Genomic DNA, 144,179 nt, shown 5'->3' with positions numbered 1-144,179 from the left:
TTTTTAAAATTTTTTGTAGGGTACTTCTCTATTCGAATTAAGACATGAGTTTTAGAAAACTGGAGAAAAAAAATAATTGATGAAGACTGTATTTTCTCTGCAGGGGAATAGTTATATATAAAAACGATTGCAAAAGCATAAAAAATTAACATTCATTGAAATAAACTCACTTCCACTTACTTGTCTACATCTATATACAAAAAACCTAAATTTCAAAACTTGACAATGTGTACAATAATTATAAAGTTCTGTCAATATATACATATTTATCTAAATGTATAAGAACAAAGGAAAAGAATTGTAGAATAGCACATTCAATTATCACAATGTTTCAAGAAAAAACACATCTAGAAACAGCAATGAAAAGGAACTAGTACTTATGATACTCTCTAAAGCAGAGGGAAAGACAAAACCCTGGTTGTTGTGGACATTTGAGGGAAAAAACTGTGTCCATTGTTTTTCCTTCTTGCCCATAAAATTTTTACACCTCTTGTGACACATTCTTCCACCTAGAGGGTCATTTTTTCTTTTTTTATGGGGGGGATGCAATGATTTGAGTGTTTTGGCTGCTTGCTGCAGGATCTTCTTGTTCTGGGAGCAAATTTAAAACTATGGTCAACTAGAAATTGTGAAGATCGATTCCTTCCCCTCCATGTCGAACACATCCAGTATGAGTAGTGTGGCTTACCAACATGAGGTGGAATGCATGAAGTTTAACCTTCATATGGCATCTCAACATCTTATGGGAAATGGAATACTAGGTTAGTATTTCATCACTATCAACCCACTAATGAACATGTCAGCTAATGGAAGAAATAAGTTTCGTTTATTTTTTATGAAATTCTGTTCCAATGACAGACCGCACTCAAAGTAGTCATTTATATTGTGTCGGAAAACACCCATAAAAATGAAAAGACAGACAACAAATGACACTGTTTTGACAAATTCCTAGAACAGACAAGGATTTAGCCAGAGAAAATTCGACTCCCACTGCCATCCCAATTTTGTCAAAAGGCCAAGGATACCTCTGAAAACTTGGATATGTCCTTGAGAAATTGGTTTTATGAAATAAATTATATCATTAACTTATTTTTGAGAACAAAAAGGAAGATATCCAAATGCCACAGTAATGAAGACGAACTGGATCAATTCACTACAACTGATAAACGAACTGATAGCAGCAAAGGGTCTACTGCGGGCCTCGCCAGTGTGTTCTTTGTAACCTACAAGGGGCTGAAGGTAGGAGCTTGGACGTCCTGAGGGGTTGATGACACCACGTAGGTGTGGTGTCCAGGAGGCATGGCGACCTTCACCCTCCAGTGTTCCCAGGTTATCATGCAGTAGAAAGACACCCAGTTATTAAGTGCTTATCGAAATAACAGCACCCACCAAACTTATAAAGAATTTAACTGTAAACCTTGTAATGAGAGGTCAGTAACAGACGGTCATAGTTGATTAGCATATTGAGCAGTGCTTTAATCAGTTTGTGACAGATTTTATGAAATAGTGACATTTCATGGGGACTCTAATGAGTCTTTTCTCCTTGCTGAATGTTGAGGCACTAATATTTTGCACAAGGTTGTTTCGTAGTTTATGTTCAGATTGGTGGTTTTGGTAGACAGCAGAAAACTTTGGCATTTGAATTTTGAGTGTAATAGTTGTTTGATTACAAAGGAAATGCTTAGCAATATGATACCCAGGACTTCACAGTATGAAGAGTAAAATGGATTTCATAGACAGCCTGCTCAAAGCTCACTCTTACTGTATTGTTGGTTGCATGCCAGGTCAGTTTGCTAAAGAACTTGCAATGTTCTGTATTGTCTGCCAGTGAGTTAGTCAAAGAAATTTTTAGTTGCCCTTGTCCATTAATTTTTATTTACCTTTGTATGTGTTGCAATATGCTGGCAGAATGACTATGAAGTTATTTCTTAGCCACATGCTCTGTCACCAGTGCATCTTCTTCTGGAGGAGCTGAAATGTTTTAGAAAAACTAGTTTCTAGGAGATTACACCCACATTCTCTTAAGAAATGTATATGTTGTCTTAGTTACAACTTGTAGTACTTCGAGTATAGTTAGTTACAGACTTTTATTAGGACAACACTTGTCTGTACGAAACCATGTATCCATAGCCATGTTTTTCTGAGCCAGGATTGGGGTGGCACAGAGTAACTGCTCAAGTAGCAGGTCTCGCAATGGCTTAAAGACTGCCCTTGTCACTCAGTCTTGAAGATAAGCTGTGTTCTTCCAGACTCAGAAACATGCAGAAAAGAAACAAAAATTCTGCTCACAGTATGCAGGTCAAAACTACTTGTCTAACAAGAAAACTCTTGCCGATATCGACCATCATTTGTCAATTAGAGCAACCTTCATAGCAATTATTTGACATGCATCAATAGCAGTTATTGGTCATACATCAAAAAGAATTTTCACAAATACTACTTTCATAGTATCGGGACACCTTCGAAAGCCTTTTCTGAAGATTAAACTTCAATGTTCTATCATAGGCCATTTTTCCAAATCCTTTTTGAAAAGGTTGGATGGAGTGATAAGGAAACCGCCAATAATAACAGACTTATCTCCAGTTTTGTAGATGGGTGTTACTACACTATATTTGAAGTCTTGTCAGGAAATATGAGGGATAAGTCTCAAGGTCAAGAAACACATTTAGTTTCCTAAACACCTCACCTTACTTCTTGGCGTAATCTCATTTGAGTGATATACACTTTGTTCAGCGATCCTCCAGCATCTTCATCCGATTGGAAGAATACATTCTGTCAAACTGTGCAAAATACTTATTGACTACAACTACCACTTCTTCATTTGATGAAACTTTCTTCCCGGCAAGCCCAAGTTTCCAGTCAGGGAACAGGAAAAAGTAACTTGGGTTTAAGTCTGGTGAATAGGGTGGATGAAGAACCAATTCAAAGCCCAATTCATGCACTTTCATCGTTGTTTCCACTGATGTGTGGGATGGCGCTTTATCCTGGTGAAGGAGCACTATTGCGGCCAACCTTGGTCTTTTTTTGGTTAATGCAAGTATCAAATAATCCAACAATGAAGCATTATAGAGTCCAGTTATGGTTTTATCTTTACCAAGTAATCTATGAAGATTATTCATTGGGGATCGCAAAAAACTGGCCACCACCTTACCATCTAACAAAATGGTCGTCACTTTCTTCTGTGATCTCCATCAGCCTTTCTCCATTGTTTTGACTCCCATTTTGACTCTAGTATTGATGTACCCAGGTTTCAACGACGGTCACAGGTTGGTGCGGATTTTATTATTAGTATACTGTATGCAGTCGAATTAAATCGGGTGATGCTGAGGGAATTAAGATTAGGAAATGAGATGCTTAAGGTAGTAAATGAGTTTTGCTATTTTGGTAGCAAAATAACTGATGATCGTCGAAGTAGAGAGGATATAAAATGTAGACTGGCAATGGCAAGGAAAGTGCTTTTGAAGAAGAGAAATTTGTTAACATCGAGTATAGATTTAAGTGTTAGGAAGTCGTTTCTGAAAGTATTTGTATGGAGTGTAGCCATGTATGGAAGTGAAACGTGGACGATAAATAGTTTGGACAAGAAGAGAATAGAAGCTTTCGAAATGTGGTGATACAGAATAATGCTGAAGACTAGATGGGTAGATCACATAAATAATGTGGAGGTATTGAATAGGACTGGAAAGAAGAGAAATATGTGGCACAACTTGACTAGAAGAAGGGATCGCTTGGTAGGACATATTCTGAGGCGTCAAGGGACCACCAATTTAGTATTGGAGGGCAGCGTGGGGGGGGGGGGGGGGTAAAATCGTAGAGGGAGACCAAGAGATGAACACACTAAACAGATTCAGAAGGATGTAGGTTGCAGTAGGTACTGAGAGATGAAGACTCTTGCACAGGATAGAGTAGCATGGCGAGCTGCATCAAGCCAGTCTCTGGTTTGAAGACCACAACTACAACAACTGTGTGTTGACCTAAATTGGACAGCTGGAGTGTTCTTCATCATTGGTGCTTGTCCAACCACATTTAAATTCACTAGCCCAAAAGTATACGGGCTTCAGTGAAGGTGCAGAGCCTAAGTAAACTTCACCCACTTTTAACGAGAAACTACGGATTTGCAGTACTGAAGTTTAAATTCTTGCCCACAGTTTGTCCTCTGAATAAGGTAGAGCTCTGTCTTCTCATCCTTGCTTCTTATCAGTGGCTGGTGACCATGGAGCATCTCTGCTGGACTCCAATCCCCCATCATTATAGACCTATAGCAACTCAAGTAGCATGCCAAGGCATCAGTCGTGAAACAGTCTGCACCATACTTCTTCATTTGAACCCTGACTGTGCGAATGATACGTTTTGTCTTGCCTTTAGATTGGGAGTGAAAAGCAGGAACCGTCACATGGCAAATGTCTTGACTGGCGCTCAAACTGTGGAATGTCTTGAGATACAATATGTGGACCATTATTAGTCACAATCATGTAAGGCAATCCTATTACAGAAAAAACTTTGGAGAAGTCCCGAATCGTACCCATTACTTTCATTGCAAGACAGCAGGTACTGTAGAAAATTTAGAGGAAGCATTAACCACTAACAATAAGTGAGAATGCAGGAAGGGTCTCACGAAATCAACACGGATATGTTCCCAGGAATGTTGCAGTGCGGGCCATTGGGAGAGAGTCGCCTGTTGGGTAGCACATTGAGAGCAGGCCATGGACAAGATACACAATGTCATCATAAATGCCAGGCAAAAGCACATGCCAATGGGCCAATAACTCAGTACCTCAGATCGCCCCCCCCCCCCCCCCAATAACTCGGTACCTCAGACCCCTTAATGTCTGTGATGTAGGAGCTGAAGCAAATTCTCTGTGGGATGGCGGGAATCAGAACTCTAGATGACAGTCCATCTGTAGCTAAGAGAGCAACACCATCAAATACCGAAAAGCAGTGATGGAGGGTGAAATAGCCCTACAGAGGCCTGTCCTGTGAAGCATCCCTAATGAAGTGAATAACTTCACACAAAACCGGATTGGTGGCGACAGCAGCTGTTATAGGAAATGCTACCACTGTACGTTGCACCTCAACATATAAGTGAAAACAAGGTTTTCATCCTGATCAAAAGTAGGACCTGCCCCCATCAGAAGCCAGGACAGTGCATTGGGGCTACAATGCTATGCTGTAGGCCAAAAACGTATTTTATGATTGTAGCGACACAGAAACAAGTCCCATGCTGGAGGTGATGTGCTCCTTTTTTGGGCAATGAAGCAGAAGAATTAAACAACAAAACCAAGGGCTGGTGATCCGTAATGAGGTGGAATTTAGACCCGTACAACAACACATGAGACTTTTTGATGATCTCTACAATAGCAAGAGCTTCCTTTTCATGTTGGGAAATCTGCTGGTGAGCATTTTTACATGTAAGCTATGAGACCTTCAGAACTACCTTTTATTGGTATGCAAGAACTGCCCTGAGTCCATACTGAGAGGTGACTGTAGCCAAAACCAGGTCATGGCTAGGATGTAAAGTAGCCAAACAAGGAGCAGAACGTAATATAGATTTCAAAAGCATGAATATTATACCAATGTCTCTTCTTTTTTTAGTTTAGTAGTGGCATGGGACAATCTGTTGTGGGTGAATTCGTTTCCAGTTAATGTGAAATAATGATGTTTGATAGAAGTGTTCAGATAAACCTTAGTACACTTCCACTAGATGTTAATAATTCCACCTGGTACAGTTTATCCTAGAATTGGAAGCTGATAGCTCTGTTTTAATGAAGTAATACCCATTAAGTTATATTGGCATTTATCACTGGTTGTGATGTGAAGCGCTGTTTGGCAGTGTTGGTGAGTATTCAAAATCTACTTGGTCCTTGGGTCGATCGAGTCCAATATTTATGCCGGGAAAGAGATGGGCGTTCCTTAATCGGTCCGCGCCGAGTCGAGTGTTCCGTCTGTGGTCCGCGCCCGCCAGACTCGGCTTCAATGGATCCTCCAGTCGCGGATGTTCGCGACTGCCGTCCGCGCCCATTTTGGCCGTCTTCAATGGTTGTGGTCGTCATCTGAGGTGTGTCAGACCCGATCTGAGATGTTGGGTACTCTGTCTCATGATTGTTACTATGATTTCCACTTCTGTTTCGTGCTGGGCGCTCCATTATCGGTCCGTGCCCTGTCGCGTGTTCCGTCTGCGGTCCGCGCCCGCCAGACGCGGCTACATTGGCCCTCTCTGGTCGCCAGTGTTCCGACCGCCGTCCGCGCCCGGCCTGGCCGTCTTCGGAAGTCGAGTTCATGATTTGGGGTGTGTTAAATCTGGTGTCTAATGTCCAACACCCTGTCTTACTGCTGTTCTCTCGGTCTCCTATTTCTTGTAGAATTCCGGAGTGTCCGGCGTTGAGTTTTCACAAGCTCAAGCACTGGATTCCAGGCAGTGCTGATGTGGTATCCCGAGTCACAGTTGATTAGATTATCTGTGACCTTAATCTCAATGGCTTCTTTAATGACACTGTCCCAAAATCTTGAGATCTGTGTCATAATCTTAATATCATTGTAATCCAGTGAATGACCAAGCTCCAGACAATGCTCTGCTATGGCTGATTTAGTTGCCTGCCTGAGTCTGGTATGTCTCTGGTGTTCTTTACACCTGATGTCCACAGTTCTGGTGGTCTGGCCAATGTATAACATCCCACACTGGCATGGTATGTTGTAAATACCTGGCTTGCGTAGCCCCAGGTCATCTTTTACATTCCCTAGCATAGCCCCAATTTTGGTGGGTGGGCAAAATATGCTCTTGATGTCATATTTCTGGAGAATCCTGCTGATTTTGGCGGAGATAGGTCTGGTGTATGGCAGGTATGCCATCTTCTTTGTCTATTCTGGTTCTTCTTCTGGATCCTTTGGCTGATTGGCAAGTTGAAGTGCCTTCTGGATATCTCTAGAGGAGTACCCATTCCTGCTGAACACTGATCGTAAGTGTTCTGTTTATGTGGCCAAACTATCAGGATCTGACAGAGTTTGTGCTCTGTGGACCAGTGTTTTGAGCACTCTATTCTTCTGTGGCAGATGGTGGCAACTGCTGGCTTGTAGGTATAAGCCAGTGTGTGTAGGTTTGCAGTACACACTGTGTCCAAATGTGCCATCTGCCTTTCTCTTCACTAGAACATCCAAGAACAGAATTAGTCCATCCTTCTCCATTTTCATTGTGAACTGTATGTTCGGATGGCAAGATCTCAGATGTAGCAGGAATTCATGTAACTTCTCCCTACCATGGGGCCAGATGACAAAGATATCATTCACATACCTAAAAAAGCACTTGGTTTGATATGTGGCTGAGGAGAGTGCCTACTCTTCAAACCTTTTCATAAATAGGTTGGCCACCACTGGTGATAGAGGGCTGCCCATCGCCACCCCTTCAGTTTGTTCGTAAAGTTGACTCCCATATAGGAAGCACATCGAGGTCAGTACATGCCTGAATAGGTCAAGGAGAGCCCCATCGAACTTCTCTTCAATAAGCTCAAGTGACTCCTTCAGCGTTACCCGTGTGAAGAGAGACACCACATCAAAACTAACCATGAAGCCTGTGTCTGTGATGTGTTGCTGACTCATCCGTTGCAGGAAATCCTTTGAGTTCCGGATGTGATGTGCACATTTACCCACATGTGGTGTCAACATCTTCTTCAGGTATTTCTCAGTTGGTTAAACTGCTGCCCCAATATTGCTGACAATAGGTCAACATCCTTGTGAACCTTGGGGAGTCCATACAGTCCAGGTGGTGCTGGTGCTTTGGGATGCAGCTTCTTGACGACTTGTTCAGGCAGGCCCATTTCCTTCAACAGAGCCGTGGTCTTTTGTCAACTTTCTCTGTTGGGTCGCTTCCTATTGACCTGCATGCATGGATCCTCCAGAAGTTGTTGCACCTTTCTGTCATATTCTGTTTTCTTTAGGCTGACTGTGGAGTTCCCCTTGTCTGCGGGCATCACCACAATGCTGTCATCTTCCCGGAGTCGCCTCAGTGCCACCCTTTCATCACGTGAAATGTTGGGTTTGGGTGGCTTGTTCTTGGTGAGCGCCTTGCAGGTCTCTCTTTGGCCACACTAGAAGGTAGCGTGTTGGCCACTTGCTCAACTGCACTGACGAAGGATGCGACAGGTATGTTTCTAGGAGTCACTGCAAAATTGAGACCCTTGCTAAGTACTTTTAAGGTGGTCTCATTTAGCTGCTTGTCACTTAGATTGACCACTTTGCTTGTGTCCCCAGTCTGTTGCACCTTGTTGTTGAGGCGCTCAAACTTGGCTAGTTGGCAAGCCATTGAATTCTTGCTGGTGCATTCTGCTAGAGACCAGGAGGCACAGTCAACCTGGTCCCAGTCTTGAGCGGTCAAGGAAGCTGCTATAGTTAGGTGAAGATACAGCAAATCCCTGGACGTCACATCCAGTTGGTGGCGCAAGTTGGGCACACTCTCTCTAACAAGAGCGAGACTAGCTCAGTGTTTGACCCTGTTTGCCACTCTGGAGTTAACGTGATGCTTGATCCTGGCGAAAACTGGAACTACCTCCCCCACTCGGCATCTCACCAGGAAACTGAGAGAACTCAGCATCCTCCCGTTCCTTTGTCGAAGCTTGTCCAGCTTCTTGATGTTGCAGTACATCTCCTCCCTGTAGAGTCTTCTGTTGTAATTCTTCATGCTTTCCCAGCGATCTGTTGACATCTTGGATATTCGGGTATCTCAAGTCACAGTTGATTAGATTATCTGTGACCTTAATCTCAATGGCTTCTTTAATGACACTGTCACAAAATCTTGAGGTCTGTGTCATAATCTTGGTGTCATTGTAATCCATTGAGTGACCAAGTTACAGACAATGCTCTGCTATGGCTGATTCAGTTGCCTGTCTGAGTCTGGTGTGTCTCTGGTGTTCTTTACACCTATTGTCCACAGTTCTGGTGGTCTGGCCAATGTATGACATCCCACACTGGCATGGTATGTTGTAAATACCTGGCTTGCGTAGCCCCAGGTCATCTTTTACATTCCCTAGCATAGCCCCAATTTTGGTGGGTGGGCAAAATATGCTCTTGATGTCATATTTCTGGAGAATCCTGCTGATTTTGGCGGAGATAGGTCTGGTGTATGGCAGGTATGCCATCTTCTTTGTCTATTCTGGTTCTTCTTCTGGATCCTTTGGCTGATTGGCAAGTTGAAGTGCCTTCTGGATATCTCTAGAGGAGTACCCATTCCTGCTGAACACTGATCGTAAGTGTTCTGTTTATGTGGCCAAACTATCAGGATCTGACAGATTTTGTGCTATGTGGACCAGTGTTTTGAGCACTCCATTCGTCTGTGCCGGATGGTGGCAACTGTTGGCTTGTAGATATAAGTCAGTGTGCGTAGATTTGCGGTACACACTGTGTCCAAATGTGCCATCTGCCTTTCTGTCCGCAGCTCGTGGTCGTGCGGTAGCGTTCTCGCTTCCCGCGCCTGGGTTCCCGGGTTCGATTCCAGGCGGGGTCAGGGATTTTCTCTGCCTCGTGATGACTGGGTGTTGTGTGATGTCCTTAGGTTAGTTAGGTTTAAGTAGTTCTAAGTTCTAGGGGACTGATGACCATAGATGTTAAGTCCCATAGTGCTCAGAGCCATTTTTGAGCCTTTCTCTTCACTAGAACATCCAAGAACGGAAGTTGTCCATCCTTCTCCATTTCCATTGTGAACTGAATGTTCGGATGGCAAGATCTCAGATGTAGCAGTAATTCGTGTAACTTTTCCCTACCATGGGGCCAGATGACAAAGACATCATCCACATACCTAAAAAAGCACTTGGTTTGATATGTGGCTGAAGAGAGTGTCTCTTCTTCAAACCTTTTCATAAATAGGTTGGCCACCACTGGTGATAGAGGGCTGCCCATCGCCACCCCTTCAGTTTGTTCGTAAAGTTGACTCCCATATAGGAAGTACGTCGAGGTCAGTACATGCCTGAATAGGTCAAGGAGAGCCCCATCGAACTTCTCTTCAATAAGCTCAAGTGACTCCTTCAGTGTTACCCGTGTGAAGAGAGACACCACATCAAAACTAACCATGAAGTCTGTGTCTGTGATGTGTTGCTGACTCATCCGTTGCAGGAAATCCTTTGAGTTCCGGATGTGATGTGCACATTTACCCACATGTGGTGCCAACATCTTCTTCAGGTATTTCTCAGCAGGGTAAGTTCCTGCGCCAATATTGCTGACAATAGGTCGCAGAGGAACCCCATCCTTGCGAACCTTGGGGAGTCCATACAGTCTAGGTGGTGCTGGCGCTTTGGGACGCATCTTCTTGACGACTTGTTCAGGCAGGTCCATCTCCTGCAACAGAGCGCTGAAAAGCCCGGCTCAAATCACAAAATTAAATTCACTGCATAGATCAGTGAACTGTACACGCACACTTTTAGCACTCTAAGTGGTAACTCGTCTAAGAGTAAAAGCCGCACATAAATTCACACTTTTTACAAGCGTACAAAAATCAAAACACCTTTATATTAAACAGATAAATTATGGCATTGAAGAACTTGTATTTCATAATCAATAAAATTTTATCCTGTGAAAGAAACTACAATCCTGGAAATGGAAAAAAGAACACATTGACACCGGTGTGTCAGACCCACCATACTTGCTCCGGACACTGCGAGAGGGCTGTACAAGCAATGATCACACGCACGGCACAGCGGACACACCAGGAACCGCGGTGTTGGCCGTCGAATGGCGCTAGCTGCGCAGCATTTGTGTACCGCCGCCGTCAGTGTCAGCCAGTTTGCCGTGGCATACGGAGCTCCATCGCAGTCTTTAACACTGGTAGCATGCCGCGACAGCGTGAACATGAACCGTATGTGCAGTTGACGGACTTTGAGCGAGGGCGTATAGTGGGCATGCGGGAGGCCAGGTGGACGTACCGCCGAATTGCTCAACACGTGGGGCGTGAGGTCTCCACAGTACATCGATGTTGTCGCCAGTGGTCGGCGGAAGGTGCACGTGCCCCTCGACCTGGGACCGGACCGCAGCGACGCACGGATGCACGCCAAGACCGTAGGATCCTACGCAGTGCCGTAGGGGACCGCACCGCCACTTCCCAGCAAATTAGGGACACTGTTGCTCCTGGGGTATCGGCGAGGACCATTCGCAATCGTCTCCATGAAGCTGGGCTACGGTCCCGCACACCGTTAGGCCGTCTTCCGCTCACGCCCCAACATCGTGCAGCCCGCCTCCAGTGGTGTCGCGACAGGCGTGAATGGAGGGACGAATGGAGACGTGTCGTCTTCAGCGATGAGAGTCGCTTCTGCCTTGGTGCCAATGATGGTCGTATGCGTGTTTGGCGCCGTGCAGGTGAGCGCCACAATCAGGACTGCATACGACCGAGGCACACAGGGCCAACACCCGGCATCATGGTGTGGGGAGCGATCTCCTACACTGGCCGTACACCACTGGTGATCGTCGAGGGGACACTGAATAGTGCACGGTACATCCAAACCGTCATCGAACCCATCGTTCTACCATTCCTAGACCGGCAAGGGAACTTGCTGTTCCAACAGGACAATGCACGTCCGCATGTATCCCATGCCACCCAACGTGCTCTAGAAGGTGTAAGTCAACTACCCTGGCCAGCAAGATCTCCGGATCTGTCCCCCATTGAGCATGTTTGGGACTGGATGAAGCGTCGTCTCACGCCGTCTGCACGTCCAGCACGAACGCTGGTCCAACTGAGGCGCCAGGTGGAAATGGCATGGCAAGCCGTTCCACAGGACTACATCCAGCATCTCTACGATCGTCTCCATGGGAGAATAGCAGCCTGCATTGCTGCGAAAGGTGGATATACACTGTACTAGTGCCGACATTGTGCATGCTCTGTTGCCTGTGTCTATATGCCTGTGGTTCTGTCAGTGTGATCATGTGATGTATCTGACCCCAGGAATGTGTCAATAAAGTTTCCCCTTCCTGGGACAATGAATTCACGGTGTTCTTATTTCAATTTCCAGGAGTGTATTAGTCTGCTAAGACAGATTCAGATTACTGTCAACTCGTGTCTGTACGATGACGTCACGAATTGATACTTGCTTGGAACGGACGAAATACCTGTACTGAAAATACTATCAGTTGAGTAATTTACGGACTTTTATGACAAATTTGGTACCCCTTGCATGATTACAACTTGTCCTCGCAAGCTGCCATCCGCTACAACTGTGGAGCTACACATGGAGGGGATGTGCCGAAGTATCCGCACTTGACACAAATTTGTGATAGTAAGCAGTTTTACCTAAAATGCACACTCATTTCCAGTGGTGTTAAAATGTAAGACACAACAACAGTACATCCATAATCAACCATAGTCGAAAACGTAGACAAAAACGGAAAGAGTCCAGGTACTGATACAAGCAGTTGTTGACAATAAGCAAGACTACAATGTGAGAGCGAATGCCTGCTGCTCAGTGCTTATAAAAAGGAGGGCTCCAGTAGACAGTGCAGCAGATGCCATGCTGTGTGCACAAGTCATGTGGTCCACCACAGATGCCATTGATGGAGCATTTGAGGTATAGTGCACTAACAGCCTAGTGCTTGCAGCGCATATCCAAGCATTATGTACTGGGTTATAGCAAGAACTTTATTGTAGAAATAAGACAGTGAATGTAGCTTGTGCATTGGAACACTTGCTTACTGAATATGAAATAGACATTAATGGTTCTCAAGGGTATGTTGTTTACCGAGCGAGGTGGCGCAGTGGTTAGCACTCTGGACTCGCATTCGGGAGGACGACGGTTCAATCCCGTCTCCGGCCATCCTGATTTAGGTTTTCCGTGATTTCCCTAAATCGCTTCAGGCAAATGCCGGGATGGTTCCTTTGAAAGGGCACGGCCGATTTCCTGCCCCATCCTTCCCTCACCCGAGCTTGCGCTCCGTCTCTAATGACCTCGTTGTCGACGGGACGTTAAACACTAATTTCCTCCTCCTCCTCCAAGGGTATGTTGTTGCCAGCATTATGTATAGGAAATAAGAAAAGATTTGTTGAGCTGTATGTTTGGTCACAGGTAGTTTCAAATTCACAAAAGTTGATGCAAGCCAATTTCGTTCAGAATTAGACAGTGAGTACATCTACAGAAAGCTGATAGACAAGAATATGATACTTGTAAGTCTTTGTAGATCTCTGAATATAGCTGTAGAAATATTCTTTAAAAATTTTGAACTTGTGAGAAAAGCATTAAAGAAAATATCACCATCTACTATGACTTTAATATAGAAATGTCGAACTCTGGCAAGCATAAATCGAGATCTTCTTTTCAGTATCTTAAAAACGCTAAATTTATTTTGTACAAAGGTGCTACTTATATGGAAGCATGGTTAGAGAATATTATTATTAACTTCTGTAATGATATTTTTACTGTTAGTCATGCAGATGGATGATTCTCTGACCATTATTACTTACAGAAAGATGTGATTGTGAAATTGTTCGCTTATAGACTAACTGTAACAGTCCTTTACTGCAGGGTAGGAGTGGTTCTCGGCGTGAGGTTGACGATGGAGCGGGCGAGGAAGGCAGCCAATCAGTTGACAGAACACTTTATTGATGTACATGAACAGACATTGTTCAGCACATCTGATACAGGTGACGGGAGGTTATCCTGAGACCCTAGCACACTGGGTGTCATGACTCAGGTGTTGTTCACAGACATTAGAGGCAGCTCCACTACCACAGCATGGTGGCTGATGGCTGCGGGGTAGTGGTGCAGCAGCAAGGCAGTGTCCCTGTGCTCAGTTTGGACACTCAGGCAGCAGTTGTTTGTCTGCGGTCTGGTGAAGTCAGAGCCATAGATGCGGAACGAATGGCAGAGGCTCTACATCTTCAGACAGTACAGGTGTGATGACTTGCTGATGGGCTGGTCCTGCTTATTTAAATCCCATTTCCATGTGCTGGCAGTTTGGGATTGCCCATTGTATCGGGCCGCATCGAAACATCCTGGGCAGGTTTGATGATGTGGTATAGCGTAATAGGTAAGTCGGTCACTCATGTGATGGGAGTGCATGTGACATCCCGCACGCAGAATTGCTGGTTGTGGAAGCTGTGTCTGTTGATACTGCTGAGCTGACAGAGCATTGGTAACTGCAGCCTGGTTTTGATTGCTGGGCCATGGTCCCAGGTCGGCGTTATAGCCATCACATTTCCGTTTTCCTTAGATTAATACTCCAGGTTTCTGTTTTGTTTGTAACAGACAAACTTTCAAATGTATCATTGCATAGATTAGAGGCATGTCTTCCTTTCCTTGTTATTTTACACTGGATATGATATCTCAGTCTTATGATGCTTCAGCATTAAATTTCTGCACTACTCTTTGTTTTCTCCCCCTCTTTTGACTTTCACAATTTATTATTGTTCACTGTGGTTGAGTCATTACTTCACTGGTACCGGCATGACTATTGTGGATCCATGTGTTGAAGGAAGCTAAGAGCGGTATTTGGGCAGTTCTCTGTGTGGGATGGCAATACACAATACTTGTTATGCCGAAAATTACACAAACTGCTGTTGTGCGAGTTCCTGTGGTTATGAGTCAGTTCTGTCCTTTGTTTCGATACTTTCTTAGGTGATCAAGCATAGAGTTCATTCTTACACGACCATTTTGTGCTATCATCATCTGGTTCAGGGTAGCCAGAAGAGTTAGGTCTAATGTGGCATTGACGAAAGTCAAGACTTCCTTGCACAGGATTTCGAAAGGCAGGTCTAGTACAGTAGGTAAATTAATGAGTAACTGCTGTTAGATTTGTGGTTCCAGTAATGGTGGTAGGTAACCGGAAATTGGGATCTTAAATGTTGCATTGCATGCCATACTTCAGCAAAACATGATCTTGTAGCGCGAAGCCCGAGGTGCTGCCAAAATGTCATAGCAGGTGGTAATGACTGCTATCAGTTTTTGTAGTGAGTACATCTAGTATGACCCTATCTTGTCGAAAAATTCAGTTTCACTTGTGATGACCTCCCGGGGGCATTTAGTTGCTGGATTCTTGTAGCAAAACATAGTATGTTTGCATGCCTCAGGTACTGCTACCATTTGCTTTGTGGGGCAAACCGTAACTTGCTCATTTCTGCATTGTAGGAGTTTTGTATAGGTGAGTAGATCATGAGACTTTCTGTCAGTGATACCAATAGTATTTCATTTACCTGTAAACACAAATTTCAGTAGTGCTTCAGAAGCCACTATATAGGCATGGATGGTGAAGTAATCTAAATCGGCAATTTCTGTCTGTATGCTTAACCTCATTCCAATTTGTGAACTAGTTATGCTGGCCATATGGTGGGAGAATGATAAAGCTTTTTCTTTCACTGCTGCTAATATTGTAAAGGGGTCAGTAAGTTGCCTCGAATTTTTCGTAGCCCTTGGAGAAACTGCCCTGGTTGCAAAAGTGGTGGTTGCGTCAAATGGCCACGGATCACATGGAAGAGTGCCTGTACCTGTCTCAACCCTTATGTATCTACCCAACATCATCCATGTCGGCAGTGCTGAATACTGTCTTTAGGATGTTGCTGCTTGTATTTATCCAGCCTGTTTTTTGCCAAACTTATGGTAGTGATACCACAGTTTTTAGCTCCCTCTACCATTTTCTTCCTGTGTTGTCCATGTTTTACTGCTGAAGCCCTGCTTCATCCCACGCTTCGGTGTGGGTGTGCACATACACTCCTGGAAATTGAAATAAGAACACCGTGAATTCATTGTCCCAGGAAGGGGAAACTTTATTGACACATTCCTGGGGTCAGATACATCACATGATCACACTGACAGAACCACAGGCACATAGACACAGGCAACAGAGCATGCACAATGTCGGCACTAGTACAGTGTATATCCACCTTTCGCAGCAATGCAGGCTGCTATTCTCCCATGGAGACGATCGTAGAGATGCAGGATGTAGTCCTGTGGAACGGCTTGCCATGCCATTTCCACCTGGCGCCTCAGTTGGACCAGCGTTCGTGCTGGACGTGCAGACCGCGTGAGACGACGCTTCATCCAGTCCCAAACATGCTCAATGGGGGACAGATCCGGAGATCTTGCTGGCCAGGGTAGTTGACTTACACCTTCTAGAGCACGTTGGGTGGCACGGGATACATGCGGACGTGCATTGTCCTGTTGGAACAGCAAGTTCCCTTGCCGGTCTAGGAATGGTAGAACGATGGGTTCGATGACGGTTTGGATGTACCGTGCACTATTCAGTGTCCCCTCGACGATCACCAGTGGTGTACGGCCAGTGTAGGAGATCGCCCCCCACACCATGATGCCGGGTGTTGGCCCTGTGTGCCTCGGTCGTATGCAGTCCTGATTGTGGCGCTCACCTGCACGGCGCCAAACACGCATACGACCATCATTGGCACCAAGGCAGAAGCGACTCTCATCGCTGAAGACGACACGTCTCCATTCGTCCCTCCATTCACGCCTGTCGCGACACCACTGGAGGCGGGCTGCACGATGTTGGGGCGTGAGCGGAAGACGGCCTAACGGTGTGCGGGACCATAGCCCAGCTTCATGGAGACGGTTGCGAATGGTCCTCGCCGATACCCCACGAGCAACAGTGTCCCTAATTTGCTGGGAAGTGGCGGTGCGGTCCCCTACGGCACTGCGTAGGATCCTACGGTCTTGGCGTGCATCCATGCGTCGCTGCGGTCCAGTCCCAGGTCGATGGGCACGTGCACCTTCCGCCGACCACTGGCGACAACATCGATGTACTGTGGAGACCTCACGCCCCACGTGTTGAGCAATTCGGCGGTACGTCCACCCGGCCTCCCGCATGCCCACTATACGCCCTCGCTCAAAGTCCGTCAACTGCACATACGGTTCACGTCCACGCTGTCGCGGCATGCTACCAGTGTTAAAGACTGCGATGGAGTTCCGTATGCCACGGCAAACTGGCTGACACTGACGGCGGCGGTGCACAAATGCTGCGCAGCTAGCGCCATTCGACGGCCAACACCGCGGTTCCTGGTGTGTCCGCTGTGCCGTGCGTGTGATCATTGCTTGTACAGCCCTCTCGCAGTGTCCGGAGCAAGTATGGTGGGTCTGACACACCGGTGTCAATGTGTTTTTTTTCCATTTCCAGGAGTGTATTTTTCAATGATTGTTCCCCGTATTTTATGTTCCATTTTATGTAACTGTTCTGAGTTTTTTTTTTTCTTGACACCCGTCTCACTATGATACTGAACGGGCGCTGAAGACCTTGCTGTCGTGCGCCCACAAAACCCCTCTACTACTACTACTACTACGATACCACAGTTTGGCACAGCTACTCCTTCAAACATACAAAAGCCAATAGTAATAACTGGTATTTCCTTTGAGTATCATTTACACTCACCCTGGCTTACATCAGGGATTGTGCAATTTCAATCTGAATTTCATTATCTACTGTCTATACATCAAAATCCAAGTTTAATGTCCACTGGTGATTTGATATCACTACGTCTGGCTGCTGCGTAAAAAGCATGCCACTACTCATAGATCGTACCATGGTAGATTCTGCCATTTTGGATTCGCCCCAAAGGCCCAGCAGCACCATAATCAGGAATTCTCTGGCTCTCAATTTATCTGTGGTTTTCTGTTCATCAACGAGAATTGGTACAGTTACTCTCTACACTCTGTAAATTGGTACTGGGTTGGCCCAGTCTGCACCCTATGGGAAGAGGAAATTCCCTGTCAGATCACTGACCCCCTCATGTTCGAAAAGCATCCTTAAACTCATTATCTGTATTGTAAAATGGCGGAAAGTGAAGATATAGTGTGTGTTAGCTCCGCAAATGTGAAAAAAAAACAGTGGTAAAAAGTGTGCAAAATGTAAAAAACAAAACATTTATAGTGAAGAGAAATGTGTTACATGCCATATGATTGTAAAAATATCAGAAGAAAGGATGGGAAAATCGACAAATTTCGTTAATGCAATCGCGAGTATAGCGTCCACATCGTCTTCCGATCAACCTCGTGGTGAACATAATCGTGTATACTCAGACAAATGCTACTGCAACAAGCGAGCGGCGAAAGGTATTATGTGTGTTAAATGCAAAACTTTACACCATTACAGTTGTGCAAGTGCTAATCCGAAACAAAAATTCTGGACTTGTCGGGAATGTTATGTAGACGACATTGAAAAAAAAATTGATCGGTGCAGAATGTGAAAGTGAAGTGATTGCAACGTTGCTAACTGAGATCGGCATTTTAAAACGTAAATATGAGTCCTTAACACAAGAAGACCTACAGCCTGATATATTAAAATATAAAAGGGAACTGGAAGAAGCAAAAATAATAATAAGTTCATTAACTAATGAACTACAAAGATAGGCCTCACATAAAAAACACGCAGAGATCGATGAATTTCAACAGAAAATGCATACCAGCGAAGCGAATATCTGTGCCCAAGTGAAATATTTGTCTCCAAGAATAAATAACAAATCTTCACGAAATCTCACTGAGTTAAATATCTACTCAGATAGCCACGAACGCGGACTGGCGGAAGTACTACGAAACCATTACGATCTGAAAGTATGCAATCTTGTGAAACCAGGAGCACCAATGCGGGAAATTATTAGGGACGTTTTACTGGACAAACAAGACAACAAAAACCGTCATGTTGTATTAATTGGAGGAGCAAATGACGTGTATTGTAACGAGTTAGCTAACGCTATTATCAGTCTCAAAAGTGCCCTCAGTTCGATAGAAAACCAAAAAGTAACTGTTATTGGTGTACCACATAGGCATTACCTCATGTCTGCTTCATGTGTGAACGCCGAAATTAAGGAAGCAAATAAACAGATACAAACAGCGTGCAAAGTGTACCCAAACATATGATTTCTATCAGTCGATTTCCTGGATAGATGCAGCTTTACAAAACATGGCATGCACCTAAATAGAAGAGTCATATCTGTGCAAAGCAATTTTCGAAACGTTAGAAACATATAAAAAACAAAGTATCTATGAGTCAGTACCAGCCATTGTAATGAACTACCAATATATTACTGAAAGCAACCATGGAGGAAGTGAATCTGTCTTGGAGACAACAACTAAAGCAGCTGCAGAACCACAAATTGCGACAGCATCACGATCAAATTCAGTAACAACTGCAGCACCAGCAAAACCAGCAACATCTGAACCAGCTCAAGCAACAAGACCAATAACAGCAGCAGCACAAGCAACAGAAGCAGAAATGGTGTCAACAACTGTAGCAGTTCCACTACAGTCACTGGCAGAAAAGAGGAAGGAAACCACAGTGAGTATTGTATCACCACCTCCATCCTACGCCAAAGTGTTATCAAGTGCCTCAACTGAGCCTACCCACATAAACTATGTAACATGTGAGACAAATAAGAACCTTGAGAAACAGACAACAAAAATGTCACCTCGATTAGCAGATAAGAAAACAGAAACCTCAGTAAGTATTGTATCATCTCCATCCCATAGTGAAGCGTTATCTAGTGCATCAAATCAGCCATCCCACACTAATGTGTTACCAAGTAGGCCTACATCAAATCCTCCATGCCAAATAAATTATGTAGGAAGTGAAATAAAAAAGTCTGCCACCCGAGCCTCAAACAGAACCAGAAAAATACCACAGAGAAGTAATGATTTTTTATGGCCTGCCACAAGGAAGTCCAGCTGCTACCGATACATAACACCATCACCACACCAAACATGAGGACCAGTGAAAGGCAAACCACCATGTGTGCATCCAGTTGGGCCCAAGACACCACGCATCTTCCCTCTTCCTGTGAAAAATCAATATTATTCGTGCACATAAATATTAGATCTCTGAAATATAAAGGTGATGAACTTGGTGTTGTATTGAATGGAAACAATAGAATAGTATTATGTATTAATGAACACTGGTTAAGACAAGAAGAGATAAAACTGTATGTACCACCATGTTTTAATTTAATTACAAGTTACTGCAGACCCAATGAAGGTTATGGGGGTTCCTCAATATATATAAGTGACAACCTAGGGTTAAGATATACTGTGCTTGATGTTATGGACATTTGTGTTAAAGGCATTCTTGAAGCGTCTGTCATGCTACTACCAACATTAAAACTCACAGTTATTTCAACATACCATTCTCCTGATAGTGATGCTGATCAATTTGTAGAGTGTTTAGATAGACTTATTCACCGTACAGAAAAATATACCAAACACAAGACAGTAATTTTAGGAGATTTAAATTTTGATGTAAGGAAAAAAACACACAAAAATACTAATTTGCTTATCATGCTAAGATCCCATAATCTCTTCTGTGCAAATTATAGTCCCACAAGACAACTTTCTTGTCTCGACAATTTTATCACAAATATACATAAAGATGATTTTGAATTGGGACTCCTTAATGTCGACCATCTGACAGATCACAAAGGTATATGGGTAAAACTAACAATTAAGGGGCTCCGGAAAGGCTCCAAATCATGAAAAGTTCAATTTTTACTTTTTTGCGTTTTCTGAATCTGCAGACTATTACCTTTTAATAGATATATAATTTATTCAATTCCGAAGACTACAACTATTTTTAAATTTTTTTTGAAATGTGTTGTACATGGGCGTGACCCACTGTGGCGCTGTTAAACTGCTGTCAAATGGTGTTATTATTAACGTCCGTGTCCATCAGGTACATTTTAGTGATGTGAGATAAATTATGTGTTGTGGCTAACCTGTGATGGTTCAATATATATCGCTGGTGTGATTGTCGATTGTTTCATGTTTATTTACTCTGCAGTTATCTCGAAAATATTCGTAATTAATTCTGTTTCTTGAGTCTCTGTTTTGTTGAAGTATAATAATGAGTAAAAGTAAAGTTATTAGAAATCCTCTGAAGGCTTTTAAGAAAAGGAGAAATGTTGGAAAGCCAAAGGTATTTAGAAATATGGGAATGAAGATAGGTTCTAACATGGTACGAGCGATGCTTGCTTTAGACAAGGAACGCCTTCGGGCTGCAGACAGGGCTGTAAAGAGTCTAGAATTATAAGCAAGAGTAAACAGGAGGAGGAACAAGAGGAAGCTGGAGGAGGAGTTTGCAGAGGATGAAGATAATCCATCCTATGGACCTGGAATGCACTGAAAAGTTAATCCAATCTTTGTCGCTCGATTCCCAAAACTTTTATTTTCTCAAACTAATTACGTTTTCTAAGGATATTCCAAACATATTTGTTTCAAACTTACAGCAAATGTTACACAGTACCTTCTGCATAATTTAACACAGCCTTTTTCCAAAAAACTGTATATTTTTGAATATATAAATAAAAAATTGCAAAAAAATGTTGAGAATTTTCATTACAATTGAAAAAAATCATATTTAATAACTGAACTAAAATTTTGTAAAATCCCTGTGTTAAGTTGTAGCCCATATTCCAATAAATAATCTGTAAAAAGTTCAACTTCCTACCTCAAATACTTTGTGAGGAAAGATGTAATTTATAAGCGTTATTTTAACATTGCAAGTATAGGGCGTTCCGGAGCCCCTTAATGAAACAATGGGGGATTGTGAAGCAACCCGGTATGTCAGGTTATTAAATGATAAAAGCATAAATAGCTTCAGGGATAAGCTGAATGTACTAAACTGGAATAATATAATATATGCTTCCAACAATGTTGAGGAGGCTTGTAGCAGGTTTGCTAGTACTCTATCTGAAATTTTCAATACCTCCTGTCCAATGGTTACCAAACGAAACAGAGCTATGGCAAGAAAGCATGGTAGAACTACTCCACATAGGTGGTTCACACCATATTTACAGAAGCTAAGATTAATGGCTTTGATATGCTATGATAAGGTAAAAAATGGTAGTGTTGACAATGCAATGTATGTTAGCCTCAAGAGACACTAAAGATCACAAATCAGATTAGCAAAGTGAAGAGCAAATGATATCTTCATTAAAAACTCCAATAATAAGTGTAATGCGTGGAGGGTCATTAAAGCAGAATTAGGTACAGGTAGTCATAGTGTAAAAGTTACAACTGATGTTAATGTCACCCCAGATGAATTTAACCTCTTTTTTATCAATGCAGCAAACCCTAATCCCTCACCTCCTCATAAGAAGAGTTCAAAATCAAATTCACAATCTACTTATATAAACCAGTTTTTACAAAACTTTGCTGATACTGTGCCAACCTGTAATTGGGGACATGTGGAAATAAGTGATGTAATTAAACCAGTGGCAAAGTTTAGTGACTCCAGATCAGAAGATATTTATGGCCTCTCAAATTCTGTGATTTAAAAAATAATCGACTTGATATCATTCCCTCTCTGCACACTCATAAACTGGGTATTTGACAGTGGCATTTTTCCAGAATGTCTAAAGAAGACAGTAGTAATTTCATTACACAAAAAGGGTGATAAAAACTGCACTAATAATTATCGTCCAATTTCTCTGATACCTATTTTTTCAAAAGTAATCGAATATTGTATACAAAAGAAAATTAACATGCATTTGTCAAAAAACAATGTACTGACTAAGTCTCAATATGGTTTTAGGGCCCAGTTATCAACAATTAATGCTGTTGAAAGTGTTGTTTCTATTGTGCAATCTTCTTTTGAATCCAAATTATCTGCTGAAGCCACACAAGTGGACTTAAGCAAAGCATTTGATTATGTAAACCACACAATACTGCTGGAAAAACTATGGTGTTATGGCATTAGGGATCGGGAACTCTCCCTCATTAAATCATATCTCAGTAATAGAAAGCAAACTGTAAGCTACAACGGTCAAAAGTCACAGCTACTAAATGTCACTAGAGGTGTACCCCAAGGATCAGTGCTTGGGCCATTACTGTTAATAATATTTATAAATGACCTGCCCAGCAATATGCCATGCAAATCTATGCTTTACGCAGATGATACAACTTTCATCAATTCAGGGAAGGACATAAATAAACTGAAGGAGCAATGTAAAGATTTTCTCAGATTATCCAATGTGTGGTTCGAAGCAAATGAGTTAGCTATTAACTATGAAAAGACTGTAAATATATCCTTCAGCTTATCCAATGCTGACGTTGAGTACTCTTCTACCAAACGTCTTGGCATATACTTAGATACGAAATTAACCTGGCAGAGTCACATAGACAACATACCTCGAAAGCTTTCGCGATTTATCTATCTACTGAAAAAATTACGCACCTGTGTTTCTGAAAGCCTACTGATTAATTCCTATTATGCATTCTTTCATTGCCATATTAGCTATGGTATTCTTCTATGGGGTAATTCTCCATGGTCAAGGAAAATTTTTATTTGGCAGAAGAAAGCCATCAGGAGCATCTCTGGGATTACCAAAAATAACGTATCATGTAGGTCATACTTCAAAGAATTGCAGATAATGACAGTCCCTTCTCTTTTTATATACAGCTGCCTTTTGTCAAACATTTAAGATAGACATACCAACAACACAAAACAGTTATGAATACATGGGAATAAGGCTTTTCAATACATTACCTGTGCAGGCACATTGTGCCTCTCTTAATATACACTCCTGGAAATGGAAAAAAGAACACATTGACACCGGTGTGTCAGACCCACCATACTTGCTCCGGACACTGCGAGAGGGCTGTACAAGCAATGATCACACGCACGGCACAGCGGACACACCAGGAACCGCGGTGTTGGCCGTCGAAGTGCGCTAGCTGCGCAGCATTTGTGCACCGCCGCCGTCAGTGTCAGCCAGTTTGCCGTGGCATACGGAGCTCCATCGCAGTCTTTAACACTGGTAGCATGCCGCGACAGCGTGAACATGAACCGTATGTGCAGTTGACGGACTTTGAGCGAGGGCGTATAGTGGGCATGCGGGAGGCCGGGTGGACGTACCGCCGAATTGCTCAACACGTGGGGCATGAGGTCTCCACAGTACATCGATGTTGCCGCCAGTGGTCGGCGGAAGGTGCACGTGCCCCTCGACCTGGGACCGGACCGCAGCGACGCACAGATGCACGCCAAGATCGTAGGATCCTACGCAGTGCCGTAGGGGACCGCACCGCCACTTCCCAGCAAATTAGGGACACTGTTGCTCCTGGGGTATCGGCGAGGACCATTCGCAACCGTCCCCATGAAGCTGGGCTACGGTCCCGCACACTGTTAGGCCGTCTTCTGCTCACGCCCCAACATCGTGCAGCCCGCCTCCAGTGGTGTCGCGACAGGCGTGAATGGAGGGACAAATGGAGACGTGTCGTCTTCAGCGATGAGAGTCGCTTCTGCCTTGGTGCCAATGATGGTCGTATGCGTGTTTGGCGCCGTGCAGGTGAGCGCCACAATCAGGACTGCATACGACCGAGGCACACAGGGCCAACACCCGGCATCATGGTGTGGGGCGCGATCTCCTACACTGGTCGTACACCACTGGTGATCGTCGAGGGGACACTGAATAGTGCACGGTACATCCAAACCGTCATCGAACCCATCGTTCTACCATTCCTAGACCGGCAAGGGAACTTGCTGTTCCAACAGGACAATGCACGTCCGCATGTATCCCGTGCCACCCAGTGTGCTCTAGAAGGTGTAAGTCAACTACCCTGGCCAGCAAGATCTCCGGATCTGTCCCCCATTGAGCATGTTTGGGACTGGATGAAGCGTCGTCTCACGCGGTCTGCACGTCCAGCACGAACGCTGGTCCAACTGAGGTGCCAGGTGGAAATGGCATGGCAAGCCGTTCCACAGGACTACATCCAGCATCTCTACGATCGTCTCCATGGGAGAATAGCAGCCTGCATTGCTGCGAAAGGTGGATATACACTGTACTAGTGCCAACATTGTGCATGCTCTGTTGCCTGTGTCTATGTGCCTGTGGTTCTGTCAGTGTGATCATGTGATGTATCTGACCCCAGGAATGTGTCAATAAAGTTTCCCCTTCCTGGGACAATGAATTCACGGTGTTCTTATTTCAATTTCCAGGAGTGTATTTAAAAGTAAGACTGAAAAATGGCTGAAAGACAAAGCTTTTTATAGTGTTAAAGAATTTGAAAACTCTTCAAAAATAGACCTGATTTATGAAACAACTTGTAACTCTGTTTGAACCTCTTCCTAAGCTTTTTTTGTGTCTGGAGTTCCACATTTAATTGTTAAACATGTGGAGAAATCCTTATCTATGAAATGTATTTTTTTATTATGCACATTCTTTAAAATGCACACTTTAGTTATGTGGGATATCTTTATGTATCAAATGTATTCCTTTATTATGTATGTTCTTTTAAAATGTATACTTTAGCTTTGTGTGATACCTCACAATAGTTATATTTCTTAATATGTAAATTGTACATTACTCATGATGATATGAATTGCATGTAAATGCTTAAAGATGGATAAATAAATAAATAGACTAAATTGCTCAACAAAATATCTGTTATATAGAATCCCCAACGTTAAAGTTAAGTGCCAAAGTATGTCACACATATACTCAATCATTCTCACTTACTGCCAACTTATGATCTATGTACTTATGTACTTCTATACCAACTATCTTTTAAACAAAACAACTCATTTGAATTAGGCATGTTTCTGTTGTATTATTAGTTCTATAGCCTACTATCTACACGCAAATGTTGCCCATAAACCTGTCTCATAGAAATAACATATCATAAATATAACCATAATACACAATTGATAAGTAATTACAAACATTTAACTCTTGACATCCTTTCATGGGCTTAAGGCGTATGGGTGTGTTGGAACAATCTCAGATACACTCTGCATCACTGACTTATTTTACCTTTCTTTTTCCTGTTTTCTTTAACCATTTCCCGCCCAACTTTGGAAGGAGCTGCTGACAATAGGGGCAGCGCTTCTGATTCACCTTTAAATGGCCAGAGTCTACTCATATGGACAACTGTGTTTTGGATGGCATCAATGGAGGATGTCATTTCGACTACCTGATAGGACCCTTGGTACTGGGGTATGAACTACTTTGTTGTCCCCTTCGGAATGTGAGGGTTAGGTAGCATAACGCACTGACTGACATGATACTTTGTTAATTTTACTTTTTTATTGAGAATGTTTTCCTGTCTTCCTAGTGATTTTGCACTCTTTCTTTGCATCTGATGCTGTAGCTCTTTTAGCCTTTTAGTAATGTCCCAAACAGAGGATACAACCTTCCTAGGATTGAAAATGATGTCTTAGGCCAGTCTTGTGTTGCTTCTTCCAGTTGGTGGTAGCTACTGCGTAAAATCTGAAGTGGTGAAGTAATGGGATTTGCCCAGATTGTCCAATGTCTCTCCAATGCTAGACATGGTATATTCATGTGACAATTCGCTGATTTAGATATCTGTAATCACATCAGAACCTTTAAGCATTTTTCCCACCTCAGGACTTTTGGGCATGATTACTGCTGGGGCTGATGAGGGGCTAGTACTTTCTTCCATGATTTCATCCTGAAACTGATGGTTTATGAACTCTTCCACTACCAGCTGCAAACAGTGGGGAACACAGTATGGTTTCTTGTATAATGGCAGCTCGTTCCAAGTGAGAATTCTCCTTAGCTGGTAGTGGTTCAGGTGGATTAAACAATCCTGCATACTATTCTAATAGCTTCTCCATATGTACTCTCTCACGTCCCTTCAGATGCAACACTTTTCCCCTCGGTGCAACTAAATTGACAAGACTGTTCTGGTTTTAATTTTCTGCACTGAAATCTCTTTCTAATTCACCCTCTTAAACCTCTGAGTTATCTGTCAGGGTTCTTTTGGATAGCCTCTGCCCCTCTGAACTAAAATTATGTATACAGATGGGCACTGCTTGGCAACTGCACACATGTCAAACTTCGTTGTAAAAGAGCCTTGCATCTGATCCAATATCTCATTCTGTGTCAATAGCTCTATCATTCACAAAGTATTAACTGGTAGATATTAACTGGTAGATCAGCACCTTCATTCATCCAGACCAGATTTCCTGTACTTTCAGTATCATATCCCCCGAGTCAAGTCTAAGAGGCCGTGTATGCAGTTTCACCTGCTTACACAATGTCTTGGGTGTTCCTTGTGACAGTTCACCACTTTCAAGCTTAAAACTGTGACAGAATAATGCACCATGCAGCTCTACCGTATGCTGCTGCAGAATGACCTTAGCTTTATGTTTACTCACGATGTACGTACCCAGAATGATGTTGTAGCAAATGCCTCAGGAAGGCAGAACTTCCATACATATTAAGAAGTCTGTCTCTCCACTAAGAAATCCATCAACATGGAACCGAGAGAATTCACAATTTTACTCCCCCCCACCATTTAACCTACAGTGTGGTGATTTCAGATTCACTGCACTCAACATACTCTGACTAGCCACAGATACCCGTGATCCTGTATACAACAACTAACTGGAATAGACGAAAGTCTGCCACTGATTTTGCAGTGAGATGTCTTGTGGTCAAACTTATTGGGAGCATTGCATAGTGGTACACCATCCCCTGTCCATTTAGTTTAGGGGTGTGAGTGTTACAGTGATTCCACCACCTATATGCCTGTGGACATTTTTTAAAAGTGCCCCACTTGCATGTGTGCCACAGCACAGGCAAGAGGGCTTTTGAGCCCAGATTTGTCAACATAAACTGTTGCTAACCAGTTATTGTCTGTGATACTGTAGGCACCCACACCTCTAGCCCATCTTTCCTGCATCTTTCTTTGCAGCCCAAACCATAAGGCCTGGGGTGGGCCAAATACACTGTTCCCACCCCAGGCCTTATGGTTTGGGCTGCAATGAACTACAACTCTCGTTTACCTTTGGTGTTTCTGGAGGGGATGCTACCAGCACTCAGTGCAGAATGTTGCATGACCTGTTCTTTTCCCGTTCTTGTAACAGGAAGGTGATTACTGTACCAACATGATAATGCCTGCACACATACTGCCCGTATAAGTCATCGTGCTCTGGAAGACATGCAACAAAATCGCTGACCAGCACGATCTCCAGACTTGTCTTCAATTGAGCATGTGTCGCATATGGTGGAACGAGAAGTGACTTGTGCAACTCATCAACCAACAACTCATACATACCAAGCGAACAGCTCAAGCAGCTGTAGCATGAGATATTCCAGGACAGTATTTGCAATCTGTAGAGTTGACTGGAGGCTAGAGTCAGCACCTGCATTGACACCTGTGTACAAATATGGGTGTTTCAGCTTGTATCAATACCTGGTACCTCAAAACCATTTATGCTATTGATCTGTAAATGTAATCATTTCATGTACTCCATATGCACTGTTACAACACTATATCTACAGTGAATTTGGAACCTCTAAAACAGTATACTACATTTTTTCCTGTAGTGCTTCTTCCCCACATTTAGAGGAAAAATTGTGTCACCATATGAAGCAATACCAGCATCAAGGGTAGGTGAACACATGCCCAAAACCCTTCTTTTACCCTTCAAACGACTGACTTCTTTACACAAAACTTCACTGTAAGATTTGATCTTAGCTATGTCATTTAGAAGATGCTGAATTGCCGTCTGGGTTGTTATTTTCTCAGGGACTGCTATTTCACTCATACCTATAACTACAAACATGTACTATAACCAAAATAGAAAGGCAATGGCAAACACAATGAAACAGACCCTAAATAGAACACTTGTTCCTGGCAATTACTTAAAAACTTGCGCCAAACGGCACTGCTGCTGCACCTCCTTTTTTCAGAACTCCTTTGCACAACAGTTTCCAACTCCAGCAAGTATCCTGACACAAATATTGTAATAGGATTTTACTGAAACGAAGGAGTGGGTGAGTGGTTCTGTGCTGGAGGTAGGCAGTGGATTGGGTGAAGAAGGTAGTCAGTCAGTTGATAGAACACTTTATTGATGAGCACAAACATACATGGTTCAGCACATTTGAAACAAACAGGTGGCAGGAGGTGATCCTCAGACCCCAGCACCCTGGTAAGGGCTTGCCGAAGCAGGCTTTTGCAGTGGACAGTGGCAGCATCCCAGCTACTACTGCATGCTGGCAGATGGCAGCTGACAGTAAAGGAGAAGTGATGCAGCATTGAGGTGGCGTCCCTGTGCATAGGATGAACACTCAGGCAGCAGTCATTGGTTCATGGCCCTTTGGAGAAATAGTCGTAGATGTGGTGATGAACGATACAGATTCTTCGTCATTGTATGGCCCAGATGTGACGACTTGCAAATGGGTTGTCCCTGCTGGTTTAAATCCAGTTTCCACATATTGATACTGACATTTGTGAAAGGTCCCCTGTATTGAGGCCACACTGAAACATCTGGCGCAGGGTTGAGAGCCTGGTGTGCCGTAATAGGTAGTTCATGCGACAGGAGTCCATGTGACATCCCTCACATAGACATACCTTTTTCAGAAGCCATTTCTGCTGATGCTGCTGAGCTATCAGGGCATTGGCCGGTAACTGCAGCCTTTTGTCGATTGCTGGGCTTTGTTCCCAGCTGTCAATGTTTCAGCCATTACGTAAATTAATATGAAATGGGATTTCTTATATGGAACACAGATAGGACAAACTTGTGTTGAAACTATGTTTGAAAGATTCTTTGTCAAATATACTGATGTGTCGTACAGTTGTTCACCTCTGAGAAAGACTGAGTGTTTGTGTTGTCCTCGTCATTTCATCCTCATCATCATCATTTGTAACAGTGGCTAGTTTAAACTGTGTAAAAATATAGGACTGTGTAAAAAATGTGATCGCTCAGTTGAGCGCCCCATAAATCAAAAATCATCGTCACCTCTAAGAAAGACTAATTTCAAAGGTAAGCTTAAAACAAAATTACCGAACTGGCATACCAAAGAACGTGAAAGCATTAGGGAACAAATGCTGGTAATGCTAAGTGTACATAAAAATAGTGTAAGACAGACATTACACAGGCTGACATAGATTCTAGGACATGCCTGATATATATATATAAAATTTTATACAACTAAGCTTCTTCATGTGAAGAAGTTAAAGTACAAAAGATTTGTATAAACTGCTCCAAAGAAGTGCAAAGTGACATGGCAGATTATCACACAAGAACTGTCACTTGAACCTGACCAACTGAATGAGTTCCTCATGTCTTTGGTGAAAGAAACTGGAAAGAGAATCAACCTAGCCAATATGTCTGCAAATGAACTATGTCACAAGTAACTACCACTGAAACAGACTCAACTGGTAAGTCATCACATCCACAGCTATAAAAAAATTCTGCAACTCTAAAACTATGGATAGTTGCTGGTGATCCAAGCATATTATTAAGAAAACTACTCATCTGATCTGTGAAAATTCAACATACATTTTTAGCTAATGTCTTCAGTTTGGAATTTTCCTTGAATCATTAAAAATTTCGAAAGTTATACCAATTTTAAAAGGAGGATACCAAAATCTCCCCTAAAGTTACAGGCCTGTCTCAATAGTTCCTATAATTTCCAAAATATTTGAAACACTCATATAAATCAGCTAAGTGATTTTTTGAAGAAAATTACTTCCTTTCAGACAATCAGTTTGGTTACAGATGGGGAAAAAGTACCACTTCAGCAACTGTTAACATAGTAAACCAGATAGTCACTGCTTTTCAAAATAAGAACACTGTCTCACTTTTTCTGTGTGACCTGAGTAAAGCCTTTCATTGTATGCTGCATGAGATGTTGCTTGAGAAGCTTGATTTTATGGGGAACATAATAAATCAATAAAAATACTAATTTCATATTTAAGTAGCAGAAACAGTATGTCTCAAAGAGAAGCAGACATTCTCTGGCGAAAACTGTTGAGACAGGTTTACCACAGGGATCAGTTCTTGGACTGTTCTTTTTCATAATAGCAATCAACAATTTGCCACATCATGGTCGCCCATCTGTGATCTTCTATGCTGATGACACAACAATAACTCCAACTCATCAAGACAGCTCAGTATTACAACAAATGTCACTGGAATCATTAGATGCTGCATTGAAATGAATCTACTCTAACAAACTTCTGTGCAACGAAAACAAGACCCATCATACCCTGATAGGACTGTATAAAATAGAATGGTTAAATTTTTTGGGTTCCATATCGACTCCAAGTTGAACTGGGGAGAAAACATCAGTTATACCTCCACAATATAGAAACTGAAAGATTTGGTTTCTTCAGAATATTTCAGATTGACCTATTTTGGTCTGTTCCAGTCTCACATTTCGTATGGACCGCTGGTATTGGGGACTGCACATGTATAAGCGTCACAAGGAAGATACACAAAAAGTAATACGAGAAAATGTGTAGGATGCGACCATTGTTGATCTCTGTTTCGTAAAATTAATATACTTACTATTGTAAAACTGTACACATTTTTCTCATCACTCACTGAACATTAATCTAAATGCAAATGAATTTCAAGTACAGGGTGGTGCATGATAAGTCACCCGATTGAATTTTAATCCTACAAGTATACTATTGGGGCAATAGCTTTCAAATTGTACACTCAACTTCGTGCAGTTCATGGAAATTACACCAGATGTCGTTGAGAGTTCATCGCTTCCGTTGTGAATCTGCTATTTCAGTTTGCCGTGATGGCGGCCAAAGGACGGTTGACTGTTGCACAAAAGATGAAGACTGTGTTACTGTTCGCAGCGATGAACAACATTACATTGACACAGAGAAGGTTTTGTGCCCATTTTAGCACACGCTGAGCACCCCGCCCACAGATTTCATGAAAAAGTTGAAGGTACTGGATCTGTTTTAGAGTGTCAGTGGCCACATGCACGTCCCATACATTCGCTGCAAAACGTTGAAGCAGTTTGAGTGGCTTTGACTCATAGTCTGAGTAAATCAACAAGAAGAGCCAGTGCCAATTTGAGAATTTCACGCCAGTCTATACGACGAATTATGCAATCCAACATTCGTTTGTATCTATACAAGATGACTGTGGCGCATAAGCTTGCTGCGAGAGGTAAAGAGTGCAGACTGCAGTTTGCAAGGTGGACAGTCGAGCAAGACCAAGAGGCAGTTGTCACACGACTTACGGTTTTCTGATGAAGCTTATTTTTATGTGAGCGGTGTTGTGAACATCTATGCGCACGGCAGCTTCCACAAATTATCCACACAAAAGACGCCTATGGGGAGAAAGTGTGCATGTGGAATCAAGCGATCCGTTCTTCTTCGATGCTACAGTAGCCAGTGAATGCTAGTTACAAATTCTGCGAAACCAGTTCTTTCCTCAACTCATGGCCTCAGGTCTTCCATTGCAGACACAATGATTCATGCAGGATGGAGCAGGCCCTGTACTGCCAACGTTGTTATTTCCTACACGAAAGACTTGCCCTTAGGGTATTGTCAAAAATATTTCCAGAACATTATGCAGGAGGATGAATGTGGCCGCCCCACAGCCCAGCCATTAACCCATGTGACTTTTTCCTTTGGGGGCTCCTTAAAGAGAAGGTGTACCACAGAAAACCTGGAAATGCGGTGCAACTTAGGACCATCAATGTGGAGTTATGCCGTGCCATTCCAGAAGGTTTGTGTTGGGGAGTCATCACAAATGCATGTGTACCACTTGAAGAATCTGTAAACCAAAATGGCAGTAATATTGAGTACGTGATTCATTAGTTTGTATTTCCAAGCTGTATTCTTTACTTCTACATCAATAAATTACAAATCTTGTCAAAAACAAAAGTGTTATTCATGAAACAAATCAGGTGACTTATCATGCCCCACCCTGTAAGAGGAGCTATCCTGTCAGAAAGGTCACAGTTCGTAGTAATAGACGGAAAGTCATCGAGTAAAACAGAAGTATTTTAATAAACATTTTTGGAACAGTGATTAAAATTTTTAAATTTTTTGTTTTGTTTTTAAGTCTTAATCACATGACGTATGTTACAAGAACATAGGTGACCGGTTTCGGTCATATCACATGACCATCATCAGACCCATGGCATCCTTCAAAGATGGTAGGTGGAGCATTCTTCTCAGTCGCTGGCACCATACTGATCCACTGTTCAAAGTTGTCTGCATGCACACTGTTCATACTTCGGTAATCTGCAATGTCTCTATACACAGCCTTAACACAAGGCAGCCATCTGTTCAGTCTTTCCAAAACAATGGATAGCACCATCTGTAGATCGAAAAAGTTTTGAATCGTGGAGAGCTGTAAATAAATGGATGTGTCATCTGATTCCATGCAGAGTGCAGCCATTGTACAGTGTTGTAATGGATAGAGTTAGAGCAGCACAGTGAACGTCTGGAGGAGGACGGCTCGGATGATAATCAGCAGTCAACTGCTGCTTGATATACACTTTTGCACGACGGAGTTCATCCCATACCACCTCCGTAAACCGCAATTTAGTACTTTTAGCTGCATTCTCGATCTCTATCACAATACGCCAATGTGGTCGCTTCTACACCAATATGTAAACGTTTCGAACCATTAGCTGTTAAATCATACACTAAAGAGAAGAATGGCGGTGCATAAGGCTTAATTGGTTATCCTGCCAGCCATTTTTGAAATTCACAGTCAATTTTCCACCTCACAAGAGACTCTGTGCAACTAAGACTGCAGATCTGCTGGGCTCACCTTATATCCCCATTGTGATCAGGTGCTGCGTTCCTATTGGCTACTGTCAATTTCTGATGCCTCTGGTGGCCTAATATTGAATTAGATGAGTTGTTTGGTTCTCTGGATTAGAGGAAGACCTCTCTTGTGAGGCTAATGTAAGAGTAGGGGAAAAACCAAGATTTTGTTGTAAGCGACTGGGGCTGTGAAGAAGTGCCAGAAGACTGGAAGAAGAAGAATGGTGTACTCCTTCCCAACAACATACAAGCAATAATTGTAGGTCCATCCAACTACGGCAAGACGAATGTTCTCATGTCGCTGCTAACACATCCAGATGGAGTCTGCTTTGAGCATGTGTGTGTATTTTCAAAAACTGTTTCAGCCCAAATACCAAATATTACATATACTGCAGGTTGTAGATGGTAGATGGTGTGACATACACGACATTCAGTGAGAGCAGTGATATCCCTCCACCGGAAAAAGTAAAGCGAAATTCAGTGTTCATATTTGATGATGTTGCTATGGAAAACCAAGATCAAATTAGGCAATATTTTTGTTTCGATCGCCATATGGCTGTTGATGTATTTTATCTGAGTCAGACATATTCCAGAATCCCAAAATAGCTGGTGAGGGATAATGCAAACTTAATTATAGCATTGAAACAGCAGGACAATCTGAATTTAAAACACATTTACCAAGAATGAAGGCTTTCACGACCGGGTGACATGGCTGTTGATATATTTTCCGGGATATGAGGTCGTGGTCCAAGAACTTTTCTGCTCCTTACGTTTCGTCCAGAACTGCGCTGGACTTCCTCAGAGGCGCTGGTCACCTGAACCACGCCCCCCTTTCTCACAATATATAAGTCGCTCTCAGACACCCGACCAGTCATTCGGCAAGACTCAGCGCAGTTCTGGACGAAACGTAAGGAGCAGAAAAGTTCTTGGACCACGACCTCACATCCCGGAAAGTATATCAACAGACATTTACCAAGCTCATGTAGAAACCGACATGTCATTCAATGATTTTGTAAAGATATGTGCAAATTGCCGGAATGAATCACAGCATCGGTTTCTCGTTATTGATAAAGCAAGAAAACTGAACGATGGCAGGTACAGACAGAACTTCCAGGAGTTCCTATAGTCATGCAAAGAGGTCAGTACACACATCACCATGGATAAAGTCGCACACATGCTGGGAGCTCAGTTTATAGGATGGGTGTACATAGACAAAACATTTACTTGTACATGGACGCGAAAATTCAAACTCTCGAACATTAAGTTGGAGGCGTACGCAAGGAACTAGAGACGTATTGTCAAACACTTCTGAGTCTGAACAATACACTGAATGATCGGGTTAATGCAATCGAGAAGAAAGTAAACAGCTTAACTGAAGTGGGAATAGTTGCTATTGAGAATGGGACATTGTACGAACAAATTAACGTAATTGAAAAGAAAATATGCAACTTAACTCAAGGGAAAATAGCTGTTATCGGGAAGGGGGAGCAGCACAAGAAGAGGAAGAGCGGATATATGAAACCTCACGCTGTACAGAAATCCGATTAATATACACCGAGATGTCGACTAAGCATAAAATCATAGAGGCAAGGAAGGCCGTTCACGAAAAGTTATGGTGCTGACGTTAGGGCATTTGACGAGGAAGCAGACACTGCGAGAAACCTTTAAATCAGTTACTGAATCTCTCAATGAACTCTCAGCGAATTTCCTCAGCGACGACGATGACGCTATTGCCGATTTCATTAACCGTCACGGCTACGCTAGGATAGAGAAAACATTCGGTGTCAATGGTGAGAAACCATACATGTTGGGCACACAGCCTATAACTTTAAATAAATAAACAATACAGATTGGCGATAATCTGTTTCAAAGAATACCAGGTCTACGGAACCTTATTTAACTAAGACCCACAAAAACATCCAGCATAAAATAGTGAGCAGTCTGCTCCCGCAGTATTACTGGTATTACGACGACCCCGATGAGCTAATAGAACGGCTACGACTGCTCATGGCATCAGCTGCCGCTGGTAATACAGATCATTCGAATGAAGTTGTTTCAGTAATTTCAGAGCTTAGAGAGAGAGGCATCACCGAATAAGTATGGGGACTGCAGTTCGAGACTGCACGAACCAGCACACAAAATATACCCTTGAAAGCCGGCCAAAGTGGCCGAGCGGTTCTAGGCGCTACAGTCTGGAACCGCGCGACCGCTACGGTCGCAGGTTCGAATCCTGCCTCGGGCATGGATGTGTGTGATGTCCTTAGGTTAGTTAGGTTTAAGTAGTTCTAAGTTCTAGGGGACTTATGACCTCAGCAGTTGAGTCCCATAGTGCTCAGAGCCTTATACCCTTGAAGATTTGTTATGATTAAAGGTTTTGACGACCTGTGGCAGGCGGATCTTGTTGACATGAGGGAATATTCACGGGTGAATAACGGATTCAAATGGTTCAAATGGCTCTGAGCACTATGCGACTTAACTTCTGAGGTCATCAGTCGCCTAGAACTTAGAACTATTAAACCTAACTAGACTAAGGACATCACACACGTCCATGCCCGAGGCAGGATTCGAACCTGCGACCGTAGCGGTCGCTCGGTTCCAGACTGTAGCGCCCAGAACCGCACGGCCACTCCGGCCGGCAATAACGGATTCAAATATATTTTTATGGTCATTGATATTTATACTAAATATGTCTGGGTATGAAAGCGCGAAAGCGAAAACAGGGAAGGAAGTCGTGCTGTGTTTGATGGACTGCTGCGGACGGGGACGAATCGAAGCCCAGACAACCTCAAACAGATCACGGCGGTGAGTTTTACAATAGATATTTCAAGACTGTGATGGAGCATTATGGAATACATCACTACTCGACGTTCTCTCACCTGAAGGTGAGTATCAAGGAACGTCTGAACAGAACAATGAAAATCCAAGTGTGGATGGAATTCAATCTTCGTGGCTCACTCAAATGGATTGATATCTTCTTGTAAATAATTGCACAGTTTAATCTAACCAAACATCGCGCAATAAAAATGAGACCAAGCGATGTTCGTGATAATAGACTTCTAGATACAGTATACAATCGTATTAAAATGTTAGACCCTCGCAGACAGTTACTTAATGAAGGTGACATAGTACGTATTTCAAAATACAAGACAGCACTTGAGAAGTCATACATGCCAAACTGGTCAACCGAGATATTTACAATTTCCAAAGTGCAGAGAACGAATCCTAGAACAACCGAAGGTTGCGTTTTATTGGCAGGACACTTAGAAAATGTAACAGATCTACTAAGGAGACTGCCTACACTATGCTTGTCCATCCTCTTTTAGAATACTGTTGCGCAGTGTGGGATCCTTACCAGATAGGAATGACGGAGTATATCGAAAAAGTTCAAAGAAAGGCAGCACGTTTTGTGTTATCGAGAAATATGGGAGAGAGTGTCACAGAAGTGATACAGGATTTGGGCTGGAAATCATTAAAAGAAAGGCGTTTTTCGTTGCGACGGAACCTTCTTACGAAATTCCAATCACCAACTTTCACCTCCGAATGCGAAAATATTTTGTTGACACCGACCTACATAGGGAGGAACGATAACCACGATAAAATAAGGGTAATCAGAGCTCGTACGGAAAGATATAGATGTTCATTCTTTCCGCGCGCTATGCGAGATTGGAATAATAGAGAATTATGAAGGTGGTTCGATGAACCCTCTGCCATTCACTTCAATGTGATTTGCAGAGTATCCACGTAGATGTAGATGTAGATGTACCTCTTAAATGACAGTAGTGGTACTAAAATTGCCGAATGCTTTTTCACACAAGAGTTACAGAAGAGCACGGAACCAAATGTGTTTCTCGTAGAGAGGGTATTACAGCGTCGAGGGAATAGAGCGTTAATTAAATGGCTTAGTTTTCCCGCATCACAAAACAGCTGGATCGACGCTGACGATTTCTTATATAATAGGGAGCGGAGACCACAAGCATCTCAGTAGCATATCATGCGTGATAAGAGACGCATTAGAGGACAAACTACCAGTCGAATGACATATTCCTGGATATGACTACTGTTGACCTGGAACAAAACTTCAAAAGCGATTGGCACGCGGTGATAAGGGGATAACTCTGCTCGACGAAGCGTGTGTCGAACACGACATCGCTTACGCAACAAATAAAGATCGTCACACCGCCGATCGAATTTTACCTGACAAAGCTAAGGCAATACGTGCGAGAAGGGATATTGGTGTAGGTCAATGCACTGCAGCCTTTGCAATTGAAAAAACCATGCATGCTGAAGTTAAGCTGAGCTTGGGTGTGAAGAAGTTAAGCCAAGTAATGAGCGCTGAACGTAGGGCGCTATGGATGATGATGAAAATTGAAGGGTGCATGAAAAACTGTATCCTGACAGCGTTGTATACAGATAAAAACGCCCTGAAGCAGAAAGGAGTGGGTAAAAAGAAGATCGGTTAAACTACCTGGGGTTCTACTAGTACCCAAGACGTCGAGATGGAATTATTCCTTTCCCCATCCCTACTCTAGCCGGTCTCTCAGCGGTGGGTTCACTGGCTGGGGTGCCGGGCTATTGCCAGGACAGTCAAGAATGCACAAAGCTCTCAGGAGCAACTGCAGGAGGCACGAAGACATCTTCTACAAATCTGATCAGAGAGTGGATATTCTCCCTGTCAGTACAAACCATGTTGAGTGTAACACTGCAACAAACTCATATCTCAACAATAGATTGGTTCATTCAATTTACATATTCTTCCGATCTGTTGGAACAGGATATAAGATTGTCGAGACTCTTACCAATGTTATATACCTTCCAGTGACAGTTCAAACATTGGACAATCTGCAACTGCATATTGTGGATGAGAAAAATCAACTTTTTAGCAGTGGAGCAAGCTTCGTTCTGGTGAAAGTTGTTAGTGCAGGTTGCCTACATCATGGGCAGGTATGCACTTAGGGGCAAACCTACTGTTCTCCTTTGACTGACAGATACTTAACCTATTGTTCTCCTTTGATTGACAGGTCCTTAACCTATTGTTCTGCTAAAAGGATCCTTCCTTTTGATTGACAGACACTTAACTTATTGTTCCCCCTCCCACTCACCTCCCCCCCTCAGGAAACCTCCCCCTCACTGCTGCAGGTACACATTCAGGTCTGAGTTATTGGAATAGCCCCTCTGACTCTTATCAATTTGATTGACTACTTAGTTAAATTGATCAATTAATTAACCTCTCCCCCTCTGGTAAACCCCCTCCCCTCCCACCATCCCTCCAGGAAACTGGCAAGAAAAAGACTCAGTTGGTCGGACATTTGGAGGGAGTTCGGTTGCAATGTGTGGAATATTGTTTTAAACACTTTAGACAATGTATAGAATATTGTTTAATTATTTACAGCAGTGTATGGAATATAGTTTATTTATTTAGTTAAAGAATTTGTCCAGAAATCGATTGCTGTCGGTGGAATATTGTTTAAACAATTTAGACAATGTGTGGAATATTGTTAATTTAAACAATTTAGGGGATTCAAGGCAGGTATGGAATTTGGTGACTCTTTGGTGGAGAGTAAGGATCTCATAACAGGAAATTCAAGGGTATATTGTTTATTTATTTTAAAAAATCAGGTTCTGGGGGTTGGATTTCTCTTGCTCATCATTCTCTGCTGTTTGGAAACATGTAAATCCTGTGAGAAGTAATTACATGGGGCAAACATGTTGCATAATCTAATGTTCAGCACTGTACTCTGGGTGTCTTAACCTAATGTTCGACCCTTTGTTGGCACTTAACCTATTGTTCTGTTAAGTGGTTTTCCATGTCAACCCCATTTCCTTAAACTATTGTACCGCCTTTGAGACCAAATTAAGTAATTATTTATGTCCTCACACCATTTTCTGGTATACTTTTCGAACTTCACATGCATTTGAACACCATTTCTGGCGTATTCTTCTTTGTCACCCACCCCCTTAAACTATTGTACTGCGTATTGCGTTTTACATAAAAATTATGCAAATAAACCTAGTGTTCTGCACTTAGCCTGCTGTTCTGCTCCATGGCACCCACTCACGCACACTTTCTCCTTAACCATTGTACTGCTAAAACCATGTAGATATAAAAAATTTATACAAATTAATTAAATCGATATTCTTCACATGTATGGGGTAGTTTTTTAAAATTGCAGCATCCTGGTCGTTGGTGAAATCAATAGAATATAGTTTAAACAAAAGATCACTAATAAAAAAACACATCCTGCCACCCGACGCCCGACGCCAACGCCGCCAACTCCGCACACACCCCCACGACTCGGGGTGCGCCAGTGGCCCCTGCGAACTAATGACGCAGATGTCAACTCCCGAGCCACACACAGGTGTCCATTCAGGTTCCACAAACATGAGGCGACAGCATCCCTTTCATTCCTGAGACCTGAGAAATTCCTGTCAAAATATGTGTTCACCTAGACACCGTTACTATTGCGATAACACATAGCTGCCGTGTGGGTCCCATGCCAAGAGATGTTTGCATAGCAGCTAAAAGGTTCTCAGTGTTATACTGATGTCACGTGTCTATGTAATAACAGTCTCCCCCCCCCTGGATGCGCTATAGAAATCTGTTGCAATGCTTCCCAGAATAACACATGTTGCATTCTTCCTAGGATTCCTAACAGGACAGCCCGTTCATCACTGAATTTACCCATCAAACTGCTGCTGCTGCTGCTGCTGCCGGTGTGGGAGCACCACCCGCCATTGTTTTCTGCAGATGAGACTGTCAGCAGCAAAATTATTTTGTACAGATCGCCACATTGCACTGACAGTTAAACCCTGCAAGAGTTGTCTAAAGATCATCAAATACATAGAAGACTCACATGAATATTGGGAACCAGGAACATATTTACCAGTGTAACTACAATTAAATATTACAGTTATTGCTGTAGTCTGAAACCTATCGATTTACAGGTAATATCTTCTCTTGACAGCTGTGGTTCTGGAATCTCAGTATCTACAGCACACATAGTTTTCCAAGTAAAAGTCTCTCTCATACTCTTAACGATATTGATGCGCTGAATCTGTACATCCTTCACGATAGGACATACATTCATTTTCTCTGGTCATGCCACGAAATAAGCCACAGTTACATTACACTGCAATATATACACATTTTACACAGACAGTGGAGTTATGTTTTATGTCTGTACAGCACCCAAAAAAATTATGGTATGCCTACACTCACACCAACTATATGTCTCGATTCTCCTCAGTCCTAGGAAATTATTTGACAAAGTCCTCGAACCAGTGCTTCTAGAAGGTGCTCCATCCAGCCAAGATTCTCTCAAATAAGTGTTATGAAGGACAGGTGTCCAACACTATTTGGTAATGAATACCGCACCCACGGATGTAATGCTTGGGAAGACATCACTGACGCGGGTTGGTGTACTGTAATCAACGTCACTATCAATAGATTTATCAAATCTAGACATGATTGTCTTAATGGGATTGCCGTGATCGTGCTTTAAATAAAAATAAAAATATGGCATTTCAGTCTTTGATCGATATTTTTTATTTTCAATAACTGGTTGCAGGCTAGCTGCCCATCTTCAGACCATATATTGCAGTTACAGAGTAACTTGTCAGTACAGAACTATCGGTTCTTTATCAATAGAACAAGGAAAATGCGAGGGTACGCTTAGGGGTGCCGATGAGGGGACGTATTGTTACAGCCGTATTGTCCGTTCTGTTTGTATACCATAGCAGGTCCAGTTGAACACTTGCGTTGTTATATTGTTCAGCTGTTTACAAAATGAATCTACCACCATTTACGTTCGGATATACTCCTCAGTGCGTTGAAATCACAATTCACCATGTCCAATCTATCCTTCCATTACGACTAGACGTACATAATTTTTTTTCTTTTTATGTGAACAGTAGTTTGATTACTTATCACAAACGTATGTCGGAACATAAGCCACGGTACCTTTACACTCAAGCATCAGCATAACATTTCTGACTATCAATTATAGGTGTATAAAAACAAATTATGATATGTCCACACTTGCACCAGCTGGGTGACGTTTTCACACTGCAAAAAAGCCTCCCGCCTTTACGTATTTGTCAATGAATAAAGGATGTAATTACAATTTAAAAAAGCCCTAGAGCCTTTTCGGTTTGTCGATTTCACCACTTTCACGAAACCTTTTGGTATTGTCGATACTTGAAAATCCAGCCAACACACAGTGGCGTCTTTTATATATACATATACTCAGAACCCCAAGTCGGGATTTGTGTCAGTGCATTCCACGTATAACTTCCACCACCCACATCACACAATTTCCTCATGACTAAGAAATAATTGTGAGCCATTGAGTAACTAGAAAGTTATCCTATCTGTGTAGACCCTTACATGAAAACACGAAAAAAAAAAAAAGAATAGAGGAAACTCATATTTCCACTCGCGAATACCAATGTCGGTGATATAACAGATTCCAAATCATCCTTATAATTTACAAAGTCAACTAAGGTGTTTCTCCTGTCTAGAGAACCACAAACGTGTCTTCCACCTGTCTTTCACCTGCTAGATGCACATTGCACAATCGATGTTCCCTCATGTAAATAAAGGCGCGAAATGTGCAGAAGCAGTCAATTGGACAATTTACATGGGAGGGAATAATGTTCCAGTGCAAACACACGTACATATTGAATCTTCTCAATTTCCAAGCGATCATGAAAGCTATCCAACACATACTAAGTGTTAGTTCGATATTTGGCAGTTTAGAGAACGACATGGTTAAGTCAACTACATTCCTGCATCCCAACAGGCCTCTCCATTCGGACGGCTCCTGCTGTTAGCGAGAAACGTCAATCATTCTCGCCACACGCCACCGCCGGCGCGCCACCCTCCCTAGACAGAATCAACCTACGAAATCGGCCACATGTATATATTTGATCGCTATACTTACAGTGAAATGCTACAATCGCGGTCTCAATTGGATGACATTCGACAATGAGCAAAGTATTGGAAATACACCTCACTGATGGCTGTGGCTCTGCAAATAGAAATATCTGTGCATTTCTTATTACTTGACGTACTTTCCACTTTTCTACTACAGTATTCCACGTCAGATCCATACCTTACTTATGGCTGGACATAGTCATTTCCTTTGCACATTTTGGAACATGCACACACACACATACTTTATAAGCCTGATGCTCAAGGAGAACCTATCATGCACCTTCTACAACTAAGTATAATACTTCACCAATAACTGATTGCTGGCCATACGCAATAATACTGGCCGAAAATCAGGGATGGATGGACATGTTTCATAGGTTTTTCATGCGCCTGCTACCAGTGTGTCTTAGAACAAGATGCATAATCGTCTTACAAACCGCTATATGTTAAAAAACACCACCATATACTATCACTAACTGTCTTGGTTCTACAGGTGCACACAAGTATCCATGTTAAAAGCTATACCCGCTTTACAAATCGACTTATAGCACTACCTCTGAATGAAGTGGTTTTTCCAGACAAATACCGCAAAACTGAATATAGATGGTGATAGCCAGAGTGTATGTTATCAGACCAACACTGCAGTTACACGTAGCCCATGATGCAACCCCATAGTAAAATTACCGAATTTAGAAAGTGATTTGGCTAAGGAACGTGGTATGAAACAGGTATTTGCAACTCCCTCATGCCACCATAAGATATTTCTCCAGTATTTTTAATGCATTCTGTCTTGATGCCATGTCAGAGGTTTGGTGATATGTCGGCTGGGCTATAAGCGACGATTGACTGAGACGGTTCACAAACAGTAGATGGTGTGCTGATTGAGGTCATAAGAAATGTACACTAGTGATCAGATCTCTAATGCTATGCCTTCTGGTAGAAATGTTGTCTATGATTTGGAATCAAGTCTTTCCATTACATAGACATGTGACATCGGTATAACACTGAGAACCTTTTAGCTGCTATGCACACATCTCTTGGCGCTGGACCCACACTGCAGCTATGTGACATCGTGCCAGCAACGGTGCCTATGTGAACACGTATTTTGACAGGAATTTCTCAGGTGTAAAGTATGAAAGGGATGCCGCCATCTCATGCTTACAGGACCCAAATGGACAGCTGATGGCCATGTCGTCACTTCACAGGGCCGCCGTTGCACCCCTAGTCCTGGGGGCATGTGCAAAGCTGTTGGCGTCGGGGTCGGGCGTTGGGTGGGGGGATGTGGTTTTTATTAGCAATCTTTTGTCTAAATTATATTCTATCGATTTCACCGACCAATAGAATGCTAAAATTAAAAAAAAAACTACTCCATATGACAAAGGGCTGAATATTAAGTGAAGACACCCAGAGTAGAGTGCTGAACATTAGGTTATGCAACATGTTTGCCCCATGTAATTACTTCTTATAAGCCCTACATGTTTCCAAACAGCAGAGAATAATGAGCAAGAGATAAAATGAATTTTTTATAAATAAAGAATATACCCTTGAATTTCCTGTTATGAGAGCCTTCCTCTCCACCAAAGAGCCACCAGTTTCCATATACTCCATACATTGCCTTGAATGCCATAAATTGTTTAAATAAACTATATTCCACACATTGGCCAAATTGTTTAAGCAATGTTCCATACACAGGAATCGATATCCAGACAAATTCTTTAACTAAATAAATAAACTATATTCCATACCCTGCCATAAATAATTAAATAATATTCTATACATTGTCTAAAGCATTTAAACAATATTCCACACACTGGAACCCAATTCCCTCCAAATGACCGATCAACTAAATCTTTTTCTTGCCAGTTTCTGGGAGGGATGGTAGGAGGGGAGGCGGTTTACCAGAGGGGGAGAGGTTAATTAATTGATCAATTTAATTAAGTAGTCAATCAAACTGATAAGATTCAGAGAGGCTATTCCAATAACTCAGACCTGAAAGTGTTCCTGTAGCAGCGATGGGGGAGGTTTCCTTAGGGGGAGGGAAGTGGGAGGGGGGAAATAGGTTAAGTGTCTGTCAATCAAAAGGAAGGAACAATAGGTCAAGTACCTGTCAATCAAAGGCGAACAATAGGTTTGCCCCTAAATGCATACCTGCCCCTGATGTAGGCAACCTGCGCTAACAAATTGCACCAGAACGAAGCTTATTTCACTATTCTTGATGAGTTACATGGCAAGGAAATCATCATACGACTACATCTACGACAAGATGGGCATAAGGTATAAAACCAGCACACAGCACAGCATTTCACAGCAGAACCGCAAGGAGATAACACGTGCGAACTACGAGTTCCTTAAGCAGAGTAGGCTTGAAACCTCACAATGACGTCATCGCTCAGTGTATCTCACCCAGTGGAATATGATGAGAGAATCATACGTCAGGAATGCTTCTCGCATGAACTTTAAGGTTCAATGACGTTTAACAAGAACGATGAAATTAGGATTTTCATCCAGCACCAAGACGCTTTAACCCTTCCATGGAAGACTTTCATATATTTGGATGGATTCTTTAAGAAAAAGGATGTTAGTCATACCATGGGATCAAACCTTACACGTAATGCTTTGGTATTCCTGTTCCAGGAAATACATTATGAGTTTAATGGGGTATAGGCTGATCATACACATAATGTTGGCATAGCGTCAACCCTTAAAACGTATGTCTCATCATCTCCCTCGGATTTGAATGGCTTAGAAAATGCGGGGATGGTTCGTAGAGGCAGCTAATTATTATGAATGCTAAACAGGAATTTACTCTGGTACAGAGCGCAACAGTTAGCATCTCATACATTCAAGTAATTCAAGAACAGAATCAGGTCACTACCAATAAAGTTATATGGAAAATGCCGCACATCACTGTGGCATATGAGGATTGTTGGAAGCTTTTCAAAGTTCTGAATAATGGTATATATCTGCCATTAAATTTCAGCTCATGGGAGGTTTTTGAGTACCTAGTGCTACTGACAGCGAGCAGACAAGCATGGGCTATTAAAACCTCAGTGCAGCTGGAAACACCAAGATTCGTCATACTTGCATTCCAGACCAATAGAAGGGGGAATTTATCAAATAATTCCACCGTATTTGACAACTGTAATTTAACGAATGTCAGGACCTACTTGAATTCCAAATTCTATCCGTATCACGATTTACTGCTACAGTGGGATCAGAATGTATACAGTCTAGCATTTGACATGCATGCAAGGTTCTGTGCTTCTTACTATGAAGGTGTTGAAGAGGAAGGATGCCTACTCAGTCCATGGAAATTCAAGGAGCTGGCACCAATCACTGTGACAGAGTGTTCTAAGCAGAATGAGATAGTTAAATCAGGACCAGTAGATGTATGAATCGAATTTGAATCCTCATCAAATTTTCTAGAACACTCTGTAGCATATGCTCTAGTTCTGCATGTCCTTGTGATTAACTATTGCCCACTTACTGGTGTTGTGCAACGTTCAGTATAAATGACCAAGTGCTGTGGCATACCCAGAGCATTTCACAGTGACAACTTGCAGTGTGAATGTTGTTGCCATCATTCAAAGTTTCTATGATGATAAGTGTAGACAATTCATATTTAAAGATGTTGCACTCATAGCATACACAGAAGATGCTGGTGTAATAGACACATTCTCAGCAAGAATTGCATCACTGAGACCTTTCAAGGATGTGAACTATGCTAAAACATGGGGTGCAAAGTGGCTAACTTGTTTCTTTCATGCACTCCACCGGGACGATCGTGGTGTACCTTATAAAGAAATGATGACGTCACTTCGAATATTCGGTCATCCTGAGACCATCATCTACGTCAAAGGCGAGGAGAAGATCACACGGATGCAGCGAATCTTCAAGTTTGCATCTCTTCAAGACCTGGAATTCTATGGGTATCCTTCTATCCATAAACTCAAGAAGAAGAAGATTTGTGAAAATAGTGTTGTATCTGCTTATGAAAATGTAAAATTACTTTTAAGTTGGATTAATGAAAATAAATGAATTTTCTACCTCACATGCTATGTTTTTCTTTCTTTATACCTAGCTCCTACTTAGATAGTATGTGGTTCTGCCAAGATCCTTTGTATGTGGCTTTGTTCAATCACAGGAGATTCTACCTAGCTCCATCCCTAAGCTGAGACACTGCTGGAGATTATGATAATGAATTATATGCCTCTGCTTGTGTCCAACAGTGGTCATCAGCTTCTTCGTGGAACTTGTTACTCTGGACATAACAGCAAGTTGCTTGTTTTTTCATACAAACTAACAAGGTATATGAAGTGTATTTCCACCACATACCCTACATCAGAATCAGACGCCAGACACAACTTTTTTCCACCTAATCCCTCTAATTCATTTTCAGGCACCCATTAAAACCCACCAACTAGCAGTGGCTGCGTCATGGTATGCCCTTATAAGTCATTCACACCCAAATATAGAATATAACTTGAATTGAGCGATGCATTGAATCCCACACCCATATGGGGATTATTTGCCTTGGTGTTCTATGGACACACTGGCAAAGTCCTCCACAGATCCCGCACTCAAAGAAAAGAAGCATATCAGCATCAGTCAAAATTTCGATGCTGCACCTCATTTTCTTGAGCATTGTCTCCCAGAATAACCCATGTCCCTTGTAATAAAAGGCAGGGTCCAGAGAGTATGTGGCCATGCACATACTATGGAACTTCCAAAAGCAAGTGCACGTCAGTGTCCATGTATAGTCTTACTTATTAATCCAAATTTGGACTGTTGAATTCCTGCCAGACATTCATGGCATGCTCATAATCTGTACTAGTTATGGCGTCGCCTGTGAGAATACTGGTAAATGTAGATATGTTGGGTAACCTGGTTTCGTCGAGTGTCTTCTTACTATCCAGATACTCATAAGGGAAATCTCCTTTTCTAGTCACAAGCTAAAAATTTTCCTCATTGGGGTATGCAGATCAGATGATATGCATATCCTCCCAAGGTAGATTTTCAACGAGTTTCTGAAGTAGCGCCTGCATAAAACATAGTGTGTCATGGAAGCGGAGCGTAATTTTTGGCGTCTTTGTTTGTAGAATGAAATATACTTCTCAACACTCTCAGGCAGGACACTGACCAGATTTTTCTCCCAACCGAAATTAACCAATTGCTCAACTAGAAAGTGAGCATCATACCCACTTAAATTATGGAAGAAAACGGGTGTGTGTCGTGGTAACTGACACATGAAACTGCATGTTTTGTGAGCTCCACTACAGAACTTCCCCATAAGATGGCAATAATCTCTAAGAGGAGTTCAGCTTTTCTGTCTAACAGCAGCTTGCAAATACGACAGTTAATCGTATCATAGTATAATTTTCATCCTCCTCCAATTCGGTCATGGGGTTGCTGTCGCTCTAAAGCCTATCAACATCCCATGAGATTTTTTAAGCTCAGTGCGCAACCAAACTGCAGGGTTATCGCCGACATAAGATTCATAGTGTTTAAGACTTGAATCATATGAACATGCAAGTTGGTACGCTGCTGCATATGGTACGTGTTTTTGTGTGAAGGTGGTATGTGAGGCTAAGGGATTCCCTTCACAGCGGGTGACAGGGGCAAGAAGACATTCAAAGTCTGTGTATACAACAAACGGACATCATTCCTGGTGGTGAGCATTCTTGAATTTAATAAACTTCTTTTCTTCTGCAGGCATAACAACACATACCAGTTCCTTGGATTCACAGTCCTCCAGATGCCTTTTTGAATACATTTCTTCCAAAAAGGTATTTAGACACCTGAAGCAAATATGTTTCTTATCTTTATGTTTGGATAATTGGCTGTAAAAGAGGTGCAACATGTCTTTCATCTATATGTAATGCTGATTATTACCTTCAGAGAAGAGCAGCATGTTTACATGAAGATTGTGGTCACCTGCATATTTCGAAAAAGCTATATTATGCTTGTCCCTCTCATCTAGCTTGCTTTTCAGCTTCTTCTTCAGGCCATAAATGTGAACCTATATTCTGGGATTTTGTGCCTCAAATTATGTTATATCCTGAATCTTTGTGGGGAACTCGATACCTTCAAAGCTATAACATCCACAAATATCAAGACCTACTCTGTATCGAGATGTGCACTCAGGATTTTCTTTAATTCTTCTTCCACAAGCCAGGACTGACCATGCAAAACAAGCATTATCTTTTGCCATTTCGAACGTTAATGGGAGCCCACTTCTTCTCAGTATCCTCAGGGTGTATGATATAGCTGACCCTCCATTTAACGGATCATAGACATGAATATGGATGTCGAGGTGTGGTATTTGGCTGAGTGCTTTAGCTGACCCTCTTGCTTCCATCTCGGAAAACTGGGCCAGTATAGCACCCAAAGCGGAGTCACGATACCACTCGGTGGTTGATGTACTCCGAGGTATAACGCCATTATCACCTTAGATGTAGTGTAAGGCTTTCTCCTCAGCAGCACCCTGCTGTTTGGATGGGTGAGTCAACTCACAGCAGAACACTGCATTACATTTAATGTCATTATATCTCGGATCGTCTAGGGCTTTTAGGAGCGCTTCCTCTAGCACCAGAAGGCATGCTTCTAGAAACCAGACTGGGCCACGATACCCCCAGCCAGATTCACAATTCTAGTAAATGAGATACGTGCCTCAAAGGCCCTAGCAACCGTCGAGTACTCTACAGGTGTCATGACGCCGCTAATCTGATGTCCTTCACTGTCAGAACGGGATAGAGCACTACCGCTAGCCACAGGTTCATTATCATTAATACTACAGCTAGGAGACGAATGTGTCCACCCGGTGGACGAAGGCGCTGGGGAGGAGGCGCCTTCAGAGTGAGTGGTATGCGCCAAGGCACACATACTTGCTGGCGAGGGCGAGCCACCAGAGTGTGAGTAGGAGGAGGTGGCGGCAGTGAGCTCCTGTGGGAGTGTCCTGGCTGGGGCCAGGGCGCTCGTTCATGCTGCTGCATATTCGAGCCTTCAACATCGCCAGCCTGGAGGGTGGGAGATCGTTGCTCTGACTGAACCACCCACAGACACCAGGAGGTATGTGGCGTTGCAGGGGTCGGCACTGCAGCAGCTGCGGTCGCCTCTCGCACGGCAACGAGCAGCGTTCTGTATAGTGGTGCATGCCACTCACGTGTGTGTTTGACACCTGCCCCCACAATCACAGCTCTAGGTGCACATGCCACAGCAAGTTCTTGTCGTGGTGGTGTTGGTGTCACCTCTGTAACATACGAATAACGGAAAAAAATTAAGCATAATGCTCAAGATTTTTCAAGTATATGCTGTAAACAAACAACAGCAATTAAGTACCATTCCATAATAATAGTTATATGCTTTAATGATGACAGTCACTTTATAATCACATTTTACACTCTGAGTCCCTGGATTGAGCAATTCAGTCGATCTTTCTGATAGTTCTCCCACCCAGTCAAATATCTCCATTTCCTTTTCCAGGAGGGAGAGATCGCACCACCTTTCAGCAGCCACCATCTCACATCCCAACTCAAGCATCTCATCCTCGCTGGAATTGTTGTTGTTGTGGAGCCATAGGTCTATGTCACAGAAGTCGTCTACAACAAGATATTGATTATTAGAAACAACAACAAAAAATTTGTACCAAATTTCACTGCAGCGAGATATTGATTATACATAACTATAAAAAAATTAAACAAATAAGTAAAAAGTTCATACCAGATGGAAGTGATGACTTCTGGTCATCATTCTCGATACATTCCCCCACCTAGGATCTCATTTTCCTCTTGATCTGTAGCAACATCTACAACAATGAATAACATATACCTTACACAACAATATGCGATGAAAAAAAGTCTAACAGCAATATATTACAACTATAATTACTTTCTTGCTGCATTTCAGACTCCAACAGCAGCTCAGTGTCCATCATCTGCTGCTCTAATGCTGCAATAGCGGGATTAAAAGTTTTATAAACACTTGTTATGATCTGAGTGCATTAAGAGATGCTTTGTGAACACAGAATTTGGAGATATACTTACATGATGGTAGCACAAGTTCTTCCACTTGATTGAGACTTTCAGCTTCCAGATGCTGCTACTCTAATTCTCGAACAAGAAATGTTATAAGCACTTATTATGATTTGAACACTTTAAGAGATGCTGTCTGAACATATAGACTATCACACACAGAAATTTGAGATATACTTACATGATGGTAGAACAACCTCTTCTGCTTGCTGGAGACTTTCAACTTCCAGCAGGCATTCTAGTTCCATCAACATTTCAGCAATGAATGCTGCAATAGTAAGAAAAAAGAACTTTTATAACCGCTTGTTACGCAGTCTGGACGCATAACTTTTTCACTTACATGGCAATTGACCCAAGTCTGGCCATTTCCCACCACCACTACCACTGGCATCACTGCTGGCTGACCATTTCATATTGCAGGAATCACACCGACATAGCTATGCGCTGTCAAAGACTGATGATGGTTGTGGTGGGGGTTGGGCTTTATATAACTTCAGACCCCATCCCCTATTTTGTAGACGACCAATAGAAATAAGAGTGCCATATCAGCAAGTTATAACTTGCCTTGTTTTTTCTTCAAGCAGGCTTGGGGCAGCTGTTTGAGGAAAATATCACATCTGTGGGGGGAGGAATAAAAAGATCTGAGGCAAACAGCCTTTGTTTGCTGGCAAGTGGATGGAATATTGAACGCAGCTGTTAGCTTTAGAAAAACACACTTTGTTCATTCTGAGAGAAACAGATAGTTTGATATTTCTGATGTCATCTGTACCCTTCGAAATACATGTTGTTGTTAGTCAGGATATAGGTGTCGTGTGAGGATGCTAATGTCACTTCCTTTTTTTCTTCAAGCAGTCTTGGTGCAGCTGTTTGAGGAAAAATATCACCTCTGTGGGAGGAGGGAAAGAAAGATCTGAGACAAACATCCTTCGTTTGCTGGCAAGTGGCTGGAATGTTGAACGCAGCTGCTAGCTTTAAAAAAACACTCTTTGTTCATTCTGAAGGAAACAGATAGCTTGATATTTCTGACATCAGCTGCACCCTTTGAAATAGGCTACATGTTGTTGTTAGTCAGGGTATGGCTGCAGTGTGAGGACGCTAACCTCACTTTTCTTCTTCAACTAGGCTTGGTGCATGTGGTTGCTGTGGGAGACAAAAAATTCTGTGAAGCCCCTATCCAAAAACCTCCTTTGTTTCCTGTCAAGTGGTTGTAATATTGTACATGTCTGCTATCTTTAGAAAAACACCCTTTGTTCATTCTGAAACAGATAGTCTGGCAAGTCCAATGCCAGCTACATCCCTCAAAACATATGTTGCTGTTTTCCTTAGGACAGTGCTGTGGGGGAAGACGCTAACCTTCGAAAACAAATCTATTGTTAGTGATAATGACCAACATAGCACGCCTTGAGAGCAGCATTGTACATTATAATCTTCTGCCGATTTCCAGCTGCTGGCTGCCGCCCCCGTGTCGTGTGGAAGTTGAGAGCTGGAGGAACTGTTAGGGAGGCAGAGACAAGTGGTCATCATTAGACCCCCAGACGTGTGGCCAAGTGGCACATATGTCGTTGTTGTGTCATAAAGCCACCCAAGAGTTGAAAGCTCATGTGACGTGGCGCCTTTCACGTCAAGAGGCCCTCAGCAGGTGTGGAGGCAGGGTACGCATGTCCCACAATGTCCCACGAGGTGGCTGTTGTGAACACAGCTGGGCTGGCAAGGTTAGGCTACTGCCACTACCTGATGCATTGAGGAGGGGTGGTCACACGGAGGCAGCCACAGCAGTCACCCCAGTATTGCACTCGAGCCTTGCAGCGCAACGCGGAGTATCATAATGACTTTGCGATCGCACTATATGATGTGATGAAGCGATCAGAAGTTAAACAAGAGAATCCCTGTCCTACGAAATGTAAATTATGTCCTTCTCAGTGCATAATTCTCCGATTTCCCGTCCTCAGAATTGTTTTATCAATTTCTACCACCTATCCCCATTTTATAAACAATTTCCATCAACAATTCCCGTTAATATTACGTCCTCTGAACTGTCAATTCATTTGTACAGTGAAAATTCGGAATTGCTGCCAAAATTCGAAATTCCCACCAATAGGGTGGGGAGGGCGGAGGGGCAGGCTGAGAAAAACACATGACATCATCTGGGGGTGGGGGTAGTCGTGGTCGGTGTGAGGGTGGACATGTTCAGGGGTGGGAGGAATTAATTGATCAATTTAATTAATTTGCATATCAATTTGATATCAAAATTGCACCCATGCCCCCATCTCCCTACTACTCACTAGTGATAACTCTAATCGATCCACAGCGAGAAAAATAACTACACGCGAACGTCAACCTGCCTCTGGTGTAGACAACCCAAGTCCATCTCGCAAGATACTCCCATCGGTATAGATGGCATGATCCAAATTATGCCAAGATCCGCTATCAGATCACAAATCAACTTCTATGGACCACTATCGCCTCCTGAATCTGCAACAGACCACGCATATGCCCCACTGGCAATGTACCCAATATCAACAGAAGAATCCAAACCGTTACTACATTCCAAGATGAGTTCTGAGAACAATTGTGTTTTCAAGACTTGCGCAATTACTGCTGAACCAAAAGTGAAATTTTCACGCTGTTCCACCACATACCTTTGCTGTGGCGTGACAAGATACTAATCAGCAATGTGCAAGTGTTGAACCAACCAGTTTTTTCATCAATCCAAGACATCTCCGCTGAGAAATCGCTACATTCGTACCCACGAAATAAATTTCTATCTGTTAAACATGGGAGGATACCAGTACGTCACAGATTTGCGGTAAATTACCAAAGTGAAAATGCTGGACAGTAAACTACGAACGCAAACCCCTTATCCGCTAATTATAATACACTGAAGAACCAAAGAAACTGGTACGCCTGCCAAATGTCGTGTAGGGCATCCGCGAGTATGCAGCAGTGCCACAACACGACGTGGAATGGACTCAATTAATGTCTGAAGTAGTGTGGTGGGAACTGAGACCATGAATCCTGCAGGGCCATCCATAAATCCGTAAGAGAACGAGTGAGTGGAGATTTCCTCTGAACAGCACATTGCACAGCATCCCAGATACACTCAATAATGTTCATGCCTGGGGAGCTTTGTGGGCAGCAGACGTGTTTAAACTCGGAAGAATGTTCCTGAGGCCACTCTGTAGCAGTTCTGGACATGTGGGGTGTCGCATTATTCTGGCGGAATTGCCCAAGTCTGTCGGACTGCACGGTGGACATGAATGGATGCAGGTGATCAGACAGGATATTTACGTAAGTGCCATCTGTCAGGGTCGCAGATACGAGGGGGTTTGAAAAGTCCATGTAAAAATAAAAACTACTCACGTGTTTGGGGTAAACCTTTTTTATTTTTCGACATAGTCTCCTTTTAGACTCATACACTTCGTCCAATGCTGTTCTAATTTGTTGATCCCTTCCAAATAACAGGAATTGTCCAAGTCTGCAAAATAGCTATTAGTTGCTGCAATCACCTCCTCGTTTGAATAAAATCTTTGTCCCGCCAGCCATTTCTTCAAATTGGGGAACAAATAGTAGTCCAAGGAAGCCAAGTCTGGAGACTAGAGGGGATGTGAAACGAGTTGGAATCCTATTTCCATTAATTTTGCGACCACAATTGCTGAGGTGTGTGCTGGTGCATTGTCATGATGGAAAAGGACTTTTTTGCGGTCCAATCGCCGGCGTTTTTCTTGCAGCTCAGTTTTCAAACGGTCCAGTAACGATGAATAATATTCTCCTGTAATAGTTTCACACATTTCCAGATAGTCTATGAGGATTATCCCTTGCGAATTCCAAAAGTCAGTCGCTATAACCTTTCTGGCTGAAGGAATGGTCTTCGCATTTTTTGGTGCAGATTCGCCCTTGGTAACCCATTGTTTTGGTTGTTGTTTGGTCTCAGGAGTATAGTAACGTATCCATGTTTCATCCACAGCGAGAAACGACCCTTAAAGGCCTGTGGATTCTTCCTGAACAGCGGCAAACCATCCTTGCAACACTTCACACGATTCCATTTTTGGTCAAGCGTGAGCAATCCTGGAACACATCTTGTCGACTTCCTTGATTCACACGAATGCACACAAAGAAATAGACCAATATGGCTGAAACTTGGTGTGTATTCTTTCCAAAGATGCTACTAGCTAAACATGACCTTGATACGCACCGGTGGTGCCAGCTCTCAGACTTTGCACGGACTTTTCAAACGCCCCCCGTAGACGTATCAGCGGTCCCATTTCACTCCAACTGCACATGACCCACACCATTACAGAGTCCCCACCAGCTTGAACAGTCCCCTGCTGCCATGCAGGGTCCATGCATTCATGAGGTTATCTCCATACCCGTATATGTCCATCCACTCGATAAAATTTGAAACGGAAGTTGTCTGACCAGGTAACATGTTCCAGTCATCAATAGTCCAATGTCGGTGTTGACAGACCCGGCGAGATGTAAAGCTTTGTGTCGTTCAGTCATCAAGGGTACACTAGTGGGCCTTTGGCTCCAACAGCCCATATTGATGATGTTTTGTTGAATGGTTCACATGCTGACATTTGCTGGTGTCCCAGCATTTAAATCTGCAGCAATTTGCAGAAGGGTTGCACTTCTCTCACGTTGAACGATTCTCTTCTCATGTTGAACGATTCTCTTAAGTTGTCATTGGTCCTGTTCTTGCAGGGTCTTTTTCCGGCCGCAGTGATATTGGAGATTTGATGTTTTACCACATTCCTGATATTCACAGTACACTCGTGAAATGGTAGTACGGGAAAATCCCCCCTCCATCGCTACCTTGGAGACGCTGTGACCCCTCGCTCGTGCGTCGACTATAACACAACGTTCAAACTCACTTAAATCTTGATAACCTGCCATTGTAGCAGCTGTAACCGATCTAAAAACTGCTCCAGACACTTGTTTTGTTCTGTAGGCGTTGCCGACTGCAGCTCCGTATTCTTCATATTGCATATCTCTGTATTTGCATAAACATGCCTCTACCAGCTTCTTTAGCGGTTCAATGTAATAAATCACCCAAGAATCGATAACGTAAAAAACTAAAGAACAATATGCTAGATGACCACATAAATGAATCGGAAACAAATTATTCATAACACTACCTTAATGACATAACTGTAAAAATTTTATTCTTTGTTTTGTGCTGAGACCGCAGTGGCAGACTGTCAATTTTTACGCGAATTCTCTTGCGGTTTCTGTTTGAGGGGTTAGGTGGTCTGATTTCCGCTACGTCATTCTGGTGATCGTGTTTCGGACGTCACCTCCCAGTCCCTCCATTGTTCCTTGTTTGCCCTGAGATCCAGACTGGGTACAAGAAGTGGTAAGTATTTTGCATTTCCCTCCTGTTGCTATTTCTGTTTTCGTGAAAGTTATCACCGTATCGCTGTGTCTTCTTCTATCACTCCACTGAGGCTCACTGCTAAATCTTTGGCCTTGACATTAGCTACCTGTTGTGTAGTTTCTATTTGTGTTTTTCCCGTCATTACTTCCTCCAGATGCACCTTGCGAATTTCCTTCACCATGTCTCATTCAGTACCTCGCGTTTTGTGCTTCCTTGAAAAAGTATTACTCTTGTAGAGCGTTTTTCAATGACTCTATTGTGTCATTACATTTGCTAATGGTCCGCCTCGATAGCTGTGTGGTCAGCACGACGGAATTCCATGCAGAGGGTCCTGGGTTAGATTCCCGGCTGGGTTGGAAATTTTCTCCACTCAGGGACTGGGTGTTGTGTTGTCTTTATCATCGTCATACCATGCCCATTGACATGCAAGTCGTCGAAGTGTCGTCAACTCAAAAGACTTCCAGGCGACAGGTCTACCCAACGGGAGGCCCTAGCCACACGACATTTCATTTGCCAATGAGCAGTTCCTGGTACGTCAATGGCAGTTTCATGTACCAAGGTCAGACTATCTCCTTATCACCATACAGTTGGTCCAGGTTCTTGCTGATAAACATCTTGAAAAAATTTACCGGACTGCAGCACCTCGGTGATTCATGATCCTTCCCTAACTTAATCTTCTGTTTAATCGTTTCTTGGATGTCCTCTGGTCATTAGGTATTTAGGAAATCGTCTCTGAATTCGTCGTAACTGTTTCAGTTTGCTGCAACGCTACGCATGTCCTCTGTTATTGAACCTTTCAGGTATCCACAGACAAATTCCAATTTGTATACTAGTGGCCATGACTCGGGTAGTACCATGTCATACTGAGCAAACCATGACTTCCGCTGTAATGAATTGTGGTTGTCTTTATAAACTTAAAAATTTTGAACTGAGAGAAAACGCTTTAAGTCGAAACATTCGTAATTTTGCACCCCTGGACTTCCTCTTAATTCTGTGTGCCGGAGATTTCGTGACTCTGATGACACGAGACAAGGATATAACAGCTTATATCCTTGTCCCGTGTCATCAGAGCCGTGTATCAAATGTTCCCGTGCGTCCGTCTCGCGCGCAGTTGTGGTCCGGCTCAGAACTTTGTGTACTGAGAGCCAAACGTCGCCCGCTCGGCCAGCGTGGTACCCCTTTAAACGGGCGCTCCTGCCGTATATTGACCTCTGCCAGAAATGTGGCTCCAGGTTGGGTTCCAAAATTTTGTCTTTGACATTCCTGGTGACCAACGAACTCACGGCGAAGTGCTGTTGCTTCTGGCTGAATTCCTACACAAGTGACCCGTTCGCATTTATGTCGCATCTCATCCGCCAGCTCATTCCGCTGGGTAGTGAGACGCGTTTGCTCGTTTTTTATTTCTAAAATTTCTTACTGTGTCTTTTCAACTACTCTCTGTCGTTCTTTTTTGAAAGCAGAAACAGCCTTCTTGGCTGTGCTCATTTCGGCCTTTGTGAGCGCTGCCTGATCTCACTCAATTTGGGCATTTGTTCACGCATCTCGTGCTAGTAATCTGGCTGTCCTAGCCTCACGTTTGGACTCTACCGTTACTTCTCGCGTCTCATCTGACGTCTTCCTAATGTCTTGAACCACTGCTTTTACATTCTTAACTTCATTCCTGACCTGATTTACGTTTTCGACAAACTCGCCAGCCCTCCTTCGAATTTCCTTAATTTTTTCATGACTTCGTCCTGTCTTTTTTCCTCCTTGTCTTGTCGCCTCTAAATTTCCCTAATTTCATTAATGAGGATCTCCTATCTTTGGTCTTCTTCCTGGCATCTTTTTTCTTTCCATTCCTTCCCCTGTATGTCCTCCTCCTGTCGTCACTCCTCTTCCCTTTCTTATCATCTCTTCTCTGCCTCTTGCATAAACTGAATGACTGATTCTTGTTGCACACTTCCAGTAACGTACCACGGACTAGACGCACATGACTCAACTGCTCTGACGCCTTGTCCATGAAATCGGACAGTTATTTTCCCTTACTGTACCTCTTTCCGTATTTATAGAACCTACATGACCTGTCACCTCGACATCGTTTTCACTTTCATTTCCTGAGTGAACTGAACCCTCAGCATCAAAGTATTTTGCATCTGACATTTGTGCACTATTTGCAAAGTAATTTAAATGAACTTCATCCGCCGTTCTGTCTTGTTCTACATCATTGGCTGAATCGTGTGCCATTTTCGACCACATTAGTAAGCAGCCTTTCTCATGACACCCTCGAACTTTGCTTCTCATAAGCATTCAGATCAACTGCTTCTTCTGCAAGTTTCCCACTCTAATACATCACGCGCCACAACTATACTCTGATCTTCTTTCAAATAAAACACACATTTATGCTTAAGGGGACACAGTCGCGAGGGAACTCCCATAAGGAATCAATGCTAAAATGAGCAAATGTCAGGTACACTTTCTGAAGTAACTAATGGAGATAAAGACCTGAAACTTTTACAGTGTACAGCTGAAACGTCATTCTCAAATCACATTAAAAATGGTTAATGTATTTTATATATTTCATGAGTTATCATTTTTTTGTTCTATAAGACAAAAAATTAAAACTTTTCTAAACACCTTGGAGCTTGTAAATTTGTTCTTTTTATCACTACTGGTATATTTTTTTATCTAAGTAATCATCGTTGTATTAACAAGAGATACTGTAAGTCTGATGTCTGTAGCAGTCATAGTTTTTGAGAAAAGTGTACCACAAGGTCAAAAAATGTAGTTTTGAGAAAAATGGTATTAAAGTTTTACATGCAAGAAAGTAATGTACAGTGTCATACAGACACACTTTTAAAACATTCAAGGGCTACACTGTGGCTCAGCTTCTTGATCTTTATCTTCTTTTCTTTGATCTTCTGACTATCCTGGCCTCCTTGGTAGCATTTCCTGCAGAAATATCAGCATAATGGATATGGTCCATGTCAATGTTTTTCAGTCCCCTTTCAGTACTGATACCATCCTTTGTTCCCAAGAGTCTTAATACATCAGTCTTCTTTGACACACCAGCATTGAAGCACATCACTGCATCATGAACACCAAATTTTAGTGTTTCTTTTCTAACGAAAACAGCTTTTGGTAGCCTTGTCCAAATGACAGAATTCAAACTTTCATTTGGGTTTTGAGTTTTTCCATGGAGACACTTTTTAAAGAGCTCTTGTTGGCTAAGGTCTCTGAAAATGCGTTTCACAGCTAGCAGTATTTTTTCTGGAATTGAATGTTTGTGCTTATAGCTGGAAGATGTAGCTGGGTTGTTGAATTTGCACCAGCTGTCAGGTCCCTGTGGGCGAAGGTTATGTTGTGGTTCCTCATCTGTTGAAATTTTGTGAAAGAATATAGCCCAGATGGCTCTCCTCATTGCTTCTACATTGTTGCAGTTATTTCTAATGGCCATACCACAATAAGTCTGGATCCTGTCAATTTCAGCCTTTTCAGGCCCCCTTTACCACCTAACTTTTTTTCTTTACATATCTTTAGAAGTCGTCATCCCATTCTTTTCTGTACATGTCCTATACATTCCAGTTTATTAATTTTGACTCTAGGCCCATAAGGTTTATCTTCTACCACTTTCTGATAAGCCTGTCCCCGTCCCCAAGATAGTCTGTATAGAGGATACCTCTTGACTGCACAGACCTTTTGAAAATGTTAGCAACACCAGCCACTTCCATGCCTCCACTAGAAGCATCATAGTCCTTTTTGCACACATGTTGTATAATGGGATTTTTGCTACAGATGTCACAGAACTTAGTAATAATTTCAATATCCAGAACCTTCCCAGTATCAAAAGAAGTTGCTGACACAATGCCATTTAGGAACGTATGCCCACCTTTCTGCCAACTGCCATCGAAACCAGCAGAAATTTGCCTTGTGTCATATTTCGTATCATTCAACTGAACTGCTTCTTTGGCTGCTTTCAACATTGTAGATTCACTTACCTCAGCTACAACTGCACCAATAGTCTTGTTGTAAACATCAAACTTTCTTGGGGGTGGAGGAATGTTCATCACTGCACAAAGAACAGCACCTGCACTTCGCCCTTTTCCAATAGATCTAAGTGCATACACTAACCTTATATTGTTTTCATACAATCTGCTTCTTGTTACAGGGGATGACATTGTATTGGCAGTACAGCTACATTCCAAATATGTCAAAACTAAATTACAAATAATTCCCTTGGTTTTCACCACATCTTCGTGCAGAGTAACGTTTCCACCACAGTTTTTACAATATGTGTGTTTTTCGATAAGTTCACGTAATAACATCGTGGTGATCAGAATGTTTGTGTCAGTAACAACAGAAACACTGTTCACACCACATATTGCATTGTCACGCATTTGAGAGGCACTTGGAAAACCGGCAGCACCTAGAAGCTTCTTGCTTGAAGCACTGACACTCGCACTGACTTCACTTTCAATATTATTTTCTGCCCTCTGTTGAAAACTAGCAGTTTTGCCGTTTATTTTTACATATTTATCTCCACGAAACTTAGGCTTAAATCCAAACTTCCTTATTCTACCCATTGTGTTATAACGTTTCACAAAATCATTACATTTGTATCACCAAAATGTAAACAACTCGGATGAAGAAACTGACAAACGATAGTCGACAATGCAGACAGGCTGGCAAACATCAGAATAACAATTCTCTCTTGCAACCCAAATAAAGAGTATTTATATCCATGGAACATAAATGATTGTTGTACTATAGTCAATGCTGACTACTGCGCAAGACACAGCAAAAATGGATGTGGCGCTAGTTACCATGCTTCACGAACAAATTAATAAATCCGAATCTAATAATCAGATTTCTATGAAACAAACGGCATTTTGTAGCCAAATAATTGGAGCATAGATAAAGACTAAAAAAAAAATTCGATTTTTTGGAGCCTGTTCGCGACTGTGTCCCCTTAAGCCCAGGAAACACGACATCAGACAAGAAGTGACGCAGAAATCACTGACAAAACGCAATGAAAAATAAACAAAATCAATGACACAGACAATATATACACTGAATAAAATGTCCACAACATACTACAAATTACTGAGATACAACGCAATTCACAGCGCTAAAACCGAGTCTAAATGTTCTCAGTGTACCACAGTCTCACATTGGAAAAGCAAAAGAAAACAAAAAAACACTCGCTTACTCACCCAAGATACCTCACTACCTCACAAATGTGTCATGACTCGAGATCCTGGCCAAGTGTCTCCAATTGCAAGCCGTCCCTTGCATTCAAACCTACACTACTGGCCATTAAAATTGCTGCACCAAGAAGAAATGCAGATGATAAATGGGTATTCATTGGTCAAATATATTATACTAGAACTGACATGTGATTACATTTTCACGCAATTTGGGTGCATAGATCATGAGAAATAAGTACCCAGAACAACCACCTCTGGACGTAATAACGGCCTTGATACGCCTGGGCATTTAGTAAAACAGAGCTTGGATGGCGTGTACAGATACAGCTGCCCATGCAGCTTCAACACGATGAGACAGTTCATCAAGAGTAGTGACTGGCGTATTGCGACGAGCCAGTTGCTCAGACACCATTGACCAGACGTTTTCAATTGGTCAGAGATCTGGAGAATGTGCTGGCCAGGGCAGCAGTCGAACGTTTTCTGTATCCAGGACCTGCAACATGCGGTCGTGCGTTATCCTGCTGAAATGTAGGGCTTCGCAAGGATCGAATGAAGAGTAGAGCCACGGGTCGTAACACATCTGAAATGTAGCGTCCACTGTTCAAAGTGCCATCAATGCGAACAAGAGGTGACTGAGACGTGTAACCAATGGCACCCCATACCATCAAGCCGGGTGATACGCCAGTATGGCGATGGCGAATACACGCTTCCAATGTGCGTTCACCGCGATGTCGCCAAACACAGATGCGACCGTCACGATGCTGTAAACAGAACCTGAATTCATCCGAAAAAATGACGTTTTGCCATTCGTGCACCCAGGTTCGTCGTTGAGTACACCATCGCAGGCACTCCTGTCTGTGATGCAGCGTCAAGGGTAACCGCAGCCATGGTCTCCGAGCTGATAGTCCATGCTGCTGCAAATGTCGGTGAACTGTTCGTGCAGATGGTTGTTGTCTTGCAAACGTCCCCATCTGTTGACTCAGGGATCGAGACGTGGCTGCACGATCCATTACAGCCATGCGGATAAGATGCCTTTCATCTCAACTTCTAGTGATATGAGGATGTTGGAATCCAGCACGGGGTTCCGTTTTACCCTCCTGAACCCACCGATTCTATATTCTGCTAACAGTCATTGGATCTCGACCAACACGAGCAGCAATGTCGCGATAGATAAAACGCAATCGCGATAGGGTACAATCCGACCATTATCAAAGTCGGAAACGTTATGATACGCATTTCTCCTCCTTACACGAGGCATCACAACAACGTTTCACCAGCAAACGCCGGTCAACTACTGTTTGTGTAAGAGAAATCGGTTGGAAACTTTCCTCATGTCAGCACGTTGTAGGTGTCGCCACCGGCGGCAACCTTGTGTGAATGCTCTGAAAAACTAATCATTTGCATATCACAGCATCTTCTTCTTGTCGGTTAAATTTCGCGTCTGTAGCACGTCATCTTCGTGGTGTAGCAATTTTAATGGCCAGTACTGTACATATAACTCTGAATGATGCTAAATGTTACTATCTTTAAATAGAGGAACGTATTATCTTCACAATAGCCTTCGTATCGTGAGCGACACTCTTTAATTTTTATATATGAGATTAGCGAATTTACCCATGGCACTTTTGTTGCCTATGCCTACAGTCACTTTCAAAACTCAAGTTAATAATCAAATTAATTGTTTTAATAACATTGAACCTTGAATTGCTGGTGTACCCACGTACCACCACAATAAAATAAAACCAGTGAATGATTGAGTGAGTATGAATAAGAACAGTGGCGTATTTAAGTTTACAAAAATAATGACAAGTTTTATTAATCCTTTTATAGCTACAACAAACTGATAAATCTTACACAAAAAATAATAAACACAAATCAGAAAAGGAATAGTGTTTGACTGGCAAAGCATTCATTGGGGGTGGAAGCTATACAAATTTTCACCTGAATTAATCCCTTTTATAACGCAATCTGACTTTGTTTAGATGAATCCACTGTGAGGCCCAACTCTATTCAAATGGAATCAACTACGTCCAAGTACACCAAAAGCTATGGTTCAGTGGAGAACTGGGAGCTGTGAATCTCATTTAACAAACCTATGCCGGTGTGGTAGTATTTTACTCTTTCACCCTGCTTCCTGCGGTGGCAGAAAACGGCGAGCTGTGTGCGAGGAGCGACGCGATGCGGCAGCTGTATGTTCTGACACGTCCACGAAAATTTGCAAACCACGCGGCCTTATCAGAGCCTTGAATTCCCAGCATATTTTAATGTGAGGTGCAACTTTTCGCTGGTCTGTCCAAACCAATATGACTCACAGGCACAATGGAGCGCGCTGAAATTGTCAAACATCAAACAGCCGACTCTGGACGAATAAACTCGCCCTCGTGACTCATAGTATGCCCGAGATGATATGCATTTCCACTGTCGGTACAGTTGGAAGATGCCACTGGCTCTTAGTCCACCACAAGATACAGACCACAAGTCTCACCCACTAAGGACCAGGAGACGAAGAAGGCAAACAATCACAACCACTTTCCACCAAGCCTCGGTATAGCAGTCGAATTAGCAGAAACGAAACGACCTCCACATTGCACAAGCCAAACGAACTATCCTCTATTCATTGGATTTCCTTTATTGACTGTTTTGTTGGCCTGAATTTTAGACTAGGGATGTATTGTTTTCATGGTAAACATGGTCGTGTTTTTGGCAAAAAATACAAGGTCCGGCAGAAAAACCTCACCTTTAAGGAAAGCTAATAAAAACAAAACCAAATAAGGTAGAACAATTTTATTTATACTAAATAAAAGTACATATTATGCCATTTTAGAAAATACTCTTATGGTCTTACTTTTTAAATAAAACATCCCTTAAATGGCTTCCTGCACTGTCGACACACTGATTGAGTCTTTCCCTGAAGTTATTCATTACTCTTTGAGTCATTTCAGGTGGAATAGCTTCAACCTCTTGTGTAATTGCTTCTTTCAGGGCTCGTAAAGATTATGGACGTTGTTCATAAACTTTTGCTTTTAAATAGCCCCAAAGAAAGAAATCACAGGGCGTTAAGTCCGGCGATCGTGGGGGCCAGCCAATGTCTCCACGCAACGAGATCACATGTCCAGGAAACATTTCCTTCACCAATGCCAGTGACTGCCGCGCTGTGTGGGCTGTAGCACCATCTTGCTGGAACCACACGTTCTCTATTTCACCAAAAAGCTCCCTTAGTTGCGGTTGGAGAAAGTCGCGGAGCATGGCACAATAGCGTTCACTGTTGACGGTTAAATTCCTGTCATTTTCTTCGAAAAAGTAAGGACCGATCACTCCGGAATTGTAAACAGCACACCATACTGTTACTTTAGGGCTATGAAGTGGTCGTTGATGAAGTTCTTGGGGATTGTGTTCACACCAGTACCTGCAATTTTGGCTGTTCACTGTTCCGGTAAGGTGAAAGTGTGCTTCATCAGAAAAAATCACAATATCTTTGGGACGAATGTTCCGAAGAAGGTCTTGGCACAAACTTACACGGACACCACAGTCTCGTTCACTCAGTTCCTGCGTAGTTACAATTTTGTAAGGATGCATTTTAAGATCTCGATGCAAGATTCTTCTCACACTTCGATCAGATATCCGTAATGCTGCCGCATGCTTTTTAGCGGATCGTCGAGGAGATTGTTGAACTGAAGCTCTAACTGCATCAACATTTCCGGGGCCTGTTGCAGTCCGTGGTCGTCCAGGTGGTTTCCTTTTTAATGCGGAACCTGTCTCACGAAAGTTAGCAACCCAAGAATAAATTGTTTTCTTATCGGGAACAGGGTCCCGTCGTCCGAGCGCAAAGCGAACGCGAAAAGCACGTTGAGTATTAATAGGCGATTCGCCATTTTGAATAAAATCTTCCACTACGAAGGCACGATGTTCACCAGACCACGCCATGGCGTACACTGAAAACGGCACGTTGGCAGCTACTTAACGACGCGCCCCCCACCACTCTGCTCCTTCTACTGTCCGCTGCACGTTACTTTGTAATCGGGGAGTTTTTTATGCCGGACCCTGTATATAAACATCTTCGTAGACCGGACGACAGTCCCTCATTTCAGTGAGATCTAATCTTTCCAGGCCGACCATTTTCCATTTCTGAAAAGAGGCTGTTAAGCTTCCCAGGCTGTCGTGTGCATGAAATATATATATTTTTGCTGCTTGTTAAAAAAGACCTGCAGACTTCGTGGCCTCAGGGGAGTTACAGCTTGCCTTCACTAAACACATGGACCAACTGCTCTGTCCATGTTGTCCCAGTTTCAAACACGAGAATGCATTATTTGAATCATCTACCCACTGTTTGAACAATACCTAAGTTTACAGCCACCTCTCTTAAATGATTTCCTCCACCCATTTTCTGCCAACTGGCCACCTTCATGACTGACTGCCACACGACCCAGGTAAAATGTTTTTATGATCCAGTGCCCTCCTGCTCCGACCATAAGTGGAAAAAAAGGTGCGCTACAGCCAGAAGTCCCTCCGCAGGTATGATCCACCGAGTGCTGCTTCCCAGAATCACTCGCATAGCCAAATCGCTGCTCTAGGTATTTATGCCCCACAGTCCATCATATCTCTCCCTGTTCTCTGTCGCCTTCACTACAGCTCCTCGGGTGCAACGTGCTACACATGCAATTATATGAATATTTTTCCCACAATTTCCTAAGGCAAAAATGTCATAAACTACACATACCATATGTAGTACTGTGGAACACCAAGATGATAACCTAAAATATGAATATTAATCTGACTGCCAGTGTTGTTAAAGTGAGGGAGTGGCGTGTCACCTCTCATTATCCGCTCCTGTAGACCCTGTCTCTTCTGCAGAAAGTACAGGCTCTGTCATCACCTGTCCACTTGACTCTGAGTGGCGTTTCAGTGGTAGAGCAAGGCGTCCTGTACAGTGTGGATGGCGACTAGGCAGGACTCAGGGTGTTGTACCGATCCCCCTGACTGACAAGTCTGAGGTGCTCTCTTTCACTGAAACTGAAGCTGAGCCACTGGATTCACTTCACCTGTTTAGGGGAAACCTATTTGGTATCAAGAGGATCTATTAACTATCAAGTTGTTCAAACATGTGGCGAATTATGGCTCCACAGGAGAGGAAAGGACGCCAGGTGCACTCGGTGTGTGTGCCTTGGGACCTCATTCAATATCTTGAATAGTATATTCTGGCAGCCACTAAGGGAAGAGAGTGCAACCAACTGCAGATTGTGGCACACATTGGAACGTAAGGTGTCTGTCGTCTGGGCTCTGAGGTCTTACTTGGGTCACTGCAGCGACTGGCAGAGAAGGTTGACAAGACCAGCCTTGCACAGGGAGTTTCAACAATGCTCACAATTTGCAGCATTGTCCCCAGAACTGATTTTGGCTCTTTGGTTCTGAGTCGAGTTGAAAGACTGAACCAGAGACTTTGAAGGTTCTGTGACAACTAGGCTGCAACTTCTTGTATTTGTGGCTTATGACTGAGAACTGTAGGGTTCCCCTAAATCGGTCAGATGTGCACTACAAATCAGAGGCTGCTACTCAGGTAGCTGACTGTGTGTAGGGCACACACAAATGCTGTTTAAATTAGACGACTCTCCATACAGTCAGATAATGATGGCTCTACGAAGCCCAGAAGTATCAGTGTAAGATCGAAAGAAATGCCTCTCACAGGTGAGAGTATTAAAATCCTAATGGTTAACTACCGAAGCATTCACAAAAAAAAGTCAGAGTTTGAACTTCTCCTGAAAAGCAGTGAAACTCACATAATACTAGGTACAAAAACCTCGTTGAAACAAGAAACTGAAAATGTGAGTTTGAATCGAAAGGATGGGAAAATGGGAAATTGAGGTGGCGTATTTGTCGCAGTATACAAGACACTCAAATCCAGCAGGACAGAAATTGAAGCTGCATGTGAAACTCTTTGGGCAGGCTCATCCCCTGAGGCAACCGAAAACCTTAGAGGAAACCTCAGTACACTTTCTACATAAGTTCCTCAGTGATACAGCAATCACTGGTGGAGACTCTAATCATCCAATAGTCAATTGGGAAAATTACAATTCCGTTAGTAGTGGGGACGATAAGACATTTTGCATGACATTACTAAATGTGTTCTCTGAAAACTACCTTGAACAGATAGTTCAGAACTGCGCTCATGATAGAAATGTACTGGATCTAAGGGCAACAAATAGACCTGACCTCTTTATAGATGTCCACATCGAAACTTATAGCAATTACCATGACACAATTGTGACAACAATGATTTCCAAAGCAGGAAGGATAACTAAAACAAGCAGTAAGATATGTATCTTCAATAAACTAAATCAAAACTCAGTAGTTTCATATCTTAATGAGGAACTTGAAACTTTTAGCACAGGGCAGGAGCATGTAGCGGATCTATGGCTCCAATTTAAAACCATGGACTGGATAGATACATTACGTGATCAAAAGTATCCGGACACCTGGCTGAAGATGACTTGCAAGTTCGTGGCGCCCTCCATCGGTAATGCTGGAATTCAATATGGTGTTGGCCACTCTTAGCCTTGATGACAGCTTCCACTCTCACAGGCATACGCTCAGTCAGGTACTGCAAGGTTTCTTGGGGAATGGCAGCCCATTCTTTACGGAGTGCTGTACGGAGGTGAGGTATCGATGTCGATCAGTGAGGCCTGGCATGAAGTCGGTGTTCCAAAACATCCCAAAGATGTTCTATAGGATTCAGGTCAGGACTCTGTGCAGGCTAGTCCGTTATAGGGATGTTATTGTAGTGTAACCACTCCACCACAGTCCATGCATTATGAACAGGCGCAGGATCGTGTTGAAAGATGCAGTTGCCATCCCCAAATTGCTCTTCAACAGCGGGAAGCAAGAAGGTGCTTCAAACATCAGTGTAAGCCTGTGCTGTGATAGTGCCACGCAAGACAACAAGGGGTGCAAGCCCTCTCCGTGAAATCACAACCACATCATAACACCATCGCTTCCGAATTTTACTGTTGGCACTACACACACTGGCAAATGACGTTCACCGGGCATTTGCCATACCCACACCCTGCCATTGGATCGCCACATTGTGTACCGTGCTATGTCACTCCACACAGTGTTTTTCCGCTCTTCAATCATCCAGTGTTTACTCTCCTTACACCAAGCGGGGCATCATTTGGCACTTACCGGCGTGATATGTGGCTTACGAAGAGCCACTCGTCCATTATATCCTAGTTTTTTCAACTCCTGCGCAATTGTCATAATACTTGCAGTGGATCCTGAAGCAGTTTGTAATTCCTGTGTGATGGTCTGGATAGATGTCTGCCTATTAGACATTACGGCCCTCTTCAACTGTTGGTGGTCTCTGTCAGTCAACATATGAGGTCGGCCTGAATGCTTTTGTGCTGTACATGTCCCTTCACGTTTCCACTTCACTATCACATCAGAAACAGTGGACCTAGGGATGTTTAGGAGTGTTGAAGTCTCGTGTACAGACGTATGACGCAAGTGATACTCAATCACCTGACCACGTTCAAAGTCAACGAAGCTCCCCATTCTGCTCTCTCACAATGTCTAATGACTACTGAGATCGCTGATATGGAGTACCTGGCAGTAGGTGGCAGCACAATGCACATAACATGAAAAACGTATGCTTTAAAAATGAAGTAACCCAATATGGCCCTGGCATACCATTCTTAAATTTGGGGACACTTCTGCCTGTTTTCAATAAGTAATATTTGACACAGAATCTTAAGTCTGTTTTAGTCGCAGGAAATCCAAATTCTGCAAGTTTCAAGATATGGTTCTTGAAACCCTCCTCCTCCTCTTGAGTAAACACCCTTGGCCCTCCAATAACAGAGCTTCGTACACCCTTTAATTTATTTATAATGGTACTGTGAGGTATTCCATATTTCTCTGCTGCTGCACGGTGTGTGAGGCGCTTGCATTTGATGTCTTCCAGGCATTTTTGTAAAGTTTCAGGTGAATAATCCACATATGAACGAGATCCAAGCTCACGTTTGTGTTTTCTGGGCATTGTGAACTGAAAGGTGAAAAACGTGACACATATAAGACACTTCAGGTTCAGAAAGTCAGTTAAATTTTGTTTTACTCACTTCAATTTTATTTTACTCATGTCAAATGTCAACAATTTTATATTAATGTAAACAATGGGGTGACATTGTTCCAGGACCAAAGTCACCCCTCTCTAACCTCAAAATTACCTCTTTGACATACACCTGAATTATTCGAAAAATGTGAGCTCTCAGCAGTAAAATGCAAACTGGAACTTTATAAGCACAATATTAAGCACCAAATGCTTTCTTACCAGGTGTTTTGTCCGTTGTCTTAAGGGTCACAGATCTAAAAGTTCCCAGACGACTTTTTCGCTACAAAATTATCCATCCAAAACAAACTACTACCTATTGCCTCCTCTAGTGGAATTTTCCTGAACTTGAAACTCTGATTGACTGATTCCTATGTTGACAAAATGCATTCTACAACAGGTGCCAACCATGAAAATCATAATTTCCCCACTAGTTGTGTCAGGAAAGCAATTTATAACAAAATACCCACATTGGAACAATGTTACCCTGCAGGACCAGTCTCACCCCAGTTTACGGTATTTCGAAAAATATTGTACTGATTTTTAGTTAATACAGCATCCAAAGTGACTAATTCCTAGCAAAAGTCAGCTGAATGAGAAAACTGTGATCTGTCTGTGGCAGGTGTGACCAGCAGCACAATGGAAAGTTCATCACTGCTCATAAGTGAAGATCTGAGTTAAAATTTCAGCTGGTCATCAATTTTCACTTTCACTACGATGTAAATATTAAACATTTTTAACACCTAAGTACTCATTATTTAAAAAAAAAACTTAACTGAGGCCAAAAGTTTTATTTTTGGAAGGAAACATTTAAGTTTTTTTTAACATAGATTACCTCCCAGCAACCCGAATAAATTTATTAATTTAATTTTAATGAAAGACTTTTAACTGTGTTGGAAAATTTATAAGTATTGTTTTTAGACTTTTTTGACAGATCGAAGATCTCAGTCTTCCTACAGGCATAATTCTGTGCCCTGGAATATTTGTTTTTCTTCTGCTTAGTGCTGTTGGCTGCCCAGGAAAGTATTTTCCAGTATTTTTCCTTTTCTATAATGTGACAAAAAATACAGATATCACAAAATATGAGATTATATTCTCCTCAGAGAACAGATTCATAAGAAATAATGTATTACCTGCTCCAAAATTTGAACAGCGAGAGGCAAATGCAGCCAGTGCTTTAATTTTTTCGCAGTTTCTCATATATTTTTTCCAATCCATTAGCCATTTCTTCTGGTGATTTGTCTGCAAAATCTTTGAATATTCCATGAATTTTTGACATTAATTCCTCTGTCGTTTTGGATGAACAATCTGAAGTGAGAGGTAACTCTTTCACTCTTTCTTCTGTTTCTGGTACTGTTGAAATACATGTTCTGTCATTTTTGAAAGCATTCAGGTCTGTGGAAACGCTAGTTGTTCCACACAAAAGTTCCAGCAATCCTGCAAGAGGTTCTTCATTTGTGGTTATTAGATAATAGAATCTTCATAGCCTATTGGGTCAATAGCCTCAATCTGTTTTTGTGAAGGTGAAACAAGACTTGCCCAAACCATGTGTTTACATATTTTTCCTGTGTTTCCTTCTAAACATATGCCAATCAGGACATCTATATTAACAGAATATTGGGGATTTTTTTGACTCTCACTTGGTACAAGGAAAACATTTTTCCCTATCACCTTAATTTTGCTTAGCACACCCTATGTAGCTGCTTTCACTGGCCTGTTGGAAACACTGTGCCTTTGTCTATTTTTGGCTGCATAAAGCAGTCTTCTCACAACATATAACTTAAATATCGTTGTTGTGGACTCAAACATCTGGACAACATTAAAGGATGCACTCTTTCATATACTTTGTCTTTTATAATTTTAATTAGCGCCTCAGAAAAATTACTTGTGTGGTTGTCTTGCATAAGTAGGCCATTGCAATATGACAACACCCACAGTTTCCGTCTTCTCCAATAATTAATTTTCTAAGTACTGCGAGTACTAAGTACTGTGAGTACTTTTTCAGAGCCACCTCCAAACAGCTTGGAGCATATGGAAGATGCACAGCAGAACTTCAGGAAAAGAACTGTGAATAACAGATTGTTCTGCTTGCGAATCACCAGTTAAGAAAATGTTTCGACTATAGATATGTCCACAAAAAAAATTTTCACCTAAAGTCTTCTTCAGATGCTGAAAACCAATTTCTACAACACCACAAATTTCAGACAAAGTGATTAGTGTCCCAAGTGGTAGGCCTCCACAATCAATATGTGTGAGAATCACAAATAGTTTACTGCCAGTTTGATCTAAACCACCAGTAGGGTCCATAAATGCTACTCGTGGTTTGACTTTGTATATATTTATATATTGCCAGGGGCGAGAAAATGCTGAAAAAGAATATTAAATAATCAAAATTTGCTTAATACACTCTAATCACTATTGAAAAACAACATATGAAAAATGTTTCTTGCCGTATTACATAGTAATTGTCCTCTCTGGTGAACATTTTAACAGACACACTTCCAATTTTAACATTATAATCATATATTTTTTTTGGAAAAACGGTTCTTTTTCTTCACTGTTAAAATCTACTGGGCCTTAGTCTTTCTTAAAAACACTTTGGTACGGATGATAACTACAATTATAGTCTGAGTGTGGTGTCACCGCCAGACACCACACTTGCTAGGTGGTAGCCTTTAAATCGGCCGCGGTCCATTAGTATACGTCGGACCCGCGTGTCGCCAATGTCAGTAATTGCAGACCGAGCGCCACCACACGGCAGGTCTAGAGAGACGTCCTGGCACTCGCCCCAGTTGTACAGCCGACTTTGCCTGAGATGGATTACTGACAAATACGCTCTCATTTGCCGAGACGATAGTTAGCATAGCCTTCAGCTACATTTGCTACGACCTAGCAAGGCGCCGTATTCAATTGATATTGAGATTCTATTAATGTATCATCAAGAGCGATGTTCTACAAATGTGTATTAAAGTTAAGTATTCCAGAAGCTACGTACTTTTCTTTATAGCATTCATTACGTATCCTGTTTCAGATCTCACGCCAGCCTGCGTGAGTTTAAGCGCGTGCCTTTCGGCTTCCTCTCATTGTGTCTAGGCTGTTTTGTCTAGACACAACACTGAGCATCTGCAAGTACTAAAGAATAACTTGGCTCATTTATCTGAATTTCGATTTTGATAGCCTCGAAAGCAGCAGCTGGTGAATAGCCTTTTTTGAATAGACTAATCAACTTATCCGTCACGTCACTTGATGATTTTCTTAAGATTCAGAATGTAGCACTTCCTAAACTGTGGTTATGATTTAATATTAAATTTATTTTACACAGCAGTTCAGGCAAGAAATCACCTTTCCATTTACATTTCCTTCTATATCATGTCTTCATAGCGTGTATAGTAACTGCCAGCTTTGAACGACAGTTTGTATTTTTGGTTACCTTACGTACAGCTGTGTGTTCACAATTAGTGTTGTGCTGACAACGCGGACGCTGGTTAAAAATTATTTTCTGTTCTGATGCAGGACCAGTTGATCTAATGCTGTATGTACTTTTCGAGAAAGACTGAAACTCTAGTAACCATTGCTTAGAATCATGCTCATTTTCAGCAGCTACCAGGAATTTTACTTCCTCCAGTTTCCCGTCAGTTTCACTTGACACCACATCAAACAATAATGTTTTCCAGAAAAACGTGGTAGACTTCAGTTGAAACTTCTGGGCTGAGAGGCCGTGGTCGATGTATAAAATTTCCACCTAACGTTTCGTCTCCATCTGCGGGAGAGATCTTCTGAGGTCTTCCAGCTACTGCCCTTAAATATACATATAAGCTACTGTGCCGGCACCACTCAGCTACCGGGGGCAGACACTTACTAGATATGTTACAAAGAGTAAAGATAACACATACCTCAAATAAGTCTAAGCTTTTACTAAAACAATTACCTGAACCAAAACACATCAAGATATGATCCCTCAGCGTAGCATATTAGGGCTATTACTGTTCATACGTCAGTAACTTTTACTGTAGTGTTAGTAATGGAAACTAATAGTCTTTGCTGACGACAGGAATATTAAAGTCACTGGGAAAACAAACAAGAGAATTCCTTGCAGGTAAGTGAAATCCTCAACGAAGTTAACTACTCGGTACACAATACAGTGACCCAGATAGCACAGTAAGCTGGTTTCAAACTTGTTTCCAGATGTAAAGTTCAAGTATGTAAGCTTGATCAAAGCTGGAATATTCAGGCCTGTTAGTTGGATTCAAGCTTGAAACAAACATCAAAGTTGGCAGAGTTCAAGCTATATTTCAAGCTCGACTTATCAAGTTTGGCTCCAGCTGTATCTACACACATGGAATACAGCCTGGTATTTACAGCCTGTTTTAAGCTATATAATTATTAATCTGAATTTATTGAACCTAATTAATTAAATAAATATCAAAATGGAAATGGTGTGAAAGAAATTATTAAGACATGTTTGTTTCAATTTTTTACTTTCAAAGTGTTTAAAATTGTTTTATTTTAAAATTTAATTATTCTGAATCCCCTCCGGCCCCAGGACACAGACCAGAGCAGGATCAAACATAGCTGACTTCTGCCGGTATAATGATCCTGTAACAGGTAAAAGAAAATGTTAGCCATACCTAAACATAAAAAATGTAAAAAGTTGAAACTGATCAACCTAAATATAATTTATGCCCCAGATTACCAAAATAACTTCAAACTCAGTGATGAAGTAAGAATCATTAACTAGTATAAACGTCACTGAGTAAGCAGCTGCTTCTGGTGACTTCATTCCAAAGAGTTTTTAAAGTAATTTGAAATAACTTTTTGTTTGAAATTTTTAAAGTAAAGATTACATATCGGTAATTTTGCGATGACTTCATGAAGAAGCCACACATCACTATTTCTAACAGTTTCAGGGCCATTTAATCTGAATTATAAAGAAACAGTTACTTGAAATCATATGCACCTCATATTGTAAGCTTATAAGGAAACTACTGTTTAGAAAAATGTAAACGTTTTATTCTATCCACAATTATGTTAGTGCAACTAAACACACACTATTTAAGCTAAATACAACATTAAAAAGGTACAAACATTCACAATAAAGTCAGATTTTTTTTTAAGTTCTAGTCAAATGAGAAGTGTCCCCTGTTGTTCGTAAATGTTGGAATATGGTAAGCTTTCTCAACAGTACTACAATCATTCTCAATAGATTCATCCTTCACAGTACAGCCCAGATCAAAATTTGCCACTACTTTCCATGAAAAGTAATGTTACACTTATTATGAATATGCTTAACTTTTGCCAAGCATGAGTCACAAGAAATTTTGTGTCCATCATCACAGAAAGAATTAACAGCTTCAACAAAATCTCTCAAGACTGATGGCGTAAAAACAGACTGCAACTCTGATTTTACTGTTGCCCCAACTTTAACACTTCTTTGACTTGAATTTCTTGAGTATGTTTACTTTGTGCAAGAGTGTCATACTAACAGGAAGAAATTTCATATTACCGCAATTAAAGAGCAGTCAAAGCTACGTAAATAAAAAAGACTGACACCTATGTAGTGACTGGTTTTTGATGTACTTTTTCCCGTTCACCATGTCATTAATATTTGTATTCGCAAAGAAACTTTTCGCACTTCACGATTATTCATTCATGGTGTGAGACACGTGAGTACTTACAAGTAAACAAATGTAATAGAGCGATATATATAAAAAGGCGAGATTTTAAAAAACGTAAAATCACATAAAGTTTTAATTTATTGGTGCCACGTACTAGAGAGCTAGTTTGAAATGACCTCTTTTTGCTGAACAACTTGTAATTCTTAGCTGGCAATCCATTTCACTTTCACGCAGGCTCAATTTTTCTACGTAAAAGAATATGATATTTCTTTACGTTACATAATAATATTTATCATTTGTAATATTAACGTACCACTAGAGAAAAATGCACCAACATACCTGTAATACACTATATATCCTCTTCATATCCAGTGTAGCTGTAAGGCAGGAGACGCCACACACTTACCGAACTATTTTCCAGTATAAAACAAACTCCACAACAGTCAATGATCATTAAAGCGCGTCACAAAGGTAAAATGGCCGTCAGTGCAACGCTTATAAACGCTTGTGGCGCTTCCCGTGGACGTCTATGGAAGCTATGCTGCGCGCGCATCTGCTGTACAGCCTTCCAGGGAAATTACAGTTTATTTCAAGCTTGGGAAAATTATTTTAATTCAAGCTAAATTTTTACAGCTTGATGTAAACTGTGTAACATTTGATTTTTCAATCTTGAATTTTCAACTGAACCTAAACTCAATATCCACCTTGAAATAAGCTGTGTAACAGGTTGATTTTTCAATCTTCAATTTTCAACTGAACCTAAACTCAATATCCACCTTGAAATAAGCTTGAGTGCTAGCTGGGGACACAACACAAAAAGAAAACTAATGTTATGAATTAAAGTTCGTAGAGGGACAACACGTGTTAAATTAAATGTAGATGGAACCTCTACAGAATGCCCAACAAACCAAAATTTCTGGGAAGAAATATTGATTCTCAGTTGAAACGATATGAACCCACCAAGATACTTGCAGACATAATGTCATCAGCATGTTATAATTTTAGTCTTCCAGTCAATGTGTTACAGCCAGAGTCTTTTCGTTACATGCTATTCATCTGTACAGTCAGTTCATAGCTACGGAATTCTTTTGTGGAGAACAAATGTACAGAGTGTGAACACAGTTGTCAAAATACAGAAAACAGCCATAACAATAGATGTCTCCCGCAGATGCAGACGAAACGTTAGGTGGAAATTTTATACATCGACCACGGCCTCTCAGCCCGGAAGTTTCAACTGAAGACAACACCGGCCGTGAAAGCGTACATTGTATGATTAAACGCGGTATTACACTATCAAATTTCTTTGTCAAAGATTTTTGATGGTGTAATAGGGAACTTTGTCAAATGTCGTCCAATATTTGATCAAATGTAGGGCCTCGCTGTAGATTTGATCAAAGAATTCGCTTGTCTTTTGTTCACTGTAATGTGACATGTTACCACATGGAGCGCTAGCATCGCTGCAATCTGTCGTCTGTAGTGTTTTTATAAACATTGCAGGTAAATACAATCGGTGTGTGCCGACAACTACAAAATTAATAGAGATGTATGATGCTGATGAGGCGCTTTACAATGTGAGGCACTCTGAATACAAAAATAGATTACGAAGGTTGGAGACCTGACCTGACCTAACCTAACCTAACCCAACCCAACCCAACCCAACCGTCTCCTGTAGCAAGGAATCGGGAGTGTTACAGTGAGCCTGTCTTATGCAGATGTAGCAGTTCTTAAGTGAATATTGTGCTTTGTGATATGAGGATACACTTCATTGAGCACATACAGAAACGTATGCTCATCCATTCTTAAGTAATTGATGTACGACTTTACGTCCTCCACTATAAGCTCACGTAACAAGTTTTGTTGAATTCTTTTATCGTGTCGTCGTAAAACCCACGGCTTTACCGAGGTATGTTTCCTTTTTTTTCCGCCGCTTCTCTTCCGCATATGCACACAGTGAAACTGTGGTACATGCAACTGCTGCGGTTAATAACAAGTTGTTGTTGTCAGCCATCTTGAACTTTGACGAAAAATTGGATGACAGTGTAATACCTAGTGGTGGGCAGGAAAACGCGTATCTGTTAGAAATCACAGTGACTGAGAAGTCACAGATATCACAGTAGCAACTTTACATAATCTAACTGCGATTTCAGTCACAGTTAGCAGTCGCAAGTAGTATTTCACATTCAAAGACTGCTTTCTGCGATTTCAGTGACAAGTCGCAACTAAGAGTCGCAAGTAGCAACTAAAAAGCGCGGTTAACAGTGGCATCTGTTGGCCAAAGTTCGTACTACGTCCATCTCTGCGGTACGCTATGGAGTCCAACTGCGATTTCCGTGACAAGTCGCAACTAAGAGTCGCAAGTAGCAACTAGAAAGCGCGGTTAACAATGCCATCTATTGGCCAAAGTTCGTACTACGTCCATCTCTGCGATACGGTATCGAGTCTAACTGCGATTTCCGTGACAAGTCGCAACTAAGAGTCGCAAGTAGCAACTAGAAAGCGCGGTTAACAGTGCCATCTGTGGGTCAAAGTTCGTACTACGTCCATCTCTGCGATACACTATTGAGTCCAACTGCGATTTCCGTGACAAGTCGCAACTAAGAGTCGCAAGTAGCAACTAAAAACCGCAGTTAGCACTGCCATCTGTTGAGCAAAGTTCATACTACGCTATTCGCTACCGAGAAACTGCGATTTCTGTGACAAATCGCAACTAAGAGTCGCAAGTAGCAACTAAAAAGAACAGTTAACATTCTTTTCCTAGTGCCATCTGTTGACCGACGTACGTACTTCGTTATGAGAGCCTTGTGCCTCACGAGATCGGTGTGCTGTGTGTGCATATGAAGGACTTATTTCATTAGTGGTACAAGTCCATTTTTGTTCATTTTGAGATACAGAGCCGTAAAGTAAAATGAGCGCTGAAAAATCTGCAATTGAGATACCAGAAATATTCAAGCATATGGCTTCTTGCTAGAGATGAACCTTTATTTATGTTTGTTTGGATCATTAATTTCAGAAGCATTATAGACAGAAAAGTGGAGGTAATGGACTAGTACCACTATTGAAATAAGCCCTTCACATTATATGACGACATGCACATTCAACATCAGTTATGGTTGGTCAAACACAGCTGTGACTCTGAAAGTATTATATTAATAAGAAGCAACATTGCCTTTTTCTCCTGAAAATATCAAGTAATGTAACAAATGTGTTTGATTCTGCTTCCAAAATGACAGTTTTGCTTAATACTCCACATGCCTACAGGACTTTGCGATGAGGAACTCAGACATCTGTATAAGTGTAGTGAAATGAAAACAGTATTATTGGGTCATATGAATGAATCACTTTTGTTCCGACACAGTTCAAGACTCGGGATAAAAGCTTTACACCTGGTGTTCTACATGGCAACTTCACACACAAGAACTTTTTGCCGACACTACTACCACTTACATAAGTAAGCTTTTCCTGTGTTATTTTCAAGTAATGCACTTAAGCTATTCCTGATTTAAATGGAAGATCTGTACTTCCACTTTCATATCAACAGCCTCAAAATGCATATTGTAGACTTTGGGATATGTTACAGGTCAGTGTCACACTAAGATTGTGGAGAAAGGGGGGGGGGCGGCATGTCACTCTCCAACTAGTGTTTACGAGTAAATAAGTGGCGGAAAATTTCGGGTATAGGACGGCTTAAACATGTGGAAAATGAGATTTTCATTATTCACTCACTGTATTTAACATTTATTATTCCTTTAAAATCGCACAACTTCAATAAAACACAATTTAATCACTCATCTGCACACTTATTTCACAATTATGTCACTTTTAAACTGCAAAATCTTCTAAGAGCTGTCTTGAATCTTCACGAGTCTCTCTCAACAGCCTTCATGTGGATGGATACGTACAGCAACCAGTAATCAGAGTCAGAACTGTGTCTGCAAAACCACAAGGATTATTAAACAATTTTTACTGTCACTAATTTCAAGCAATATAATTGACAGAGTAGATTGCTAAAATTTGCTCTAACGAAAGCCACTCAATGGGGTATATTTCACATTTGCAAGAACGATCTCACTGAAGTAATTAAGTCCATCGAAACACTTAGAAACGGAAATACAGAAGCGTCCGATCTTACCCGTCGGCTTTGACCCATGACGTCACAAATACCGCGGAAACGACTATAAACAATTCCAATATGGCGGATATAAAAACATCGCATACGTATTGTAAACACTGAAATACACAAGTTTCACAAAAAGCCTAATGACTGTAACGGGACAAGCGTGGGAAATTAGGGGTTTTTGGGTGGGGAGAAACTAAATATACAGAAATGTAGCCACCGACCGCCATTCAAAACCACGCAAAACAACGAAATAAATCAACATCACAAAACTGACCAAATACCAAAAAACACATTCCTATCCATAATCGGACACTTCCCTTAACCTATATAGCTCAACAGAACCTACCGATCACATCCCCCAAACTAAGAAACGAAAGCTTCCCTTACACCTACATACATCGGCACTTATGCAGTTTAGCAGGTACGGAAAAAATTTTTCATTTTTTTTCAAAATTTGATCATCATGTGTCGTTATGCGGTGGGGGGAGTCTGCAGTGCCCCCCCATCCCCCCACAGGCTTCATTAGTGTCAAATCAATATTTTCGAATCATAGGCGGCCGCTGCCGCGGCCGCATTCCAAAATAAAACTCCCAACCTAACCTCAAGTGGGCTACGCTACAGATCAATATGTTCATCAAATTGCTTCATATTACGTATACATGTTCATTAGTGTCAAATCAATATTTTCGAATCATAGGCGGCCGCTGCCGCGGCCGCATTCCAAAAAAAAAACTCCCAACCTAACCTCAAGTGGGCTACGCTACAGATCAATATGTTCATCAAATTGCTTCATATTACGTATACATGTTCATTAGTGTCAAATAAATATTTTCGAATCATAGGCGGCCGCTGCCGCGGCCGCATTCCAAAAAAAAACTCCCAACCTAACCTCGTATTCAGGGCTACGCTACAGATCAATGTGTAGGTCCCTTACGTCACGGGTCAAAGCCGACGCGTGAGATCGGATGTTTCCAACCTATACCCAAAACACAAAACATACATAAATAACCAAAAAAAAAAACGGAACTTACCTCAAAAAAGTTCCAGCTCCACAAACTAGATTGGCCACCACAATCACACACAAATGCACACACGCACGCACGCACACACACACACACACACACACACACACACACACACATACAAAAACACACACACACACACCAACGAAAAAATACTGAACTAAAATAAAAACCCAACCCACCCAAACGTCAACCCCCTCCCCCACAACTCCAAAATACAACACACAAACACTATACAACAAAATAAACCACCCACCCACCTACCCAGCCCACCCTAACTAACCACTTTCGGTCTATACATTTTACCCACAGCCCTTAAAAAAACCCGAAGAATGCAATAGCCCTCTGGGACACTCTTCCGCCAACAGTACTCATCTAAATGAGACTGAAGGTTGGAAGAGCGCCTCTTCCCCCTCCCAAGAACTGACTTAACCGCTCCCCACATCCCCTCAATTGTGTTAGTGCAAGCCCCAGTATCATAATTCTTAAACTCTAGACTGTGGTTCACTACTAAATGATTAAATCCCCTCTCACCCAACCCCCTATATGAAGAAAACGCATCTGAAACTACTGTGGACCCCGGCTCTACATACTCCTCAATTAACCCCACTAATTCAGGCTTCGACCTCCCCTCCACAACCCTAAAAACACATTCAGTACCCCCACCCCCCTGAACAACAGCCCCCCACACCCAAAGACCAGCCACAGACTTCCCCCTCCCATACTTCCTTTTACCAAACTGCGACTCATCCACCTCCACAAGCACCCCATGCCCACCCAACTTACCCCTGTACTTAATAAATTCGGAACACACCTCACGACAAAAGGAATACCAGTCTAAAACAGTCCTCTCACTCACACCAGTCTCAAACGCGCAAAAACTCTGTCCGCAACTATAACAAAAATAATACGTAATAAGCACAATCTCACGCATGGCCAATCTAGACTTCTCGAACCAGGTACCACGCCTTACAGAACGCCATACGCCATCTTTCCGGCAACACCACATGTATCCGTCCCTGGTCCGAGAGTCCGGAACTTTAACCAATTTCATAGGTTCACGGCACACACCGCACTTCACGACCTCGGCAATTAAGCCAAATAGCTGAAGAAATTTAATCAGCTCTAAAGCTGTCTCCCCCATCATCGCCCTCAACCGAACACTGTTAAGGCGGTCTTTCATATCCATTCCTGAACAAAAAAACACAACCAAATACACTCAATAACAAACTAACACGTACAGCAATGAGCATTAAATTAACCATCACACAAAACCATTAACTCACTAATACAAATTCCGCTTCAAATCCAACACGTGAGCAACAGCAAACTGACCCCACCAAACGAAACAAACGAAAACCATGAACACACCACCAAAGAGCACCACAAATAAAAACAAGACATCTACAAACACGCCACAATCGCAAACCAAACTCCGCGCCGTAATGACGTCACACACCACAACACGCTTACGTCACGGGTCAAAGCCGACGAGTAAGATCGGACGTTTCTGTTGACCCAAACAGTATTATTGGGTCATATGAATGAATCACTTTTGTTCCGACACAGTTCAAGACTCGGGATAAAAGCTTTACACCTGGTGTTCTACATGGCAACTTCACACACAAGAACTTTTTGCCGACACTACTACCACTTACATAAGTAAGCTTTTCCTGTGTTATTTTCAAGTAATGCACTTAAGCTATTCCTGATTTAAATGGAAGATCTGTACTTCCACTTTCATATCAACAGCCTCAAAATGCATATTGTAGACTTTGGGATATGTTACAGGTCAGTGTCACACTAAGATTGTGGAGAAAGGGGGGGGGGGCGGCATGTCACTCTCCAACTAGTGTTTACGAGTAAATAAGTGGCGGAAAATTTCGGGTATAGGACGGCTTAAACATGTGGAAAATGAGATTTTCATTATTCACTCACTGTATTTAACATTTATTATTCCTTTAAAATCGCACAACTTCAATAAAACACAATTTAATCACTCATCTGCACACTTATTTCACAATTATGTCACTTTTAAACTGCAAAATCTTCTAAGAGCTGTCTTGAATCTTCACGAGTCTCTCTCAACAGCCTTCATGTGGATGGATACGTACAGCAACCAGTAATCAGAGTCAGAACTGTGTCTGCAAAACCACAAGGATTATTAAACAATTTTTACTGTCACTAATTTCAAGCAATATAATTGACAGAGTAGATTGCTAAAATTTGCTCTAACGAAAGCCACTCAATGGGGTATATTTCACATTTGCAAGAACGATCTCACTGAAGTAATTAAGTCCATCGAAACACTTAGAAACTAACCTCTCGTCTGACGAAAACGGTCTAAAGACGCAGTGGCAATTTCTCCAGATCTGTTGACAATGATATTTTGAGTTATCACTTTACTGAGTGACTGAAATGTAGCTCGCATACCTGTGAACATAACAATATGTTAGAATTCATTTTATAAACACGAACTATTACGCTACTGTATGGCTACTTACATATTAATTACACTATTAATATTTTCACAGTTGTTTCTTTAATACAAAATTAAAGCCAACGGAAGAACAAACGTAAAACATACTTACCAATGACAGGTTTGTTGAGATGCAATTTTCTGTGTGGACAGATGTAACTTTTTCATACGGTGGTGAGTCGCAGAAATCGCAGAAGTCGCAGAAGTAGCAGAAGTCGCAGAACTGTAGCAGAAGTCGCAGAAATCGCAGAAGTAGCAGAAGTCGCAGAAGTAGCAGAAGTCGCAGAAATCGCAGAAGTAGCAGATATCGCAGTGGTAGAGTGCGGAGGGATACAAGAACTGGTTCCTTAACTGTGATTCTTAACTGCGACAAATCACAGTTAAGAATAACAGATACTGAAAAGTAGCATTCACAGAAATCACTGATATCGGAAAATCGCAGTTTAGCCCATCACTAGTAATACCCCTTCTAGCGCTACGTCAAAGATCTTTGTCAAATATATTTGACGGAATATTTGATCAAATCTTTGACAAAGAAATTTGATTGTGTAATACCGGCCTAAGATCAGTTTTCGCATTACAATCATCTGTGTATTTACGTTCGGCGCGAGGGGCAAATTTGTCAAGAAGTGACTAATGAAGTCCAGTGTCAAGTACATACAGACGGTGGCGGGCAAAGATTTCGGAACCTAAGCTTTCCTTAAAAATATATAACAACAGTTCCGTATTTTGTCGCTGTCTATATCTGAAGAACGTAAGAGAAATTGATTTCAAATGTATAGCCTACCTGATTATTTCAAGACGTGTTTAGAGTCAAATAAGATCGCGACCTGTCAACAGAAGATTCGTAGTAATAATGTATTATGGGAACAGTTAACACTACTTGTGGATAAATACTGGTTTTCTTTTAACGAAATTAAATCAGTGCGGTAAAAAAATGTTTTTTCTGTGACTGGACGAAATGCCAACATAGGCCTACATGGTATTGTGTCTAAATTTATTGAGCGTGTAGAATCGTCGTTTCCCTTATACTGTTGCATCGTATCGTCACTGTTTTCTCAGTACGGCAATTTTGAGTTTTGTTCATTTATGTGATTGTAGTGCATACTTATTTTCATATCTACGTACGTCCAAACTCAACAGAATCAGGCTGTGGCATTACATTCTTGCCTTATTTATACCACAGTCTGTTTGGTTTACAGTGGAATCGGGAAAAACGAAGTTTCCTGAAGAAGTGCTGAGAGATGGCTAGATTCTGAAGGATCATAAATATCAATTGATTCTAGTCGGCTTGGCGGCTCCAGCTCCAGAGAGCTGTACTCCATTGAGTTTCCATACTAGTATGCTTTTGCAGCCAATCACTTCATTTGACTGTTTGATGTTGTATATATGATCTGAACATTCCCACTTCTGTCATCTTGAGTAACCTGTGAAAATAATTTTCATTGTCTTATTCATTGGGATTCTTGACTTTGTTGCTAGACTGGCCTTGTTTGAGTAAGTACTTATTGATACCGGTATTAATTTTGGTTTCTTATATTTCATTATTCATATGAAGAAATCTTGTGTTGAAGAGTGTTCTCACACACATTTGGTGAAAGTCGTCCACAACTATCTTGAAATCATTTATCACCCTTGTAAATGAACTGCTTTGACAGTTTTTCTTTTTCTTTAATACTTCCTTCACCATTCATTGCTATGCCACTGTGGGAGACAGAAGCCATCTGGCAATAAAGCAATTTCAGATGTATTCTCAAACAGTGTCTGAAAAAAACTGACCTTTCATGAATTGGTAATCACATTTTCATCCACTGGCTTAATAGAGGGGGGACTAAACTGTAGCTAGACTTTTTTGTGTCCATTTTATTCACTTCAGATTGTGATGCAATTTCATGAAAGATCCACATTATATATTATAGTGGCGAGAAGTGTGCATTTGTTAGAAGCAAGCATGTCATAAGAAGTGCCTCTACTTTAATTTCTTTTAACAGCAAGCAACCTGTAAAAATATCGTAATAAATGTATGGCAGGAGTGATTCTAGAAGCTCTCTGAAGAAATCTTTCAGAATATTTGCGACACCTCACATACCGTGTTTCCCACCACTGTTGAGATGTCTTTATCTGACTTTGTCAGGCATTTGGAACTTGCTTTGTGATGGAGCCTTTCCGTGCCACAATTCTCTTCACTACATTTACATGTGTCAACAATGAAATAGGAACTTCAGTGCTACGCCCAGAATCCAAATTTATTTACTGACACTGCAACTGAAGTAAAGGCCTTTAGGAGAGCCTGCTGTCATTACTTCTTGTTGACTGAGAGTGCAGTGCTTGTTGTCACTGAATTTCTTAAGCCTGTGATATACGCCTATCACCTTCAGTACTCGCAAGATTACATGCTTCAGTGCCTCCTAGCATTCCTGAGTGGAAATATGCATAATGGATACAATCAAACTCCATACCTTAAATGAAGGAAGACATGGAAACTTAGTATTACTTAGCAAGTTCTTTATTGAGGGTGTATAAACACTGCTAGATGTAACAGCATGGTAAGAAAATTCCTACACAGTCCTCATGATCGTGAAATATTACTGCTAAACAAAAAGTACACGACAACTAACAAAAACTTTAATTTTTTATGTTGTAGATCATAGAGATAGCTATTGTAAACCTCAAAAATTGTACTGTTCTGTTGATCTATCATGACAATCATATTGGGAAGAGCATGTGTATAATACCATCTATAATACTTCATATTGATTTTCATGCTGTTAGCCACTTATTTTCTTCATAATATATGAGGAGTGGAAGGTGTGATCATAACTGTAACATAAATGAAAAGGAGGGGGCAGGACATACAACCAGGCAAATGCACAGTCAGTGGATGTCATAAATTCTTCGATGGACTCCACAACCTAGGGAAAGACAAAGAAGACAACAACATATTGGAAGCTGGGTAGATGACATTACGTGCAGGAACAAATTAGTATAGCTACAGACTGTAATGAATGGGGAAATCAAGACCACCTTGTCTGTCAATGGATATGAAAGAGTTGGTGGTTTTGTGTAGTGTGTCCATGTGAATAAATGGGCTTGATTGGAAATACTCGACTTATCTGTAATATTGTGGTGTATGCATGTTATTCTTACTCTTTTAGTTCCAGAGGCAGCCCCAGCATACAAAGAAGTTAATTATAAGCAGTTTAGCTCCTCAGGAATGACAGCACACACGTACAAAACTATACAATGTGAATCAAACTTTCAAAGTTTGTTAATGAGTACCACCTTAGTATTTTGGTGTGATGGATCCATGGTCTCTGGCAGCTTGTTAAAAAGCTATTGCATTTTGTTTGGTTTCTTGCCTTCACTTAGCTTTGTATTTGTTTTGCATTGTAAATAGTGCACAACAGTGCAGATGTCAATATGGCCTGCCTCTCTGGTTCCGATTCACTCATGGCACCTACTATTAACAGAAATGTGCATTTTACTCTTCACCTTGAAGCTTGCATTCAGTAGTGCTCAGTTCTGTCTTTTAAATTGCTGTTTAGCTGAAGAAAATAATTTCTGAAAAATTATATTATTTTGCCTCAAGACAGTGTAATTTTCAACATACAGAAACCAATGAGGATGAATTCTTTTTGAGCGGGCTTTGAGACGAGGATGCAGTCTCTCACCTCTGCTGTCTTTCCTGTTTATTGAGACACAATAAAGGCAGAAGATAAATAGTTCAGGACATGGGTGGAAACAAATGGGTAGGAGAGATCATTCTTAGTATTTGCAGTTTCTACAGCTGTTCTTGGGTTAATTAGGGTAGACCCACTAAATCATTAAAGGAAATTCACATGCTGCTTAATATAGTTTAGAGTTAATAATGAAGAAAATAAAAATAATGAAAACAAGTGCTTTAATCTGCCAAACATTAAAACTGGAGAAATTCGTAGTAAGATATCACAGGATAGTTGAATCATGGAACTTGTAAGCAACAGATTTGCATATAGGAAGAAATCTTTCTTCCAAAAATGAATTATATTTGTGCGAGAACTGATAAATGAGTTACCAATGCTGTGTGCTTAGAACACGGGGCAGTACTAAAGTTAAAGGATACTGGCTGTAGCCATGTCGGAAATACGGAAGCGTCCGATCCCGCCCATCTCCTTTGAACCATGACTTCACAAATATGGCGGAAATGACCATAAACCACGATTCCAATATGGCGCATATAAAGTCGGTACGTACACATTATGAGGATGAAAATACATCGAAAAACAAACACACTCACTTTCCACAAAAAGCCTAATGACATTAACGGGACAAGCGTGGGAAATGGGGTGTTTTTGGGTGGGGGCAAACTAAATATAAACAAATTTAGACACCCACCCTTGTACAAAACCACACTAAACGATGAAAAAACAGACATCTCAAAACTCCCCAAATATCACTAAACACAATAATCACCTGGAATCTGACACTTCCCTTGACCTATATAGCTCAACAGCAGCTCCCGATCCCATGAATTAGGATCAAACACTTCCCTTGGCCTATATATCTCAAACATCTCCCGATACCAATATCAACATACACAGCCACACATTGGGATCAAACACTTCCCTTGATCTCCGCACTGTTAATTTTATCCGTCATATCCATTCCTGAACAAAAACAACCGATTAATTGTACTAAAATTACCACACGATGTACAGCAAACAACACTAAATTAAGCTTCACATAGAATCATTAACTCACTGAAACGAATTCCACTACAAACACCAGCCGACACTCTAACAATTCTGGATAATGAGCAAAAGCAAACTGAGCCCATTACACCACACAAACAAAAACCCTGAACATACCACCAGAGAGCACAACAAACCACAACATGACGACATCTACAAACACGCCACACTCACAAACCAAACTCCGCGCCGTCATAATGTCACACATAACAACACCCTTACGTCACGGGTCAAAGCCGACGCGTGGGATCGGATGCTTCTGTCGACTCGCCATGTCTAGTATACATTTATAATTCATGGGAACGTCTTTATTCACAAGTGTTATACTTATCATGTATTCAAAAACAGTTATGTTTGCAACTACGAATTATGGATAAAACTGAACATTTTTAACTGCTGTGCACTTCGTTTATATGGTGAAAATTGAGTCTGTGGCACAGGGCTAGAGTCACATTTGGAAGGAGTCTGATGGAGCCACTCTGTTTATGGCTGCATAGTTCTCCGAAGTCTCTTCTGATAAATGAAGGGTTCATGATGCCATAATCCATTTATTTTCAAACTGGGAAAGGATAAAAATATCTGTTGAATATCTTTTAGTGCATAATCATTATTTTGTCATGTTTCATAGCTGTTACATGCAAATATAGAAGCTGTAGAAACTGTTCAATAGATAATACAGGTTCAGTATGTTGTGAATAATGATTTCCTATCTTTAATGTCACAACATGTCAGTTGTTGCCAAAGAGTAGAAATTATCACATTAAATCTCTCTCTGACAGCATGTATAATCAGGTATTCTCTTAAAAGTTTATTGCTCATGCCCCTCCTCCCACCAATAGTTCCCCATTATGTGTTCTGCAGCTTTTATGATTTTATGTGATGTGGCAGTAGTGCAAAACATATTGAAATAGTCTTTACAAGGGTATTTTATATAAGCTATAAATCAGAACAGATTGTTGTTGTTGTTGTTGTTGTTGTTGTTGTTGTTGTTGTGGTCTTCAGTCCTGAGACTGGTTTGATGCAGCTCTCCATGCTACTCTATCCTGTGCAAGCTTCTTCATCTCCCAGTACCTACTGCAACCTACATCCTTCTGAATCTCTACGATTTTTACCCTCCACGCTGCCCTCCAATGCTAAATTTGTGATCCCTTGATGCCTCAAAACATGTCCTACCAACCGATCCCTTCTTCTAGTCAAGTTGTGCCACAAACTTCTCTTCTCCCCAATCCTATGCAATACCTCCTCATTAGTTACGTGATCTACCCACCTTATCTTCAGCATTCTTCTGTAGCACCACATTTGGGAAGCTTCTATTCTCTTCTTGTCCAAACTATTTATCGTCCATGTTTCACTTCCATACATGGCCACACAGAACAGATTAACTTCACAGCAAATATTCTTTGTGTTACCATTAAGAGTTAAAACCTCACCAGCAAGTGCAATAATTTAAAAAAAAAATAGTGGAGTATTCTGTATTACAAGGAATCTTTTGCAAAAAATGGGAAAATTAAATGGAAAATAACCATAAAGCTAAAAGAAAAGAGTAATAAAATTTTGTTACCCATCTGTTATGGTAAGATAGTGATAGTAGATAAGATAAAACAGATTCATAAGAGGAAATTTCTGATTTGTATCTCTTTTCTGATAAGAAACCAGAACTCGAATCAAATACTTCTATATTAACAAAAGATTTACACTACCAGCCATTAAAATTGTTACACCAAGAAGAAATGCAGATGATAAACGGATCTTCATTGAACAAATACATTATACTAGAACTGACATGTGATTACATTTTCACGCAATTTGGGTGCATAGATCCTGAGAAATCAGTACCCAGAACAACCACCTCTGGCCTTGATACGCCTGGGCATTGAATCAAAGAGAGCTTGGATGGCGTATACAGGTACAGCTACCCGAGCAGCTTCAACACGATACCACAGTTCATCAAGAGTAGAGACTGGCATATTGTAACGAGCCAGTTGCACTGCCACCATTGACCAGACATTTTCAATTGGTGAGAGATCTGGAGAATGTGCTGGCCAAGGCAGCAGTCGAACATTTTCTGTATCCAGTAAGGCCCGTACAGGATCTGCATCATGTGACTGTGCATTATCCTGCTGAAATGTAGGGTTTCGCAGGGATCGAATGAAGTGTGGAGCCACAGGTTGTAACACATCTGAAATGTAACGTCCACTGCTCAAAGTGCCGTCAATGCGAACAAGATGTGACAGAGATGTGTAACCAATGGCACCCCAGACCATCATGCCGGGTGATAAGCCAGTATGGTGATGACGAATACACGCTTCCAATGTGCGTTCACCGTGATGTCGCCAAACACGGATGCGACCATCACGATGCTGTAAACAGAACCTGGATTCATCTGAAAAAATGACGTTTTGCCATTCGTGCACCCAGATTTGTCATTTAGTACACCATCGCAGGCACTCGTGTCTGTGATGCAGCGTCAAGGGTAAGTGTAGCCATGGTCTCCGAGCTGATAGTCCATGCTGCTGCAAACTCGTCGAACTGTTAGTGCAGATGGTTGTTGTCTTGCAAACATCCCCATTTGTTGACTCAGGGATCGAGACGTGGCTGCACAATCCGTTACAGCCATGCAGATAAGATACCTAGTCATCTAGACTGCTAGTGATATGAGGCCGTTGGGATCCACGGCATTCCGTATTACCCTCCTGAACCCACTGTTTCCATATTGTGCTAACAATCATTGTATCTCGACCAACGTGAGCAGCAATGTTGCGATACGATAAACCGCAATCACGATAGGCTACAATCCGACCTTTATCATAGTCGGAAACGTGGTGGTACGCATTTCTCCTCCTTACACGAGGCATCACAACAACGTTTCACCAGGCAACGCTGGTCTACTGCTGTTTGTGTATGAGAAATTGGTTGGAAACTTTCCTCATGTCAGCACGTTGTAGGTGTCGCCACTGGCGCCAACCTTGTGTGAATCCTCTGAAAAGCTAATCATTTGCATATCACAGCATCTTCTTCCTTTCGGTTAAATTTCACGTCTGTAGCACGTCATCTTCGTGGTGTAGCAATTTTTAAGGCCAGTAGTGTACTTCTGCCTCTGATGTCATTCATATCTATGAGAAAGTAAACTCAACCTACAAACAGATGAATGTGGCTAAAAACCCTAATGAAATTCTGGAGGTTCAACTGTAAATATCATAGTTATTTATGTATAGAGTAAAAAATTAATTACAGCAAAAAGAGTAATGGTTTTCACTGAAATTGAAAAGGATTGATAGGGCAAGAACAAAAAACTCAGTTATCAAAACAAAAACAAAATTTCATCCTTCATCAAATAATTGTACTTAGAAAGGATGCTGAAGAACTTACTTATAAAAAGTTTGTTACAGAATACTTTCTGCTTCCTTGTTGGAAAGCTTAAAGTGATGCTGGGTAATGCATTTGGCATCACGTAAAACTTCCAGGCTCTTAGGCCAAGGTAGATTATAAAACTTTCTCCTAATGTTTCATCTCTGAGTGCGGGAGACATCTTCAGAAGTAAAATGGCTAATCGCAACCAGAACTTGAGGGAGCGCTCTGATTATGTAGGCAGTGTAGAGGTCACAGCAGTCAATCACATGACGCTGGCTAAGAGATCTTCGCTGGTATTGCCAATATTCTCAATTGAAAGAAATCGATCATCATTCTTGTGTTGCAAAGTTGACATCCAAATTCTGTCTGATCTAACACGTTCCTCTTGTCTGTTAAAATTATTGTGTGTGTATAGATTTCAATAGCCTCTCTGTACACGTGCGCACGACCCCCCTGCGGGTCCGGGGGTTAGAATAGGCCCGAGGTATTCCTGCCTGTCTTAAGAGGCGACTAAAAGGAGTCCATCCCCCTCAAGGGGGTAGTTAGCGCCTGCGTCCGGAGACGGATGGTTCCACGACCTATATTTGTGGTCTTTTTGGTTTTTCATTTCTCGTTTCTTCCTTCATTTGGTTGGTTCCTTTCTTTGTTCTTCTCCATCTCAGTCCTCCTTACTCTTTCCCTTGCCTCCTTCTCCTTGCCTTCTCTGGTCTCCGCCTCGGCGTTTGAGACAGTCTGTCCTCTCTCTCTTCCTTTTCCTCTTCTTCCTTCCTCCCTGTGCGCGCCTGAAGCCGACCCACGCGTTCGCACGCGTAGCCGGTGACGGGGTAACGCGTAATTCCCCGCCCTGGGTAGACAAGTAAGGCACGCACGTACCCCCTGGTAAAGGCCAGGCCCGGGGAGGGGTGATTGCCTGAGCTGATACCTTCTGACCATGCTGATTGGTGCCTCCGTCTGTTTCTCGGGAGGTGTGACCTGAGGTGTAAACATTCACCTAAGGTGGGAGTGCCTTCTGAGAGGGTCCCCATAAGGAAGGAGCGCGCCATCGGAGACGCTGGCAATCATGGGGGATTCCTCCGCAATGGATTTCTCTTCTTCTCTCTCGACTTCTGCCCACAAACGGAAACATGACCAGCCACCAGTGACAAAAGTACTACCGCCTGCCCCGCAGTTCCTCGTCGTTTCTCGATCTGAGGACGGAAAGGATTTCTCCTCTGTCAACCCTTTCGTTATCCAGAAGGGCGTAGATGCCATAGCCGGATCTGTCAAGTCGTGTACCAGGTTGCGTAATGGTACCTTGTTACTAGAAACTGAGAACACCTTTCAGGCACAGAAACTGCTTCGAGCCACACTCCTGTACACGTTCCCTGTCCGGGTGGAGGCTCACCGAACTTTGAATTCGTCTCGTGATGTGGTCTATACTAGATCCCTCGACGGATTGACTGATGAGGAGATTCAGTCTTTCCTCGCTGAGCAGGGCGTGACGGCTGTCCATAGGGTCATGAAAAAGGTCAACAATGACCTTGTACCAACCCGGACACTTTTCTTGACCTTCGATAGTGTTCAGCTGCCATCGCGCATCAAAGCGGGCTACGAGGTTATTTCTGTTCGCCCCTATGTCCCGACACCTACGCGCTGCTACCAGTGTCAGCGTTTTAATCACACTCGCCAGTCTTGTTCCAATGCGGCTAAATGTGTCACTTGTGGCAGGGATGCCCATGAGGGTGACTGTCCACCTCCATCTCCTCGTTGTGTGAACTGTCAGGGTGACCATGCAGCGTCCTCCCGCGACTGTTCCATCTATAAGGAAGAACGCTGTATCTAAGAAATTCGGGTCAAAGAGAAAGTGTCCACCTCGGCTGCTCGCAAGCTGTTTGCTAGTAGGAAGCCCATGCTGCTCCCAGCGGGGAAATACAGTACTGTTCTCGCCTCTCCTCGGACTACCAGGGAAGTGGCAACCCAGACATGCAATCTGACCTTCAGCACCACGGTCGTCCGTTCGGCCAGTGCTAAGATCGCGCAGTCGACGTCCCCTCTTCCTCCCATCACCCCACAGACACAAGCCCCTTCATCAGCTTCTGCTAAGACGAAGACCCAGAAGTCAGATGCACGGGCCTTCAAGAAGGAACCGTCCCGTGCAGACTTCCTACGTACCTCGACCTCCCAGCCATCGACCAGTACTTCCACCAAAGGACCTTCCAAGAAGGCTCATAGGAAGCACAGTTCTCCTTCTCCGCCATGGCGCATTTCTTCTCCTGCGCCACCCAGCGGTTGCCGCCCCAGGCCGTCATCCGTTTCGCCTGGCCGCACCACTGGTAGCCGAACATCTGGCCCTTCACCGGTGGAGGAAGCTCCCCATCCCGGCCATCTTACCAAGATGGCCGATGAACCTATAGAACCAATGGACGATGACTGTCCGCCTACTGATAGCGGCAGCAGTGCTCGCTCGAAGCCAGGCCCTCAGCGGCCTTCGAGGTGACCCCTTCTTTCATCTTCCTTTTCTTCTTACGATGGCACTTATTCACTGGAATATTCGCAGCATTCGCTCCAACCGAGAGGACTTGAAGTTGCTGCTCCGCTTGCACTGTCCGCTCGTCGTAGCCCTCCAGGAAACGAAGCTACGCCCATGCGATCAAATTGCCTTGGCACACTACACCTCTGTGCGTTTTGACCTACCCCCTGTGGTAGGTATTCCGGCTCATGGAGGGGTTATGTTGCTGGTCCGGGATGATATTTACTACGATCCCATCACATTGCACACCGGCCTGCAGGCAGTTGCCATCCGAATTACTCTCCCCACTTTTACATTTTCCATTTGTACCGTTTACACTCCATCGTCGTCTGCCGTTACCAGGGCAGACATAATGCAACTTATTGCACAGCTACCTGCACCATTTTTGTTAACTGGAGACTTCAATGCCCACCATCCCCTTTGGGGCTCTCCAGCATCCTGCCCGAGGGGCTCCCTGTTAGCAGACCTTTTCAACCAGCTCAATCTTGTCTGCCTCAGTACTGGCGCCCCTACTTTTCTTTCGGACACATCTCACACCTATTCCCATTTAGACCTCTCTATATGTACTACCCAACTTGCACGCCGGTTTGAGTGGTATGCACTTTCTGATACATATTCGAGCGACCACTTCCCGTGTGTTATCCATCTCCTGCAGCATACCCCCTCTCCGTGCTCATCTAGTTGGACCATCTCCAAAGCAGACTGGGGGCTCTTCTCTTCCAGGGCGACCTTTCATGATCAACCCTTCACAAGCTGTGATCGTCAGGTTGCACACCTCACGGAAGTCATTCTCACTGCTGCTGAATATTCCATCCCTCACCCTACTTCTTCTCCATGTCGCGTACCGGTCCCCTAGTGGACCGCAGCATGTAGAGACGCTTTATGTGCTCGTCGACGTGCTTTACGCACCTTTAAACGCCATCCTACAGCGGCGAATTGTATCACTTATAAACGATTACGTGCACAGTGTCGTCGTATTATTAAAGAAAACAAGAAAGCCAGCTGGGTTGCTTTCACAAGCACCTTCAACAGTTTTACTCCTTCTTCTGTTGTCTGGGGTAGCCTGCGCCGGCTATCTGGCACTAAGGTCCACTCACCAGTTTCTGGCTTGACGGTCGCGAATGACGTCCTTGTGGCCCCTGAGGATGTCTCCAATGCCTTCGGCCGCTTTTTCGCAGAGGTTTCGAGCTCCGCTCATTACCACCCTGCCTTCCTCCCCCGCAAACAGGCAGAGGAGGCTAGGCCACCTAACTTCCGCTCCTCGAATCGTGATAGTTATAATGCCCCATTCACCATGCGGGAACTCGAAAACGCACTTGCCCGGTCACGGTCCTCCGCTCCAGGGCCTGATTCTATTCATATTCAGATGCTGAAGAATCTTTCTCCTGCGGGTAAAGGTTTTCTTCTTCGTACTTACAATCGCATCTGGATTGAGGGACATGTTCCCGCATGCTGGCGCGAGTCTATTGTTGTCCCGATTCCTAAGCCGGGGAAGGACAAGCACTTGCCTTCCAGTTATCGACCCATCTCGCTTACCAGCTGTGTCTGTAAAGTGATGGAGTGAATGGTTAACTCTCGTTTGGTTTGGCTGCTCGAGTCTCGACGCCTACTTACCAATGTACAATGTGGATTTCGTAGGCGCCGCTCTGCTGTTGACCATCTGGTTACCTTGTCGACCGTCATTATGAATAACTTCTTGCGGAAGCGCCCGACCGCGGCTGTGTTCTTTGATTTGGAGAAGGCTTACGACACCTGTTGGAGGGCGGGTATTCTCCGCACCATGCATACATGGGGCCTTCGCGGTCGCCTCCCTCTTTTTATTCGTTCCTTTTTAATGGATCGACAGTTCAGGGTACGTGTGGGTTCTGTCCTGTCAGACACCTTTCGCCAGGAGAATGGGGTGCCACAGGGCTCAGTTTTAGCATCGCTCTCTTCGCCATAGCGATCAATCCAATAATGGATTGCCTCCCAGCTGATGTATCAGGCTCCCTTTTCGTGGACGATTTTACCATCTATTGCAGCGCGCAGCATACATGTTTCCTGGAGCGCTGTCTTCAGCGTTCTCTGGACCGTCTTTACTCCTGGAGAGTCGCCAATGGCTTCCGTTTTTCTGCCGAGAAGACGGTCTGTATTAATTTATGGCGCTACAAAGAGTTTCTCCCACCGTCCTTACGACTCGGTCCCGTTGCTCTCCCATTCGTGGAGACAACAAAATTTTTAGGTCTTACATTTGACAGGAAACTTAGCTGGTCTCCACATGTGTCATATTTGGCTGCCCGTTGTACCCGTTCTCTAAATGTCCTCCGTGTTCTCAGTGGTATGTCGTGGGGAACGGATCGAACCATCCTACTTCGTCTATATCGGTCAATCGTCCGCTCCAAGCTGGATTATGGGAGCTTCGTATACTCCTCTGCACGGCCATCCATCTTACACCGCCTCAACTCCATACAACATCGGGGTTTACGACTTGCGATCGGAGCGTTTTGTACTAGTCCCGTCGAGAGTCTTCATGCTGACGCTGGTGAATTGCCACTCACCTACCGGCGCGATATACTGCTTTGTCGGTATGCCTGTCGGCTACTGTCAATGCCCGACCACCCGTCTTATCGTTCCTTTTTTGACGACTCTCTCGACCGTCAATACGGGTTGTATGTCTCTGCCCTGCTACCCCCTGGAGTTCGCTTTCGTCGCCTCCTTCAACACCTTAATTTTTCACTCCCTGCAACCTTTCGAGTGGGCGAGAGCCACACGCCACTTTGGCTCCAGGCTCAGGTTCGCGTTCACCTTGACCTCAGCTCGCTCCCAAAGGAGGTTACACCGGTTCGGTCTACCACTCCCGTTTTGTCGAACTTTGTTCGAAGTTCATTAATATGACCTTCATTTATACAGATGGCTCAAAGACCAATGACGGGGTCGGGTGTTCTTTTATTGTCGAGGCACAAAGTTTCAAATACCGGCTCCATGGCCATTGTTCGGTCTTCACAGCTGAGCTCTTTGCCCTCTACCAGGCTGTTCTTTACATCTGCCGCCACCGACATTCTGCTTATGTCATCTGCTCCCATTCCCTGAGCGCCATCCAGAGCCTCAGTGATCCGTATCCGGTTCACCCTTTCGTGCACCGGATCCAACGCTCTCTTCAGCAGCTGGTGGACGTCGGTTCTCCGGTTAGCTTTATGTGGGTTCCTGGCCATGTCGGTATCCCTGGGAACGAAGCTGCAGATGCTGCGGCCAAGGCTGCGGTCCTCCAGCCTCGGACAGCTTTTTGTTGTGTCCCTTCGTCAGATTGTAGCAGGGTAATTTGTCGGCGCATTTTATCGCTGTGGCATGCCGATTGGGCTGCACTTAGAGACAACAAGCTTCGGGCCTTGAAACCTCTTCCCGCGGCTTGGACGTCCTCCTCCCGCCCTTCTCGGCGGGAGGAGGTCGTTTTGGCCCGGTTACGAATTGGACACTGCCGGTTCAGCCATCGCCATCTGCTGACGGCTGCGCCGGCGCCGTTCTGCCCATGTGGGCAATTGCTGACGGTCCGCCACATTTTAACGTCCTGTCCAGATTTTAACACACTGCGTCTTGATCTTGGCCTGCCATGTACTCTAGATGCCATTTTAGCGGATGACCCACGAGCAGCTGCTCGCGTTCTTCGTTTTATCAACTTGACAAACCTCTCTAAGGACATTTGATTATGCTGTTTTTTAAATCCTATGCCTGTCAGTCTGTCTTTTATCGTGTTTTCCCTTTTAGTTGCTGTTTTAAACTTGTGCCTCGCTGTGCATTCCTAACGTCGTCTGGGCGCTAATGACCATTGAAGTTGTGCGCCCTAAAACCACAAAAAAAAAAAAAAAAAAAAAAAAAAAAAAAAAAAAAGTGCACACGATAATGCAGTGTTTTCGATATGACCTTCATCTCAGTGAATTTTATTTTCGTAAGCACCATCTTTTTAAAGATGTTCCTCTACGGCAGATTTGTGCGTGTCTCCTAGGCGCCAGTTCCTCTTGTGTTCAGCATGACTGGTGTTAACATTTACTTTTGTGGTACCAGTATACACCATTCCACAACTACAGTGAATTTTATATACACCCGGTGTAGCCAAAGGATGTCATCTATGTTTTGCTGATCATAAATATTCCTCTATCTTCGTGGTGTGTCTGAAGTAGTTTTTACACTGTACTTGCTCAACACTTTCCTAATGCAATCTGTAATTGTACTGATGAATGGAAGGCTAACTTTCCCCTTGGTTGGCCGCTGTTCCTCGTCAGTCCTGATTCTCTCACTAGGGCGAAGGGCTGTGTATATCTCCTTGTTGGATTAACTATTCTTCTTGAATGTCGACCATTGATGTTCAAGCTCATCGTTAAACTAAGTCAGTTCAGAAATTTTGTGCGCCCTATCTACCAATGTTTTAATCACTCCTCTTTTCTGTCTGGCGTGGTGGTTAGTCTTTATGCAGGTACCGGTCAATATGCATGGCTTTTCTGTATACTTTATGGACCAATGTCCTATCCCCTCACATGATAGCAGACACATCAAAGAAATTCAGCTGGCCATTATTCTCCATCTCCGTAGTAAATTCTATTTTTGGATTGATACTGTTGATGTACCAGAAAGGCATCCAATTCCTCTGTACCATTTGCGCATACTACAAAAGTATCATCGACATAGTGGTATCACCTGGCTGGTCTTTTTCTGGCAGTCTGCACTGCCTGTTGTTCAAAGTTCTTCATAAACAAATTGGCAACAGCTGAACTGAGAGGACTGCCCATAGCTACGCTGTCAATCTGTTCATAAATAGTATTGAAAATAGATAGTGGTGAGGCAGTGTCTGAATAGTTCCACAATTTCTGTTGGAAAAATATCACTATACATGATATTATGAGAAGAAAAGTTGCTACCTCATCTGCCTCCATCTAAACTGCAGCACTTCAATGTCTGCCACCCCCACCATACTATTCCTCCCCACCCCAGCCTCCTTACCCCCACCCAGTTGTCACCCCCATCATGCACTGGTAGTGCTGCTTGCAATGTGATTTCAGTGTGCGCACGCATGCGTCTGTTGTTGATGAAGGCCTTAATGGCCGAAAGCTGTAATTGTGAGAGTCTTTTTGCTGTGCCTAACTGCGACTCAGCATCTCCGCTATATGATAACAACTTTCCTTCTCATAATATTGTTACATTCCATGCTGCATTTTCCATTGTTTGATTTCACCTGTGCATGAGGTAGCTTCGTTCACTGGAATCATGGTAAATGACGACGCATCAAAACTTAAAAGGATATCGCCATGGCTCACATGAATTTCTTTTAATTTGTCAATGAAATGATATGAATTTTTAATGTGACTTCAGTTCCACAACCATAAGGCTGCAGCAATGGGGCAAGGTGTCTAGCTAATTTGTGGGTGGGAGACCCTACAGGGCTCACAATAGCCTCATAGGAATCTGTGGTTTGTGCATCTTGGGTAGCCCGTAGAGCCTGGGCGGGTGTCCTTCTGTTTTGCAGAGTAACTTGTTATCAGAGGAGAGTGAAAACGCTTTCACCAGTTGATTAGTGATTCTTAAAATATTTGTAGTTGGATCCTTCTGAAGTCTTTAATAGTTAGCGGGATCCAAAATGTTATCTTTTCGTTATAGTCATCATTCCTCATCAGGACCATGGCATTACCCTTGTCTGCTGTAAGAACAATAATGTTTTTATCTGCACTGATACCTCTCAGTGCCTTCTTTTGTGCCTGCAACACATTACTGTTAGGTGGCTTACTTGTACATAAAATTCGAGCTGTTTCCGTCCTAATTACATCAGCCAACTGCTGTGGAATCTGACAGATCCCTGCCTCAATATTTGCTGTAATATCTTCCGTGGACACTTTTGAAGACATCACAGCTAAATTGCTTCCTTTGGCTGAAATTTCAGCTTCAGTCAAAACTTTATCAGACAGGTTGATAATAGTTTGAGAATCATCCTCAATCGAAGCTACTGGCATGTTCTTCTGTAGACTAGCGAACTACTTTTTCTGTCTGTTAACTGATCTCTAATAGCATTGCTAATTCCATAGGGCTGTAAATACAGTGAACCTGTGCCAAACGAACATCCTCTTCACCTTCAGAAATTTCAGAACAGTCGCAGAGTCCCTGCAGCATAACAGGAGGGTGAACGTTCTTAGTTGTTGTGCTTTCTTCTTGTGCATTCTCTCAAATTGTCAAACCGATATTGACATATCCTCCCCGTAGAGGTGTTTGATCATACAGTGTAAGCTTTCACAGCTTGTACTGACATAACTTACAACTTCCAGGCCATTAGGCTGTTTGGTCAATGTATAAAACTTTCTCCTAACATTTCCTCTCTGAATGCAGGAGACATCAACGTTCTCCTAACATTTCCTCTCTGAATGCAGGAGACATCTTCAGAGGTAAAATGGCTAACTGCAACCAGATTGATTGATTGATTGATTGATTGATTGATTGATTGATTGATTGATTGATTTTAACTGGAGAGCTAAAACAGCTTAGGTCTGACCCGCCACTGCCCGCACTGAAACTAGGTTTATTGTGCGGTAATAGCTCCCTGTATATCTAGTAAAGCCAACCAATGCCCTTAAATAGTGCAAGGAGTCCCTCTACCAGTTTTTTGTTAGACACAATTTCTTCAGGTCTAGTTGTCCCGAAGATTCTGTATCTTTTATTCTCCAATGCCATGCATTCAAAGATTAGGTGTGATGCAGTTTCTTCACCCTCATCACAGATCCTACATTTAGGTTCCTCTTCCATTATATCCATTATGTGTAGGTGTTTTTTGAAGTTCCCATGGCCAGTCATCAGTCCAGTCATGAGTTTGATCTCTTTCCTGTTCAATCCCAGGATTACAGAGCTTCTTTTAAAACATGGCTTGGGCATCATTACCTTACCATGTTCTTGTTTATGGACCTTGGTCCAATATCCTGCGTGCTGTTTCCTAAGCCAGTTCCGTGGTTCTAATTTGATCATAGCCTTGGTGATTGTCAAGACAGGTTCCGGTCCAATAAATGGAGTTGTAGCCCCCATCCTAGCCAATCTATCGGCTTGTTCATTGCCACAGATCCCTGAGTGGCCAGGGACCCACACTAGGTACACCCTATTGCTTCCCTCTAGCTCTACCAGAGCCCTGTGGCAATCTGCAACAATCTTAGATCTTGTTGCAGGAGCTGCCAATGATTTCAGGGCTGCCTGGCTGTCTGAATAGATGTAGATGCTATGGTCATTGTAGCACCTACTCATATTCTCCTGATTGCAGTGACTTCGGCTTGGAATACAGAGTCCAGTTTCCCTAGAGAGATGCTGCTCTCCAGTCTTGGCTGAACCCCGCACAACCCTGCCCCAACGCCTTGATCTGTTTTCGACCCATCGGTGAACCAAACAATGTCCCCCGTATGGTGTTGAACTGTTTTCTCCCACTGCTCCCTACTTCCAATTATTATGTTGTAAGGCTTGTCGAAGCAGTTGGGAGTTGTTATATAGTCGGTGGGTGTTTCCCCAGCCATACCTGTATTTACCTCACTCACTATGTTAGTGTGTGATTCTGGATATCTGAATGAGATCCAGTTTTTGCCAGTTTTAAGTCTGCATGCCCCAGCTGCTGCCTCCATCTTAATCCAAAGGTGAAGTGGAGGCATATCCAGCATGACTTCCATTCCAGCGGTTGGTGTGCTGCTAAGTCCGCCTGTTATGGCTGAGCAGGCCAATCTCTGCACCTTAACAAGCTCTTTAGCAGCAACCCACTGTTCTACCTTCTTCCCCCACACTACGGCCCCATAGGAAACCCTAGGTCTAACCACTGTGGTGTATATCCAGTGCATACCCCTGGGGCTTAGGCCCCAGTTTTTGTCACGAGCAGATACTCTTAATATGAGGGGTCCGAGTTAGCTTCTCATCCAAGGTTACCCCTAGATATTTCACTGCCCTTCACAGGTAGATTTCATCAAAGAGCTTTAGATTCCAACTTGCATGCTGAATATGTCTCTTCGTAAATGGCACCATAACAGTCTTCTTAGGATTAACTCTCAGATCCTGTTTAATGCACCATTTTTGCACAATGTCCAACCCTCCTTGGGCCATATTCCTGACTGTGTCAGTGAATTTGCCAAGTATTACTATGACAAGGTCCTCTGCGCATCCTTGGCAGAAGCATTGTCTGGAATTTAGTTCCTCAATGAGTTCGTTCACCACTAGATTCCACAATAGAGGAGACAAAACTCCTCCTTATGGGCAGCCTCTAGTGGTCTTAATTACCATCTTTTCATTCATGATGGTAGCCTCCACCTTCCTTCCTCTAAGCATGGCTCTGGTCCACCTACATATAGTGGTCTCCAGGTCATGCACCTCTGCTGCCCTTACCATGGAATCGAAGGTTGTGTCACTAAAGGCCCCCTCGATATCCAGGAAGATGCAGAGGGCTATTTCTTGGAAGTGAAGTGCTTTTTCCACTTTCCCAATGAGTTCGTGGAGAGCTGTCTCACATGATTTACCTGGTTGGTATGCATGTTGGTTCAGGTGTAGAGGGACCCTACTTAGCCTCCTCTCACCAACGTATACATTAACCAGTTTTTCCAATGCTTTGAGAATGGAGGAGGTCAGACTGATTGGTCTCATATCCTTGGCCTTGGTATGATCAATTCTCCCTGGCTTTGGAATGAAGACAACCTTCACTGCCCTCAAAACATTGGGAATGATACCTACTACTAAGCTAACCCTGAATAGGACTCTTATAAGCTTTCCTCCTGCCTGTTGCAGGAGAGCTGGAAAACTTCCATCTGGGCCAGGTGACTTCAATAGTTGGAATGTTCCCACTGCCCACTGGATTTTGTTGAAGTTCACACACTCCTTGGCCGATTCCCAGTCCTCTCTTCAAGTGCCTGAGAACTGTTGTCTCTCTGGAGTTGCATACTGGTCTGTGATATCCGGCAGAGCATATAGAGGAAAGTGAATTTTGAGGAGCAATTCCAGCGTATCATGTGCTGTCTTTGTATATTCCCTATCCTCCTTCCTCAACGTACCTCCTGGATTAGTTTGTTCTCTTGTGAGAATTGTGTGAAGTCTGGCTTGTGCAGCTGTGCCTTCCAATTCCTCACAGAATGCCTTCCAGGATGCCTCCTTTGCTTGTCTTATTGCAAGATTGTAACTGACAATGGTCTCACAATATTTAGCCCATTGTCCTTTACGTCTCGCAATATTAAACAGTCTCTGTACCTGTTTTCTTTGCGTGTCCAGTTTGTTATTCCACCAAGGAACACTCCTATTTGTGCACTTCCTGGTGATTGTGCAGTTGACCTGATATGAGGTCACTATGGCAGAGGTAACAGCCTCTGCTACTTCCTCAAATTCTAGTGGCTTCCTTATCGTGGTTTTAATTTCCGATAAGCCTAAGTCAAGGTCCCTCCCATATATATCCCAGTCTGTTTTCCTGGGATCTCTATAAGTCATGGTCTGCCTGATTCCCATTTCAACCTTGAATTTAATCTACATGTGGTCCGATGAGTATGGCTCTAACACCACATGCAATTGTTTGACATAGCTACCTATTGTCATGGAACCAAATGTTATGCCAATTACTTCTTCCCTTCTGATATTCCTGAATGTAGGTTCATTGCTCTTATTCTGGACCTCTAAGTTGTTAGCTAAGAGGAATTCAAGAAGGTACTCACCTCTACTGTTGGTGTCTTTGCTGCCCCATACTAGGTTGTGGGCATTGGCGTCGCACCCCACCATCAGTTGGTCACCTTGCTGATGGCAAGTATCTACCAGTCTCCTCAACTCCACAGGAGGGGGAGAACTGTCTTCGTAAGGAAGGTATGCTGAGACCAAAATAATTTCCCTTGTGATACCTTCCTCACATTGCTGCATTTTGATGGTCACTAAGTCCCTAGAGCAGAAATCCGTCATTGGCATGAAAGAAATGCCATTTCTAACATAGATGCATGTTCTGGAGTTTCTTAGATTCCTAGCATAGATCTTACCTCCAGTGCCTCCAAGGCCCGATACACCCCCTTTGTATAAATAGGGTTCTTTTACCAGGGCTACGTCCACTTCCTGTCTCCCCAGGCCAGCCCGAGACTTACCTTGGGGTAAGTCTTTTCGCTCCCGGGATTGGAATGACTCCTTACCCTCTTCCTTAAAACCCACATCCTTTCGTCTTTCCCTCTCCTTCCCTCTTTCCTGATGAAGCAACCGTGGGTTGCGAAAGCTTGAAATTTGTGTGTGTGTTTGTTATTGTCTCTATCAACGTACCAACGCTTTCGTTTGGTAAGTTACAGAATCTTTGTTTTTTGAATCTTTGTTTTTAGATATATTTTTCCCACGTGGAATGTTTCCCTCTATTATATATATATATATGGTTCAAATACTTTCTAAACATGCCTCATAATACTAATGCAAGAAAGGCATATGAACTGAATCTATTTAAATCTATGCACATTCTTGTACTCAGCTAGAGGGGAAATTGATTTTTAGTTGTCTGCTATGGTAGCTGTTGCATTCTTACAGGAAAGGCAACTTACTCTACAACGAACACTGCTTGCTCTTCGTTTTGCAGACTGACTATTTCTGTAGCATTTCCTGTTCAGTTCTCTTATGTGAATAGACAGAATAACTTTACTGAGCAGGTGTGTATATAGTGGAATTATTTTCAGTTCATTAAATTGGTTCTTATTTGCGAGTTCAGGGGTTAGAATAGGCCCGTGGTATTCCTGCCTGTCGTAAGAGGCGACTAAAAGGAGTCTCAAATGTTTCGGCTTATAGATTATGGTCCTCTCTTGGGTTTGACCTCCAGATTTCCAAATTCTTCCGAAGAGAGAGCCAATTGGGGAAGGGCGCCTTACATGGTGCATTGTGTTCATAGTACATTGAGAACTTTAGCCAGCTTTCTTGTTGTCACATTGCCATATCTTGAGCAGGGATACATTTCTGGGTGTGATTTCCACCATGCGCTGTGCAGTGTTGCTTTTTGCGAAGACAACAACCATGTACTTCCTTGCACCTAATATCCAGCACGGTAGCCAGTCTGTCGTGGTGGGGCATCTATGTACCCTGTTTGTTGTAGCCCCCTGACAACACAGGGATCGCTCTGCTGATGCCTTTGCCGCTAACTCTATGCCAAGGAGTAGATGCTTATTCCCTGTGGCATTGGGACTCCCGGCAATGGCCGTCCTGCCAGGTGGCCCTTGCTGAGGGTAGGTGGCGCCCGTGGGGAGTGGCCTTGGTTGGAGTGGGTGGCATCAGGGTGGATGACTCGCAATGAAGTGTGGTACATCATCTCTTGCTGGTGGCCAGCCGCCAGCAGTCTCTAAGCGTTCTTGGGCTCAATTCAATGCTCAGAAATACGATCCCAAATCATTCCCCTCCCTGGCCACACCATGGGAGGAGCATAAGGTTCAGGATGGCAGTGACAGTTTTTCGCCCCGGTTCCTAATTTTTACGAGAGCTGATGGAGAGTCTTTCATGTCAACAAAGCCTCAGTTCTTCGTAGAGCATTTAGATGACAAGTTTGGGGAGTTGGAGGGCTTGTCCAAAATGCGCTGTGGGTCAGTATTGATAAAAACGGCATCCTCTGCCCAGTCACAAAGGTTACTTGCTTGGGATAAGTTAGGGGATGTTTGTTACCATCACACCCCATAAGAGTTTAAATAAGGTCCAGGGTATTATTTTTTATAAGGACCTTCTTTTGCAGTCTGATGACGAGTTGCACTCTAATTTAGTGTGGTGAGGTATTCATTTTGCCAGCATGTTCATCAGGGTCCAAAGGATAATCAGATTGCTACCGGTGTCTTCATCTTGGCCTTCGAGGGTGATACATTACCGGAGAAGGTTAAGGTGATGGTCTACTGCTATGATGTGAAGCCCTATATCCCTCCCCCAATGCGGTGCTTTAATTTCTGGAAGTTCAGCCATATGTCTTCCTGCTGTACTTCCAGCCTGACATATCGAGATTGTGGACGCCCATCACATCCCAATACTCCATGTGCCCCGCCTCCCATCTGTGTCAACTGCAGAGAGCATCATTCACCTTGCTCACCAGACTACAGGATCTTACAGAAAGAGCAGAAAATCATGGAATATAAGACCCTGGACCTACTGACCTATATTGAGGCTAAGAGGATATATGAACGACTCCATCCTGTGCGAATGACTTCCTCATATGCCGCCGCTACAACAACCGTAATAGCCCCCATCCGTTCAGCGAATTCCAGTCGGCTCACCGAGCCATTCAACTCCACATGCCCCCTTGCCCATGGGGGGCACTACCCACCCTGTTGCTCCTGCACCACCTACCTCGGGAGCAACGCCCCCCCCACCCACCCCCCCACCCATTGGGGACGTCCATCCCTGCTTCTAAGCTAGAGAAGCGTAAAACTTCTTCGGCTCCTCTCACTCGCAAGGGGTCCCTTGTGTCCCTCCCTTCCCAGGTTTCCTCAAGTGGGAAGGATGTTGCCCAGCAGTAGCATAAGTGCCCACAAGCAGAGCTGGTCGTAGGGCTTTGCAATCCTCCTCCGTCCCGGAGACTGAATCGGTGAAGCCCTCCCAGCCAGTGAAACCCAAGGAGCAATGAGCAAAGTCCAAGAAGACCACCTCTAAGATGAAGAAACTTGCGGTGGCACCCACCCCACCGCAACCTACAAGCTCTGCGTCTTGAGGGCGAGGTAGAGATTCTGGTGGGCGAGTTAGAGATTCTGGCATCTGCTGAGGACCTAGATCTCACCAGACTGTCAGACACAGTGGATGTCACTCGCACAGGTACTCAGTCAGTGGCAGCAGGTGACCCAGCGACATAAGCTGCCTCCTCAGTCCCTTCACGCCTTTCTCGGCCATGGACAATGTCATCCTCCAGTGGAACTGCAGCAGTTTTTTCCACGATACTGCTGAGCTCCAGCAACTTCTCAGCCTTCACCCTTTCCTCTGCATTGCTCTTCAGGAAATTTGGTTTCTGACGATGCGAACCCTCGCTCTCGGGCTAATTATAGGAACCAGGCAGCGTATGAGAGGGTATCTGGTGGTGTCTGCATCTACGTCCTTCACTCCGTTTACAGCAAGTCTGTCCCTCCACAAACACCTTTAGAGGCCGTTGCTGTTCGGGTGTGGACGCCTCAGGCTGTTACTGTCTGCAGTCTCTATCTTCCACCGGATGGTGATGTCCCGCAGCATGTCATGGCTGTGCTGATAACCCAATTGCCACCATCTTTTTTGTTACTGGGCGACTTCAACGCCCATAACCCTCTGCGCCTCCTAGACCTTTTCAACTGTATCTGGGTTGAGGGTGAGTTCCCGTCGCAATGGCGGGAAAGTGTTGTAATCCTTGTGTTGAAACCTGGCAAGATCCCATTGGAGGTGGACAGCTACCACCCCATTAGCCTCACCAACATTCTTTGCAAGTTGCTCGAACGCATGGTGAGCTGGAGGTTGAGTTGGCTACTTGAGTCTCGGGGCCTTCTGGCTCCGTCTCAGGGTGGGGTTAGCACACTGGACTCGCATTCGGGAGGACGACGGTTCAATCCCGTCTCCGGCCATCCTGATTTAGGTTTTCCGTGATTTCCCTAAATCGCTTCAGGCAAATGCTGGGATGGTTCCTTTGAAAGGGCACGGCCGATTTCCTTCCCCATCCTTCCCTCACCCGAGCTTGCGCTCCGTCTCTAATGACCTCGTTGTCGACGGGACGTTAAACACTACTTTCCTCCTTCCTCAGGGTGGGTTCCATAAGGGCTGCTCTGCCGCCGATAATCTGGTGTGCCTGGAATCTGCCATCTGTATGGCCTTTGCCCGCTGTCAGCATCTGGTCGCCGTCTTTTTTGACATGCGGAAGGCATACGATACGACATGGCGACATCACATCCTCTCTACACTTCATGGTTGGGGTCTTCAGGGTCTGCTCCCGATTTTCATACAAAATTTTCTGTCGCTTCATTCCTTTCCTGTGCAAGTTGTGGCCTCCCATAGCTCCTCCCGAGTTCAGGAGAATGGGGTACCGCAAGGATCTATCTTAAGTGTGTGCCTCTTTTTGATTGCAATTAATGGGCTCGCTGCAGTGATGGGAACATCTGTCTCATCCTCCTTGTATGCTGACGACTTGTGTCTTTACTATAACTCCACTAGCATTGCAGATGCTGAACGGCAGTGCAGGGTGCTATCCGAAAGGCGCAGTCTTGGGCTGTAGCGCATGGCTCCCAGTTTTTGGCTGCCAAGATCTGCATTAAGCATTTCTGCCAGCGACACACTATTCACCCTGCGCCACAGCTTTATCTTGATGATGAACCTCTTGCTGTGGTGGAGATGCATTGGTTTTTGGGATTGGTTTCCGATACCCGGTTGACTTGGCTGCCTCATATTCGGCAGCTTAAACAAACGTGCTGGCGGCATCTTAACGCTCTTCGTTGCTTGAGTCACACCAACTAGGGTGCCGATCGGTCTACCCTTCTCTTAATTCAGTCCCGTCTAGATTATGGGAGCCTGGCTTACGGTTCAGCATCCCCTTCTGCATTGCGGTTGCTGGACCCCATTCTTCACAGCGGGATCTGGGACCCTACTCGCCACTGGAGCTTTCCGGACAAGCCCTGTCAACAGCATACTTGTGGAAGCAGGTGTCCCTCCATTATGGTTCCGGCGCCAATGATTACTGGCCGCTTATGCTACACACGTTTGTAGCTTGCCCGGGCATCCCAATTATCGTCTCCTGTTCCCTCAGTCGGTTGTCCATTTTCTGGAATGGCAGTCCCGGTCAGGGTGTACGATCGCGGTTCGCATCAGAGCTCTTCTCTCAGGGCTTGAGGTTTTCCGTCTTCCACCTCTTTTCTGGGCCCCTGTGCATATACCCCCGTGGTTTGTGCCCCACCCATGTCTTCGGCTCGATTTTGCACAGGGCCCGAAGGTCTCAGGCCCTCCTGAGGCCCTCCGCTGCCACTTTCTTTCAATCCTTGCCACATTTCAAAGCTCTGACATTGTCTATACTGACAGTTTGATGGCTGCTGGTCATGTCGGTTATGCTCTTACTCTAGGGGATCATTATGAACAACACACATTGCCGGCTGGCTGCAGTGTTTTCACTGCCGAGCTGGTCGCCATCTCTCACGCCCTAGAGTATATCCGCTCCTGCTCAGGTGAGTCCTTTGTTATCTGTAGTGACTCCCTGAGTGGTTTATGAGCTATCGACCAGTGTTTCCCTCGCTCTCGTCTGGTGATGGCTATCCAGGAGTCCCTCCATACACTTGCCCGTTGCGGCCGCTCTGTGGTCTTTGTGTGGACCACAGGTCATGTCGGCATCCCGGGAAATGAACGTGTTGACACGCTGGCCAAACAGGCTGTCGGTACACCAGCCTCAGAGAGAGGCCTTTCGGAGAGTGACCTCAGGTCAGTTTTGCGGCAGAAGATACTTCGCACCTGGGGTGAAGAATGGCACACGGTTATTTCACCAAACAAACTTTGGGCCTTCAAGGAGGCTACCGGTGCGTGGCTCTCCTCCTTGCGGGTTTCTCGCAAGGACTCTGTCGTCCTCTGCAAGCTGCGTGTTGGCCACACCTGGATAACACACAGCTATTTATTGCGCTGCGAGGACCCACCTTTATGTCGCTACGTGTCAGCTTTGATAGTGGTCCACATGGTTTTTATCGCTTGATCTAAGTGTTTGTCCTTTTTTTGTGTTGAGTCTGGCCTGTGGTCTATGATTTTAGACTGGGGTTTTCAGTGCGTTTCTTGGTAGTTGGCTTTTCCTTTTTTGTTTCTATGGTCGGCCAACCACTGTCACACTCGGTGTGATTTTAATTCCTTTTGTCTGGTCTCTGTCTGTGTCTTTCTTGTCCTGTGTTGTCTCTTGTCATCTCCATTGTTGGTTGTTTTCATTCCTTGTGGGGGTTTCAAGTTCATGGAAAAAGGGACCGATGGCCCTAATAGTCTGGTCCCTTCAATCCCACAAACCAACCAACCAATTTGCAGCTGTTAAATGAGATTTTTTATAAAATATGTTCCTATAAACAATAAGTTGAGAAGTATATAATTTGTCATGTTGACGGTGACCTTTGCAGTGTTAGTGGGGAAGGGATTGCACTCATAAATGTGGCACCTTGCTGCTGTCTGTGGTTGACAGCATATTGTTAAGCCAGATAATTTTGTTATCACTTGGTGTTGAATTAATGATCAACCATAAAGATACTGCACTTCCGTCACTATTAATTGTGTTACTGGTAAAATGAATAAATCTCTTCCATTCAGGAATCTCGGCAGCTTGTAGAGTGGGCTGCGCTGAGGGGAGCCACTTACCACTCAGCTTAGGCAATCACCCCTCCCTGGGCCTGGCCTATACCGGGGGGGTACATGCGAAACCTACCTGTTGACCTAGGGCTTCAAGCTATTGCAGTCAGCATTTTTCTTCTTCACTTCACCTTTTCCCTTTGTACTGTTTACACCCCTCCGTCATCCAGCGTCACCAGGGCATACTTCCCCCAGCTTACTGGGCAACTCCCTCACCCGTTTCTGCTGCTCAGTGACTTTAATATGCACCACCCCTTTTGGGGCTCGCCTATAACCTGTCCAAGAGGTGCTCTCTTGGCTAACTTTCTCAATCGACTTAACTTCTTCTGCCTTAACACAGGAACACCCACATTCATTTCAGACCCCACGCACACCCCTGCCGCCGTTGGATAAGCAGCTGCAGCAGCAAGTCGTATACTCCTAGCTCACTCATTTCTTACATAGTTTAATTCTTAATTTCTTTGCGTGGTTTTGGTACTTGCATTGTTTGATACATAAATTTTGGGCGTATTATAGTATTTGAGAGTTGTAGCATCGCGTTTTAGTACCTGAATAGTGTAAATTCGCGTAGTCGTTTGTCTTTTGTTTTTGTTTTGAACGGCCAGTGTCGGTTGGTCACAGTCAGTGTGCTCCCTGCCGCCGTTGGATAAGCAGCTGCAGCAGCAAGTCGTATACTCCTAGCTCATTCATTTCTTACATAGTTTAATTCTTAATTTCTTTGCGTGTTTTTGGTACTTGCATTGTTTGATACATAAATTTCGGGCGTATTATAGTACTTGCGAGTTGTAGCATCGCGTTTTAGTACCTGAATAGTGTAAAATCGCGTAGTCTCTTTCCGCTGCCGAGCAGTGTGTCAGCAGTGCGTTAGTAGCAGCATTACTGCGTTTACTAGGCAATCTTGTATTTTAATAACCGTTTAAATTTTGTCGATTTGTTTGCGCTCTCTGTAGATTAGTTCAGACGTTCTTTGCAAAACAGTTTTTAGCATGGATAGGGACTGCAACTGCTGTGTGCGGATGCAGGCTGAGTTGGCATCCCTTCGCTCCCAGCTTCAGGCAGTGTTGGCTTCGGTCACACAGCTTGAGGCTGTTGCCAATGGGCATCACTGTGGGGGTCCGGATGGGGGTTTGTCGGGGACGGCCAGCTCGTCCCACGCATCCCCCGATCGGACTAAGACTGTGGTTGCCCGGGATACTGCTCGCATTGAGGCTGATCCCTCACCTGTGGTAGAGTGGGAGGTAGTCTCAAGGTGTGGCAGGGGGCGAAAGACATTCCGGAGGGCTGAACGGAAGGCCTCTCCAGTTTGTCTGACGAACCGGTTTCAGGTTCTGTCTCAGGCTGATACTGATCTTCAGCCTGACATGGCTGCTTGTCCTGTTCCAGAGGTTGCCCCTCAGTCTGCAAGATCCGGGCAGTCGCAGAGGGTGGGCTTACTGGTAGTTGGGAGCTCCAACGTCAGGTGCGTAATGGGGCCCCTTAGAGAAATGGCAGCAAGAGAGGGGAAGAAAACCAATGTGCACTCCGTGTGCATACCGGGGGGAGTCATTCCAGATGTGGAAAGGGTCCTTCCGGATGCCATGAAGGGTACAGGGTGCACCCATCTGCAGGTGGTCGCTCATGTCGGCACCAATGATGTGTGTCGCTATGGATCGGAGGAAATCCTCTCTGGCTTCCGACGGCTATCTGATTTGGTGAAGACTGCCAGTCTCGCTAGCGGGATGAAAGCAGAGCTCACCATCTGCAGCATCGTCGTCAGGACTGACTGCGGACCTTTGGTACAGAGCCAAGTGGAGGGTCTGAATCAGAGGCTGAGACGGTTCTGCGACCATGTGGACTGCAGATTCCTCGACTTGCGCCATAGGGTGGTGGGGTTTCGGGTTCCGCTGGATAGGTCAGGAGTCCACTACACGCAGCAAGCGGCTACACGGGTAGCAGGGGTTGTGTGGCGTGGACTGGGCGGTTTTTTAGGTTAGATGGCCTCGGGCAAGTACAGAAAGGGCAACAGCCTCAAAGGGTGCGGAGCAAGGTCAGGACATGCGGGGACCAAGCAGCAATCGGTATTGTAATTGTAAACTGTCGAAGCTGCGTTGGTAAAGTACCGGAACTTCAAGCGCTGATAGAAAGCACCGAAGCTGAAATCGTTATAGGTACAGAGAGCTGGCTTAAGCCAGAGATAAATTCTGCCGAAATTTTTACAGAGGTACAGACGGTGTTTAGGAAGGATAGATTGCATGCAACCGGTGGTGGAGTGTTTGTCGCTGTTAGTAGTAGTTTATCCTGTAGTGAAGTAGAAGTGGATAGTTCCTGTGAATTATTATGGGTGGAGGTTACACTCAACAACCGAGCTGGGTTAATAATTGGCTCCTTTTACCGACCTCCCGACTCAGCAGCGTTAGTGGCAGAACAACTGAGAGAAAATTTGGAATACATTTCGCGTAAATTTCCTCAGCATGTTATAGTCTTAGGTGGAGATTTCAATTTACCAGATATAGACTGGGACACTCAGATGTTTAGGACGGGTGGTAGGGACAGAGCATCGAGTGACATTATACTGAGTGCACTATCCGAAAATTACCTCGAGCAATTAAACAGAGAACCGACTCGTGGAGATAACATCTTGGACCTACTGATAACAAACAAACCCGAACTTTTCGACTCTGTAAGTGCAGAACAGGGAATCAGTGATCATAAGGCCGTTGTAGCATCCCTGAATATGGAAGTTAATAGGAATATAAAAAAAGGGAGGAAGGTTTATCTGTTTAGCAAGAGTAATAGAAGGCAGATTTCAGACCACCTAACAGATCAAAACGAAAATTTCTGTTCCGACACTGACAATGTTGAGTGTTTATGGAAAAAGTTCAAGGCAATCGTAAAATGCGTTTTAGACAGGTACGTGCCGAGTAAAACTGTGAGGGACGGGAAAAACCCACCGTGGTACAACAACAAAGTCAGGAAACTACTGCGAAAGCAAAGAGAGCTTCACTCCAAGTTTAAACGCAGCCAAAACCTCTCAGACAAACAGAAGCTAAGCGATGTCAAAGTCAGCGTAAGGAGGGCTATGCGAGAAGCGTTCAGTGAATTCGAAAGTAAAATTCTATGTACAGACTTGACAGAAAATCCTAGGAAGTTCTGGTCTTACGTTAAATCAGTAAGTGGCTCGAAACAGCATATCCAGACACTCCGGGATGATGATGGCATTGAAACAGAGGATGACACGCGTAAAGCTGAGATACTGAACACCTTTTTCCAAAGCTGTTTCACAGAGGAAGACCGCACTGCAGTTCCTTCTCTAAATCCTCGCACAAACGAAAAAATGGCTGACATCGAAATAAGTGTCCAAGGAATAGAAAAGCAACTGGAATCACTCAACAGAGGAAAGTCCACTGGACCTGACGGGATACCAATTAGATTCTACACAGAGTACGCGAAAGAACTTGCCCCCCTTCTAACAGCCGTGTACCGCAAGTCTCTAGAGGAACGGAGGGTTCCAAATGATTGGAAAAGAGCACAGGTAGTCCCAGTCTTCAAGAAGGGTCGTCGAGCAGATGCGCAAAACTATAGACCTATATCTCTGACGTCGATCTGTTGTAGAATTTTAGAACATGTTTTTTGCTCGAGTATCATGTCGTTTTTGGAAACCCAGAATCTACTATGTAGGAATCAACATGGATTCCGGAAACAGCGATCGTGTGAGACCCAACTCGCTTTATTTATTCATGAGACCCAGAAAATATTAGATACAGGCTCCCAGGTAGATGCTATTTTTCTTGACTTCCGGAAGGCGTTCGATACAGTTCCGCACTGTCGCCTGATAAACAAAGTAAGAGCCTACGGAATATCAGACCAGCTGTGTGGCTGGATTGAAGATTTTTTAGCAAACAGAACACAGCATGTTGTTATCAATGGAGAGACGTCTACAGACGTTAAGGTAACCTCTGGCGTGCCACAGGGGAGTGTTATGGGACCATTGCTTTTCACAATATATATAAATGACCTAGTAGATAGTGTCGGAAGTTCCATGCGGCTTTTCGCGGATGATGCTGTAGTATACAGAGAAGTTGCAGCATTAGAAAATTGTAGCGAAATGCAGGAAGATCTGCAGCGGATAGGCACTTGGTGCAGGGAGTGGCAACTGTCCCTTAACATAGACAAATGTAATGTATTGCGAATACATAGAAAGAAGGATCCTTTATTGTATGATTATATGATAGCGGAACAAACACTGGTAGCAGTTACTTCTGTAAAATATCTGGGAGTATGCGTGCGGAACGATTTGAAGTGGAATGATCATATAAAATTAATTGTTGGTAAGGCGGGTACCAGGTTGAGATTCATTGGGAGAGTGCTTAGAAAATGTAGTCCAGCAACAAAGGAGGTGGCTTACAAAACACTCGTTCGACCTATACTTGAGTATTGCTCATCAGTGTGGGATCCGTACCAGATCGGGTTGACGGAGGAGATGGAGAAGATCCAAAGAAGAGCGGCGCGTTTCGTCACAGGGTTATTTGGTAACCGTGATAGCGTTACGGAGATGTTTAATAAACTCAAGTGGCAGACTCTACAAGAGAGGCGCTCTGCATCGCGGTGTAGCTTGCTCGCCAGGTTTCGAGAGGGTGCGTTTCTGGATGAGGTATCGAGTATATTGCTTCCCCCTACTTATACCTCCCGAGGAGATCACGAATGTAAAATTAGAGAGATTAGAGCGCGCACGGAGGCTTTCAGACAGTCGTTCTTCCCGCGAACCATACGCGACTGGAACAGGAAAGGGAGGTAATGACAGTGGCACGTAAAGTGCCCTCCGCCACACACCGTTGGGTGGCTTGCGGAGTGTGAATGTAGATGTAGATGTAGACACCTATTCCCATTTGGACCTATCCTGCTGCACTGTTCAGCTTGTCCATCGTCTCAAGTGATCTCTTCTCTCTGACACATATTCGAGCAACCATTTCTTGTGTGCTATCCATTTGCACAAGCAAATGGCAGCTTTCTAAAGCCAACTGGAGGCTTTACTCCTCCCTGGTGACCCTCAATGAACATCATTTCTGTAGTTGTGATGACCAAGAAGAATATTGTACAAACATTATCCTTACTGTCATCGAACGTTCCGTTCCTCTCACTTCTTCTTTACCGCACTGTGTCTCATTCCCTTGGTGGACTGAGGCATGCTGCGATGTGATTCACACGCAAGGACATGCTCCCTGCATTTTTAACTGTCATATTCTTCAGGACGGCAAAAAAGCGAGCTGGATTTCGTTTACTAGTTCTTTTAACGTTTCCACTCCCTCTTCAGTCATGTGAGCCAACCTCTGACGGCTCTCTGGGACCAAGGTCCATTCCCTAATTTCTGGCCTGACTGTAGCAGATGATGGCGTAGTAAACCCTACTGCTATCTCCAACATCTTGAGCTGCTATTTTGCATCGATTTCAAGCTCCACCCTCTATCAGGCCTTCCTCCATCTGAAGCGAGTGGAGAAGGGTCGTACGATACCCTCTCTTTCCAGAATTTTGAATGTTACAATGCCACCTTTACTATGAGGGAGCGAGATGATGATGTCACTTCATCCCGATCGTCTGCCCCTGGGCTGGATAACGTTCACATTCAGATATTGCAGAACCTATCTGTTGTGGGCAGGTACTTTGTCCTTCATAAGTACAATCACATCCGGGCAGAGGGCACATTTCCCAGATGCTGGTGTGAAGCCACTGTCATACCCAGATCTAAGCCTGGTAAGGACAATGACATCCCTTCTAGTTATCACCCCATATCTCTCACCAGTTGTGTTTGGAAGGTGATGGAACATATGATTCATGCCCAGATGATATGGTGGCTAGGGTCTCACAATTTACTAACCACTGCATAGTGTTGATTTCGAGCATGCCGTTCTGTAGTTGACCATCTCGTCTTTTTGTCAAGCCATGCCATGATTGGTTTTCTGTGGAAAACCCAGACTGTGGCTGTGTTTTTTGATTTGGAGATAGCCTACAACACCTGCGGGAGGACTGGCATCCTCTGTACTCTATCACATGGGGCCATCTATTGCATTTATCCACATGCTTGTCTCATCATCACTCATAGAGCATTGCAATTTCATATGGATACAGAAACAAGTGTGTAAGTGGTTTAAAGTTGCAAGTATCTGTGACAGGTAGTAAGGTCTCTAGAGAGCATTAGCATTTTTTGTGTTTACAGTCATTACCAGGGTTTCATGTGATGCCTAGTGTCAATGGAGAGTGTCATTTTGTTTCTCATTACAAACAAAAAGTTATTTTTAAAGTGGAATTTTACATGCCCATTCAGCAGAGCTGTCCCAACTTAATCTGGGGTGATATTTGTTTTATTGATGTGTATTAACAGGGACAGTAAAAGACAAAGAATAACAGTACTCCAGCAGCGACAGCACTACCCTGGCCTGCACTGAGTGCTATTACCATGCGGAAATACTGCTCAGTCACTGCTGGAATACTGGTTATTCTTCTTTTACTGTCCCTGTTAGTACATATTGATAAAACTAAAATTTGGGACCATTCTACCAACTGGAAATGTAAAACTCCAATTCAAAATTCATTATGTCTGTAATGGGAAACAAACTGACATTTTGTCAGTGCTGGGTGTCATATGAAAGAAATGTTGAGCAGGACTTGATTGAGCCAACTCTAGCTACACATTGCAAAAATCAGATTGCTAATTTCTTCCAAAAAACTGGAGAAAATGTACCTGATGATCCATGGGGGAGAGACCCAGTGTAAGTGGTGTGAACAGCGTCAGACATTGAGTGAGTGCAGAGGGCACAGACATAACGAATATTTGTGTAAGACTATATCATCAGCATCTTACAGTGACTGAAAGGGGACTCTTTGTGGGTCTCTATTTGGCCGGCTGTTAAAATCGTGCAGTATTGACATTTGTGGAACATTTAAATGTCACACTCGCCTGACGTTGGACTGCATCAGAATATGAGGGAAGGCATGCTTGTTGTCACGGTTCTGGTTGACCATGTTTGACTTTCACAAGGGAGGATCCCTGTATTGTGCGCTAAGCACATCGTAACATCTTCATGTCTGCAGCTGCAGCTCAAGAACAAGGAATTATATTGCCGTCCCATGCATAGGCTGCTAATAATACGACACAAATGGTTGTGTTTTGAGTGGTGCCATAACCAGTGAGCATGGACTGCTGATGAATGGTGTTGCATCAGTTTTGCACCACCTTGGATGACCATCGTCAGTGAGTATGATGATGACGTGAAGAGAGGTCCTATTCTTCCATTGTTTTGCAGAGGCACAGCAGTGCTTCTTCTGGTGTACTTGTGTGGAAAGCCATCGGTTATGACCTCAGCTCGAGTCTGGTAGTGCTTGAAAGAACTCTGGCTGCAAATTGGTATCACAGACATCATGTGTCCTTACGTGTTACCTTTTGTGTGACAGTATTATGATGCCATTTTTAACATAACGATGCTTGGTATCCTGAATATCATGGGCCATTTACAGCAGCTATGGGACAGCTTGTCTTAGGAGAGGTTACAATGGCTTTATGACACCCTTCCCACTTGCGTCAGTGCTTGCATCTAGGCCAGAGGGGGCGGAACATCATAAATGGGCTGATACTGCGAAGTTCCTTGTAAATATGACTCGATATTGTAATCACTGAAAACACATTGTGTACCTTCTCAACTTGTGAAACTTCATTTAGTATCCTCCTCCTCCTCCTCCTCCCCCCCCCCTCTCTCTCTCCCCACCTCTTCATCCTGTTCTGGCTGCTTCACTTTTTTGTCAGACAGTATAATTTAGGAGTAAAGGTAATAATTTACTGAGTAGTAGAATCATTGAGTTACTGACAGGCATATAAATAAGATTGCTGAATAATTCCATGAGCTGTACAGAGTGTGTGATATTCTATTTACTGTGATGCATTTCTCTCTTGTTAAATAGTTTCTTAAAGAAGTATAGCATATTTTTAAATCCAAGCAAAATTTACAAAATGTTTTCAGCTGATGCAGAATGACAGGTGCCAGTATGAATGTATCCACTGTGGAAACCAAATACAGGACCTTTTCAAGAAGTACAGTGCTACTGTACTGAAGCTGACAGAGTGTGTGAGTAACTAACTGATTAATAACATAATAATACTAATTAATTATTACTGATATCAATATAATAGAGGGAAACATCCCACGTGGGAAAAATACAAAGATGATGTGACTTACCGAACGAAAGCGCTTGCAGGTCGATAGACACACACACACACACACACACACACACACACACACACACAAAATTCAAGCTTTTGCAACAAACTGTTGCCTCATCAGGAAAGAGGGAAGGAGAGGGAAAGACGAAAGGATGTGGGTTTTAAGGGAGAGGGTAAGGAGTCATTCCAATCCCGGGAGCAGAAAGACTTACCTTAGGGGGAAAAAAGGACGGGTATACACTCGCGCACACACACACTTATATCCATCCACACATATACAGACACAAGCAGACATCTCATAAGCAGACATATTTAAAGACCAAAGTCTGCTTGTGAGATGTCTGCTTGTGTCTGTATATGTGTGGATGGATATGTGTGTGTGCGAGTGTATACCCGTCCTTTTTTCCCCCTAAGGTAAGTCTTTCCGCTCCCGGGATTGGAATGACTCCTTACCCTCTCTCTTAAAACCCACATCCTTTCGTCTTTCCCTCTCCTTCCCTCTTTCCTGATGAGGCAACAGTTTGTTGCGAAAGCTTGAATTTTGTATGTGTGTTTGTGTTTGTTTGTGTGTCTATCGACCTGCCAGCGCTTTCGTTTGGTAAGTCACATCATCTTTGTTTTTAGATATAATTAATTATTATGTATATAATGTAAATATAATTATAATAATAAATGATGATAATATTAATAATTATAACAATGATAACTATTTTCCTTCATGAACATAAACAAGAAAAATTACTCACAGCTTCATCTCACTATTGTTTATAGAGACACAAAACATTTAGTGAAGGGGATTGACAAATGTATGAGGTTGAGTGAATGACGTAACAGAAGAAAATTTTAGAAGAGGAATGTCTGTTTCCAGGACAGAATGATTGTAAAGCTCTTCACACTGGGTGGTATTGTAAGAGAAGAGTGTAAGAAATATTTGTCACCATCCCACTTATCGTATAGTTTGCTTGAATGCTTATGTATCAGGTTTTCAAACAGATCTTTTGTAAACAGACTTAGATACTTACAGGGAATGGTCCGATAAGATATGTCAAAAACCTGTCCTGAATTTTTTTACACAGAAAGAAGACAACAAAAGAAATACAGTCAAAATTTTAGCTGCTAAGATGCAAAAAAAGGTGACATTTGCCAAATTCGTCGCACACACACACACACACACACACACACACACACACACACACACACACACACACAGGCGAGGTCAGCGGTACATTTGTAAATAGGAAACACGACACAACCAGATTGTAATTTGTAAAGGACATATCAGGTTACCGTTTGTTGATATTTCCTCTGACACTACAGTACAGTTATTATTCTCTCGAATTAACCACTCTAGTAACATCTATTATAAATTATCGGTTGCTTTACATGACGTAAGAAATATGCACCAAACAGAAACCCGAAACCATCTGAATGAAAAACTGTCTAGAAGATTTAGAACTGTTCGTGAGAGGCTATGCACCACTACTGATGGAGATCTATGAGACAGGCCCCTCCTAATTGCAGAGACAGGCCCCTCCGAATTGCATCTGACATGAACATTGTTAATTTCCAGGCTTCGTCGACCTGGCTACGCAGGTTCAAGAAATTGTACAGAATATGAAGTTGCAAAATTACCAAGTTTACGCCATGTAAATGTGTAGAGCAGCTGCCAGTGATAGACAATGCTACAGAGAAATTCATAGCTGATGTAAAGATGAAACTTGCTGTTATCCCCACAACTGCTGTTTGTAAAGCTGATAAGTCAGCTTCCAGGAAAGAACTGCATGCACACCACATTTTATCATTTCGGGGTAAAAAAAAAATGGAGTCGGTTTGCTCAATCAATGAATGCAGTGATGCATTCATATAAGATAATGCCAGTGATAAGTGTGAGTGGTTTATTGCTTCACACTATTAGGATGAAAAATAAAAAAATGGACTGTTTAGTTGCAAAAATCTTGTAATCGACATATCAAAATTTGGAAAAATGGGAAAGAATAATTTTCAATATTTCATTCGAAATGTATTCATACCAGCAGCAGAAATTAATTTATTGCTTTTGTTGGATTCATGGTCTGGACATAACAACGTCTCTCTTTTAGCATAGGATGACGAAAAATCTGTAGATGTAATGTGGATTCTGCCTGGAACTGCTAGTGCGACTCAACCTCTCGATAAAGAATTTTTTAGACAGTGGAAAGCATTTTTTCAGGAAATTATCAGACAACATAATTACCAATACCTCACTCTCATTTCAGGTTTATCACCGGAACAGTATTCTTAAGTTCCAGTCATTGTGCATTACCAGATTTCTTCGCCACCATTTATGAATTTGATTAAGTATGCCTGGTATGCAGTGCAATATGCAGAATAACGGGCAGGACTGTTTCTGACTCAATCCAGTTTTGGCTAAATAAAGCTAGTGGCTACTGTGAAGTGCCTGACTGCATCAATTTTTCCTTTGAGTGGTTTGCCTGGTGCAAGAAAATTGTTTTTGTCATTCCGTAGACACTTCGCATTTTTGTAATGACTGCGGGGAAAGAGCTGTTTCACTGATAGCCAAATGCACAACATTCAAACATTATTATAAGGAATGGCCTACAGGAATTGTTGTAAAATGTAGTACTGCAAGACACATTTCATTTCAACAAATTACAAGTTCTCATTGGTGGAAGTCGTTTGTGACATCAGACACTGCCATGATTTTATTTTCTCTGCTAGCCACTTTTATCAGAATTACTTGTGTAAGAATTTAACTGTCAATATGAAGTTATTCATAAAAAAATGTTTGTGTAGTTTAAGCCAAGTTTTCACTGGAGCAGACAAGCTAACAAACACGAGCAAAAGAGAATTCTGTCTGGTGTACCTGGCAGGCCTCTTGCAGGTCTTTCAACTGGATGCCACTGCAGCTAGTTACATGTCCCTAACCAGTTACCTAATTGGAAAATGAAGATCATCAGTTTAATGTGGAAGAACCACAAGTCTTTCGTGGCCACTCCAACATCTGTGAGAAGTGAATGGTGGAAAAGTTGTGGTCTGAACAGGATTTGATCCCATGCTCTCTTGATCATGAAGCTCCCACTTTGCCACTACACATTCCACACATAGTGGAAACGCTACCTAGGTCACCTCTTGAGATGATGCTCCATGTTGGTAGTTAGTGTTCTGTTCATAAATTTCCCCTCAATGGTAATGAGAAGCTAGGGAAAAATGGCAGCCAGCATACAAGGAAAATTTTCGACCAGTGAGAAATCGAGATGCAGTTCCATGTAAAGTATAAAATCTTCATGCATGTCATGCTTCCATACAAATTGAGACACTTAAAAATTCTTCCTTCCCTGTGCCATTTTGCATACTCCATCAAGAACAGTGTGCTCGCCATGCGAAATAATCCTCACTCAATAGCAAAGTTTCATATTGTGGCTCTAACAAGATATAGTTGTATCCTGTATGCCGAATATGAGCTCCAAAAACTAAAAACTAATAACACGATGTTCATAGGTAATCTTCGCTACCACGTGTCCTCTTCCGTTCCTCTAGTATAAATGGTTCTACCCATACACAAGTGAATGGTAGTGAATTTTCTGCAGATGCTCATTTGCATGTGTTTGCTTCCATTCGCTCCATTGTAAACCAGGCTTTAGGTGCTTAAAATTGTTGTCTTTGAACTCTGGATAATTCCACTACACAATGCAGCGCGAGTGATTCGCCGAGTCACGCGCTAGGCGTTTAGAGGTGTAAATCCCGCTGTTATAAGCCGTTCTTTGTGAGGCAAAAATGTGTAACTTCCACATTTTTTACAAAGTACTTGCAGTGCCGGTTAGCAGCTAAAATTTTGGCTGTGTGTTTCTTTCGTTGTCTTCTTCCTGTGTATAAACAATTTCAGGGTAGGTATCGATGTGTCTTATTGGACCATTCCCTTGTTGGTGAGAATCTACACAAACAGGGGAAACAAATTAAGCAGACAGCTGCTGACTAATATCATTGTTAAATGTATTTTTGACAATTTTTTTTAAAGATAATTTGCAACATAGTGGCTACTTATTTCGGCCGTCAACCATTTGACATCCACAGATTTCTCCATGTTACTATGGGGTTCAGCTGCATGCGTTGTCATTTACACAGCTTTCATTAGGACATAAGCTTTGTATTTTCTTAAGGCTAGAAATTCAGTAAGTAACTTCCTTGTCCTGCCCATCTCCATTTCATTGTCATTACAGTAATAATTACACCTTCCACTGTAGTTTGCTCTACCTACCTACGTACCCACCACGCACGTGCACGCGCGTAAACACACACACACACACACACACACACACACACACACACACACACACACACACACACACGTACGTGAAGTCTGTACCAAGAGGTCTCCGTGATATCACCTGACAAGTTATTTGTGTGAACACTGGTATCATAACTTACACCGTCACCGGATGATAAGCCATTTACCTGCACAGTGCTGTTTGATACAAACTTCTCAGCCTTGCATCTGATCTTGAAAGTGTTACTTCTTTGTTGTCTATATTTGGTGGATCCTATCCAAGATCCTCAATGTGATGTGCATTAATGCTTATTGACATAGTCTACATGCACTTGCTACATCCTCTAAGATGCTTAAGGCAGAAGGCACACAGCTCATTCAGTAGGGAGTCCAGATACTTTTGTCCACATGCTGTAGATTAATTATGGATTCAAAACTGTCTATGGAAATACAATTTTCATTCTCCTTTTTCCACTACCACATGCCATTTGTAGAACCTCATCCCAAGAATTAATTTCAGCTTCACACACTCACAACGATCACTTTCTACAATTATGTTACATTCAAGTTTAGAACCACTACTATTCTCTGTACTTGTTTCTGTAGATGCACTGTTCTTTTCCAAAGTATGCATTCAGGCAGTTCATTCTCATTGGTGCCAGAATTCGAAGTAAACACACAATACAAGTAAAGTGACAACCTGTGCTATTTCGGCAAGTTTGGTCACAGAGCATTGAAGAGAGATCGCTCATTCCTTTACCAATTTTGATTCAGGATTTTATTTTAAAGGTAAAAACTTCATTTGTACTACTGATATTAACATGTCTGCTGACATTCTTTCTTCTTAATGTAAAAGATTCCCCTCACGGTTGTATCCATCCAACTCAGTTTTAGCAATTATGGAAAGGAGAGATTGCTACTCACCTTAAAGATGATCTGTTGAGTTGCAGATAAGCACAACGAAAAGACTAGTACACTTTGAGCTTTTGGCCAAAGCTCTCCTCAGGAAAGAAAAAAATGCAAGCAAGCACATCTCTTACACACACGACTGCTATCTCTGACTACTCAGGCCAGATTTGATGAATAGCAATCTCTCCTTTCCATAATTGTTAATATTCCAACCCAGACTTTCCATTGTTTGAATCAATTTTAGCACCTCTGATGACACTGACTCATATTTCGTGGTCCTTTCATGGAGACTCATTGACATAAATCTTCTTCTTCTTCTGTGGCTGTTACTCCCACAAAAATTTCCTCATATAGGTATTTTTGTTTGTCAGTCAGTGATTCTTCAGATTTACTTCTAAGTATGTGTTTCCTACAGTGAAAATTTTTATTCTGTTGTCTCTAGACTCTACATCCCTTTTCTTGTGTTCATAGTTGCTCAAATCTATTACTCTTCTTTCACCATCGGTGGCTTTAGTTTTGTCCAGTAGGAGACGTATTTCTGTACTTTCTGTCCATGTAATAAATATCAGTGACACCAGGCAGCAGAATAAGTTTTTTCAGTGTATCACAGCTTCTGCAACATGGCTCTGATTTTAATATTGCTGACTTAACTGTTAGTTGTTTTACCAGTAAGATTGTAAGAAACATTGGTAATTTAATCAGCTTTTGGCTGTTTCTTTTCCTTATTCCAGAATCTTGGGAATGCATTTCTGAACTGCTTGAAAAAATGTTATCAGAAACACATTGCCAAATGACTTGAACAATTAATACTGACATACCGTATTTACTCGAATCTAAGCCGCACCTGAAAAATGAGACACGAAATCAAGGAAAAAAAAATTTCCCGAATCTAAGCTGCACCTGAAATTTGAGACTCGAAATTCCAGGGGAGAGAAAAGTTTTAGGCTGCACCTCCAAATCGAAACAAAGTTAGTCCATTGTAATATGAGTCACAATTTAGGTCGAATGAATGACGATACAGCTATAGTAGTTTGGTTCGAGTCGTAAGCTTAGCAGTTAAGCTTTACCAGGTAGCCATTGCTATGCATCAGGCGCTCCGTCCTTATTTATATGGGTACCCTTCATGTTTCATGTGCTTTGTCTGGTTTGAATTGATTGCTTATTTTTCTTTGATCTGATAAGTGCCGTTCTCTTTGTTATAGGTGTTTACGTCACTCTAAGCTGAAAATGCATTATTGTACTGTGTCGTGCATTGTTTGTCGCATTTTGATAATGAGTGTTTACGACCTGTCGCCGCTCGCGGCATGGCTTGCTTTTGTGCGCGCTACCGCTGCTTCCAATTTTTTTTTAAAAAAAAGAGGAATTGTCTCATTAGTGAAACAATGGCAAGAGACTGCTATTTGTTGTTACTTACACTGCTGCTTTCTTTAATAATAATCAACAAGAACCAAATAATAGACTGGTGTGGTGGATGATGTTGTGAAGGAGAGTTTAGTGAAAATTTTTCTCTGTTTGAAAATCTTTGCAGATGCCTCTTTAGTACATTACATTCTGCACAGAAATTAGTCAACTTAGATTTAAAAATCTAGTCAGTTGTCGTGCTTCATTTCTGATTGTATCACTATTCGGTGTAAGAATAATACGAATATAAACATGGCATGATATGTATATTCTTCCGCGTTTGCTGTTGTCTCACTCTAGTTTTGTAGTTTATTAGGCAGACAAGATTTAAATGAGATAGCAGCAAACATGAAAGAATACATGGCAAAATGTTTATATTCGTATTATTCTTATGGTGAAGAGAATACTGCATGTGATTCACAATTCATAAAAGTTCCTATTAGCAACCATCTCTTGTCACAGGTAGGAAAAAATTCAGAACGTAGAGTTGGCCGTATTGACAAAAATCCCAAACAGTCTTGCCAGTCGGATTTCATAGTACATTGAAAGGCTGCTACATTCGAAGATGAACAATACGGAATTTGTATTTACTTTGTTCGATAATGTATGAAAATGCAGTGGTCGAAACTCGGGGCAGAGAAAAAAATCTCTTCTTCCACTTTTTTTAAAATTTATTTACTGAAGCAGAGGTTTCGGCACCAGTATTTATCTTTGTGCCTGCAAAGCATGCCTCTGTAGCGCTACATATATTCGATGGCAGAAGTTAGTTGTGGCGGCATCTACCAACATTTTACAGAACTTCCACTTACTTTGCACTCGATTCTAAGCCACACGCGGTTTTTGGATTACAAAAACTGGAAAAAAACGTGCAGCTTAGATTCGAGTAAATACGGTATATGAAAATAAGTATCTACCAGAATCATGTCTCACAATGTGTTAAGTTGCGTCTTTCTTATTCAGTTAATGTATTTTCCATAAAAGTTATTTGTCAATGAACTCTACTGAGGCATTTGGTGTATGCTGTTCAACCAACCCAACAATTTCAGAAATTTATATTTACTGCTCTGTGTCTATCCTGTACTTCTTGATTCTTACCATCTAGTTTCGTTATTTCTCTTTTTCTTGCTGTTACAATTTTCTCACAAAGTGTTTGTCGCAGAATTGTGTGTATGCAACATTCTTCACACTTTTACAACTTTACAGTCTTCCTCCATCTCATCCCCAAATTATTGGATTTTATATAGTCTTTCCATATATCACTTGGTACTAACATTTAAATCATAAATATTATGAAATTTTTGTGTCTGGTCCTGTATCTTTCATTTCAGTTCATAAAAATCCTCTAGCCTCATCTAAACTTTGTTCGTATGCTAAATTGTATATCACTGTGATTTGTATAGTTTGTCTTTAAATTCTTGCACACATGGCATCAAGAATTGGAGTGAGTGTGTGTGTGTGTGTGTGTGTGTGTGTTTGGCTTCATGTCTGTTGTAAGATGACGCATTCAGTATGTTGCATTATTCCTATATGCTTTTGTACCGCTAACCCTGTATTTACCTGGCCATAAGTCCTGTGACTCCTTTGAAGAACAGTAACAGGTGCAAACATGTAACTCTCTTGTATCAGTTGTGAATAAATAGTTGCCACTATTTAAGGTCCAACCCTCGTAGTTCAGACTCTGTGGACTAAAACCACAGGTTTATTGGAAATTACAAGTAGGCATAATCTTTATTGGAAACTTTGTGGGGATTATAACCTCAAAAAATAATTTGTTAGAGTGAGAGGAGTGGCATATCTTAGGCTTATAGTTTCTGTAGTGGGTCTTTTTTGGGTTGTATGTTGGCATTAGGTGTCTACAAATAATTATTACTGCTTACTGGGATTTTTGTGCCAGTAGTGCGATGACTCTATTATATGAAGTGTTTTGCAAATGTGATGTATGGTATGTATTCCCACTTTTCAGTGCCTTAGGTGTTCAGAGTGTCTTGTGCTAAATTTTATGCTTATCTTTCACAAGTAAGCTGAATGACAGTAATTGAAGGTTAATTGACATACGCCTGCACAGCTTTAAATAAATACAGTGAAACAGTGTGTTTTTGTAATCTTGCTTCTAAGGGTCACCACGAATCATCCCAAGTATGTAACAGAATGTTTCTCCTGTCTTCTTATATATTCCTTGAACTTGTATGGTTATTTCAATAGCTGAAGGAGATCTGCTACATAGAAAGAACAGATTCTAACTGAACCTAACCTCCTTTACTCTGCAAAAAACCGACGAAGGGGATCGGACACACTGTGACCAAGCTGTCAGCTGATGGTACCAGGCAACCTATGGTGATGGCATCTAACAACTTGTCGGTGCATATGTGAATGTAGCCTTACAGTACAGTTATCTGTATCATTGTGGTGTGGAACCAACCCCACCTTGGAATGATCCATGGCTCATGGGTAGCCATGAAAAAGAGGAGAAATGAGTTAAACTTAGTTTCAAGATGTGTGGTTTACTTATTATTTTAACATAGTCTATCTTTATTCCAGCAAAATTGCAAGAACATTGCTGACAAGTATATTGAATATGACCCTGTAATTGTTATGATTGACCTGGTTCTGCTAAATGAGCAAGCTTACCGACACATCTTGTGGAATACTGGCTTTGAGGTACTTATATTTATACTATTTCACATATTCTTTTTGACTGTAACTTGTCACTGAATTTAATATAAAAATATATAATTGCAGACTATTAATAGCCAAGACAGTGAAATACTATGATGAAGATAGAGATAAATGTTTATAATAGTATGGCAGAAGTGAAATTGAGATTTATGTATTAATATATTTAAATAGAATTAATGTCACATTATTCACAAACCTTCGCATTGCACACTGCATTACTACACACATCTCTCAATGTTTAAACAAGGTTTACAACAGATGTAAAACAAAAATATTGATACAACTCTGCCAGGGCTCTCTCTCTCTCTCTCTCTCTCTCTCTCTCTCTCTCACACACACACACACACACACACACACACACACACACACACACACACAGGTAAAACTTGAACATTTGCAGTTTTATTTTTAACAGTGAAACACTGATTCAGTGGCATGATGTTAACTATAACCCATATTTACCCAGATTTTCTTCAGATGCTGTTTGAAGATTGAGTGTATGGAGACAAGCTCAAATCTGAACTTTGTTTCATAAAATCTAGGAAATGACTGAAGGTGTGATGTGGTTTTATTATACTCTCGCATCGTTCACACTGATACAGCAATTATTGTATGTCTGAAGCTCGGAGAGAGGAGAAGTAACTGTTTTGTTGCAAAGACCTCACCATAAATCAGTTTTTCTTTACATAATTACATAGATTGAATGGAATGGGAAGAAACCCTAATAAAGGGTACAAAGGGATGTACTCTATGGCATGCACTTCATGATGGGTTGCAAAATATAAATATCGATGTAGAGATAAGTCAGGATCTTCATTCATTCCAGTATTTAATCAAAATTTGTCTGGTGTTTTAAAAATGTTTATCCTCTATATCTTGTTCTTAGATGTTTCTCCTGCATTGTGATTTATAACAGCATCCAAATAATAATACAGTTTTTCCCAGTAATAATACAATTTTGACTTATGCAGTAAAAAAATCCAATGCTGATGTCCCCCTTGTTTAAATTATCATTTCATTCTGCATGAATTCTTCTACCAAATAGCCCCATTCCTCCCACAGAATAGGCTGTAGATATATTTTTGGAATCTGTGGGTTGACATTGAATAAGTTACTTTTTGCCCATTAATTTAATATGTATTTTCATATCCATACACTGTCTTTTTTGTATGTAGGACTAAAATGATTCTCCTCAAATAATTTTTGTGCACTATTTAGGAACATTATAATTTCATAAATGTATGTGAGAAAACTGTCAGGATTTATAGTTTTTGAAGTAATGGCCCACAGCATTCTTTTTTCTGTACAATACACATTTATCTGACATATTTCTTCTGCAGTTTCAGTAATCAAGATGTGCCATTTGAACTTCCCCAGAAAGTAATACCCTCCCTAATGCCAGATTCAGACTGTGGTATGCTACTTTTTGTGTTCTCATGTCAGTAGAATTTGCTAGTATTTGCATTGCAAATGCAGATAGTCCAAGGAATTTGATCATGTTAACTTCTTTCATAAGTTGATTGTTACGTTGTATTTCTAGCTCCACACTTTTGGAATATTTGGTTTTCATAATATTTAATTTCAAGCAGTTCAAGTGGAACCTGTTTTCTGGTGTATCAAGTGTAATCACACTAGAGTTTGAAATTTCTTTCTTTATCATCTTCGATCAAAACAGGAGTACCCTCTGCAGACAGTACTGGTGGAGAATTTATATTTGAGTAAATTATTTACACAGAGCAGGAACACAATTGACCCTAAAATGGAGTTGTGGGGCACTTTCATTTTCTGTAAGATAGCAGAGACATAAAACTTTACACTCCTCTGATCTAATATTTTGCTTATCTTTTCACCCCTAAAACTATTCACTGCATCTAGAGTCTTTTCTTCTTGTTGGTATCTAAATTGGTTACTTGCAATCCTGTAATATAATTTTTTTACAATAAAATTTCAAGTGTGGATTGTTGCAACATTCTCAGACACTTTTGACACAACTGGAAGAATAGAAATAGTGTGATAGTTTTTGAAGTCTTCCCTGAACTCTTCCTTGAAATGAAATGAGATCTGACCTCCTTGGTGTACTTAAAAACTTCAGGAAAGTGTCCCTGTTCAGAATGTTGGTTGATTGAGTTAGTGGAGTTGCCATTATGTGATACACTGCTTTAATTACTGTAGTTTATATCCCTTCCCACCAAGCACAGTTTTTGTTTTGTTATGATAATATAACATTTTCCACATTTTTTGTATCCATCCTCTGCTTTTTAGTGAAGTCCAAAGAGATTTACATTAACATCTGTCATTGCCACATTTTATAAAGAGTTCATTTAAACATTTTGATGTTTGAGCTGGGTTAACAATAAGGCTATCATCGCCTTTCATGACTAATCATTCTAATTTGACAATGGACTACATTGCGTTTGTCTTACTTTTGTGTTGTAAAATGTAATTTTTTGCCATTTGTTTAGCTCCCTCCACAGATTATTATTATTATTATTATTATTATTATTATTATTATTCAGATATAGTTTGATAATGTCAAACATACTCAGTACAATGCCTGTGTTTATTATACTTCAGTTCATTTTGGAGTTACCTATTCCTGCCACTAGAAATATTTGTACTTTGAGTTATCCATTTAAGTTTACTACTAATTTTGTTATACATGGCTCTAAGTGAAAAGGTTTCATTGAAGATTTTGAAGTACCTACTTAAAAATTTGTCGAAGTTACTATTTGAAATACAGCTATCAAAAGGCCATTCACATTCACATAATTTATCAACCAAACAGGGTTGTATTTTTTTCATTGAAGTGTCTTTTGATACGGTTTTGTTACATGAAATTTCTCTGTCAATTGTTGGTAATTCAATGAATAATGCAGAGTGGGCAGAGATTCCTAAATTTAAGAAAAGCTTGTAAACATCTTCAAACACATAATTTGTAAAAATATTGTCAATACAGGTCACATTTGCTCTAGTGGTTTGCGTAAAGTTTACTTTGAAGCCAAAGTTTTTATTGTTATTGAATCTGGATGAATCATTGCTTCCAACTGTAATATTAATATTGAAGTCAGCACACTCAAACAGTGCATGGGAAAAATGTACCCTTATATCTTTCTGTGGAAGCTCAGAGTTCCCTTATTTTATTATGATAATTGTTTCTCCCTATGTAGGTTGGCATCAACAAAATATTTTCGCATTTGGAGGAGAAAGCTGGTGATTGAAATTTTGGGAGAAGGTCCCGCCTCAGCAAGAAACACCTTTGTTTTAATGATTTTCATCCCAAATCCTGTTTCATGCCCCTGACACGCTCTCTCTCCCTTGTTTCTCAATAATACAAAATGTACTGCTCTTCTTTGAATTGACCGATGTACTCTGTTAATCCTGTCTGGTAAGGATCCCACACCGCGCAGCAGTATCCCTAAAAGAGGACGGACAAGTGTAGTGTGGGCAGTCTCTTTAGATCTGTTGCATCTATTAAGTGTTCTGCCAATAAAACAGTCTTTGGTTTGTTTTTCACACATCTTCTATGGGTTCTTTCCAATTTAAGTTGTTCTTAATTGTAATTCCCAGATGTATAGTTGAATTTATGGCCTTTAGATTAGACTGATTTATTATGTAACCAAAGTTTAATGGATACCTTTTAGCACCCATATGGATGACCTTACCCTTTCCATCATTTAGGGTCAATTGCCAATTTTCACACCCTTCAGATATCTTATGTAAATCGTTTTGCAATTTGTTTTGATCTTCTGATGAGTTTACTAGATTATAAATGACAGCATCATCTGCTCAGATTGTCTCCTAAATCATTTGTATAAATAAGGAACAGCAGAGGGCCTATAACACTACCTTGGGGAGTGCCAGAAATCACTTTTTGTTTACTCGATGTCTTTCCATGAGTTACTATGAACTGTGACCTCCCTGATGGGAAATCATGAATCCAGTTACATAATTGAGATGAGGTTCCATAAGCATGCAATTTCACTACAAACCACTTGTGTGGTACAGTGTCAGAAGCCTTTTGGAAATCTAGAAATACAGGATCAATTTGAGATCCCTTGTCAATAGCACTCAACACTTCATGTGTGTAAAGAGCTACTTGTGTGTCTCAGTAATGATATTTACTAAATATGCGTTGACTGTGTGTCAATAGACCATTGTCTTCAAGGTAATTCATAATGTTCAAACACAATATATGTTCCAAAGTCCTACTGTATATCAACATTAATGATATGGGCCTGTAACTTAGTGGATTACTCCTATTACCTTTCTTGAATATTGGTGCGACTTGTGCAACTTTTCAGTCTGTGGGTATGGATCTTTCGTCGAGCAAGCAGTTGTATATGATTGATAAGTATGGAGCTATTGCATCAGCTTACTCTGAAAGGAACCTAACTGGTATACAGTTTGGACCAGAAGACTTACTTTTGTTAAGGGATTTAAGTTGTTAAACTACTCAGAGGATATCTACTTCTAAGTTACTCATGTTGGCAGCCGTTCTAGATTCATTTACATCTTCTTTGGTGAAGAAATTTCGAAAGGCTGTGTTTAGTAACTCTGCTTTTGCAGCTCTGTTATCGATAGTATTTACATTGCTATCACGCAGAGAAGGCATTGACTGTGTCTTGCCACTAACACACTTTACATACGACCAGAATGTCTTTGGATTTTATGCCAGGTTTAGAGATAAAGTTTCATTGTGGAAACTATTATAAGCATCTCACATTGATGTACGTGCTAAATTTTGAGCTTCTGTAAGAGATTGCCAATCTTGGAGAGTCTGCATTCGTTTAAATTTGGTATGCTTTTTTTCATTGCTTCTGCAACATTGTTCTGACCTATTTTGTGCTCCAAGGGGCATAAGCTCCATCATTTGTTATTTTATTTGGTATAAATCTCTCAGTTGGTGTCAATAGTACTTCTTTGAATTTAAGCCAAGTGTGGTCTGCACGTACATTGTTAATTTGGAAGGAGTGGAGATTGCCTCTTAGGAAGGCATCAAGTGAGTTTTTATCTGGTTTCTTGAATAGGTTTGTTTTTTGAGGATTTGGGGGTTACAAAATTCAGTCTTGCTACGACAACCCTGTGTTCATGAATCCCTGTATCCATTTTGATGTTTGTTATTAGCTCAGATTATTTGGTGCTAAGGGGTCAAGTGTGTTTTCACAACCATTTACTATTCGTGTGGGCTCATGACCTAACTGCTCGAAATAATTTTCAGAAAATGCATTTAGCACGATTTCAGACGATGTTTTATGCATACCTCCAGATTTAAACATGTATTTTTGCCAACATATTGAGGGTAAATTAGTCATCACCAACTAGAATTGTATGAGTCAGGTAGATGTTCGAAATTAAACTCAAGTTTTCTTTGGACCTTTCAGCAATTGTATCATCTGTGTTGGGAGATTGTTAAAGGATCCAATTATTGTTTTATTCCAGTTGCCAAGCATGACCTCTGCCCATACTTCCTCAAAGGAACTAAAAGTTGTACCACAAAACTGCCCAAATCTCACTTTGTGACCATGATGCCATAGCAAGCACTTCAGACTAACCCTGCTAGTGAACGACTGCGACCACAGACTTGTCACAGTGGCTACAATCCAAATTATGATGTATTCTCAGAACACAGCAACAATCAACCTCCTGCAGTTTATTATTGTGCTGTATTGCAAAACTTTCCTAGTACCCTTGTATCTGCATCAATTTCACTATAAGATAAGCTACTTATAACAGCAACAAATACGCCACCACCAACTGTGTTTAGCCTATCCTTTAGGAACACCATTAGGTTCTTCGCAAAAACTTTGTCTGAATTTATATTCAGCTTAGTCAGCTTTCAGTGTCTCTAATGATTTGAGCATCAGTGCTTTCTATTAGCCCTTGGAGCTCTGGTACTTTGCCAACACAGCTACGATAATTTACAACTGTTATACCAATTGTTCCTCTATCTATATTCTTCTTATGTTCAACCTCCTCCCTGTGAGACTGAAGCCCTTTTTGTATTTTCCCAAGACACTCTAACCGAAAAAACTGCCCAGTCCACGCCACACAACCCCTGCTATCCATGTAGCCGTCTCCTGTGTGTAGTGGGTTCCGGACCTATTCAGCAGAATCCGAAACCCACCACCCTATGGTGCAAGTTGAGGAATCTGCACCCTACAAGGTTGCAGAACTGTCTGAGCTCTGATTCAGACCCTCCACTCAGCTCTGTACCAAAAGTCCGCAATCGGTCCTGTCGAATACACTGCAAATAGTGAGCTCTGCTTTCATATGCAAGAATTTGGCAGCCTTTACCACTTCTGATAGCTGCTTGAAACTAGAGATAATCTGTTCTGACCCAAAGCGACACATATCATTGGTACCGACATGAGCCAGCACCCACAGTTGACTGCGCCTTGTGCTCTTCATCGCATCTGGAATGACTCTGACAGGTATGCATACGGAGTGCACATTTGCTTTCTTCCTCTCCTTGGCAGCCACGTTCCTAAGGGGCCCCAACTACCAATAATCCTACCTTCTGTGATTGCCCTGATCTTGCAAGCTGAGAGGTTCCCTCTGAAAAAGGACAAGCGACTGCCTCTGGCTGAGGGCTGCAGACTGCACCTGGAACCTGTATGTCAGACTAACGAGGGTGGCCTTACATGCAGCCCCCTGGGCAGTCTTTTGCTGCTCACCATGCCCCTAGGTGACCTCCCACTCGACCACAGGTTAGTGGTCAACCTCAGTGTGAGCTGCAACTGGGCTGGTGACCAGTGCGGGCCAATCGGTGAAGTCAAGACGTGTTGTGGATGTCCATTGCATCTGCACAGCCGGCACACAACAGTGATGCCCATCCACTGTGGCTTCAAGCTGTGTAACCAAAGCCATCACAGCCTGGAGCTAAGAGCAAAGTGTCACCATCTCGGCTCACATCTGCACACAGCCATCACAGTCCCTATCCACGCTAAAGACTGTGGAAAACTACACTACGTGGACAAACAATGGCAATCGACGTGCACTATGGAACTCTATGGGAGACACACAGGACAACGCAGGAACTGAGTCTAATAAATTAGATTAACACGCAGAGATTAAAAAACTGAACCACCAAAGCATACAGATGAAACTATACAATTCACTCCTGGTTATGAACCCATAAAATGTTACAAAAGACGTGCAGGTTAGCTGTGTGGTCTGCTGTGCGTTGCCACGGTTCATGCGGCTTCCCCTGGCCAGAGGTTCAAGTCCTCCGTTGGGCATAGGTGTGTGTGTTCTTCACAGAAGTTAGTTTAAGTTAGATTAAGTAGTGTGCAAGCCTAGGAACCGATGATCTCAGCAGTTTGGTCCCATAGGAACTTACCACCAAATGTCACAAAATCGGTTATTGAAGTGTTTCTTCAACTGGCAGCTTCTAGTTCCTGGGCAAATGTCAGAATAATTTGGCACTACCACATTCTTCGGCAGGGAATCACCTGTGACAAAGAATTATTATTATTTTTTTTTTTAAATTCAGTTTTCATCACGGAGACACTTAGTTTACTTTTCACTGTGTGTTACAGTTCTATGCAGATATTCATTTTCAGTGTTTGAGACTTCCATGGGAGTTCCTTGTGTAGGAATTCCATCAGGTTTTTATGTTGTTTTTGTCTACCTCCTCAGCTTTTTCTAAACTGTATTTCAGTACTCAATTTTATTATTTCTTCTTTTAAAGTGTCGCTGTTGGTATGTAGTATTTTAATAATTTCTTCCTGTGAACTCAGTGGTGTTTTTGTCCTGCAAGCAGTTATGGTAACTGATGTTAATTGGTACTGCTGTTGAATTTAAAGTTACAATACCCTTTAAATGCCGAAGTAATATCTCTCTGATCTTCTCTTTCCACTAAACTATGTATTCTTCCGACAGTCGACATAGGACTTAAAAAAAAAAAAAAAAAAGCCAATTTCTTCTGTCCTGCACTCTCTCACAGACTTTCCAGGTTGGAATCTATGCCATTGGTCCATCTCTTCACCTTGTGCCTTTGATCTTCCTAGGCATTAATGTCTTTTCCAGCGTATCATGTTATCTCATAATATGCTCAAAGTAGGTCAGTATCAGACTTTCCAAGGAACAATCTGGCTTTATTTGCTCTAACTGACCCATTTATTCTCTTTGTAGTTCATGAAACACTAAGGAATTTCCTCCATCATCATAATTCAAAGGCATCTATTCTACGTCATTCAGTCTCTCTTACAATCCAGGTCTCATATCTGTTAATCATAACTGGAAAGATCATAGCTCTTACTATACGAATCTTCGTTGTTAATGTTGTGTCTCTTCTCATTAAAACATTGTCAAGATTTGGCATTCAGCATTAGATCAGCCCTTGCACTCCCTTCTTCCAACTTCTGTAAGCAGATCTTTTAACTCTTCTTCGCCTTATGCCATCAGTATGGTGTCATCCTCGAATCTAAGATTGTTTATCCCAGCTGTTTTAATTCCATTTTCTTCTTTAGCTAGCTTGGCTTTCCTCATAATGTGCTCTGCCTAGAATTGAATAAATAAGGTAACAATGTGCACCTCTGAATGTGGAGCCATTTAGTTGTGCCTTATATGGTCCTCACCATGGCTTCTTGGTCAGAGTATATTAGGTGATGTGGTACTCATGTGTTTTTGAGTAGTTCCCATAATTTATTGTAGCAGATACAGTCAAAGGCATTAGCATAATCAATAAAGCAGAGATATACATCTTTCTGAAATTCTTGCCTTCTCCATAATCCATCAGATGTTAGCAATTTGATCTCTGGTCCTTCTTCCTTTACAAAATTTAGGTTGTTCTTCATGTAGCTCTTGGTCCATATATTGGTGAAGTCTATTCTGTGAGATTTTGAGCATGACCTTGCTAGCAAGTGAGATAAGTGAGATTGTATGGTGATTTGAACACTCTTTAGATTTTCCTTGTTTGGGATGAATACTGAACTCTTCCCATCTTTGGCCACTGTCAGTTATCAATTTTTCTTGACATACTGAGTGCAAAAGTTTCACTGCATTATTTCCAATGACTTTGAACAATTCTGCTGGAATTCCGTTATAACCACTGGCCTTGTTTTCACCAACGTTTTATAGGGCCCATTTGATTTCTCTCCAAAGTATCTGGCTCTGATTCTAAAATAATGTTACCTTCCTCATCATCAGTCTCCAGTTCTTTCCTCTATAGATCTTCTGTGTATTCTGCCTATCTTTCCTTAATGTCCTATGCTTCTGTTAAATCTTTACCATTTCTATCTTTCATGATTCCAGTTTTCACATGGAATTTTCCTTTGATGTCTCTAATCTTCTTGTAAAGCTTCCTTCTGCTCCCCACTCTGCTAGTCTCTTCATCTTCTTTGCACTGTTTATTTAAGAAGATATTCTTGTCTCTTCTAGCTGATTTTCAAAACTTAGCATTTAATTTAAACATTGATCTATCCTGTTTCAGTTTTGCTTTACTTCATTCTTGTGCAACTTGCAATGCCTCAGCCGATAACTGTCGGGCCTTCTCCTTATTCTTTTTCTTGGGAGTCAATTCTGCTGCCTCCTAGACATGTTCACAAATCTTGTGGGTTTTTGTCTTCTAACTCTAGTGCATTGAATATATTCCTGACTTCTCTTGTATAATCAGAAGGTATGTTCTTAAGATCGTATCTGTAAAATGGTGTAGCTTTGGCCACTTTCCTCAATTTCAGCTGGAGCTTTGCAATTCAGAGATAATGATCAGATCTGCAATCGGCTCCAGGTCTTGTTGTGGTTGACTGGATGGCACTCTTCCACCTCTGATTGCGAAGTATGTAGTCAGTTTGATTCTGGTATTGTCTGCCTGGTGAAATCCAATTGTATAGGCATTGTTTGGGTAGCTGGAGCTTTGTGTTAGTAATAACCAACGAATCCCATTACTTGATGAAGTTGTGCCAAACCAGTAAACTGTCTTTGCAGAATTCTAGGAATCTCTATCATGTTCCATTTGTTGTATCAAGACCAAAATTTCCCCTTACACTTTCTACAATTTGATTTTCCACTTTTGTGTTCTTGCAAATTTACATAGAATTGGTCAATAACATACTCTTGAACATCAGTGGTTGGGATGTAAACTTGAATGATTGTGATATTAAGGGTTTGACCTTGGAATCTGATAGTCATCATTCCATCATTTTTATAGTTGCACCCCATTACAACTTTTTCTTTCTCTGTTACTAACTGAGAAGATCACTACATTGCTCCTATTGTTCTCTTGTCTCGAATAGTAAACCATATAGCCATCTGAAGCAAATTGTCCCATGCCATTCCACCTAATTTTTATTATTCTCAGTATGTTGTTGCCAGTTATCCCCATTTCTCTTTGGGCCATGTCCAGTTTTCCTTTATACAAGGGTCTTACATTTCACGTTCCCACACCGTACTTCTGCTTGCAGCATCTTACTCTTTATGAAGCTTCACTGTGTGGTTCCTCCACAGATCTGAATGGAGAACTTGAAACTCAGGAGCATTTTGAAGCAAGTAAAGTCATGGGGTTGTCTTACAATAATTTCAATGGTGGTTTCCCATTGCCTTTCACTGGCCTCCAAATCCTGTCCCCTCACTGACTGTTTCCCACTAGTGTTGGTTACCCAACCATTCACTGAGTTGCTCAGAGCTCAGCAGAGGCACCTCATGTAGGTAGGAAGTTGGAAAATTGAGGTGACAGAGGCTGAGAGAATGCACTTCCTGAGTTTCTCATAATTTCATATCATCCCCATTTTTTGCAATGTTCTCAAGGTGTTTGCAGCTAGCTGCTGAATAATAAAAAGAATATATAAATATATTGTTCCATCAGTTGCAGTTCCTCACATCTCACATACAAACAAAATACGATTGTAAGTCACAGTTATAACCATTTGTTTAACAATCCTTTTCCAAGCATAGTATAGATATGTTATCGAATGTAATAACAGCTTCAACTTTTGTTTTGCTGGGTTAACTATTTCTTTTGTATTTATCATTTACACGTGTCCAGATCACATGTTTATATATTTTTCTTTCATTTTTTCTATTTAAGGGCCATTGGAAGCTTGCAGCTGTGTTGCTTTTGGCTGAAACATATTGCGAATGGGTGTCCATGAAGAAACAGTATTCTTCATTAAGCAATGGAGGCTATAAAAGTACAGAACTTATGTTTGAAGGAGAGAAATACTTTTACATCACTTGCTTGCAAGTCCTTTTTGGTTAGTAAAATATAAATAAATATATTTCTGTCGATCACATCCATTCAGAATTGGCGGGTTAATCTGGGAGAACGGGCATTCACAAGTGTACATTATTGATGCATCATCCCTCACTTATTCACATCTTGCACAGTATGGTCTGCATCTGAATGCAGTTGGACCCGTGGCCACTGGTGTGTGCATTTAGATGGCTGTGTGCGTAAATGTGTATACTTCTACAAGCTCGATAGCTAGTACAGATACTATGCTTTTATGTGCTACACAGAGTCAGCTATAGGTGAGTGGTTGCCTTTCCTTTATTGTACATGTTATCCCCTCAGGGTTTTCATTGTTATTAAACAATGTGGAAAGGATACAATTTTTGAGAACATTTCTCATGAAGAAATGTCAGTCTGGCTAAAAGCACTTTAAAAATGGATTACAAACAGTCTCAACTGCAAAAACATTTACTTTGATGGTAACCAGTTTCGGTCACTATTTGACCATTCTCAGACCCTCATACCATGACGGCAAGTAGTGATGGTGGATGGAGTGGGTGTTGGGATTACATGAACATTTGTGGAGTCACAACATGCCATTCACTGCAACTGCCTACAATCACAGTATGATGGGCTGAGGAGGTCAAATACTGACTGAAACAGGTTACCATCAAAATAAATGTTTTTGCAGTCAAGGCTGCTCATCATCCATTTTTAATGGAAAGAGCAGATTGGTACTCAACACATAGAGGAGGCATTGAGCAGCAATTTGGATGGGGTGGGTATCATGGTAAGGGAGGGAGTGGGAGGGTAAGGATGGGGGAAGGCAGTAGTACAGAAATGTGGTGGGGACAGGCTGGGGCTGCTGTGTGCACCATTGGGAAGTTGTGCTAGTGGAATGAGGATGGTGGGGGGGGGGGGGGAGGAGGGGAGGGGGGGGGATTCACATACTTAACATGTATTGTAAGCACATTCACTCATTGGTAAAGAAATCAGATGCTTTAAACTGTTTTACACACAGAACTGTATCCTTAAAGAACTGGGGTGGAGGGATTGCTGATTTTCGTATAAGAGGGCTCACAATGTAACACTAGTGTTTTTAATTTTGTTGTTGTTGCTGCTGCTGTTGTGGGATTGGGAAATGCCCATCGTGTTTTAATGTGTTGTAATGTGTTAAGAGGATATCTTTTTGAGGATATCTTTTTTACTAATTAGAGAGAGAGAGTGAGAATGACTGACTTCTCGTAATGTTGTACTTGCTTTGCAGGTCACATGCTGCTTCTTGCTACAGTGTTAGCAATAACAAAGCTGTATTGGCTTGTGTTTCCAAAAAAATATCAAGACAGTTTTACACTTTTGATCTTTTGGAAGGCATTTGTTCTGTCAAATTTTGGAAAATTTCTTACAGTCGCAGAGTTAATATGGGATGGCAATGGAAATGGAATAACAAGTTCGTTCGTTACAATCTACGTGTATCTCTCACAGTTACACTCTTACTCAGGTAATCTTTGTTTTATTTATCATGTTCTTTTGAATTAAAACATTTGGGTAATTCATCCATAATTCATTTTTATTGTATATTTAGAAACAACACAAAATACTTTCTTGTTTTCTGAAGGAAACATTAAACAGGGTGTCACACTTACCTGATGAATCTTTTGGAAGTCAAAAGACAATGATAATCTGTTTTTACTGAATGAATAATGACTAGGAACTAATAAAATAATGAGTTCCAGTGATACTGAAATGCTACTCGAAAGTCCTGGGTGGTATACATGTAATGTTAGGAGAAAATGTACCGTACACCATAAAGTTGAGCACTTGACAGGCATATTAATAATACTGAAAATATTTCTGAGCTTTTGGTCAGCACACAGGTGTGTTTCTCTAGCCAAATACAGTGTCCATTATTCATCAATGTTGTTATACAAGAACTTCTGTTTTTCCAAATTGACCTATTCTGATCTCGGCCATTAAGATTGTTCTCAGTAAACTCAGATGATCTCGCAATGTGTGTCCTTACACTCTGTAATGTAGAATAATGAAATTCTTCTATTTAGTTTTCAGCTTTTGATCACACAAATGCTTTCAACTTCTTAGCAAGTTGTCAGCAGATGCCAGATCAGGGGAGGCACTCTACATTGTCAGGGCCTCACATGGCCTGTTCAGTTGTGTTTTGACAAGTTACTATGTAACACGTTCAAATTATCTGATGATGGCTTACTAAGAAGCCAAAACCAGTTATGATGCAGTGGATTCACACAGTCTGTATCACTGATGATGTTTTTGTTTTGTACCCTGGCAGTCTTTGTAGGCAGCTCAGTCAGGTGCTAACTGCTGTACGTGGAACACCAGATGAATAGATTGTTTGTTCATTATATTATGAGCTTCTGAGCAGACTTGAGTTACTGACTTGGCTTCATCTGTGTGCTTTTGTAGTTTAATCAAAAATTTCTTGTGTGTTGGCGTAGGGAAGATTGTCATCTTCAGCATGAACAAGGGCTGTGTTCAGATGTGAGCTTAGGTGATCCTTCACTCATAGCTCTAAGCTGTGCTGGCTTCAGTCATACAGCAATGATTTGACCACTCACATCAGCCAACATGAATCTCATTGAACATTTACGGGACATAATCAAAAGATCAGTTCGTGCACAAAATGCTGCACTGGCAACACTTTAACGATTAAGGATGATTACAGAAGCGGCACGGCTCAATATTTCTGCAGGGTCTCCCAGTGACTTGTTGACTGCATGCCATGTCAAGTTGCTGCACTTGGTCAGGCAAAAGGAGGTCCGACACGATACTAGGTGGTGTCCCATGACTTTTGTCACCTCAGTGTAAAACAGAGATGTTTTTCATTGTAGAAGACCTTTTCATGAAATCTCAATTACTAACTTTGAACAATGGAAATTCCAGGATGGGATAAGAACAATACTATAATATCACCACCACCACCACCACCTTAAGCAACAACAGTTTCCAGCCCCAGGCTGGGGGTGTGTGGAACATAAGCCTCATCACCTAGCCCTGTCTTCCCACCAACTTTGTGACTTTGTGTTCACTCTGAGCCAGTCCTTGCCATTTTTTTCAACACAAATTTCCTTTACGTCTCCATTTTGTGTATCTTCTTGGGAATCCTCTTGTTTTTCATTCTCTTTAAGTGATCATTCCATCTTAGCCTTGATGTTTGTATCCTGCTCTGTAAAGCTTCCTCTTTCCCTTACCCTATCATTCCGCATCCTCTCTCTCTTTGATACTTCTATCCTACTTCTGAGGAAATTCATATAATCTGCTTACATATTTTTTTTCTTGATTACTCTTGTTTCAGATGCGTAGGTCAATACTGGGACATAGTAAATTCTGAATAACAATTCTTTGCTTTTTTGTGGAACATCTTCATTGCTAGACAGGCACCTAACATTTCGTAGAAATATTTCTGCCTTTCTGCCACATTCACTGATCTCTCTCTCATTTCTTCCATTTTCCTCCATCATACTTCCCAAGTACTCCACACCCTCCACCTTCGTCAGTTGTTCATCTCTAATCTTCATTCTACTAGGTCGTCTATCTTTCTTTCTAGTTGTAACCAAGATCTCGCACTTGTTTACATTAAATTTCATCCCATGCTGTCTCTTAGTTCCTTCCCAAGCATCCAGACGTTTGTGAATCTCCTCCTCCCTGTTTACCAGGTCATCTATGAACACGTTTCCTTTCATCTTGCCTCTTCCAATTTTTTGTGTCATCTTGGATGAGATAATAACTAAGACCAAACTGCAGAGGACAAGTGACTCTGGACTGTCCTGTTTCATACCACTTGTTTGCTGGAACCAATCTGTCCTTTCATTTCCCGTTTTCTCACAACTCAACCTTCCACATTACATCTCCACTCTGCTTGTTCTCTCTCTTTCCACTCCCTTCTTTCCTAGTGCTTCTCAGACCTTTCTTCTACAGACGTCTGCTAATGCCCTTTCTATATAGAGAAGTGCCACCACAAGCTCTTCCCCAAATTCGTAGTGATGCTCGTGGAGCTGCTTCATTGCAAATATGAGGTAAACAGTTGACGTCTCAGGTCTGAAGCCATGCCAATCCTCTTTCAATTTGTTCTTGACCCTTGTTCAGATTCTGTTTTTTTCTGGTTGAGATAATATACGGGCAGGGACTTCATGTTGCAGTTTTCAAAAGCTCTGGGCCTAGCAAATTTGCCAATCAGCATTAAAGGCAGTCTGTGATTACCAGCATCACTGCTGCATTCTGACAGTCACACAATCTTTACACATTTTAAAACCAGGAGCATGGTCTTCTGCTTTTGATGCCAGGCTTTTTGTTGGCAATGCCCTAAAATTAAGGCCAGTCTCGTCAGTGTTATAAATTTGTTGGGAAGAATACTTTCCCCTCTCTTTATCATTTTTTCAAACTCACCCAAGTATTCCTTCACTGCATCACGGTCAGAAGAAAGCTTCTCTCCAGTAATTGTTAGCTGACGGATTCCATGATATTTTTTTGAACCTGTCCAACCAACCTGTACTTGAACTAAAAGACTCATCACCATTCATTAACTTGTTCAGGTAAACAGCCTTCTCCTGAACCAGTGCTCCACTCAAATGAGTTCCCCTTTCTCTTTCCTGTGTAAACCAAAGGAAAAGAGCTTCATCCACTTTATCATACTGGAACTGTTTCAAAGTCTGGCAAATTTCGAGTGTTGTTCCCAAAGACGTTGCACAGGACCATTCAAGCTTCACTCAGTTCTTCTGATCACAAATGGTTACTTTACCAACACCCAGTTCCATTGCCAGTTTAGATACATTCTCACCATTGTCTGTCTGCTTCAAAGCATTCAGTTTTTCTTTGAGAGTTAACGTATGTTCCCGTTTACTTATCATGAAAATACCTACATCACTACACCCGAACAAATACAGTACAACTGTTACGCATGCCAGCAATCGATAACTAACATAACCAAGTGCCTTGCGAGCCAACTGGCAGTGCACTGACCTCAGACACTACAAAGGTCTCAATAGTGCACAGCAACAAGGGCAGGAAGTGAGAGTGAGCCATTGTTCCCACACTTTTGTTCCCACACTTTTGTTCCCACACTTTTGTTCCCACACTTTTGTTCCAATTTGTTAACGTGGTGTACCTACTCATCTGCTTGATATACTTCATTCTAGAAACTCATCACTGTAATTCTGGCTAATCCGAACAAGGTCCGGTCCCAATTAGTTCGAATTAACAGGACTCTACTGTATTTGCTCATTAACTTCTTTTGATTGTTTTATTATTTTTATTGTGTTCTTACTAAGTGATGAAGTGTTTAAAATATGCCAGATATTGAGAAACATGTTAGCAATTTCATGTATACTGTATTACTGTTGATACCTTCGCAACTAAAAAAGTTTAAGTTGAAAGTGGATATTAAAGACTTAGCTTATGTGTATGAAGGAGATTTCTTCAGTTAAATAGCATCATTTTTAGCTTTAGACATTTTAATTAGTAGTCAGTTAAAGGTTGTACATTACGCTTAGTTCTAGCATTTCATCGTTCTTTGATGCAGATGGATTTATCTGTAGTCTGAAACACCACCTCTAATTGTAAATATGTATTCCTTATATATAGGATGTGTTGTATAAATAAATGCAAAATTATGCTCTAAAAGATTAAGAGGTGAATAATAGTAGAAGGCAAATGATTTGAGATTGTTCTAAGAAACTAAGAGAGAGGGCAGAGGACAAGTTTGTTTATACATACATGGAATTTATTGGAAGAAATTCGAATTTTAAGTGCACAGGAAACATAGCTGTACAGTTTTGTTTTTCACTGAATGTTAAGCTTGTCTCTCTCACTCACCAGCAAGTGATTTCATACCTACAAAAACTGCAAAATATAGTAACTTTATTTTTATAAAAGGTGTTATATTTCATTGTCTCTGAGTCTCCTACAAGCTGATTTGAGATTCATTGTATATGAAATGTATGTATGGTAGAAATAAACATTTTTACTCATTGTATTCAGGACATAATTTTATTTCTTTACAGTCATTTCCAAGACCTCAAAAACAGTGGCTGGTTTTGTGGTATTACTTGGATTTATTACAAAAACAATCATAACAGAATCAGAAACACTGCATGTACAGCTTTACAAATATGCAATGTAAATCTGGGAAGGATGTGATTTCAAGGAGCTAAGAGAAATAAAGAATGGACTGATGTTATTGAATAAACTTCTAGGTCAGTTTTGTGTTGGCCCCTTCCATTCCCCTCCGCCCTTCCTACATTTGTATGTAACAGCTTTCATTTCATTTTCTGTAAGTATTACTATAATAATAAAAATCAAACAATGGTGTTATCAAGAGAGTTCACAAATTGCAAATTCAAGTCTCTTGGGGGATGATACAGGCAAGTGGGATGGATACAGGAACCCACAACAGAGAAATCAATGACTGG

The 144,179-nt window shown here is 42.2% G+C and overlaps 1 protein-coding gene across 5 annotated transcripts; it reads left to right on the top strand.

Moving 5' to 3' along the window:
* The first annotated feature begins 76,040 nt into the window (after positions 1-76,040).
* LOC126198943 (protein ARV1) lies at positions 76,041-143,956 on the top strand. 5 transcript variants are annotated; one of them, XM_049935606.1, is made up of 6 exons: positions 76,041-76,166; positions 117,120-117,224; positions 126,432-126,551; positions 137,596-137,761; positions 139,007-139,240; positions 143,772-143,956. In XM_049935606.1, the coding sequence occupies exons 2-6, from the start codon at positions 117,123-117,125 to the stop codon at positions 143,888-143,890; spliced, it is 741 nt and encodes a 246-aa protein (XP_049791563.1). In that variant the 5' UTR covers positions 76,041-76,166; positions 117,120-117,122; the 3' UTR covers positions 143,891-143,956. The 5 variants fall into 5 exon arrangements, with proteins under 5 accessions (XP_049791563.1, XP_049791571.1, XP_049791580.1 ...); XM_049935614.1 differs by lacking the exon at positions 76,041-76,166 and adding an exon at positions 76,342-76,572; XM_049935623.1 differs by lacking the exon at positions 76,041-76,166 and adding an exon at positions 76,626-76,708.
* Positions 143,957-144,179: the final 223 nt, after the last annotated feature.

This window comes from Schistocerca nitens, chromosome 1 (genome assembly GCF_023898315.1).
Source record: "Schistocerca nitens isolate TAMUIC-IGC-003100 chromosome 1, iqSchNite1.1, whole genome shotgun sequence".
Lineage (NCBI taxonomy): Eukaryota > Metazoa > Arthropoda > Insecta > Orthoptera > Acrididae > Schistocerca > Schistocerca nitens.
Note: the sequence above shows the minus strand (reverse complement) of the source record. Positions and strands in the feature narration are given on the sequence as shown.

Excerpts from the sequence above, each read along its gene's own strand:
- LOC126198943 (XM_049935606.1), top strand. The coding sequence starts at position 117,123 with ATGCAGAATGACAGGTGCCAGTATGAATGTATCCACTGTGGAAACCAA. Across the intron at positions 126,552-137,595 it reads TGTGGAATACTGGCTTTGAG|GGCCATTGGAAGCTTGCAGC; the intron begins GTACTTATATTT and ends TTTCTATTTAAG. Across the intron at positions 137,762-139,006 it reads TTGCTTGCAAGTCCTTTTTG|GTCACATGCTGCTTCTTGCT; the intron begins GTTAGTAAAATA and ends CTTGCTTTGCAG.